The sequence below is a fragment of the Lissotriton vulgaris genome, chromosome 5 (genome assembly GCF_964263255.1).
Source record: "Lissotriton vulgaris chromosome 5, aLisVul1.2, whole genome shotgun sequence".
NCBI classification, from domain to species: Eukaryota; Metazoa; Chordata; class Amphibia; order Caudata; family Salamandridae; genus Lissotriton; species Lissotriton vulgaris.
The window spans coordinates 1,190,373,529-1,190,517,707 of record NC_141693.1 but is presented as its reverse complement, the minus strand read 5'-3'; the positions used below and the strand labels follow the sequence as shown (position 1 = coordinate 1,190,517,707).

Below are 144,179 nucleotides of genomic sequence, written 5' to 3'. Positions count from 1 at the left end.
AGGAAATTTCACAGGAGAAGACACTTAGCAAAAAATTGTACAGGTTCAGCTTGAAGATGCTTTCACATCGAGAAATTGGATCCTACGAAACAACCCTGAAACCTACATATTTTGACAGTGTATTCCATAAATGATTCATCTTTTGTTCCATACACCTACACTGCGGTAAGAAAAGCACACAATTTAAATTGAGACATGTCTTATTTATTACAGAGAGAATTGTACTCTATGTCCTCGAACTTTCTAAAGAGGAAGTTACTAAAAACATTCCTCGATGTCTGTGTTGACTACTACACCTGAGAGGAGGAGAACATTAAGATGCCAGATGTGCTGTGGCAGAGATCGTACTTGCACCTTTCTTTATATCTGCACAAAGTTACCAATAAGTTATCACTGAAATTACAAATACGTCTGTGGAGTGGTCACTACAACCCTTTATGATAAAATATTTAGTGTGTAATTTGACATCTGCTGTCCTACCTGAACGTACCACAAGTCATGAACCCTTTACAATAGAATAATTTCTATATTATTTCATATCTGGTGCCCGTACCTTAGTACAGCACGAATCATTGACCCTTTATGATGGAATCTCTGTGTCTGATCCATTGATTACTGATGAACTTCTTGCAAGCACCAGCCATTCCCGGAGGGAAAGGCTTACAATAACCGCACACGCATCCACCACAGATGTCACTGCACATATGATAATAAAAAGCAGTTGAATGCATGTGCCCGTACCCAGTTCCACTATCTATCTGTGTCTATGTGTTCATTATGTATGCAACATGCTGCCCCTAGGCCCTACCACATTACATAGTGCTCTGGACAGTGTATACAATCATCTTACCTTTGACAGTGCGGGAAAACTTTAGTTATGTAACTTTGTCTCGGGCATTTTTCAAGTATGTACGTAGAGACTGCATTATTAGAGTACCTCAAGGAGAGTGTATAGTGAATTTGTAAGTGCGTGAAGATTGCTGCAGTGATTGTATAAGTACATATGTTGATGCAGCCTAACTCCAACAATGACCTTGTCTCTAATTGGCTGCCCTCCATCTGCCAAGAACTGAAACTTCAACTTTCCTTGGCCCCGTATTGCTACAGCTGCAACACTCCACTGAATTTGCAACCAACATTCATATCTACACAGATATGTCATGTCCACCATCATTCTTGTGTGGAACTATGGATGAATGTAGGATCAGTGATTTCCCCTACTTTACATGTTGGCCATATTGTTGGACTTGGCTCACAGAGTGACACTGACTTTTGCAACGCGGGTGATGGTAGCACTTCAACACGGACACCCGTATCCAGGGTTGTTAGATTTTTTAAGCTTTCCATAGTTCAAAGCCAACCAAAAAGTAGACCAAAGTAGCCCAATATTGCTACTTTGAGGAAGGAGGGGCAGGTACAGCGTCAAGCAGGCGTTCAATGCATTAGCATTGATGTTGCAGCAGTATTCCAAGTAAATATTTGTCTAATAAAGCGCTTCAACATACTACTTTGCGGGACCGTTGTATATATATTTATAATCTAGCAACTATCAGAAACCAAAATTTTACCACACAACCAGAAAAATATAGCCCAATTGTGCGTGAGCTAGCCCAATCTGACAACACTGATGCCACAGCCACTCCCTCACGGCTGGTATACACCTACAACACACCTATCCAGCACAGGCTTCACAGGACACTTGACCCTGCTAATATAAAAAACCGGGCGCAAAGGCTCTGCGCCATTTTAGAGTTTGAGTACGTGGCCTCACTTCTTACTGAGTTAGTAGCACCGCAAGCACTGAGCAGGTGTACAACCTGCGATGATGAAAGGTGCACTAGTATGTCGTCTGCCATGGCCATATCAAGACTCAGTAGCAAATGTGAGACCTATCACCTTGCATAATGGAGCTGCATGATGTGGAGGGTGCAGTGACCGTGAAAAGGTGAGCACTGAGGCCTTGGCACACAGCATTGGGCAGATAACTCTGGGCGGCGGAAGTGGATGGGGTACAGCACCCTGAATGCAGAACGATGGCAGAGCAATTTAGGCATACGCACTCATATATACTACCCCACAGCGTCAAATTGGTAACGCGAGTATTGATGGAATGCCTGAGGAGCCGGTGCTCACTTCCAACTATGAGCTCTCACAGCTCGTGGCTGTCTTGCATGACTTTGGAAATGTTATGTTTTGAATGTGAAAGCGTTGGAAGGTCGAAGTTAACAGGGGTTCAGTCATTCTTGCTTTATACTTCCTGCTTACAAAACATGTTCTGAGGATTAAACCACATCAAGAGAATTACCGTCTCTGTCTTTTCATTCCTGCATACTGGTCTTTACTACACGTACTATTTCTGTACTATCTTTCAGATGTGGGAACTTGAGGGTGCACTATGTCCTGGCACGTGGTAAGAGACACACAGGTGGCACAAAGGTGAGCTGCGAAGATTTTCTCCAGTGTCACTCTCTCACTCTTTCTCTCTCTCTCTTCTTTGATGGATGCATGACGCACAATCTTATCTTGCTTTTTATCTAACAGGCTCTGATTCACAAATTGATATCCCCCTCAAACACCACCAGAGCTAAACATGTGTACAACTTGTGATGATGCGTGGCCATCCTGGCAATCAACACCTAGGCCCCCATTAGGATGGCGGGCGGACTTTGCCTGCCCGCCATCCCGTCGTGGAAAGGGACAGCCCGCCATAAGGGCGGGGGTCCCTTGGGGGAAATTAGCATGCGCCCGCCACGGTGGCGTGCGCATCCTGTATTTTTAACACTTTGGCGGGTGGTGCAGAAAGCACCGCCCGGCGCATTGGTAAAAATACATGCAGTGCATTTCAAAGGAAAACGTGACAGTTACCGTGCGCTGCCTGCGACGTTGTTCTTTAAAATGCTGGGGGGTACCATAGGTACCCCCCATGTGCACCCCCCACCTCCCCGGAGTCCCTGGGGGCCCGCAACGGGCCCCCAAAGCAGACTCTGCATGCCTTTCCGTGGCAGAAAGGCTTTGGAAAATGCCTATACTATTATGGCTGGTGGTGTCTGATAGACACCCCCACCATAGAGAACCCTTTTCCGCACGGTCACAAGCGGAAAAGCGGTGGACGGTCTCTCCGTCCGCTGCGGACCACCCAGCCATAATAATATGACCGGGGGTCATTCAGGCACGGATGGCGGGCGGATTGCACCCGCCCGCCATCCTAATGAGGGCCCTAGTCTGAATTGTGAGCTCTGTTCACCGCGTGTACAGAGGCTGAGGAGGTTCCTCCGGCACATAATCGACTCTCTTCGACACACGCCGGTGGCGGAAGGTGAGCAGAGAGGCTTGTTTGCCCAGTGTATGGGCTACATCAGACTGGGGACCATAATATCAAGAACGGCAATAACATTATCACCGCTTTAGTGGAAAGAAACTGCATCTAAAAGGGTGATAAGTGGCTTGATAATATGCCCTTGAGAATTCTCATAGAAGCCCAGGTTCTGGTGTGAAGGACATCAAACCTGGGCTTCTATGGGAATTCACAAGTGCATATTATCAAGCCCCTTATCGTCACTTTTGCTGCAGTTTCCTGCCGCTAAAGTGGCGATAGTGCTATCGCCTTTCTTCAGAATATGGCCCTGTGTGCGCAGAGGCTGTTAGACACCTCTGGGCAGTGGAAGTGTTTGGGATGCAGCAGCCTGAGTGCCCAAAGCAGAAACAGTGAATTACGCGTGTACAGTTGTATATAGTCTGTTATTACTAACTCTATACTATCTTTCAGATAACTACACTTGAGGGTGCAGACATACCAGTGACACAAAGGTGAGCTGCAAAGATTTTCTCCAATGTAAACATTTCCTCTCCATCTCTCTTCTCTCTCTCTCACTTTCTTTATTTCTTTGTCTCTTCCTCTCTCTCGTTCTTTCTTTCTCTCACCTCCTCTCTCTTCCTCTCTCTCACACTGTTTGTCTCTCTTCCTTGTTTCTCACTCTTCTTATCTTTCTCTCTTCCTCTCTCTTTCCTTGTCTCTCTCTCTTCCTCTCTCTCACTCTTTCTCCCTCTCTCTTCTTCTCTCCCTCTCTCTCATACTCTTTCTCTCTCTCTCTTCCTCTCTTTCTCTCTGCCTTCTCTCTCTCTCTCTTTTCCCTCTCTCCTCTCTCACACAATTTCTCTCTTTCGCTTTTCCTTGTAGCTCTCTCTTTCTCTATCTCACTCTCTGTCTGTCTTCCTGTCTGTTTTACTCTTTCTTTCTGTCTTCCTCTTTCTCTTTCTCTTTTCTCTCTCTCTTCCTCTCTCTGTCACTCTTTCTCTCTCTCTTTTCTTCCTCTCTCTCACACTGTTTCTCTCTTTCTATCTTCCTTGTATCTAACTCTTCCTCTCTTTCTCTCTCCTTTGCTGGACTTATAACGCACCATCTTTTTTTTATTTTTGTCTTGCAGGCTGTGATTCACAAATTGTCGAGGGATGACATGCCATGGCTATACATACTTTTACTTGTTTTTGTTTTGTTTTAATACAATGGTTTTTATGTAAATCCATACATGACTAAGATTCTTATTTATCAAACCTCACAAGCATATCTTTTATTAAAACTGCAACACCAGGAGGGCATGGTTATCAGATAATGAAAATGGCCGCAGCTTAGGGAGGCTCTCTGATCCCTGAGTCAAGCCTGTTGATCCGTACACTGATCCAGCAGCTTTTCCCACCCCTGTCCTGGAGCTGATGTAGTGGAGGACGCAGGGCGTTGAGCGATCTGATCCTGGATTGAAAAGAACTGTTTCTGGTGACGCTGGCGGCGTGAGAAGAACTGCGGCCTGGTGCGGCGAGGTGAGCCGGGGCCTCAAGTTTGGAGACTGCCCGGCGGAACCCAATCGGAGTGTGGACAGCACAAAGGTGAAGGCGAGGGGCGGCTGGCAGCAAGCGTCGTCATTACTACAGACTCGCTCTACCTGCCTGTGTGATCCAGCAGTGCCCCGTGGGAGATCAGGTGTAGCGGTGAGTGCCGCGGAAGTGATTCCTGCCCACCGCTACACAAACTGTAAGCACTGGGCGGGAACAGGCGGAAAGAAGCAGAGCGGCCAACTGTGGCTTTGGAGAGGCATGGTGATCGGCGCCATTTTGCAGGCCTCGCTGATTTGAATGGGACATTGAAGTGCACAATTATGCACTGCCTGCGACGGGACTGAGTGTGAGTTTGACTAGCTGCAGCCACTTACAGTGCATAAGGACAGAAGTTGGAGAACAGGCATCGACGGACCTGGCGGAGCCCCCTGGCGAGCAGCAGTGAGTAGTGACTATACCCCGGGGCTGGGCACATACGCTCACAGGTTGACATAATGAGCGGCAGGAATGCAAAAGGCTCCAACCAGTTAAAACTTGACAAATATGCTTACGCCAAGACGCAGACGACGGCACTGGACAAAGAGACCACATCACCAAATGGCGCAAGTTCAGGCGAGGCGCAGGGGGTGACCCTGCAAGACATCATGGCGACCTTGAACAAGGTGGACTCCCGCATTGGGACCCTCGCTGTGGATCTGGCCTTAATTCGAGCCGATTTCAGCAAAATGTCTACTAAAATGCCGGAGGTGGAGACTGTCACAGCGACACTAACATCTGACACCACCACCCTCAAGCAACAGGTGAACCACCTTATGGCCGAAAATAAAATACTGACTGCAAAGCTGGAGGATCAGGAGGGGTGGTCGAGACGGAACAGCATCCGCCTTATTGGTGTACCGGAATGGTCGGGTAGTCTGGCCCTTAAACTATTCGTGGAAGATCTAATCACGAACCATCTTTAGCCACGAGGTTTGTCCAATTATTTTTCTGTTGAGCATGCGCATCAGGTCCCTGAAGGTAGGCCGAGGGCTGGGGCTCCTCTGCAACCTATTCTGGCCCGTATTTTTAATTTTCCGGACAGAGACGCGATATTACAGGCTGCTCGCACTGCTCCCAAGTTGAAGATAGACAATGTGGCCATCACGATTTTTCCGGACTACACCGCAGCCGTCACGAAACAGCGGAGAGGTAGCCACCCAATGGAAGACAATACATTTTCCAATCAGGAGTACATAATAGCCTCACCCGCATTGACTATTTCCTAACCACGGCAGACAGCCTGGCGGGAGTGGTAAATGTTGATATTCGCCCTAGGGGTATTTCTGATCATTCCCGATACTATTGACATACTCGAATAATCAGAAAATATGACACCAAATTTACCCTATATACCCGGGTTACTTGCTCATAATTGAAGTGTTGAAAGAAATTACTCGGGCAACATGGCACTACTTCCAAGAAAACGCCTCATCGGTTGGATCACCCAGTATTTTATGGGAGGCCTATAAAACTGTTGTACGTGGGCACGCTATAGCATCAGTCACAGGGTATAAGCAGGAAAAACAGGCAGAACTAGACACCATAGAATCTGAACTCGCTACAGCCACAGTTCGACATGCAGAACATTCATTGCCTCAATCCTCTCAGACTGTGCGTCTCAAGCAACGCGAGTTTTTGATGTACCAGAAAGAGATGGTTAACGCACGACTTCAGGCCACTCACCATAAGGTATACGAACTGGGTGATAAGGCGGGTAAATTACTAGCCTTGCGAGATAAAAAATAACAAGCAGACAGAACAATTGAGCAACTGCGCACTCCCACTGATTCCCTGGTGAATGCCCCACAGGACATTGTAGCTACCTTGGCCGACCATTTTGAACAATTATACACCTCCCGATCAGCTCTTTCGACAGAGGAGGCTCAAGATTATATTAAAGATATAGCTATGCAGGAACTAATGCCGGAGGCAGCACTACTGCTAGAAGCCGACCTATTGGTTAATGCACCACAGACAGCTATTGGCTCACTAACCTCAGGTAAAGCGGTGGGGCCAAACGGAAACCCCATCGAACTTTACAAAAGGACCGCTGATTTAACGGCCCTATTTTTAATAAATATGTTTAATGAAAGTCTTGAGGCCGGGTAACTGCCGCAAGATCAGCAGGTGGCCACAATAATAACAATCTATAAACCAGGCAAACCTCCCGAGGACTGCACCTCGTACCGCCCAATATTATTGCTCAACGCTGAAGCCAAGATTCTTTCCAAGTTTTTAGCGACGCGCTTAACCCGTTTACTGCGGCCATTATTTCGGCGCAGTGCGGGCGTTCTACGGAGTGGGCGGGGCCACGTCGGCCGTTGAACGTTCGCAGCACCAGCCAGGTAGTGCTCCGAATGTTCAGCGGCCAACGGCAGCATCAATGGGGTTAACCCCCCACCTATCGACTCTAATTCACCCAGATCAATCCGGGTTCATGCCGCAGAGAAGCACAGCTCTTAACCTAAGGCGATTGCAAGTGGTGATGGCTCGAAGGTCATTCATTCAGGAGCCTGCAGTCATTCTTTCACTGGATGCGAGCATGACGTTTGATGTGGTGGAGTGGCCTTATCATTTGCAGTTCTGCGACACCTGGCCTTCGGTACAAAGTTCTGTGCATGGATACGCCTGCTCTACACTAACCCACTTGCGCATATCGTTGCAAACGGCCATATATCGAGGGACTTCCCGCTTTCACGTGGGACACGACAGGGGTGTCCACTATCCCCATTATTATTTGCACTGGTTCTGGAACCGCTGGAGGCATGGATTAGATGGGAACCTCAAATCCGCGGGCTTTGGTGGACCAAAACTTGGGAAGACCGCATCTCATTGTATGCGGACGATGTGCTCCTATACATTACATCCCCTAAAAAATCCATTTTAGTGCTCCTCAATGTTTGTGAAATATTTGGTTGAGTGTTTGGGTATACCATTAATTAGTCTAAATCGGTTCTCATTGTTCTGAGGAGTCCACCGCCAGAGCTGCCCCGGAATTTTCTGCTGCTGATCACTGATGAGGCCTTCAAGAATTTGGGCATTTACGCGATACCTGAGTTTGACGACTTCTACCAGAAAAAATCTAAAGCCCCCATTAGAGCGATTCAAACGAGACACTGTATCTTGGCGTAACCTCCCCCTCATGATGTTGGGTAAGGCTGCCCTCTTTAAAATGATGACACTTCCCCGTTTTTTATATGTCTTAGAAAACACCCCGTTTACTGTCCCACTGCATACTTTAAGGCCATAGCGGCTGAAGTCCCCAGTTTACTATGGGGAAATAAGCCGGCACGCATTGCTCAAGACAAGCTTGTGCGAAGGTGGTATGATGGGGGATAGCCCCCGAAACATACAACTATATTACTGGGCAGCACATCTTAAAATAATTAATCAATGGATACATGCCCCCCAGGAACGAGCCGGCATTTCAGGCGGATAGGCAAGGGCTGGGAGAGGATGGAATGTTGTCGGCACTATATAGCAAACGTAGACCCCCCTCCCTGATTGGCCCAACATCACATATGGTTCACATATGGTATAGGCCGCAAGTTAGATTAAAATGCTCAAGGGTTATTACACAGATGACACCACTCTGGGACTTACAGCGGCTTGGGCGACTTAGGAACAGTAAGGGATTTAAGAACTGGGATACTATAGGTATTTCCACAGAAGGTGATTTTTGGAAGAAGGGAGCAGCGGCCGGTTTTGCTCACCTGGAGGCCCAATACGAACTGGCACAGACGGAGCAGTTTAGATATCTGCAAATTTGACACACGCTTCAGGCGATTTTAGCACCTGGTAATATCATACCTGAGGCTACTCCTCTGGAGGACAGACTCCTGACGGAACATATGAATAAAAGGGGAACATCTTTCATGTATCCTAAATTAGTTAATAATCTGACAGATCCAACGACAACGCTAAGACAAAAATGGTCCCGCGAACTGGGAGACTTCGATGAGTCAGAATGGCAAGAGGCACTATCATTGCCGCGTGAAGCTGCCATACCCTCACAGTACAACTCAAGGTGTTACATTGCACATACCACACTAGAAGACACTCCATAAAATAGGGAAAACTCCACACCAGTTCTGTCTGTGGAATTGTGGGGAGGTGGGCCCATTTCTTCACACTGTTTGGGATTGTCCACACATCGCGGCTTACTGTGCTAAAGTGATGCACACCATATCACAAACTGCGGAAATATCGATACTGCCACAATCAAAACGATGTATATTAAACGTGTGGGAGCCTAACAACCTCACCCACCAGGCGCAGGACTGGGTGACACTGGGAATGACATTAGCCAAACTTAATATTGCTATGTTGTGGGGGTCGGGAGAAACGCCTACAGTCCGGAAGTGGTGCAAGGACATGGACGAGGCCATGGTGGCCGAAAGGGCAGTCTTTATCCACCGTATATGTCCCCGAAAATGGGAGAAAGTATGGGGAGCATGGAATAAGTTTAGAGGTTATATCTGTGACCCACCTGAATTAGAGGTAGATGATGTGTCCATGTAATGCGATAGAAAAGTGAAGCGGTCTGGGACGGGAGTCACATGTAATGCTTATGGTAAAGTGGATGATGTTGAAATGTGTAGAGTTGCCGTATTTAACAGCTATGATTGCAGCCTTCTATGTGTATCTTATAAATGTATTTTGCCCTGATTTTCAAACTAATAAAAAGTTTTTTTTAATTAAAAAAAAATGCAACACCAGCCGATTTGTTAGGCTCCACATTTAAAAATGTTCCTGTCACATTTTGTTTGTGGAGGGTGAGAGGGTTGGCGGACAAGGAGATGCTGCTGGGGGATGTCGGAGTAGTGTTGGGTGTCCGACCTGCATCACCATTGCCTCCATTGCATCTCTTCTCAGAGACCTGCAAGCCGGTGGGCTACTCGTAAAAATGTGGGCCCGAGAAGTAGAGATGCGAGCCCACCAAAAGGTTTGCAGAGGGAGACTTGTGGGCCAAAGAAGGTTGGTGACGGTATGCTGGTGATGTGGGAAAAGGGTGTGTTACCTGCTGATGTGGGGAGATGCAGCGTGAAAGGGGTATGTCTCACATACAGAGCTCCGGTATGTTTCAGAAATGCCTCGGACAAATGCCAGCTGATAGACTGAATCACAAAATGGCTTTTCAATACTCATATAGTGAGACTTATGAACAGTCTGTACCCAGGCTCGCAGAGGGACAACTGCGGCCCGTCCGCTCAACTCACAGAGGCAGAACTACGAGCCGTCCGCTCCCAAAGGAAAAGCAGCATTGTAGCTCGTAGAGATACAGGCACAGCACCGTACTAGCTTGCAAAGGTAGAGAGCTGCAAGCCAACTGACTGGCTTCTAAAAACATATCTCCAAAGTAGTGATGTTGGGCACAGGGAACGTGAAAGGGTTATCTTCCTAGTAGTGTCCTGGAGTGGAAGTCGTGCTGCCTGGTGCTCACCTGTTTCTCCTTTATTGATAATAAATCTTAAACCTTTACTGCGTCCAAATCATCATTACACAGAGCTCCGCTATATTAAATTGCCCCCCGGAACCTTTCTTTTATATTTTCACTCGATGCGAAGCATAAGATGGCTGCTAACACTTCCTGGTTTCAAGTGTTAGCAGCCAATCCGAGGACACTTCCTACTTTGAAGAGTTAGCAGCCAATCAGAGGCAAGCTTGTGCTCGGGAATAAGGCACAAAGCAGATATAGATACTTTTTCCTTTAATATCTCAAAAACTACTGAACGGATTTACACCATTTCTACAAAAGCTCGTTTTCTAGACCCAGACCTATCACCCTGCCAAATTTTGCGTAATTCCATTCAACAGTTTGACCTGTCACCTTGTCTAAAGTTGAGAAAACACGTTTTCACACTCCCTTTTTCTCAGCCCCCCTTGCCCAATCTCCCCTAAACTTTCAAGATAGGAGCAGAAACTTTTTGAAAATTACATAAACAATCGTCAAACGACGCTAAAGTTATAAGCAGATGTAATGCTCAAGTAGGGGGGCCACGCAACCCCCCTCCCAACATGAGTGAAGCCCCAAGACTGTGGGGACCCAAGCGGGCACCCACAGCCCCAGTGAACCCAGCTATTATTTTTTAATAAATGCCCCTGGGACCTACCCATCCCGAGGTCTCATTAAAATAAAACACAAGAACCCACAACCCCAGCGCGAATTACGGCAATTTGTTTTTGTTTCTGAAAAAAAATGGGGGTCCCTGGGGATCCTTCAGGGACCACCTGACCAGGCCTAGGAGGTCAGGGTGTTTCTACTCTGCTCCTTCTAATATTTTATACCTTTGTTTCTCTGTTTTCTAGTGACTCGCTTCTACCGAGTCACAAGATGGCTGCCAACACTTGCTGGTTTGGAGTGTTGGCAGCCAATCACAGTAAAGCTCACACACTTGACTTTGGCTCCGCCCAGATATTGAAACTTTCATTTTTTTAATTTCTCAGCAACTACTGAACGGATTTACACCATTCAAAAAAAAAGTCGCTTTCTGATCCAAGTACTACCTTACTGCTAAATTTGAGGTAATTTTATTCAGTAGTTTTGGCTGTAGCCTTGCACAAAGTTTCCTACGGGAAAATTATTTTTTTACTATTATTTTTTCAATTTCTCAAAAACTACTGAACGTATTTACACCATTTTAAAAAAAGGTCGCTTTCTGAACCAAGCTCTACCTTTCTGCCAAATTTGGGGTAATTCTGTTCAACAGTTTGGGCTATAGCTCGTCGCTAAATTTCCTATGGAAATTTTAATTGAGAAAATGAGTTTTGGGACCCCCCTTTTTTCTCAGCCCCACTTGACGAATCACACCCAAACTTTCAGGATAGGAGCTGACCTGGATAGACTTTTTTTTAAGAATTTCAGAAAGGTTCGTCAAAAGACGCCAAAGTTATTAGCTAATCAAAAAATGCCAGTAGGTAATATATATATATATATATATATATATATATATATATATATATATATATATATATATATATATATATATATATATATATATATATATATATATATATATATATATATACATACATACATACATACATACATACATACATACATACATACATACATACATATATATATATATATATATATATATATATATATATATATACCATAAACTTCCAAGTTAGACGCGCACTCAGAGGTAAAGTGTACACAGTGTCGCTTTATTTGCTGTTACGCGTTTCGGAAGCCAAAACTCCCCTGCTTAGTGAGCAAGGGAGTTTTGGCTTCCGAAACGCGTAACAGCAAATAAAGCGACACTGTGTACACTTTACCTCTGAGTGCGCGTCTAACTTGGAAGTTTATGGTAAATAATTGACTGGCGGGGCTCTGCCAGCCGTGAACGCGCCACCGGACCGTGGGAGGTTCCGCCGCGAAAGAGCCTTGAGAAGTAAGCATATATATATATATATATATATGAACCAAGTAATCTTCAATAACCACACTCCTGTCGTGGACAAACGAAGACACGGACCCAAAGGCTGCAGTCAAGGAGATCTTTAATCAAAACCTCACTGGTTACGCGTTTCGAGCACCAAGTGCCCTTGTATATATATATATATATGTATATATATATATATACCAGGACAACTCAGCTGTGCTGAGCTATAGTGGTACTTACTAAATAAGAATACCCTCCCTTTATTATGGGTGGGGTCAGCTGATATGCAAGGATTGATTGTTTAGTATGATTCCTTTTCTTTCGATCAAAATGTGCCCTGGACATAATGATGTTGATCAATTTCTTTTTCGAGAACGTCCTACACGCAGTTTGATCCTTAAATAAGTCTGCTAGCCCAATAGCAGTCAGAGCTGATTTCTCAGCCATTTAATCTTATTGTTATTTTCCAGTTTAAAACTGTTTTATAATGATTTGTGTTAGATTTACAGTATCCCTAAGCCAAATACAAAACAACAATAATATTGGAGCTAGTCTGATTGTGTCTGACATATAGGCCAGTCCCAGTTCTATGTGTAAATTATAGTTTGAATAGGAAGATGGAAGGCGGACTAAGCTCTTAAAAAATCTGTCTTCAAGGATTTGGAAAGAGTCTGAGGGCCCCATACCTCATGACTGCTGATTTGATCTGTAACAGTGTATAATTACCCACAAATATTGCGTATAACATCTTCCATCTATGCATGCTTACCTATCTGTAGGTATGATTAGTTGCAGTATAGTTATGCTGATTACAAATGTTTGCATAAGTTTGCCATTACAAAATGGCGCCCGTGGTAGCTGGGAGAACTGTGGTCCTCTGTCGATGTCGACTGAGAGGTGTAACCTGTGTACCTTTGTAATCTATATCATGCACCGGTGTTTTGAGTGTAAATTACACACTGACGAAGGCCAAGAGCCGAAACGCGTCTGTGGCGCGCTTGTAGTAAATAAACTACTGTGCGAGATAAGGTACCCCCGAGTGCTGTCTATTATTCCTTGGGATTTCAAGGTGTTTGAGCGCAGTGTTACGCGGCGTCCTTCGAGCCGCCGACAGCACCCGCCCGCGAGTGCACAGAATCAACGAAGGAAAGGAGCGGCAAACTCATCTGTTTTCTGTGCACCGCCCAGCCGCCAGCCAGCAGGAGGGTCTATCGCGGATTGGTCTACCCCCGCTTTGGGAAGTACGAGCGGAGTCCTGGAGAACGTCGGCTTGCCGTGGTTCCTCGTTGGAGTCGTTCCGAAATCACCGAGACGGGTAAGCGGACCGCCGTCCGACTCAATTTTCCCTGCTACCGAAGCGTATCTCGCATGAGGGAACGAACGGAGGGAGCGGACATTTGGGCAGAGCGTCAGGGGGTTACCACTTTCTCACACAGACACCACAAGCAAGCCTGTAAAAACATTGCGCATGCACCACAATCTGCAAAGAAGCGCAATTGAAAAACCGGCAGCATGTTTTCGGAAACGGAACGCCGCACAGCGGCTAAAGACATGTTTAAACAACGCGAAAGGCGTGAGAGGGCCAATGAAGAAGTGCCAGCCACAGACCCACAGAATGTTAAAATCAAAGAAATGATGGTTAAACTTGAGAGATTGCACGAACGTGAAACACGGAAATGGTGGGAAGCCACAAGCCTCACCAGCTATGTCGAAGTAAAGAGAGTGCCGCGTGGGCTCAGGGTCCATACTGTACCATCGTATGAGAACCCTGACCCCCAGCTGCCATCGGATTGGGAATCACACACAGCCTCATACACGGAGGGGACTCTGAAAATACTAATTAAGTACGCCTGGAGTGACCGTGAGAAGGCATTGGAAGAAATAAGAATCTTGGAGGAGACATTGGAAGGGGAATCTGATCAAGAGTTAGTGCTTCAATTGAGAACGGATATGAAGATGCGCCTCACTAAGTACGAGCAGAAAATACGTACTAGGAAACAGGAGAAGTACGAAAGAGATGAGGACGACTACCGGCAAGGGCGTATTCTGACATACGCAAAAAAGTATGATGCCTCACGCCAAGCACTACAATTGAAAAGTACCCCAGCAACTGAACTCCTCACGTCTGAATCCGATGTAACGGAGAACGAATCCGGAGATGAGCAACAACAAACAACAAAGATATCAGCAAAAACACGGCAAAAACCTAGATCAACGCAAAACGACAGTGAAAAAACCCCTTTTCATCAAGAATACGATGTAATCAAGGGGACCTGGTTAAGAGGAGGCAAAACAAAACCACCGGACATGGCAGAACAACCGGAGAAGACAACAAAAAAACAAGGCGGACAAGGAGAGGAGGTGGGGGCAAGCGGCAGAGGAAAAGGAAGAGGCCGAGCCAAGCCCAACAATTGGAGCAATCGGACCCGGAGCAACAAGAACTAAGTCCGGCGGCAGTAACCACCAAGCAAAACCTGACGGTGGTCAACCTGACTAAAAGAACCTTAACCAATACCGAAACAAACTTACTTAGCCTCGGTCTGACATTTTGCCCCAGCACCCCCCTCGAATATACCCAAACCAGAATAGACCTCTGTAGATTTACACGTAAATTGAAGTTACATAAATACTTCAAACTACGACCCCACCTGAAAGAAAATGGAGGGATGGGGATCAGAGCAACAGTCACGGATGCCCTTACGGGCAGAGAAATCGAAGCTCTGGAAACTTTCGAAGAATTACGTGGAGAAGATCTTAGACAGGATCCATCTGGACCCGCTAATCGAGGTCAAAGAGCACTTGCATTGGGTATAGAACAAGATCGCGAAGAGAGTGGGTACAAACCCCCATCTACATTTGTCCCACAAATGCCTTGGGATGCGATCGACGCCTTTTCTGAAGCCATGACCCAAGAACTCATGCAATACAGAAAAACGAACCATCCTGTAAAGCACAACATTACAGAACAACAAAAAATGGCCCTCCAAAATCTTATGAAGGATGAGAATATCATCATCAAGCCTTCGGACAAAGGGGGCAATGTTGTGCTTCTTACCAGAGAATACTACAGATCCGAAGCCCTACGCCAATTAAACGACACTAAGTTCTACGTCAAATGCACCAATGATGTATACCTGGAGAGTATCCGGTGTTATGACAAACTAATAGGGGAATGGCACAACTGTAATATGCTGAGCAAAGATGAATTTCTCTATCTCCGGACAACCCAACCACTCACACCAACCTTCTACCACCTTCCAAAATTACATAAGGACAGTCTATCTCCCCCGGGCCGTCCCATTGTTTCTTCAATTGGAAGTCTCACTGAGAACATGTCCCGATTCATAGACAAATTCCTATTTCCCCTGGTACTGACTCTACCTTCATATGTACGGGACACCAAGGATTTTTTGAATCAAATAAGGAATGTGAACTGGGATTCAGACTGTCTATTGATTGTACTCGATATCACCAGCCTGTACACTGTTATTGATCATCAACAGGGCCTACAGGCTATCCAGCATTTTTTGAACTTGAGGCAATTGAGATTTGCAACTCACAGTGTTATGATTCTCGAGTTCATTGAATTTTGTTTGAACAGTAATATATTCCTATTTGAGGATCAATTGTTTAGACAAGTGTCTGGCACGGCGATGGGTACTTGCTTCGCTCCCAGCTACGTGAATCTTTTCGTGGGCTGGTGGGAGGAGCAAGTACCCAGGAGCTGTATGGTGGAGGGAGTGGAAGGGAGGACAGAGGGCTGGTTTAGGTACATTGACGACCTGTTTATTGTTTGGCGGGGCCCGTTGGTCACAGCACATGCCTTCATTGATGAACTGAATAAGAACACCTACAACCTACATTTTTCTGGGACAATTAGCGCAACATCAGCTGAATACTTAGATCTGAAAGTGTTTCCACAAGATCAGCAGATCCAAACCGCTCTCCATAGGAAAACTACTGCTGGCAATTCCACCCTTTTTGCCAGTAGTAGCCACCCTCCCCAATTGATCAGGAGCATTCCCTATGGAGAGCTTCTCAGGCTTCGCAGAAATTGTTCTAGATCAGAAGACTTTGAGGAAGCAGCCAACGAGTGTGTGACTCGGTTCAAAGTCAGAGGTTATGGTGAATCTCTGTTGAAGAAAACCTTGAACAAAGTAAGGACTATCCCCAGAGACTCCTTATTTGTTGCCAAACCTCCCCCAGAGAAAGCCGACAACAGCGCAGGGAAATTTAGGATAATAACCCCCTTTTCTGCAGGAGCTAACGACCTGAGATCCATGTTGCGAAAGAATTGGCACATCCTTAAGACAGACAGTACTATCAAGGATGACCTACCTGATCACCCACTGATCACCTTTAACAAAACTAGATCTCTTAGAGATCATTTGGTGACCAGTCACCTGGAGAGGCCGCTACCTAAAAGTAATACCTTGAAATCCATGAGTGGCTTCTTCCCGTGTGGGAAATGTAAGGCGTGCGCCGGGAGCAAAAGAGTCCTTTCAGTGGACAATTATGAAACCGGCAAAAAACTGCACATAAAACAGTTCATCACCTGTAGCACTCCCCTGGCTGTTTATTGCTTGGTGTGTCCCTGCGGTCTCCGCTATATAGGGAGCACCATCAAAATGCTGAAATTGCGGATTCTAGAACACCTTAGAGCAATTGATAAAGCAGATCAGGCATACCCAGTTGCCCGGCATTTTGCCGAAAAACACAACAGGGACCGCAATCAGCTCCAGTACTTTGGTCTTGACATCATAAAAAGTAATGCTAGAGGAGGTGACCGTCTGCGACGATTACGCAGACTGGAGTCGCGCTATATCATTGATCTCTCCACTAAATGGCCCAAAGGGATGAACAGTGGGGAAGAAATGGTTGTACATTTAGGCAAATAGTAACGTAGCTGTTTCTATATTATAAAGTATTCTATTTCCGTCAGAATAATGGACTAGATGATGTATACTTTATCACTGTAGGGGTATGTGTGTGTGTACACACATATGACTAAACATTTATGTATGAATATGTGGGGGAGGTTAAGAAGATGAATTGACAAACTGCCTCCTGTGCTCACATGTAATTTTCAGAACGGTGAAGTTTTAATTTAAGATTTCATCTCATCCGCTGATTATTAGAGGTATTTGTATAGGACTCAAAGGTCTCTTTGTTTCCGAAGTCATTTGTTTAGTCAATAGTAATTTGATCACAATACACCACTGGCACTTCCTCATGGTTTTCCCTGGTACCCCTCACCCTTCGCACCATGTATGACATGTTTATGGTCTACTATTTAGTTATATATTTTGCATCACAGGTTACACATAGAGTAATCTCTCTTCGATTTTTTAGGGGACCATTGCCGATCCACGGCTATATGTAACAGTGTATAATTACCCACAAATATTGCGTATAACATCTTCCATCTATGCATGCTTACCTATCTGTAGGTATGATTAGTTGCAGTATAGTTATGCTGATTACAAATGTTTGCATAAGTTTGCCGTTACAAAATGGCGCCCGTGGTAGCTGGGAGAACTGTGGTCCTCTGTCGATGTCGACTGAGAGGTGTAACCTGTGTACCTTTGTAATCTATATCATGCACCGGTGTTTTGAGTGTAAATTACACACTGACGAAGGCCAAGAGCCGAAACGCGTCTGTGGCGCGCTTGTAGTAAATAAACTACTGTGCGAGATAAGGTACCCCCGAGTGCTGTCTATTATTCCTTGGGATTTCAAGGTGTTTGAGCGCAATATATATATATATATATATATATATATATATATATATATATATATATATATATATATATGGGTGGGGTCAGCTGATATGCAAGGATTGATTGTTTAGTATGATTCCTTTTCTTTCGATCAAAATGTGCCCTGGACATAATGATGTTGATCAATTTCTTTTTCAAGAACGTCCTACACGCAGTTTGATCCTTAAATAAGTCTGCTAGCCCAATAGCAGTCAGAGCTGATTTCTCAGCCATTTAATCTTATTGTTATTTTCCAGTTTAAAACTGTTTTATAATGATTTGTGTTAGATTTACAGTATCCCTAAGCCAAATACAAAACAACAATAATATTGGAGCTAGTCTGATTGTGTCTGACATATAGGCCAGTCCCAGTTCTATGTGTAAATTATAGTTTGAATAGGAAGATGGAAGGCGGACTAAGCTCTTAAAAAATCTGTCTTCAAGGATTTGGAAAGAGTCTGAGGGCCCCATACCTCATGACTGCTGATTTGATCTTATCCTATTGGGTCTCGAGGTCTTGCGCCCAACTTCTTAGCAACCAACATAATTGCTGTCAGACCCCTCTCCATACCTAGTCCCCTACCAAAGATGACAAGGTTTGATTTTTGTCGAACAGGACCCCCAGGTAGGGAAAGATATCTACCATTTATATTTTTCTGTATTCCATGTGAAAGCATAGGGGTCTGTGGTGGCTACCTGCCCATGCGATAATGACAAAGGATTTGGTTTAGTTAACCTTCAAATCCAGTAATGCCATAACAGACTCATATGTTATGTTATGTTATTTTATTTTGTAGTGCGCACAGCTACCCAACAAGGGTTTCCCAGTGCATGCCATAACAGAAGCTAGGAGAATATCTGAATTAACAATGTAGGTTAAAAAAGCAGGTTTTTAATTGTTTCCGGACAACGGGAAACCGCTTCTCCCTCCTCATCGCATCGGGTAAGGAATTCCATAAGGTTGGACCAAGTAGAGAAAAGGAGCGGCCTCCCATTCTCGACAGTTTAAATCTCGGGATTTCGAACAGTTCTCCTGATGATGAACGAAGCAGGCATCGGGGGTGGTACTCATGAACCAGATCTTGTAAATATTTGGGGGCAGAGCCGATCTTTATTCTGAACGTATAGCATAAGGCTTTAAATTTTATGCGATGTTCTACCTTGAGCCAATGCAGTTCTCTCAGGGCCTTTCCCTTGTTGGACATTCTGGGAAGGCCGCAGAGTAATCTAGCGGCACAATTTTGCACCACCTGAAGCTTACGTATTACCTCTCTGTTGGACCCCGGGAAGAGAATGTTACCGTAGTCCAGGTGAGATGTTATTATAGCCTTATAGCCTGCAATAGCGGGCTATACCGGCTATTAAAGGCCCGCTGAATCGGCGAGGGACTTCAACGAGACAGCGGGGCTTTAATTGCCGGTATAGCCCTGCTACGAAGGGCTATAAGGCTATTAGAACATTCTGCCACTAGAGGGCAGAATGTTCTAACAAATTAAACAAAGGGTTCTGGAAGCTCGAGGGGATATAAATCCCCTCGAGCTTCGAGAAGCCTTTGTAGAACATTGGAATGTTGCTTTGCGGGCCTTTACCGGCCCGTAGAAGCAGGGAGCACTCCATTGTCTGCAATGGAGCTCCCAACATTCCAATGTTCTAATAAAGCCTGGACAACTGTTCTTTGGGTGTCTACAGGGAGCATCCAGATAATTTTGTTTTAGCCATTTTAAGATGGTAAAACAGGTGTTTCATTGACAACTTATTGTCAAAGATAAAGCCTAGATTACGTGCCTGAGAGGAGGGTGTGGGTAAAGGTCCCATTTCAGCTGGTCAATGTTGTTATGAGTCGTTGGAGGGCTACTGCCGTTCTGGCAATCAGCACCACATCGTCAGCATAGGCCAATATTGGTAGGGAGCAGATGTTGAACACCAGAGCATCCGAGGATGAACCCAAAAGGGCTCCCTCTACCCCATTTTTGTATCTGGAGAAAAGAAATGGGGCAAAGAAGCAGCCCTGCATAACACCCTTGGCAATCTTGAAAGAGTGGGTGCACTCCCCGTTTTTGCCAAAATGAACACATGCGGTAAATAGGGAATATAATTGACAAATGAAAGTGATTATAGCAGGGTCGATTCCCATCGACTCCATTATATACCATAATTTAGAGTGGCTCACACAGTCAAATGCTGCTGATAGATCCATAAAGGCCTTATAGATCTTGCCACTCTGGTATATTTATCTATGCTTAAAGATAGATTCAAGCACTGATCTATTGTGCCCTGGCCTCTGTGGAACCCATACTGCACCTGCATTCAAATATTCTTCTCTTTTTCCCACCCTTCCAACCGATATAGGAGCAGTCTACCCATGAGCTTTGCAGTTGCGTCTAGCAGCAAAATGGGCCTATAGTTCTGCGGGTTTTTCCTGTCTCCTTTTTTATATATAGGGACAATTACACTGGTCTTCAATGAGGGCAGGGGATCAACTTTGGCTTTGCTGTTAAAGACATTAGTTATTAAAGGGGCCCACAGATCATGCTTTTCCTGAAAAAAATCTATTGTCACCTGGGGGTTTCTAGTTGGCAGAGGTAGGTACCTTTGACCACATAGGGACCCTTGCATCTAGTCAGGGTAAGGGGGTACACTCCTAAAATAACCCCGGCTCACCCAGTTGGTAGCTTAGCACAAGTAGACAGGTTAATTTCAGAGGCAGTGTCTAAAGCATTTGTGAACACATACAGTAACCCAGTGACAACACTACAGATGGACCCCACACAAATTGTGGTATAAAAATAAGTATATTTATATAGACCAAACACAAGCCCACAAATGACAAAAATCCACAATACTGTACTTTAAAAATGGTAGAAATAGGTTAGTTCTCTTTAGATGTAAAATGCAAACCTTTGAGTTTAATGTACCTTTGGATGTGTAATCTGTACAACAAAAGTGTTGCTGGGAAGGTGATGCGTCGGTTCCTTACATGCAAGAATGGTGATGCGTCGGGTCCCTACTGCTGCGTCAGGGGTGCTTTGGTTCTTCTCCGCGTGGGGAGGTCATGCGTCTGTTTCTTACTGCGCTTCCGTGGTGATGCGACCAGCAGCGCCGTGATGCTATGAAGATCCGGTGCAATGAAACAAAATGGCATCTTCTTCTTGATGCGACAACGATGCATGCACTCCCGACGCCAGTGCGGCTATTCACCCATTCTTCTGAGTCGTGACAGTCTATGCAACATGCTTCTCCAGTGATGCAACGGCGTCTGCAGCAACGACAACACTCTTCTTCAGTGATGCGATGTGCTTCGGTAATATGATGGTGACAGCGGCGGGACACTTCTCCGATGATGTGATGGCGTCTTCTGCAACGGCGACACACTTCTCCAGTGATGTGACGACAACGGCTGCGGTGGCAACATGCTTCTTCATCTTGAGTCACGCTTCCACCTCCCAGTGACACACAGTCTCTCAGAAGGCCCAGTTCAACAGGAGGCACTTGAATTCCCAGCAAGATAAGGCAGGGGATCTGGTTGGTGAAGTCTGTTGTCCCTGAGACTTCAGCAGGAGGCAAGCTCTATCTCAAGCCCTTGGAGATACTTTACAAGTTGATTTGAAAGTAGAACAAAGTCCTTTCTCCTTTCTTTGGGAGTCAGGCAACTACTGCAGGTCAATCCCCAAACAGCACTCAGCTTAGGGATAATCTACTCCTCAGTTTCTCTGGTTCCTCTCCTCAGCAAAGGTTCTTCTTGTTTCCCAAAAGTGATCTAAAGTTCTGGGGTCTGGGTCCCCATATTTATACTAGCAAATCCTTTGTCCTCTGAAGGCAAAGGGTCCTGTAACCATTCCAAACCAGTTCTGTGCAGTCCTGGAGCACTTGGTTGACAAGACTCCTTCTTTCCTTTGACAGTGTGGGCCAGGGACATCAAAGGCACCACAGGAGGTTGAGCCACCATTTTAGTAGGCAGGCACAGCCCTATTCAGGTCCCAGGTGCAACTCCTCCCACTAATCTACATGCAGATAGCTCTATTCAGCCCTGTGCTGACTCACACGGTCTCCTGGAATCCTCCAGCCCATGTCACTCAAACACCAGACAAGGAATACACAACCTAGCTGAGGCAGGCTCAGATAGTTTGGTAAGAAAATACCTACTTTCTAAAAGTGATATTTTCAAACAAAGAATTTAAAACCAACTTCCCTAAAATATTTATTTTATCTTTCTGAGTACAGGCATACTAAACTCAAATAGTATTATAAGATATTAAAATCAAGCTGCCCATTCTGGCCTATGCAGAACAGTTAGCCTTGCAATAGTGCAAAACGAAAATGGCTGTATTTAACTATCATGACATGCCACGCACATCAGGACATGTCCTACCTTTTACCTCAATGCACCCTGCCCTTGGGCCTACCATAGGGGTGACTAATATGCAGAAAATGGAAGGTTTAGGGACTGGCAATTGGGTGCATCTGCCCAGTCAACATGGCAGTACCAGACTGCACACAGGCTCTGCAATGGCAGACCTGACACACACTTTACAGGCTGCTTCTGTGGGTGGTACAATCAGTGCTGCAAGCCCACCAGCAGCATTTGATTTACAAGCCCTGGGCATATGCAGTGCATTGTACTAGGGTCTGACAAGTAAACCAAACCAGCCAATCATGGAGTCACTAATCCATACAACAATTTACAATAGGGAGAGCATATGCACTGATCAGCAGTGGTAAAGTGCCCAGAGTCATAAAACCAACAACAACAGGTCAGACAAAATACAGGAGGAAGGCAAAAAGTTCAGGGATGACTCCGCAAAAAGAGCCAAGTCCAACAGTACCCCATCAGAGCCCAGAGTCTTCCCAGCACTAGAGCAGCCAGCCCTCTTCTTACTTCTAATAGTGAAAAAGATATGTTTTAGAATATGTATTGGTTAGAGGTGTCACAGGGGGCCTACTGGAGGCAAAGATATGTCCAAAGTGTGCCACCCATGCTTCTTCACCTACATGAGTGTCCAATGTGGGATCCTTGGGAATTGTGTAAAAGAGGGCAGTAATTACCTTCCAGAAGTCTCTACTATTAACCGTAGCAGCTACATGATCAAGTTCAGCCCAAGCCTCCTCCCTCATATCCCTTTTTCTTTTCTTCCTTACTGTCTTATATTCCCTTTGTAATGACCTTATTTAGGCTACATTCCTAGGCTCATTTTTCAGGGCTTTGTTGAGAGCTGTTCGGGATTTTGTGCAGAGGGAGTCAAACCAGCTGGGTTTATAATGGGTGAGTGCCAGTTTTACTTTCCCTAACAGTTCTACAAACTGTGATATTAGTGATGCTGGGCTGGGCTCCAGTTCTAGGTAGTTGAAAATATTCTCCAATATATTCAGTATAATATCTGGGATAAATTTCAACTTATCAATTTGAGCCCACTTTAGTTGGTAACCATTAATTCTGGCCAGGGTTGGTTTTTCTATTTTCGGCAGCTGCACCTCTTTCCTGATAATCAAATTCAGCTGTGTAAATAAAATTGTGTGATCACTGAAACTCATAAATATATTATCTACATGGGTAACCTTATCACTAAAAAAGTTAGACACTAATATAATATCAATAGTGGATTCATGACCATTCCATCTGAAAGTTTTTCCTAAGTTTTCTGTTAATGAATTTGGCTTGTTGGCTATTGCCATATTCCTAGTGTATAACATCCTGTTTAGACTATTTCCTTATTCATTATGAGTAAAGTGATAGATGGGCTTTCACAGTATACCTTCTAAATGACAAATACAGTCTTGTTTATGCTTGCAGAGGTGTGCGTTAAAATCACCCACCCAAATAGTACTAAGTGCGCCATTATTGACATGCCTAGCAAGTTTTTCTATCTCCCTGTTCAGCTCGGCTACCATTAAGTTCATACTTGCCCTAAAACTATTATTATATTAGTTTATTAGCAGCCATGCACCCTCAATATCATACTCTGCCAGGAGCAGATCAGATTGGGCACTCTGGAATTCAAATGTCTTTATTTTTATTGGTAAGGTATTTGAGATTAGAGTTAGGTGGCCCCCTTTGGTCTACCGTACAAGGATGATGTTGCCTCTGTCTGGAATGAGCGGTAACCATGTATCAAAATACAATCTGTGGCCCATGTTTCTTGTTGACGAATGATATCCTGAGTTTGCCATTGTTTTTGCCAGTTCACATTGCCTACCTTTTGGCCAATACCAGCCACATTCCATGATGCTAATCTAATAGGTATGTAATGTGTAATGTTCTGTGTGTCACTAGGTTGTAATTTTGGAAAAGGTGATGGACGGAGTTTCTGAGTGAGGCAGAATACTCCTACCCAGTCAAGAGATCAGGGATTGATCCATCACCGTTTTTTTAGCTCACTGCACCATCCCAGCTCAGAACCTGGCTATATGCAAATTAGTCTGTTCCTGTCCCAGTGCATGATGGGAACAGGGCAAACCAAACTACCAAGCCAATTCTTATACTGGGAAGGAGACAAGCTTCCGGGGACTGGTTTCTGGCATTTCAGCCGTCGTCGGCCCGGCTTGCTTGATTCCTGATGGTGCAATGAGCTAGGGACTCACGTCTGAGTATACCCTCCCACACTTAGTGTGGATAAATTCAATTTTGGAAAAGGTGATGGACGGAGTTTCTGAATGATGCAGAATACTCCTACCCAGTCAAGAGATCAGGGCTTGATCCATCACCGTTTTTTTAGCTCACTGCACCATCCCAGCTCAGAACCTGGCTATATGCAAATTAGTCTGTTCCTGTCCCAGTGCATGATGGGAACAGGGCAAACCAAACTACCAAGCCAATTCTTATACTGGGAAGGAGACAAGCTTCCGGGGACCGGTTTTTGGCATTTCAGCCGTCGTCGGCCCAGCTTGCTTGAATCCTGATGGTGCAATGAGCTAGGGACTCACGTCTGAGTATACTCTCCCACACTTAGTGTGGATAAATTCAATTTTGGAAAAGGTGATGGACGGAGTTTCTGAATGATGCAGAATACTCCTACCCAGTCAAGAGATCAGGGCTTGATCCATCAGCGTTTTTTTTTAGCTCACTGCACCATCCCAGCTCAGAACCTGGCTATATGCAAATTAGTCTGTTCCTGTCCCAGTGCATGATGGGAACAGGGCAAACCAAACTACCAAGCCAATTCTTATACTGGGAAGGAGACAAGCTTCCGGGGACCGGTTTCTGGCATTTCAGCCGTCGTCGGCCCGGCTTGCTTGAATCCTGATGGTGCAATGAGCTAGGGACTCACGTCTGAGTATACCCTCACACACTTAGTGTGGATAAATTCACTAGTTTGTACACACCCCTGAATATCAACATACCAGCTTTTGATTTCTTCTGCAAATTCATTACCACCCAGGGGTAGTCAATTGCATGCTTCTAAGTCTGTCAAGGGGGCATATCTATTTTCCAATCTCAAACCCCAATGCACCCAAAATTCTATCCAAACGGTCTCCTATTGGACCATCCAGCTGAGGGCTTCTATGTTCATTTGTATGGAATGAGATGTGGCTATAGAAATACTCCAGAGGTAGGACAGAAATATATGTACTCTGGAGGGCTACTTTGTGTAGCTGATCTAGGATGGATCTAACTTCACATTTATTATTGAAATGAATTACTTCGCAGTCACCCAATATAGATGTTCTAGAAGTGCCCACCCACCCTACTTTCCTGGCCATGATAATCTGATTTGACAGATGGATTACCCCCCTCCAAAGTGGTTCAAATTCAAATATCTCGACAGCCAGTGTAAACATCTGTTCATTAGTTGAGTTGTTGATTCTCGCTGACCCTTCCGCAGGGTCAGTACGTTTTCCAAGACCATTGCAGGCGGGTAAGCCGCTGGTGGGAGATCCAGTATATGGTATGAATAAGAGTCCTTCCATGCCTTGTTTTCCTCTGGCCTCCGGAGCCTATCTCACCCTGAGTCCCCCAACATAGAGGATGTCAGTCTCTTTGGGGAAATGATAGAGTGTGAAGTCAACTTTAAGTCTTCAGTTGTCTTCACAGGGGATGCTATATATTGTGAGGGGGGACTATGTACTGGAGGCTGAGGGCCTGGGTCAGTAAGGTCAATGTAATGTAAGAACAGCACCACATTTGTGTGAATATGGTATGGATCACCTTCCCCTCTCTAGTTCCTTGCCTGCCATCATTGGGTGACAAGTTGTAAAGTATTTACACCCTGGTCCTTGAGGAAAGGCAGTGTCCCTTCAGTCTCAGTTAGTTTGAGGAGGAGAGGGTTCAATAAGAGTCTTAATGTATTTTTTACTTTTTTCCACCTGTCCTCATCGTTCACAGAAGGAAGTGGATCGCGGAGCGAAAGAGGGATGTTACTATCTTTCAAAACTGAGGTAGCCCTCGCTTTTGTCACTCGGGTAGTTCTACACTGCTTTTGTTTTTGTGCCCCACCACTCCTTCTTCTCTTAACTGGTGGTTTGTGGTTCTGCTAAGACTGAAGGGGGATGGGGGGCAGGCGTAGGTATTACGGGGATAGTGACTGTTAGTGCAGGAGTTTCGGGTCCCTACTAACCGGGTGGTCAAATGTGACTGATGATAAGGGACACTATCTGAGCTGACTCCCCCTAGAGAACCTGGCTTCTGAGGGGGGAGAGGGGGCAGAGGTTCCAGTGATAAATGTTGCTCTGTAAATTCAATCTCATGTAATAGGACACTCAATACCCTTGTTAAAAATGCAAAAAGAGCAATTGATGGGCAGAATGCTGAACAATGTCACACACTCACCCCAGAGAGCAGTACAGAGATCTGGCCCTAAATCCATAGTTTTTAGCTCACTATGCCATTCCAGTTTGGACCCAGCCTTATGAAAATCAGCCTTGACCCTGCGCCCAATGGGAACAGTCCAACCTGAACTGTCCGGTCAGTCCTCCCTGGACTGGAAACCAGCATCCTAGGACCGGTTTCGGGCTTTGAGCCCTCATCGGCCAGGATAGCTTGACTCCAGTGGCATGGAGAGCACTGGACCCATGTCTGGGCATACACATTCCACTCGGGGTGGCAAATGCAAATTGATGGACAGAATGCAGACTAATGTCATACATTCAGCCCAGTATAGAGATCTGGGCCTAAATCCATTGTTTTTAAAAATCCATCAAGAGTGTTTATTACCACTCTTCTTGTATGGTCATGTGTCCTCTTCCACGTAATCATTCCTCAAATTGATGCAGTCATGTATAATAAAAAAATTACCTCATGCCGATCGCAGTTGTTAGAGGGGGGCCCGGCCCAGCCTCCTCCAGGCTCTGACAGGTGTGGACGGGCCCGCCCTTTGCACGGCCCGTGGACGTCCTGCGCCACGGGACTGCTGGTGTTTTATGAGCGCGTGTGGTGTTGCAGAGGCTCACGGGACTCCGAGTCCCAAATGGTGCGCGGAAAGCAGGCTGCGGTATGGCTTGCTCCCCTGTGGACGTGGCGGATACACGGACCGTGGGAATGTTAGAGCTTTTTGAGCACGTGTAGTGTTGCAGGGGCTCAAGGGAGCTTAGTCACTAGCGGTGCATGGAATGAAGGCTGAGGCTCGGCTTGCTCCCCTGTGGTCATTGGCGTCTACACGAGCCGTGGGTCAGCTGGAGTTTTTTGTGCACGTGTGGTGCCGCAGGGCCTCACGGGGCTCTGAGTACCCAGTGGTGCATGGAATGCAGGCTGCGGCATGGCTTTCTCCCCTGTGGTCATTGGCAGCTACACAGACTGCGGGCAGCTGGTGATTTTTGGGTGCATGTGGAGTCCCAAAGGCTCACAGGAGTCTGAGTCCCCAGCTGTGCTCGGAATGCATGCTGCGGCACTGCTTGCCCCACTATGGTAGTTGCCAGCTACACGGGCTGCTGGGCTGCTGCCGCTTTTTTAGCGTGTGTGGTGTCGTAGGGGCTCACGGGACTCCGAGTCCCCAGCGGAGCATGGACTGCAGGCTGCGGCAAACCTTGCTCCTGTGTGGTCATTGGTGGCTATAGTCCTCTATAGCTCAAGTAACTTTAGAAGTGCAGTTTATGATTAGGAATCGGCTTCATCCTCCTTAATCCCCTCCCGCCTAGTAATAAATATGCCCATTTTTTCCAGCTACTCCCCCCAGTCCCACCCACATTTCTACGAAGTAGTACACTTACATATGTGAGGCTCTCCATACAAAAAAGAAAGAAGAGGTGTAGGTAGAAAAGTAAACTAGTGAGTTTGTGAACTATATTTTGCTGTAACTAGGTAGCAATAAGGTAGTACTACTTTCCGTACTACTAAATGCAGTTTGTGAATAAGGTCCTTTTATCTTGAACCAGTTCCCAATGGGTGAATGTTTTTCAAAAAAACTATGACCTGCAAAATGGTAAGACATATGAAAAGTGTAAAGCAAAATTCAGGAATTCAATTAAAGAGATTTCATGTATATAATAAAGGTTCTGCATGAGCCTGCTCATTTCGTCAAGTTGAAGGTTGTTTTCCTTGGAAGAATGGGATTGTCAGAATTCCATATTACATGGCAGAATGCATGCCCACGTTTCTGTGGCTGTATTGTGAACTTATTATTCTCTTTGTTCTAACTAAGTTAGATGACCCATCATGGGCATTTGTTTCACCATTAATGGAATGCATGTACAGGAAATCAGAAAGGTATGTGGCTGTGCTTGTCTGTCAATCAAAAGGTCAGAGACTTTACCCACCATGGTTTAGATGTCTCCCTCTTTCCAAAGAAAAACACTGATTTCAAGGCAAAACGGATGAGGACAAATATTACTAACAGTAAGACATTAAGCATTCTTAAATTCAAATTTTAACAGTAAGTATTCTTCAAATTCAAATTTTGCTGGACTGACAGAATTTAAATAATTAAAGGACAGTTAGCCACTAAACCCCTGGGGTCTCCAGACCTCCATGAACTCTTGCAGGCTTTGCCAGAGTGGCCAATATGAGCTTCTGTCCCCCTAGACTGCTGGCCCTCACTGCTAAAGTAAATCAGCTGTTTCGTCACAGCAATTCAATAATAATGAAGCCCAAAACATTCCAGATTGTCACGGGTAAGGTACAATCCTAAGATATCCGTCACATGGAGAACACTTTCCGTCAAACTGTTGGTCTACTCGCTTTGTTTTGAGCCAGGCCACCTGACATATTACCATAAGTGGAATCTCTACTTGTGGAAACTATTGACCAATGTCTCATTAGATACTGGGCTATTATTTTCTATATATCAGACTAGTCCCCTTATATTCAGGCCAGGCATGACAATGTAATCGTTTTCCTATTCGTGACTGCAGAATGACATATCTTCTACTAGGAATATTTTATAGACAGAGTTGTTTCCAATATTATTTTTTGAATTATGATATAGTCCTTTCAGAAGTTCCTATGTTCAAGCACTTGAGTAGGAATCCTTATTGTGAAGGTGCAGAGATTGCAGGCAAATATTTACCATCTCTTAAGTCACTAGACACTGCACATGCACACAGACATAATTTGACTGGTTCAATGTCAAATGTGAAAAATAAATTCTTGACTTTAGACAGGGTAGATCTAGAGTCCAAATCTGAAACTGATACAGATCTTAAGAGACACCACAGGAGGAGTGGTGAAGAAATTAAACATCAGATGAAGGGAAATTTCTTTGCCTTGTTCTTAGATTGCGATACAAAAGGGGATGATGGACGCAGCGTTTGAGCAAATAAAACACTCACCCCCAGTCAACTGATCTGGGTTTAATCCATCACAATTCTTTATCTCACTCCGCCACCCCAGTTCAGGCATGGCCATATGCTAATCAGTCTGACCCTATGCCTCATGGGAACAGTCCAGCTCGAACTGCCAAAGCCATGTCTTCCCTGGACCAGAAAGAAGCATCCTGGGACCGGTTTCTGGCATTTCAGCCATCATCAGCCAAGCTAGCTTGAATCCAGTGGCAAAGTGAGCAAGGGACTCATGTCTGAGCATACCCTGCCAATTTAGGGCGATCAAAGTGATACAAAAGGGGATGATGGACGGAGCATTTGAGCAAATCAAACACTCACCCCCAGTCAACTGATCTGGGTTTAATCCATCACCATTCTTTAGCTCACTCCACCACCCCAGTTCAGACATGGCCATATGCAAATCAGTCTGACCCTGTGCCTCATGGGAACAGTCCAGGCCATACTGCCAAAGCCATGTGATCCCTGGACCGGAAACAGGCATCCTGGGACGGGTTTCTGGCATTTCAGCCGTCATCAGCCAGGCTATCTTGAATCCAGTGCCAAAGTGAACAAGGGACTCATGTCTGAGCATACCCTGCCAACTTAGGGCGAATAAAGCAATACAAAAACGAAATTAAACATCAGGTGAAGGGAAACTTGCCTGCCTTGTTCTTAGATTGGTCTTAAATTGGCAACATAAGTAATAGGTGTATATACACATTGACCAGAATTATCTGGACCTGTTATTCATCGGTACAAGCACAAATATGAGCATATTTTCGAGGTGAGAGAGAAGAATGACCTTTTCTTGGAGGAACAGAATCCTGTGATTCCTGGAGTTTACTTTATTTGTGGACAGTATGCATATTTTAAATTGCCCCATGGATGGCATTGTACATGGTATCTTGGCATAGTTTTCACAAAGATTTACCATGAAGTACATTTTAGAGATCTTGTATGGGTTATGGAATCTAGAACTAGATGTAATGTTAGTGCAGTGGAAGCAGAAGGAGATATTTTTGGTGCCATAATCCCATCTGTAGAGGTAATCCTGAATGATTTTGAAATTAGTGAGCTGTCTACAGTAGTGGATACATTGGCGACTAATACCCCAAATTCTTTATTGCTTGTAAACACTGAGATGGTTGCGATTATATCTATGGTCTTGCAAAACAGACTTGCATTAAGCCTTTTAATCGCAAAAGAGTGTGAGTCTGCAAGATGTTACAAGTTTAGCAATGCTGTACCTACATCATAGATGAAAGTCAGGATCTGGAGAAATATCTCCGTAACATATCTGGGTTGACAAAGGATTTGAAAGAGTTAGAAGCAAGAGGAGCTTGGGAAGTTCTTGGAGTTTCAATAGGTACATGGTTTGGAAGCTTGGAAAGTGGAATTGTGGGCACCATTTTGAAACCTCTCTTGATGATTGCTCGTTGTACAATATTCCTACTTATGATCTTCTTTAAGGGATACAAGTATGCACAGGTTAGAGGGGGGGAGAAGAGGGCGAGAGCACATTTAGAGTTAGAGGAGAGTCAGAGTAAATATTATGATAACATGAAATGTCTAGGAGACTCTAGACAAAAGATGCTGAAGAACAAGTAGTTTAGGTGGGCTGTTTGATTATACCTGATTGTAATCTTTGATGGCTTGATTCGCCATCAGAGGGGGGACTAGAGCAGCATAATTTTGGCTCCATCTTTTGGTTTGGTTAGGCGAGGTCGCATGTTTACATATGGCCTCATGTATTGATGTGACTAATATTATTAATATGATATAGTGCACTTAAACAGACACAAAAAGCGACTTTATTGTGTAATCTTAACATATATATGTGTGTGTATTTTAACATTATCTTTACAGTAAAAAAGAATTGCAGTTCTCACAAATCTCAGCATGTGTGTGATTTGTATAATATTGTTAATTCAAATATATTTGCACACTCATTTGAATATTACTCTGCATATGTTTTATAACAGGAAATGTGTTGTAAATACGACACAGGGAACACAGCAAAGTGAAGAAGATGAATGTTTAATTTTCAAGTATAAAGGTAGGAAAACCCGACCGGCTGCACCGGGCAACAAACCGCCTCTAACGGCCCTACAGAGAATGCTCAGCTCATGACATCTGATCAATGTACACGAGCCCGAAACGAGCTCAGCGCGAGCCACAGGCTGGATTCACAGAAACATGCAAGATAAACATAACACATCTCCTTTCCTTTGACAACAAAATAAAAGCATTAAACATAGCAACATAAAGTGTAAATCAAAACATTCCATATGTGATTGTTGCGTTAGAATGATGCATGTACAATCTTAACTAATACATTGTATATTTTAACTATTACCACAAGAAACAAAACATATATTGTTATTCAAAGAATGGCGTATACAATTGGGCATGACAAATTTAACTGTTGTCACTATCCTACTCCTTTCTTTTCCTTTCAGACAAAATCTTTTAAATATGCTGGTGAATTTATTTTACGACTTGGTCTACTTTTCTTATTAACAACAACCCTCTTAAAATCTGGCTGCAACAAATCCAAAACTGTCCCCTTTTCTTTTTTTTGATATAGTGCAACCCTGCGGAGATTCCAAGTCTGACCATTTTGTAACCTAACATAGGGGGCCTATTAGGATGGCGGACGGACCTGCGTCCGTCCGCCACCCCAGAGTAGGAGGGACCGTCCACAGGGGCAGCGGCGGTCCCTCCGTGCAGATTAGGATGTGACTGCCACCCTGGCGGTCACATCCTGTATACTTAACATTGCGGCGGGTGCTGCTTGAAGCAGAACACGCCGCAATGTTAAAAAACCATGTTTTCCTTTGCGTGCACGAAGCTGCAGGCACCGCGTGGTGCCTGCCGCTTCATGCACGCAAAGCCCCCATATGCACCCCCCCACGCCTCCTCTTCACCCCTGGGGGCCCACAACTGGCCCCCAAAGAAAAGTCTGTATGCCTTTCCACGGCGGAAATGCCACAGTGGAAAGGCATAGGACTGCTGCCATCCTAACATGGCTGGCGGTGTCCGATAGACACCGCCAGCCATGTTAGAGTTTTTCCGCCGCCGTCGGAAGGCGACCGCGGCGGAAAAGCGGCGGACGGAAAAAAGATCCCCTATCCATCCTAATCTGGTGGGGGGTGTTTTTTCTGTCCGCAGCAGTTAATCCGCATCCTCCGGGCCAGCGGAAGCCACCGCTGGCCCGGAGGATGCGGATTAACCGCAATCCTAATGAGCCCCATATTTACTACTAACTGATTTAACTTAAAAAGGCCCCCTGAATTTATTAAACATACCATGATTTCCCCCAGGCTTCACCTTGACCAAGTCACCTTCAGAAATTTTTGAATTATTACATTTGCTAGTATTATGATTCACTCCTACTACTGCCTTCTGCAACCAAGTAGGAACTAAATTTGTACCAGCTGACCTCCCCCTCATAAGTTCAAAAGGTGTTTTAACCATGTTTTGATGTATCGTGGTTCGATATGCCCAAAGCATCTCTTTTATCTCTTTTTGAACTGAACAATTTGAAGCTAAAGAAAGTTGTATAGTGCCCTTAACTAATCTATTGATCCTTTCGCAAAGGCCATTTCCCTGTGGGTTGTACAATGAAGTGCGAAGATGTTTCAATCCCACATAATCAAAATAATCAAAATAAACTTCCATCTCCCTAGATGTAAGCTGAGTGCCGTTATCTGACAAAATCATGGAGGGAATCCCCTCTCGTCTAAAAATCTCATTAAGAACTTTAATAGTAGACTGTGTAGTAATGTTCTTCATGAATGCAACCTCTACCCATCTTGACATAGAATCTACTAACACCATAGCAAACTTTTCATTGTCAAGCAACTCATGAAAAGGACCTATAAATTCAATGCAAACTTTCTTCCATACACTATTCTCAGACAGAACTCATCCAAGTGAATGATTACTTGCACCTACTTGTAATCTTTTCTCTGATACCTTGCAAGGCTTGCATTGCTCCACCCAAGATTTTACCTGTGAGTCTATTCCCGGCCACCAGAAATTCTCTTTAATACGTTTTGCAGTGAGTGTTTGGCCCCAATGTCCTTCGTGAGCCAAGGCAATTATGCGAGGTCTAAGGGATTCCGGTGGTATATACGTTTCACCTCTCACCAAAATAGAATCTCCAAGCATTGAAATTTCACCTTGTAGTTGAACATAAGACCTGAGACTAGATGAAACCGTACTTTGTCTGGACACACCCTCCTTACACATCTTAACTAAACTGGCCATAATCTGGTCTTTTTTCATAGCCTCTATCCAGTCCTCTTTGATATTGAAATAGGAAAATCTCCTGTCAAATCCTCTAAGTAAGCAACCACATTCTCAGTTACTAATTCTCTTGATTCTGCCTTTGTGCATGGCAACCTTGACAAACAATCCACAACAGTGTTGTTCCAACCTGGTACATACTCCACATTGCACATAAAATCTTGCACACTGACCGCTAACCTGGCTAGTCTTCCCGAACAAATTTTGATACCTCCAGGGGCTAACACCCTCAACAAAAGTTTGTGATCAAGTATTCTACATCTATATTGTAACCATATAGGTATCAACAATTATGCATTTAAACATGTATTGAGATGCTTGTCAAACTATCTTGACCAACGGCCTTAAGCATTTGGATTTCTTAATGTTTAACCTTTGATGTGAACATTTCTTTTGGATGTATGTTTTTCTCTCCTGTGCAAATGCAGTCTTGTGATCTTATGAACAGAGAAGGTACATTGTATGAAAGAGATAGTGAGGTTCAGAAGGAGTATTTTTGCAAGGATGAGAAGCCTTAACGAACAAAGGGAGGACTATTGTCCCTGCGGAACGGGAAGATGGGAGTAATCCAAGGACGTTTCTGATGTGTCAACCAAAGTAAAGGAGCTTTAAGGGTAGCTGCCAAGTTTTACTGTTTAAAGGTGGAAAATAATGAAACATGATATGGGATTCTCAAACGTTCCTTTGCGAGTATAATTGATGATTACACTTCAGCTTTATTTAGATTTGTTTTAGACTTTGAGAGGTACAGATCTCTTGTGACATCTCTGTTGTGTGGCTTCATGCTATACAATATTATTCCTTTAGAGAATTTACACAGAGATTCTGCTATGCTGACACATTTCTTCTTTAATGGATTTAATTAGGGTTTCCCATCCATCACCAGTTGGAGTAGGTAAGCATAAGGAGATTTAGATTATCCTCATGCATAACATGCAAGAGGACCGCAAATTGAATATTGATCATGATCCTATTTTCAATATTTTGCATCACCATCATCAAATTTCTTGTATATTTCATGTTGCTGAGGCTAAACTTGATTCATTGTTTTGTCCTACCTATAGTAATCCTGCATTGTTATAATGTATTCCTGAGACTTGTGTATATCAGTCTGGCTTTGAATTTGTAATAAATCCATGCTTAATCCCATCTATCGACTCTGAGCTTTACTGAATGGTCAGGAGGATTACACTGTAATTGTAAAATTGTATTTGATCATAACTCCTTTTATTTCATCAGGCACCTGGAATGTTCCATTGAAGGGAGCAGGGACAGGGGGCCCAAATACTGTGCATTTGCTTGAGCTTAGTGTTGAGGATACCCAATTTGCCGGAAGGACCAGAGAGAAGCAAAGTTCCTGCCTTTATCCTGCAGGTTTCATTCTCTACTGCCCTGCCCCTCAGCCATAAACAGAGTGCTGAACATGGCTGTAGAGTCTCACAACAGCTCTCGGTGGAGAGCAGCTGCCCCACAATAGGAGGGGGCTGTGATGAGAGGATATGCCTGGGATTGAATTGAGGAACGTATAGCTGATATAGCCTACGCTGGTAAGCTAAATTCATATACAACTTGGAGAGCCTAAAAACAGCTATGATTGTTGAATTACTCACCGGATGACAGGGCCCAGTAGAGGAACTGAGGAAATAAGAGAAACTGGATTGTATCAAACGTGAGCCCTTCAACATGCTGTCTGTCACACATCAGAAAACCACCTATCCACTCTGTTGCAACTGTGCACAGTTTTTGTAAAGTGGTAAAGATTGTTTCACAATTTAATGCTTTGCTGATGTACTAAGATTAACATGCAACTCAAACATGTATTGCATTTGTTTTAACGTTTAAATTGATCATAGTTAGCGTAGGGTTATATTTTTAAATGGCTCATGATAGTAGCCACTTTGTTTCCTGAAATGTGAACCTTTACTTCAAGTCAAAAGATGAAGCAACATGAAAAATGTTTAATGCTTATTTTTCTCCTATTTCCCATATCCAAAAAATTATTTTGTTCTTTGAGATTGTGGTGGAATTTCTTAATTTAATGGCAGCCTGCAAGTCTTATCTGCTAGTCACACCCAAAGCTTGCTTGGGTGTGTTAAATGTTCATATATTTTAATGAGGCTGAAACTGTACCGTTTCTATCTTTGCTTGATTGGTTGGCTGTTTCAGAAATTATGTTGTCCTGATAATGTCAGAATGTCGTCATTTAAGAATGTGTGTGCAGCATTTATATTCAGATTCTATTCAGACTCTCTCTCGTACACTAGAGATTCAACACCTTCTGCCTGGCGTATCCACACATTTCCCTAAATTTCCCTTAGCTTTGCTGAATTGGACTTTTCCGTATGGGAGACTGAGTCTGCTTCACTTTATCTTGAGACAATCTGATAACATTTTCTCTTTGTGTTCATTATTTTGCTTTGCCTGAACTATATGGACTAGTGCATTCATGTATTAGCTTTTGATTTAGGAATAATTTGATGATTTCAACTTGTCTTCTTGCTAATCCTTTAATGAACTTTCATGGTTTGCAAATCGAATACTCACTGTCATCTTTGTGAGGCCTAATGTGCTTCACATTATTGAAATGTATTGATTGCAAAGTCAGCCTGGTCCGAACTAAGATCAATCACCTTGAGTGCAGCATGATTCTGAGTTTGCACTAGAAGGTTCCCCTGCGAAGTGCTGCACCACAGTCTTGCATTAACCTCTCTCCTGGATAGCAGATGTGATCCTCTTGGAGTCTGCAGGTCTTCAATTCACTACCTCAATCGCACAGCACTGGCATGGGCCGGAGCGAAAGGGACGCTCAGTGATTATGTCATTTGTTAAGACAGGGCACAGAGCCCTTCTCTGCCTGCCCTTTACTAACAGAGCAAGCTCACGACAGTGTTTACACACTGCAGAGGCATGCAAAGCCTCTTCAGTCATTGCACATATTAGAATTCCATGAAACGCCCTAATATTAGGTTTTTGGCAACCACCATTCAGCAGAGCATAGCTGTACAGTATTTGCAAACTGCAGAGATAGATTTAGACTGCACGGCAAATGAGCACTTTAGAATTCAGTGCAGTGCTCTGGGATTTGCTGATTTGCTGAGAAAGTGCCACTATTAGGCCACTTTCCTTATGAGAAAACCTCCAACTCCTGATGACCCACGTAGCTGTTCAGCCATGGGATTGGCTGTCATGAAGCAATGGCCATTTTAGGTCAAGGACAACCATTAGGGAGCCAATAAGAGAACGTAATATTTAGAGCAAGCGTACAGCTTCTGCCCCATCATAATGTGTACTCCTGGCTCCCAACATGGAGACGAAGCTAGTGCCCATCTTCTGGTGATTTTCACATAATTGTCTGATGACAGCTGCACTGCCAACTCCGACCATAAACGCAGGTACGTGTCAACACTTATAAATGTGCATGTTAAATCAAACTAACACACCTAAAGGAGACACCCACATAGCGCTTTTGAGAGAGACCCTACCGCCACTTCTTGCTCGTGAGGGGCATCCTGTGCTTCTGTGCTGCCAGTGGACCTCCCGCCTGCCTCCCGCCGCCCGTAGCATTCAACATCTCAGCGAGGGGTCGCAGTGCGGAGTGTGGGCGAGGGGCGGACTCCAAGTTCCAGGAGCCCTTGAGGCCGCAGCATCATCACCCGTCACAGCGCCAGGAGGCGCTTAAATTCAGCACCGGCCCCATTGAGCGGGGGAGACGTTCACCTCAAGGAGACACCCACATAGCGTTTTTGAGAGAGACCCTACTTGCTCGTGAGGGGTATCCTGTGCTTCTGTGCTGCCAGCGGACCTCCCGCCTGCCTCCCGCCGCCCGTCGCATTCAACATCTCAGCGAGGGGTCGCAGTGCGGAGTGTGGTGAGGGGCGGACTCCAAGTTCCAGGAGCCCTTAAGGCCGCAGCATCATCACCCGTCACAGCGCCAGGAGGCGCTTAAATTCAGCACCGGCCCCATTGAGCGGGGGAGACGTTCACCTAAAGGAGACACCCACATAGCGTTTTTGAGAGAGACCCTTCCGCCACTTCTTGCTCGTGAGGGGCATCCTGTGCTTCTGTGCTGCCAGCGGACCTCCCGCCTGCCTCCCGCCGCCCGTCGCATTCAACATCTCAGCGAGGGGTCACAGTGCGGAGTGTGGCGAGGGGCGGACTCCAAGGTCCAGGAGCCCTTGAGGCCGCAGCATCATCACCCGTCACAGCACCAGGAGGCGCTTAAATTCAGCACCGGCCCCGTCTCGCGGGACGCCGGGTGAAGCCCGGGCCAAGGGCGGGCCCGTTTTTGACCGAACTAGGCTGGGCTGGGCCCCCCCCCTTTTGTCCAACGCCTGGGGACCTAGTCATCATTCACTCCATCAGGACTCTGGACCTTGGACTGGTGAGACTGGGCAGGCTCAATCATTTGTAATAATTCTGTTTTTAATTGCATTGTCTTTCGTGTTTGCATCAGGCCTTACTCGTCTCTGTCCTCTAGTGGTCCCATATACCCTGCTAAACACTAGCCGTCAAAGAAATAGCTAGCCCCCATCAGGTGCTGTTAGAATCACCTGTCTGCTGATTTGTTGAATCCAATAATCACCTTCTTTACTTATAATCAGTAGTCATGACAAGAGGAAGCAGAAGCAAGACGGCCATGAACACTGCACAAATCACCGGCCCTTTAGACCACTTCATCTCTAGAACCAACGAGGTCATTGACCAAAGCATTATCCTGTTGGAGCGCAGGGTCTCCCAAGACCTGACAATAGCGAGAAGGTCATCATTGGGCCCGCTCGCTGCTGCTCAAACTCCAACTCAGCTGGGGTCAACTGTGCCTTTACTTCCGCCCTCCACCGCTACTGCAGAGATTCACACCGTCCCTAGCACAGTGGATCTCTCGGTTACTCAGCTTTCCCTCAATTCACAAACGACAGAAGATCTGGAAAAAACGCCAGATCTACTTCACTATCAAACACAAAACGATCATATTGAAGACCAATCTCTCGGGTGTAGAGAGGGAGCTATACCAAAACATGGAAAAAACACAAAAAACAAGAAGAAGAAAAATAATACCAATTCAGTTTCCATGAACATCATATCACCCACGCCTGACATCACCGAGCAAATCGCACATCAGTCAAAGAGAACCTCCAATCTTCCCATCCCTCCAACAGAAATGTTGGAAACAGCATCCAGCACGGGGGTGCAGGGGTCTTTTTGTAAAACTTGCACAGCCAACAACTCCCTCTTAGTAGGACTGGGGGAGCTTCTCAAACGTTATTTCCAACCTATGGGGAAAAGCCTCATGAATGTCGAAAAACAGCTAGCTAAGCTGACTGTTCAGCCATTCACGCAGAAAACCCTGGGTCCTAAGGAGGTGGGGGGGACAAGCAAAAATCCAATAAGATCCAAGGCAATCCACTTAATCTGGCCCCCCCTGCTAAAAAAACGCCCCAAACTGCAAAGACATCGAAAGAGCAGCCAAAGCCCCCGATACCCGAAGCTACGCCTCAGGCTCCCCCAAAAGCCAGACAAGTGCAGATGAATACACCTCAAAATGAGTCTCAGCCAACCCCTGTTGCATTAAAAGGTCGCTCACAAAAAGCCACCCCGATATTACCACCGAATGCAGCGGTGTCTCAGTCTACAGCGGGTGGTATGCAAGGAGCGAGACCCAGCGCCCCATACATCTGCCACCAGAGTCATCCCCCTATACTGTTGTACTCACAGGGGTGCCTGAATTGGCAGACAACATGGACGAACCATCTTGGTCACTCCAAAATAAAGTGCTACAATGGTTGGGTCTCAACAGACCACTCCATCCACACTCTGCGTGTAAAATTTCCACTGTACGCAGAGTCTCGTGGATTGGAGACACCAGGAAAAGCCTACAAGGTGATTGCATGATAGTCACCTGTGATGACCCATCCGCAGTTGATTACATCTGTTCATGGCCCTCTTTAGAGAAAAAGGGAGGGGTCGATGCTCTTCGCCTATCCTTTTTCTATCCATCTCCCAACATCCATGACCACGGAGCAACTTCGATCTGGGATCAAGGCTCGGACTGGTCTTGGAATCAGGTGGGCCGATAGAACAGACACAGGCCCAGGGTCTGGGAACCGACATACTGTCCCCCTAGAAGAGCTTATTTTAATACGGAGGGTTGGAGGGGGCTAACCACTAGAAACAGATATGAGTGTCTCGACATGGTCGATTGACCACGAGAGGCTCAAATCAGTTCCCCTAATAGCTCTCAGCCACGTTGCACAAGGATAGCGAGTAAACCTACAGGGAGCAACAGTACACACCCCATTGATCACACAAGCCAGCCCCCCTTATGCATTAACTCTGCTCTATTAGGTACATACGAACTCCCCACCCCTAGTCAGACTGCTTTTAACAATCACTTAGGTAACTTAGTTGATACGGATTCTAGTGGGGAAGATTCTCATAACTCTGAGATGCATAGGCTGAGAGTAAGTGCAAGTCCAATTGCCCAAACAAAAATCCCGATACAGGTAACAAGAACAGGCAATATTGCCTTAACATCCTGGAACATCGCAGGCCTTTCGAAAAATGCAAAGGATTCAACCTTCTTGTCCTTTATTAAGCACTTTGATTTAATCTGCATGCAGGAGTGTTGGGATCAAGAGGCAACCAATATCGAGGGGTACAGTACCCTCTTCTCAGCACCAAGCCTAGGGCAGCGGGGGAGGGGCTCAGGAGGTTTATGTACCTATCTGTCCAACTTGTCAAACCTGACAATAGAGAGAATAGATCACGGGGGGCCAGTGTATAGCAAGTCTAAACCTTGGCAAGGGTTTCTCTTCAGGGACAAGGGTGTGAGTTTCACGTTAATTAATTTATATAATAACTTCATACATAACGAGGGTGAGTTGCTCTTAGAGGATCTAAATAATTGTTTAAACAACGGGTCTAAGACGGCGGGTGGCATCCTCATAGTTGGGGACTTTAACTGCCATTTGTGTCCTCACAGTGGTGCTGACCGGTGTGGCATTTATAATCTAAAAGGTGAACCGAGCACCCACTTCGAGCACACCCCATTCGGTACCCACTTGAACCAACTTATGCACACCTGGGACTTAGGCTTTGTAAACGAACTATGTGAACCGATGGTTCCTTTTCAAACAACCTTCCATGGTAGGGGCCAGGGGACTATTATAGATTTCATGCTAATGTCCAACAGTAATCAGGCCATAGCACAGGACTTTGCGACAGAGGAAATGGCGATGAGTGACCACTTTCCAATCAGTGCTTACCTTACTACAGGCACCATGGCCACTAACGACAATAAATTATCTGAATCACTATACCGTCATTCCATCTCGTTGGCAAGCGGAAATGGGTATACGATCAAGTGGGCTAAGGTAGACCCTAAAAAATTCCTAAAGGAAGTGTTATCAGAGCACCTGGAGGAGATTATGATATGCTTAGAATCCTGTCCTGACCCGCATAAAATAAAAGTAGCCTACGACAGCATAGTAAACACTGTTAATACAAAACTAACAAAGAAGCAAAGCAATGGCGATAAAAGTAGCCAAATTACTGGGTGGTCTGACACTGCCTGTAGGAAGGCCCACACCGACCTTCTCCAAGCAATAAAAGCTAAACCTAAAATAACTGAGGTAGTGAGATCAGCCAGGGCAACATATAGACATGCCATCCAGAACCGGAAAAAAGAGATCAAAGCCCACGCCTGGGAGGCCCTGATTAAGGCTAGCTCCTTGCGTGATGGAGCCTCTTTTTGGAAAGAAGTCAATGCTCCTTTCTTCACAGATAGGAAAACTGACTTATTATAGGTAGTTATTGCAGAGGATACATGGGTCAGTTACTTTATAAGGCTCTATTCAAATGACGATTTGACCGCGGCTGGTCCCCCCGTGGCACATACTCACACTATCCTCCCCACACTTCCTATAGAGACATCCCCCAATGCTATATTCCCACTAGACATCACCTTCCTTCCACACGAGGTTGAGCAGGCCTTGAGAGAGAGCGCCAGTGGCAAAGCCCCAGGCCCAGATGGCATCCCCATAGACATTTTCAAGGAAAACATGGAGCTTTGGGCCCACCTCCTTTCAAACGTTTTAAACTCTTACAGCAAGTTAGGATTCCCGAGTACCTGGCAGGAAGCCATTGTAATTCCAATCTACAAGAAGGGAAATAGAGAGGACCCGAAATGTTATAGGCCCATATCGCTTCTCGACTCCCTGATGAAGGTAGCGGGTAGAGTCATTCTTACTAAATACAAACCTGGGCCACAATGAAAGGGGTATTGTCCAAATTCCAATACGGGTTCAAGAGCGGGCTAGGTACGGTAGAGCAGGGCCTCAACTTGGCATTGATTGCTAGCAAATACACTGTGGCAAAAAAAGGGAAACTCTATATGACGTTTGTCGACCTAAGCTCGGCGTTCGACTGCCTGAGTCACAACGTACTATGGAGCACCCTAAATGACCTGGGGATAGACCGAACTATACTAAATTCCTTTGTATTGTAGTGAATCCAAAAATGCTAATAAAAACTTATTAAACAAAAAAAACAACAAAAAAAAAGAATTATATAGAGATCCAGGGGCTTCGGTACGCTACGGTAAAAATGGTGAACGCTTCAAGAAATTTCACATTGGGAAGGGTGTGAGACAAGGATGTATACTAGCACCCTTCCTTTTTAACCTTTATATAAACAAAGTGGCTGACAATTTGTCTAGTCTGGAAGTGGATTTCCCCAAAATCAACGGTGCGTCGGTCCCGATCTTACTATATGCCGACGACGCCGTCATCATGTCTAGAACCCAGCTGGGCCTGCAGAAGGCTCTAAATGGCTTTTCCACCTTCATGGGCTCCAGAGGGCTAAAGATCAACGTGGGAAAAACGTACACGATGTGCTGCGCATCAAATCCGAATTCCAAACTAGCATGTAAAACTTTCGTAAACGGTACAAAGATAGACTTGACCAAAACTTTTTCTTATTTGGGCATTGTTTTTAACAACAGAGGCACTTGGACCACAGCCATCACTTCGCGCAACTTGGAGCACTCCCGCACCATTGGTGCGGTTAAACAGTTCGCCAAGAGATTGGGTGGCAAACCGGTTGATATCTTGTTGAAGGTCTACGCAGCCAAATGTGTCACTACTGCAATATAAGGGGCTGGTATCTGGGGGACAGGTGACTGCAACCAAATCCAACAAACTGAAAATGCATTTCTTAAGTACTTGCTAGCAGTCCCAAAATCGATATCCACTTCTGTCTGTCACAGTGAACTGGCCCGTGTACACATCATAGATCTAATTAAGATACGACCCATCATGTTGTGGTACAAAATTTGGACATCTGATGAAACATTCTTTAACAGAGAAGTGATACAGGACTGCATGAACTTAGCCACGGCCAGAAAGATCATATGGCTTCACTATGTAAAAAATTTTTTTAACTCCATTGGCCATCCAGAATTCTTTTTAACCCCTACCTCATGCTCTCTGACATCTAAAAACGTATTGAAGGAAATGTGTTTAGATCTGTTAGAAGACAGGCGATGGTATCTGGATGGTAATAAATCCTCCATCATTACTCATCGCCGTCTTCTCCATGGCCCAGAATTACATCCATACTTGGCACCTGAAACTTCCTGCTATACGCAGATGCTATTTAGCAGGATGAGGACTGATTGTTTTTATAGAATGATAACATTTCCTGTACCAAATGACTGGTCTGGCACATTAATAAACTGTCCATGTGACGATGTGTCCGCGCAGTCAAACATCCACAGCATTCTTTTCTGTAAGTACTACGAATGGGGAAGGAATACTTGTTACCCCTCCTAAAGTCCTGGGGCATCAGACAATGTAGAATTGCCCTTTTTAGACTGTACTTGCTACAAGATGAACCTACTAGAGTTGCCACTGCTAAATTTTTGAAGTTCATAATGAGATGCAGATCTACGATGGCCTAAATACTTAAAAGAAGGATAAAATCCACTCCAATGTGCGCTTTTTCTAGATATCTTTTGTATGAAATGTTTCTTCCGCAACGCCTTTTTAGTATTGTATTTTAATTTTCAAAAACATTTTTTTATAACTTTTTAATATGATTAAAAAAAAGTTGTACTTTTTATGTGCTTTTATTGTCTTTTAACAAAAAACCGAATAAAGCTATCTTTGACTTGACTTGACTTGAACTAACACACAATAAACTCACGAACATTAATTGATCAGGCTGCCATAATGCCTATGAAGTGGAGAAGTTGAGATTAAACATTCTCTCCATTACTAGCTGCAAACTGGGTGAACAGCAAGCTGACACTGGCATTCCTACTGTACACTCGTCTCCGAAAAAACTCCTCCCCCTGAGAGCTGTCAGTGTCCATTTTATGACTTCTTTCCTCCCTTTCATGATACACGGATATTCAAAAGTGAATTCTTTCAAGTAATAACCCACACAAAGAACTTGGTTACTTAGAGAGGAATGCATGCAGAACTGACTAGAGGACAGGAGATGAGGATGAGGGCAAGTGGGGCTTATTGGCCAGCATCATGCTGCACGACAGACAAGCAGCAATGTACACACATTTGCATCAAAAAGTGATACTACGCTTGGAGAGCATTTATTAACAGTGCTTGTTTCCTAGATACTTCTCCATTCCTGCCTCAGACTTTGACCTGGATCAGTACTTAACTTGTGCTGGCAGTTGCAGGTGGGACCAACCACAACATTAAGCAGCGGCTCCAGCAGGCTTATTAAAAATAATTGGGCACCAGCACTCATTCGTTTAAAAATTAAGGACAGAACTAGTTCCACATACACGGTGGTGCTTGCAAGCAAAGTTGTCCTGGTTGAGTGGGCCAAGAACAATGCACCTGCCGACAGCAGTCATGAAAGCGATGTGGCCCCACCTGCTGCCCCTCTTACTGCCCCTATTGTCGGGTAATGGCAACAGAAGAACCCAGGATGGCGAGTTTGACCTTATATCATATTTTGGTCCCTCTTGGCACAGTGATCCCCCTCTATACCACCACTCAGATCAGTACTGTAGGTGCTCGCCATTATATTTCCCATCAACTCTCTGGTGTTCCATGATTGAAGGAGTAGATGGTATGCTAAAAGAGTATTCTGTAGAGTGTAATCAATACAAGACCCCGAACAGTGCAAAGGAGAACCATATAAATATTGTGACCAGAGATAGGGCACGGCACGTCCTTTGCTCATCTAAATCTATATGTTAACCTCATTCTGTTGCAATCTGACTGCTGCAAATGGACACTGCGAAAAAGGCCGGGATCAAATGGCCCAACGAGTGTTACAGATGGCTGGGAAGTCCTGAGGGCTCTAATCGCCACCTGAGAGTTAGTGACATACTTAGGGCATGCACTAATGGCCAGCAGGAGATCCTGGTCAGGTGGGTTTCTGGACAAAGGCACTGCAGCACTATGTACCACGAGTTTCTGCTACACATGTCTCTTGCATTACGCACACTGAACAAGAGTGGCCCTTAAAGCCATGAGAACCTGGGCAATAAATGATTCTAAAAGACAACAGTGGCCACCACTGTTATCAGTAAGTAGTATCTTTGGATGGACAGGGAAGTCACTGTACTCATTCAATGTATATACAAGCAATGTACCGTACAATTAGCACATTTGCTCCGAAGAAATCTTTGATATGTAACAAAATTCACCAAGTAACTATTCTTCTCCAAAAACATCAAACTGCATCTATGCATTGTGTCTCCAGTGCTAGATAACCAATGAAGGACCAGTTTTGAGAACCAGAAATGCAAAGATTTTGAATTTGTGTATGTTTCTTAAACTTTATACCCTATATAAAGTTCCAATGGACTAATTATAGATTTTTGTGTCTTAGTCAATGGCGTTTTGACCCTCAAATGGGTACAGGGGTGTGATCACAATGCACTAATGTTAAATGCTTCCACATGATAAAGACTTTTTTAAAAGGAGAGGCTGTATCATATTTTAAAATTTCGACCCAGATTTACAGAGGTGACATAAAATGCAGCACAGCAACCCAAGTACCAAATCCCGCTCTCACCCAGAACTCTGCGGAATCTGGTGGAGTTTTTATGTAACTCTGTGGAATTCTGCAGAGCGGAAGTCCGCAAGTTCCGCCCATCCCTACTTAGTTTTTACACCTGCTTCAAAGTGGTGTTATTTTATTTTTTTTGCAAAACCATGGTTACTGGTCTTGGTAGACCAGGATTTTCATAAAAAACATGACAGTTATATGAGAATGCCCCATGTACCACCTATGGGATGCCCTCTTATTGCAGAGTAATGCTTTGAGCTGCTGTGCATTACTTTTAAAGCAAAAGACACACAGATGATGGACCGAATGCAGAGCAAATCAAACATTCACCCCAGTCAATAGATCTGGGTTAAATCCATCCCTCTTTTTGCTCACCATGCCACCCCAGTATAGACCCGGCTGTAAGCAAATCAGTCCTGACCCTGTGCCTCATGAGAACAGTCCAGCCCGAACTGCCCAGGCAGGTCCTCACTGGACCAGAAGCAAGCATCCTGGGACCCGTTTCGGGGCATCCCCCCGGATCAGCCAGGCTAGCTTGAATCCAGTGGCAGAAATGTAATGGGAGCAACAAAACGATGGATTTAGGCCCAGAGCTTTGTAATGGGGTTAATGTTTGACATGGTTCAACATTCTGTCCATCAATTGTTCTTTTTGCTATTGTCACCCCAAGTGGAACGGGCAAGCCAAGAATGTTGTGTCCTGTACTCTCCGTGCCACTGGAGTCAAGCTATCCTTGCTGAAGAGGGATGATACCATTGGGCGCAGGGTCAAGACTGATTTGCATATGGTTGGAATGGCATGGGAAGCAAAAAAACAATAGATTTAGGCCCGGATCTCTGACCTGGGGTGAATGTATGTCATTGTTCTGCATTCTGTCCATCAATTTTTCTTTATGCATTTGTCCCCCCGAGTGGGACGGGCATGCCCAGAAGTGGGTCCCATGTTCTCCATGCCACTGGAGTCAAGCTATCCTAGCTGATGGGGGTGAAACCCTGAAACCGGTCCAAGGAGGCTTGTGACAAGTCCAGGGAGGACCTGGCCTAGCAGTTTGGGCTGTACTGCTCCCATTGGGCGCAGGGTCAAGACTGATTTGCATTTGGTAGGGTTCAAACTGGGATGGCATGGAGAGCAAAAAAACAATCGATTAAGGCCCAGATCTCTGTACAGGGGTGAATGTATGACATTGTTCTGTATTCTGTCCATCAATTGTTCTTTGTGCATTACTTTGAGGCAGCTTTGCGCTGGAAAGTAATTGCAGAAAAAACATTTTGCGAAGGTCTGCATAACTTTTGTGATGCAAACCTGAAGTAAATCTGGGCTTTAGTTTGTTGCACCATATTCATGCCAAGCGTTTTCATGCCTTGACTCATTCATGGATTCTTAGAGCCCAGCCAGGCCCTTGGCTCTGCTCAGGCTTGTTTTTTCCTATTAACTAGCTAGTGTGCCCACCTCTATTTGCAACTCAGACTTAGAACATGGACAGTCAGCCACTTCCTAAAATAATTTGTAAAAATGGAGAACTGAAAACATGGAGGCTTGCCTATATGCAGCAATTTGACAACTATATCATCAAGACTTCTCATAGCAGAGAGGAAGAAGATTGCGAGTAGTTACATTGAAAGTAAGAGATACTAGTGCAAGGGCTCCAGGCCACAGTGATGTATGCAGTGTGGCTGGTGAAATTTTGAACTGGTGAGGCGTAACATTATTGTCGTACTGCACTGCGGGATGTTCAGGGTGGGTCTTTCCCTGAGAAAATTTTGAAAAAAGAGTGGACAAACGTTGCATTTTCAAGCAAATGTGAGGAAGCAGGAAGGTTAATAAAGCAATACGATTGAATTATTTATCATTTAAGAAATTGCTAATTTTTAGGAGCTGTAGAGGTGATGGAGATACATTGCTCCGGAATTATCTAGTCTTACCATTTTACAAAGTGTGCATGAACATTACAATAAAAAAATCTGAAACCTGTGGCCAAAAAAAAGATTATTGGTGTATGCTTTAAGGTATCAAGACTAAGGTATCAGAGCACTTTACATGAGCACTAGTTGCATTTCAGCGGGACACTTCATTTGTTAGGCACGGTGAGATAGAGTGATTTGCCCAGAATCACAGGATGTTTGAGACTCCGCCAGACTCTAACCCGGGCCCCGCTCTCCAGTGTCAAAGCCGGCCGCTCAGGCTTAGGGACAAATGGTGGCCTTTGGCCTAATTAGGAATCAAACTCCTAGTTATCTGTTTCTAAATATACGCTTGTAGCTTCCTTGAACTGGGTCTACAGAAAGCGTGCATGTCTTTATTGATGCCCTTTGCCACGAAACTTTTTTCACGTGTAGATCTAGAAATATAGATGACTGGTGGTATGGCATATTTATCCGTGAACCCAGGCAGTTCTCAATCTCTGTGTTTTCTGAACTTTATGATACCATATATAATGGCATGCTGTCTGCTTAAAAGTACATTCTATACTAAAAATGCATGTGGCTGAAAGAGTCGTATAGGAGAGAGGCTGCCTTATAAGTTCATTGATAAACCTTTAAAAGTACGACAAAATATCATGGTGTACGAACAGCTATGAAAAACTCACAAAATCCAACTGTTGTGATTTTTGTTTTGTTGAAATACAAGTATGCAAGATAAAGTTATTTTACATACATACCATTTTATTTTCTGCTTCTTGCTTTGCAAGAAAGCAGTGGAGCGGCGCTCTGCTGCCCTAATGGAGGAGCCGCCCCTGGATGTATGTTACTGAAACCATGAGTTGTCGGGAATTTACAAGAGCCACGTGGTATGTCACTGTCCAAATGCACTCATGTCTTGGTAGTTGTATCTGGGAGCCCTGAGTTAGGTCTGCTATGTCTGTGCTAGTTTTTTCTTCTTGTTCACATTTCACTAAGAGCTTTAAATTGTTCATATTTTTGAGGGCAAACTTAAATATATATATAGGAACTGGTTTACCAAAAATGTAGTAAATCTGCACCCATAGAAATACTCCTTGAATGGATGCAGATTTACAAGCCCCTTGCATCACTTTTGCGCTGTTGTCGCGTCACTTTTGTGAGTCAGCAGCGGCGTAAAAGTTGTGGCCCAATTACAATGTGACGCATGTAGGGAGATGCGTTGCATTGTAAAGCCCTGTGTGACATTAAACCTGCGTCAGGTACAATGTACGCAGGATGGGCGTTCCGACGCAGGAAAGTCTCGTAAAAGTGACGCTGTGAAATCTACAAGATTTCACTGCGTAACTTTTAGGATGCTACTGCCTCAAACCCTTACGACTGCTTGAAGCAGGCATAAGGAATGAAGCAGTGTATTGTCAATAGGCAGCAACACGCATTGCTGCAGTTGCATCGTGCTTGCAACACAACTCCAGCAATGCCTGACTTTTCCGTCAACAGATGCGTCAGAATTTCAGACGCATCTGTCAATCCTTGCGCCATGGTGCTCCGTATTGTAAATACGACAGTTAGAGGGGTGGGGACACCCAATAAACCCTTGTGAGCTTGGGCGATTGTAGACAATGTAAGGTTAAAGATACTCGCAAGGGACTTCGTTTCGAGCTAGCAACTTTCAGTATGAGAATCTATATTATAATAATTAGACTCATATTGATCTAATCAGAAAATTAGATCAATATGAGTCTGTAATTATTATATTATAGATTCTCATAATGAAAGTTGTTAGCTCGAAACAAAGTCCCTTGCCAGTATCTTTGACCTTACATTTTATTGTAAATACGGCGCATCCATGGTTACGCAAGGGTTTTGCATGATGACGCAGGGAAAGTGACGCATCTTTTTTTCTTTTCAACTCCGGGAACGCCCTTTGGAACAGTTCAACAATAAACTTGCATGGATCTTGTCATTCTTTACCCTCAGGGATTTGCATTAATCTTAGATTATTACGTCAAGAGCGATTTTCAAAATCAGCCATTTTCCAGAGTAAGTCCTCTTTATTGGCATTTAAAGTTTCAGTAACAGCCTTCTGTTTTACCAATTCATCCTCGATATTGGACACTCTAGTTTCAACCTCAGTAAATCTTTCCCCGAAGTCAGACTGTGACTTTGCAAGTCTCCGAATAGAACTTTGCAACTACCGACAAGAATTTTGAATTTTTTTGGCTATCTCGCTCCGTTTTGGCCGTATGGCTCAAGATTGTCTGATAGATCGTGGCTAAAGTAATGTTATCCGTCAGGTCTTCTTGACATCCTCCTCCTGCCCCCCTCTGTCATAGACGCGTCCCCTTCACCCCTCACTGTAATGGGGCTGTCTTCTATGTAAAAAAAAATGGGATTGGGAACGAGAGATTGAGCGTGCCCATAGATATCCATTCAATATTCAGCTTCGACCCGGGGAAAACGTCAGTAAACCTAGACCGTTTTTGGTGTCCTTTAACAGCTTTCGTGCTAGAGAAGACATATATTTGCATACTCGACCAAACAGTAAAGGCATGGGTAAAGGGTTTACTTTTTTTGCAACACCGGATTACAGTAGATATACAATGGACACTCGTTGACAGTTAAGACAATTTCAAAGAAAGGGGCCACAAGCCTATATCGGTAAACAGACATAATATCGATTCCAAAATATCGATTGGACAAAATATCGAGTACAAAATATGGACTGGACAAAATATAGACTAGACAAAATAAAGACAACAAAAATATCGAGTAATATCGACTAGAATAGCCAAAATAGCGAATCAAAAATATAGACTAGACATAATATAGACTAGATAAAAGATAGACCACAAAAATATCGAAAATAAGGTAAGTTATTAATATTTAATAATATTTGTGTAATATAAATCTGTAGCGGGTTGTGGGTTTATAGGGGAATAGGGTGGGAAGTAATTTAATTATGAATAATTAATCATGTAATTTATTTCTAATTGTTAAATAATTATTAATTGGTAATTAATTAAAATAGATTAATTGATAAATAAATATTTGTAAGTAAATAATTATCTGTAGCGGGTTGTGGGTTTATAGGGGAATAGGGTGGGGAGTAATTTAATTATAAATAATTAATTATGTACATTTAATCTAATTGTTAATTAAATAATAATTGGTAATTAATTAAAATATAATTGGTAATTAATTAAAAATGAATAATTGATAAATAATTAATTTTTAGTAATTTATTTTCTGTAGCGGGTTGTGTGTTTATAGGGGAATAGGGTGGGAAGTAATTTAATTTTAATTAAATAATTATGTTAATTATTTATATTTTTAAATTAATTATTAATTGGTAAATAATTAAAATATAATTGGAAATTAATTTAAAATAATTAATTGGGAATAGTAATTTTCACCCCTACGCTATCCAACGCTTTCCCTACTGTTGCACCCACTGGAGTTGGAATAGTAATTTTTACCCCTACGCTATCCGACGCTTTCCCTACTGTTGCACCCACTGGAGTGGGAATAGTAATTTTTACCCCTACGCTATCCAACGCTTTCCCTATTGTAGCATCCACTGGAGTGGGAATAGTAATTTTTACCCCTACGCTATCCAGCACTTTCCCTACTGTAGCACCCACTGGAGTGGGAATAGTAATTTTTACCCCTACGCTATCCAACGCTTTTCCTACTGTTGCACCCACTGGAGTGGGAATAGTAATTTTTACCCCTACGCTATCCAATGCTTTCCCTACTGTAGCACCCACTGGAGTGGGAATAGTAATTTTTACCCCTACGCTATCCAACCCTTTCCCCACTGTTGCACCCACTGGAGTGGGAATAGTAGTTTTGACCCCTACGCTATCCAACGCTTTCCCTACTGTTGCACCCACTGGAGTTGGAATAGTAATTTTTACCCCTATGCTATCCAACGCTTTCCCTACTGTTGCACCCACTGGAGTGGGAATAGTAATTTTTACCCCTTCGCTATCCAACGCTTTCCCTATTGTAGCATCCACTGGAGTGGGAATAGTAATTTTTACCCCTACGCTATCCAGCACTTTCCCTACTGTAGCACCCACTGGAGTGGGAATAGTAATTTTTACCCCTACGCTATCCAACGCTTTCCCTACTGTTGCACCCACTGGAGTGGGAATAGTAATTTTTACCCCTACGCTATCCAATGCTTTCCCTACTGTAGCACCCACTGGAGTGGCAATAGTAATGTTTACCCCTACGCTATCCAACGCTTTCCCCACTGTTGCACCCACTGGAGTGGGAATAGTAATTTTGACCCCTACGCTATCCAATGCTTTCCATACTGTAGCACCCACTGGAGTGGAAATAGTAATTTTTACCCCTACGCTATCCAACGCTTTCCCTACTGTAGCACCCACTGGAGTGAGAATTGTAATTTTTACCCCTACGCTATCCAGCGCTTTCCCTACTCTTACACTCTATGGAGTGGGAATAGTAATTTTTACCCCTACGCTATCCAATGATTTCCCTACTGTTGCACCCACTGGAGTGGTAATAGTAATTTTTACCCCTACACTATCCAACGCTTTCCCTACTGTTGCACCCACTGGAGTGGGAATAGTAAATGTTACCCCTACGCTATCCAACGCTTTCCCTACTCTTGTACCCACTGAAGTGGGAATAGTAATTTTTACCCCTACGCTATCCAACGCTTTCCCTACTGTTGCACCCACTGGAGTGGGAATAGTAATTTTTACCCCTACGCTATCCAATGCTTTCCCTACTGTAGCACCCACTGGAGTGGCAATAGTAATTTTTACCCCTACGCTATCCAACGCTTTCCCCACTGTTGCACCCACTGGAGTGGGAATAGTAATTTTGACCCCTACGCTATCCAATGCTTTCCATACTGTAGCACCCACTGGAGTGGAAATAGTAATTTTTACCCCTACGCTATCCAACGCTTTCCCTACTGTAGCACCCACTGGAGTGAGAATTGTAATTTTTACCCCTACGCTATCCAGCGCTTTCCCTACTCTTACACTCTATGGAGTGGGAATAGTAATTTTTACCCCTACGCTATCCAATGATTTCCCTACTGTTGCACCCACTGGAGTGGTAATAGTAATTTTTACCCCTACACTATCCAACGCTTTCCCTACTGTTGCACCCACTGGAGTGGGAATAGTAAATGTTACCCCTACGCTATCCAACGCTTTCCCTACTCTTGTACCCACTGAAGTGGGAATAGTAATTTTTACCCCTACGCTATCCAACGATCTCTTTAATGTAGCACCCACTGGAGTGGTTACATTAAATTTAAACCTTTTGCTATGCTACGGTAAATATATTCTATATGTTTTATTAATAACGTGTATTTATATATATATATATATATGTATTATTATTATTAATTTTTAAAGTTACATTAATTATGTAATAATGTTACATTTATTTAATAATTTTAACAATGTTTATATTAAATATATTTAATATTATAATAGTTTTAACTTATTTTAAAGACATAAAAAAACGATATTTTGACAGTCTATATTTTTAAGACTCGATATTTTAAACTCAATATTTTTGTACTTACCTTAGTGAAGATAGAAAGTCGATTTTATGTCCCTCGATATTTTTTCCTCGATATTATGGGAACTCGATATTTTGGTAGTAGATATTATTTCAGTGATCCGCCTATATTGTGAACCCGGCCAAACTGAAAGTCATCTATAAAGAGAACACACGATTTTTCACTAACGTTGCAGCCGCAAAGGGATATCTGCATGATATAAATGATTCTTAGACTATGGATTTTCATCAGTTGATATAGTTAACGGTTATATTCTCTTTGTGTGCTAAGTATAATAATGCAGAAAAACTGCTAAATAGGAATGTTGTTTATCTAATGGTACCCATTGGTATATGCTCGTAAGAATCTGAAAGTTTGGATAAGTTGCATATATAAAAGATGTATGAAATGTATGAGATGTAACCACAGGGAAGTGGCGGAGCTCAGCACCATCACCAGGACCAAGAGTCCGAAAGCCTCGGTAATGGAGGGGGGGAGGGGGGTGGGTGACTGGGCTAGGGGGTTGTTGGTGGAGGGGGGCACTGGGGTTAAAGGGGGAAAAAGCCACGTTGAGGTCAAATGGTAGCATAGAATCGATAAAAAAACACAGATCTAGTATTAAAGGATTTGTAAGGAGTAAGATGGGGTATACTAATGTAACAAATAATGTAAGTGGAGAAGGTAAACATGATGGGGAACTACTGTAATGGCTAAGAATATTAAAATATGCTCTTTTATTGTTTCGGGCCTCAACAATATCAATAAAAGGACGAGGATTGCATCTGAAATTCGATTTTTGAAGCCGGACATTCTATGTCTGCAGGAAACGCATCTCTCCTGGGAGAAAAGAGGCTTAGCATCTGATTTAGGGTATACTGTGTTGGCAGCATCTCAACAAACAAGTATGATTAGAGGGGTAATGATTTTGATAAGACCATGGTTAGGCACACTTGTAAAAAGCTTGACGGATAAATGGGGTAGATGGGTGATAGTTACACTAAATATAGGAGGCACTTATATAACGATATGCTCAATTTATGGATCTAATCTGGATGAGGGGGAAATATATGAATATTTAAATGTTGACCTTGCTGACTGGAGATGCCCCCTAGTTCTTTGTGGGGACTTAAACATTAACTTGGTGGCAGGGGAGGTAGATGTTGGGGTAGAGAATTATAAGGGGAGAAAGCCTCGTGTCTTTAAAGCACTATACAACTTAGTGAAGGACCATGCATTGGTTGATATTTGGTGTAAAAATCATCCTACTGCACCAGGATATACCTATTATTCTTCACCGCATAAGAAACTTGTCCGTTTGGACTACTTCTTCACTTCAGCCAATATTCAATCTAATATAAAGATTCAGATATGCCCCAGGGTAACATCGGATCATTCCCCACTGATAATAGAGGTAGCCCATGTAGGAGAAATGAAACAGAATAGGAACTTTACGTTTGACAGGAAACTATGCTTGGATGTACAATATAGAGAGGTCATGGTTAAATGGATCACAGAATTTATACAGAATAATATGGGCTCGGCTAATATTGAGATAATATGGGATACATGGAAAGCTCGTTTTAGAGGTGAATTAACGAGTTATGGATTTTATCATCAGAGTCTACAACGGGGAAAATGCAGGGCTTGTATGAACAGCTTTTTAAGGCTGAAGAACATTTAATCACAGAAATAGAGAAGGGGGATAATAATCTGACTAAAATTCATAAGTATGAGGGTTTAATTGCTAGACACCGTGCTAATATCACAGGAGTTTGGTGTGAGGAGATAGCTCGGAAATATTTAATATATAGAAGGTATATCCATGAGTACAGGGAAGCTATGGGTAGGGCTCTGGCCTTAAAATTAAAAATGAAGGAATCTACTCTCCAAATTGTAAAATTACAAGATAAAAACTGGACCATATTTGAAGATCCAGAGAAAATATTGGAAATACTGTATCAGTTCTACACAGAATTATACAGTAAACAGTCTAATTTATTTCCCGATATTTCTTTGCATGAAGTTACCTTTAACAAATTAACTGATCTTGAAAAAGTTGCGTTAGATCAACCCTTCTCAATGGAAGAATTGGAGAGAGCAGTTAAAAATACTCCTAATGGGAAGGCAGCTGACCCCGATTTTATTCTAGGCGAGTTGTATAAATGTTTTTTTAACCTCTAAAAACTCTTATGTTGGAGACTTTTAGAAGGGCACAATTGGGGAAAGCTCCACAGTCATGGGATGACGCTTCAATTGTTGTTTTTGCCAAAAATGGGAAACCCCCAGAACAGCCTGCTTCATATCGACCGATATCCGTACTAAACTGCAATAGTAAGATCTATTCGAAGATGCTAGCAAACCGTATGTCTAAGGTCATAACACCTTTAGTATCACTGATCCAGCAGGGGTTTATCCCAAACAGAGGAACCGTAGCCCATATTAACAAGGTGATTACTTTAATAGATATAGCAGAAACTGAGAAAAGAGATCTTGCGCTGTTATTACTTGACACTGAGAAAGCGTTCGATCGCGTAGAATGGGCATATTTGTGGGAAGTCATGAACAGAATGGGATTTGGTAAAAAAATGTTAAGAGCTATCAAGGTACTTTATCGATCACCTAATGCGAGAGTCGTAGCTATGGGCCGAAAATCGGAAAGGATAGTCATCACAAGAGGTACACGTCAGGGGTGTCCTTGTTCTCCACTTCTTTTTGTGCTATTTATAAATCCTTTTTAATTAAATTACTAGAGTCACCACATATTAAACCATTTTTTGTTTCTAATATACCTCATTCAATATTTGCGTATGGGGACGATATAGCTATCATTACTACTGATCCTGGGCAGGCAATGATAGAGATTGAACGCTTAGCCACTGATTTTGGAAATAGCTCCGGCTATAAACTGAATGCTGCAAAAACGCAGGTGCTGTGCACAGATAGCGTTCAATTTATTGATAATGGGGTACTTTCAGAAGTGACATTTTTAGGAATTATAATCAAATCACATACACGAGAGATAGTGGAAGTTAATTGGGTCAAGACAATACAACAAATTAAGCAATCCTTAGATAGGTGGGGGAGACTTCAATTCTCTATAATTGGGAGAGACCACATCATTAAGATGAATGTATTAGCCAAAATATTATATTTATACCGTAATATTCCCTTAGAAATACCCATATACTTAAACTTCAATCTCTATGTACTAAATTTTTATGGGCACCCGGGAAAACCAGGCGAGCTATGAAATGGTTAACACTCCCAATAGAGAGAGGTGGGCAGGGGATCCCGGATTTTTTGTTTTACTATTATGTATGTTTTCTACAAAGAATGAGAATTATACTGACTGGAGAACAAATTGAGGATCCTGCAGCGTCTCCCTCAATATTCTATTTATTATTGGGGGAACACTCAAAGGGATGTTTGCTAAAAGAGTTGGAAGGGAACTATTACAAGCATACCCGATTTAAGGTGATTGATTCAGCATATAAAGTGTGGAGAAAAGTTAAGAATATTATGAAGCTAGAGAAAATGATATACCATACCCCGCTTTTAGCAGAGAAGATAATTCCATCGATATTTTGGGACAATGTGGCGAAGGAATGGAGCAAGAAAGGGGTGGTAAGAATTGGAGACCTATATGAGACGGATGGAACATTTAGATCTTTTTCTGACATGAGCAGTAAATATCAAATACCCCAATCTTCTTTTTTTAAATATCTCCAACTTAGAGATTTTTGCTTAAAGAAATTAAAAAGACCTGCCTCTAATAAAGTAATAGAGGCAATTCAATCAAAGAAAAAGATCGGCCTGATATATCGGCTACTGTATAAGCCTGATGACTTGAATAAACATAGTATATACTGGCAGAATCAGCTGGAGGAAACTGATCTGAACATCGTAGATACCATCTCGATGGCTAAAGATATCTGTCTGTCAGCCAACATGAAAGCTCAGGTATATAAAACTATATTCAGATTATATTATACTCCCAAACGAATGGCCACATGGGGCCCAAAGTATGATTGAAAGTGTTTTTGGTGTGGAGGGGAAGAGGCAGATATTGTTCATATCTTTTACAACTGTCCTAAATTGATGTCTTTCATCTCAAGTATAGAAAGATGCATAACTGAAGTTATTCACTATCCTTTAAAAATATCCCCAGCACTTACGTTAACCGGGGGGAGACAATCTGTTAATGAAAATGCGGACTTGTGTAAATTCAAGAATTTTTTGTTTGTGGCAATGATTATAGCCCGGCTATGTATAGCCACCGAATGGCTACAACCCGAAGCACCTATGTTTGAATTTTGGAGAAGAAAATTATTCAATGTATATGAATTAGAATGGAATCTATACACTTTAAAAGGGGCAAGGAAAAAAAAGATTGGCTTATTGACATGGGGGCACTTAAAGAGTATATAGAGGAATAGCTTTATGAGTCATGTACTATGTAATGAACTAATTTAATTTTTCAAGCTGGATTTAATCAATTATATAAGAAGCTTCTGGATTTGTATATAAGGATATTGTGAATGTATAATGCTACCATTGACCCAACGTTGGCAATGAAAAAAATTCAAAAAAAAAAGGGAAAGTGACGCATCTCTACAGATGCATCACTTTCTTGTAAATCTGCCCCAATGTTTTTAGAATTCACAAACATTAACAGAAGGAGGCTTAGAAAGCTGCTCCAGTCTCAGGTTTCCAGGCAAACTACTGGAAAACAAACACCCAAAAGGTTAATGGAATAAACACTTACACATAGTCTAACCATTGGGAGGCACCCACTGTGCCACTCTAGGCAAAAACCATCTAATGTAAAGCAGTACTGACTATGTGTTATATCCTGCTCTTCCTCTATCTTTGTCCCTCCTTAGTGTTAGTGTCTGCTTGTCTATGTCATGTCTCTGTGATGTCATCCAGGATTCTACCTGTTGCTGTTCAAAGGATTTATCAGTTACCTGGAGGCTGAGCTGGAAGTTATCTGCTCCCCGTGGGGTTTCTTACCAGACTACATTTCTACTTTAATGCTGTACCTGACTATCTAATATACTACATGAACATTACAACAAGGACCCATCATCTTTATTTTACTGAATTCAACACTATGTTCCTCATGGAAAAAGTCCATCCCCAACCTTTCAGCCGACCCTGCAATCCGCTGCCTTTTTAGGTCAGTAATGTGAGACTTACATTCCCTAAATCTCACTGACTAAGCAACGCCTCTGCTGGCAACCAAGGGTACAAATTAACCACCGAATCCGGCAAGATTAGCTGTAAGTATCTATTCTAAGTCATTTTGTTAATTAACTCACAGATCCAATTATTATTCAAGTCTTCTGTATTAATAAACCTTAATTGATGGATCCATTTGGGAAAGACCCTGTGGTGGAATTACTTTCAAAGCTGTTTATTCATGTACAATTACAAGCACAATAAAAGAACACAGCTATGTAGCAACAGAGTTACTACATGCGGCAGGACATTTATTTTCACAGGGTTGCTACCATCCAAAGTATGGCGTAAAGGTGGGATAGCATTATCTTCTGGCTGTGGAGCTTTGTTACTAATGCAGTACATCTGCATATATCTGACACTGCAGTTTTGCAACACAACTCTAAACATGTACTAAGAAGAAAAATATTAGTTATGTTTAACAAAGCTGTTTTTTAATTTACATCAGTGATGAAAAATAAGTACCAAAAATGTACATTGATTAACAAAACATACTAACTGGATCAAAATCAATTTCCATGAATGTGCTAGCATTCATTAGCAATTGTAAGTCATTAGCAATGTTATTAAAAACTTATATATTTTATCATAAACGAACAAACCTTTCTCGTTTTATTTGAAATCACATCACAATGTTTTGACAAATGATCGCACTACAAGTTTGGTAACCATGCTAAATGTGGGGTCGTTTTAATTCTAACATTTTGTAATTTGATTAAATTCCTCGACAATGACTTCTTGCGAAGTTTCTGATTCGGGTACTTTAATTCTGAAATTGGATTGGTCCCAAGACAAGAGCCACCTCTTGCAGTGGAGGGGCCAGCGATCTTTTGCGTCTTGAGAGACAGCCCTGGCGGCAGCGAGAGTTGATGTCCGCGACTCTGCAGATCGCCATTTTACATTTTATGTAGACACTGAAGTGCAATTTCCGAAATGCGAAAGCGCGGAAGGAAAATCGAGACTGCTTCCTTGAGTCTGAAGGTAAGCTGTGGTATGATGGGTCTTGAATACACCTGTAAAAAATATAAGATGAGGTTCAGGAAACACATAATACAGTTTGCACTTTGAAAAGCATGTGGTGAGCGAAAACGATGGCCCCACTGGAGCAAAAAAATTAGAATCGCAATGTACGAAAGTGATACTGTGATTCCATAATGGGTTCGTTAATTATATTGCTCACTTCTTGACTCTTTGACATTCGTAAGGGAGAGATGACACATTGGCGTTTTTAGTGTGTTTGTTCTGCTCCCACGCCCCTCACTTTCGGTCCCAACACTACAGATTTAAAATGTGTCGGGGGTAGCACCCATTAATTTGTGTGAATACATTTATCTTCCAAGAAGTGTGTTTGAATTCATTTATCTTTCAAGCATTTTGTTTCCTTGAAATATATATTTAAATTCTATTTTGTAAATCTTTCTATACAGATAAAGATATGGACGTTTGCACGCATTGCTTGGTTGGCATGGGCTGTCTAGTGGAAGCAAAGTAACTGGGCCCTGTCACTAGGATGACATCTCTTGTCTGTCAGCTGCCCACAACATTCCTCAACGTCCTAGTCTACCTCTGACATATCAAAATTCACGACTTTTCTGAGACACACTCTGTTATATTGCTTCGCTCTGCATTGTGATTCTGCAAGTCCTAACACCAATAAGCATTACAAAAGTCAATAGGTTTGGTCCTTGTAAAGTGTATGCAAAGAAAGACATAATATGCAGAGACCCTCACTCACCCTGCTGCCCTAACATAAGCATGCCTCTGACAGTACACTCTCAAAACATGGTGGCTATTCTGCACTCACACAATCACACTACTCACACAAAGTTACACCGTTCACTAAGGATGAGAAGACTTGAGACAGAGGGTGGCAATGGAGGCACAGGTTGAGTTTCCGCTGCATCAGTCTACTAGTGCCAGTGGCATAGCAAGGTGGGTGTAGGGGGGGCGGCACAAGTTTTGGAGGCAGAAGCCACCAGCCTGCTCTTACCTGCGGCCATCGCAGGGCTGCATCAGAGGAAATCACCATCACCCCAATGCCCCCCACCTCCACCGTTCTTACACCTGGCCACGGGATGGCTAATACAGTCAATTAACTTTTTTTTACTATACCTGTTATTTTTTTCCTTATTGCATAAGAGAAAACCTTGAAATATGTGAGAATGTGTGATATACAAACATTTGTGTTGAGTTTGACTTAGTGACTGTTGGACTTGGCCATTTTGGCAGGTTCACCCCGAAACTTTTTGCGTTCTCCTAGCCTTTTTCTTTGACCTAGTGTTGGTGATTTTAGGCCTCTGCGCATTTTAGCACTGTGGTCCAGTCTAAGGTGTGTGCACTCTCCGTGTATGTGTGGTGAGACTTGCCTGCCCTCCCATGGGATTGCATGGGGGATATGTGTGTCCCTGGTAGTCCCAGGTATGAGAGGAGTGCAGGGGTGAATTTATTATATGCGAACATGTGAGAATAAATGCTGCACAATGGTGTGCGCAGATTTATGGTGACTGGTGGAGAAATGCCACTTTTAGAAGTTGGCATTTCTGTGTACCGTGTGTCTGCCTGCCTGATGTGAATTGTATGTCTGGCTTGTGATTGACAGGTGCTGGATGACGTGGGTGGCTCCAGGAGCTAGGATGGGTCTTCCCGGCGGTGAATAGTGAGATCTACATGTAGATGGGAGGGAGGAGTTGCACCTGGGACCTGAATACGACTGTGCCATCCATCCACAATGCTGGCTCCACTTCCTGTGGTGCGTCTGAGCACCTAGCCCCCACCTGATAATGGAGAGAGGAGCTGAGCACAACAAAGTGCTCTAAAGCTCCCCCAAACCAGTTGCATCTGTTTTTTCCCCCAGCCCTGTACAGTGTCACAGAGGGTTTTCCTAATGTAAATATAGGGGCTGTGTCCCAATAAAATTGTTCTGTACTTGGGTGCTGATTCCTGAGGGCGTGCTGCTGCTGGTTCCCAGGAGGACTTGCCTGGAGGGCTGCCTCCCTGGCCCAGCTATGCCCTGAAACCTTTTGCTCATTTCTCCCTATGGACCTTTAACCCCTTCGCTGCGGGGGTAATTCCCCCGCTGTGCTGGGGTGCGGAGGGCGCACAGAGCCCGCATGCTCATGACGAGCTGAGCTCGTCATGAGCTACAGTGCTCCTGTGCTCATGACGAGCTCAGCTCGTCACAGGTGCATTGGCTCCCGTGGAACACTCAGCACAGCAGGGGAATTCTCCCCGCACCTGAGCTTGGTTGCATACGGAGGAGGACGGGAGCCTACCCGTCTCCCTGAGTGCTGGTGTAGAGTCCCGGGTCCCAGGAGGGGGCCCGGGTGAAGGGCTGGGCTGCCGCAGCCCAAGGCAGGACTCCCGTAGTGAAGAGGGCGTCCATCGGGCAGCGAAGCACAGATGGAGAGAGAGAGTCCCGGAGAAGAGGTGGGGGCTCTCCTGGTGATCCCTCTGTGTCCACCGCATTGGAAGAAAGCAGAGACCAGAGCCACAGAGGATACCGGAGTCCTGCTACAGAGTCCCGGTGAGTGGTGGCTCCATGTTTTGTGCCCTTCGAGGCACAGTGCCATTGCTACATTCCTGAGCGGCCCGTCTTGCAGCGGGCTGCTCCACTGTTTGGACATATTTATTTCCAGAGCCTAGATGGCTATAACGTGGCCACCATTTGTGTTTAAAGTCCCCGTGGGGACTTGGGTGGGTAATTTTTCTAGAAACCCGTGTGGCTCCAGCATGCCCTGATTCTTTGGACATAGGGCATTTGAGCCCCTTTCTGAGATGGCCAGATGGCCAGGGGGGACTGTTAGATTTATAGGGCGCCAGGCCCTAATGTGATGTGGTGCTAGGAAATGTAATGTATGTAGTACAATTATGCTCCCTGTGTTATACCTCTAAATGTGTTTTGTAAATATGAGGTTGGTTTGCATATTATGCTTTATGCTAGTGAGACTACGTTCTCTGTGATTTATCCCCTTAACTAGCAGCCCGTCCCGACCTTGTCCGGGAGCAACAGGCTTCCCCGACCCCCGACCGCCCGGACATTGCCCAGCAGCCCGGGCCCCCGCCCGGCCCGTCCCCCGCCTGCCCCGACCCCCACCAGCCCCGACCCCCGCCGCCCCGACATGGGTCCCCGTACCTCAGCCGCTGCTCCTCCCGCCTGTCCGCTGCTCACACTGCTGCTGGCCTGTCGGCTGCTCCTCACGTCACCGTTATTCCCCCACGCAATGTCTGCCGCTCCTCCCCGCGCTCCTGACGTGAGCACGCACGTCGCTGCCGGCGCTACTTCAGAGGGACTACTTTTTTTGATACTGTAAATTTTTTAAATAACGTTTTTAAAAAAAAATGTATATAGCCTATAACCATCTACACATCCTGACGATTCCAACGGTGTATCGGGTGTGTGGATTGGCGCTGTGGTTCCCAAGTTTATCCGCCTCAAAGGCTGAAAGTTCTTCCTTTATTATAGTAGTATAGATGTGAGTTACGCTTAGGAGGCTAGGGTCTAATGTGTTTTGACTTGTGAGAGGAGTGCATATTGTGCTTATGCTGGTTAGGTTGGCGCAGAATGTAATTCGCGCCTGATGGGATACTGTGCATAATGCAGTTTATGTTACAGGCTGATGCTAGGTACGGTGATTACCAGTGGTTACTAGTTTTACATTTATGATCTGTTTTACTTTTACTAAGTTCACTTTGTAATGGTTCTGACAGTGGTCCATGCAGCCCTGTCATGTGTAGATAATCCCTTGTAAATATTGCCCAGTGTCACTTGGCACATTTTATATTGTGTGATTACTATTGTAATGTGTTATGAGAATACAAAGGCTAGTTTTGATATAACCTTGTGTGGAGTTCCTTTTGTAGTGTGCCATCTTGTTGCTGTGTGCATGCTCAAATGCTTTACACATGGTCACCGGTATAAGCCTGACTGCTCGTGCCAAGCTACCAAGGGGGTGAAGCAGGAGTTATCGTTGGCTTGTAACTCCCTTACCCTGACTAGAGTGGTGGTTTCTGCCTGGCTTTGACGCAAGCCTTAGCCAACCAGAAATCCCATTTCTAACATTGATTGTCAGCAGTGAGTATAGGACTTGCGTTTGCGCAGTACCACAGTGACAACTGGCTGCACTACAAAACTCTGCATTTTAGATAGTCACATGTTGGGGGTTATTGTTTATGATTTTGTTTTCTCCTCAAGAGTGACATTTTTAAATGATGATTTCTGTGCTTTTATGTTTAGTTGTAGAAGAGAGAAAATGACATGGCGGGATGCCAGTAGGGTAGGAGGTTCCCATAGATAGGGAGTCCCTTGCTGGATCCAGCGCCCAATCCCTGTTCCTGTCCCCAGATGTGTGGGTAGATAAGAGGGAAGAGAGGGAGTGTGGATGAGAAATAGCTAGCTCGGGAGGGTGGTTATCCCCTGAGTGTAGTGTGAGTGTCTGGATTCCCCAGTAGGGTGGGATCCAGTGGTGGCAGCAAAAGTGTGTCCAGTGCGTGAAGTCCCATTCCCGTTCCCAGAGTATGGTTCCTGGTGCTCAGTAAGAGGGGTGCAGTTTGAGATTCAGGGGCAGTGAGGAACTGTCTCACCAGTCGGGGGGCCATGTGTTGATGAGTGATGTGTTGCATTGGATGAGTGGGTGTGAGTTCTTTTGGTGATAAGGCGCTTACACGGGAGGTGGACCTCTGGCGGTGTGCTGGAGGTCCTTCAGAGGTATTGGGGAGTGATTCCAAAAGTAGTGGCTTATGTATCTTCTTGTCCTGTGTGGAGGAAGAGGTTCAGTGTAGCCCAGCTAGGTCCCAGTAGAATGGGGCTTACATCCTGTCTCAGTGGGGAATGAGTGAGTGTGGGAAGAGGAGTCCCACGGTGGCCCGAAACTCCGTCTCAGGGCCCGGAGGGATCCTTAAGGGAGCGCCAGGTCGGGGGCCTAGGCTGTACTTGTAAGTCATTTGAGGCGGACTTTTCCATGTCTAGGGCACTTGGAGTGTCTGTAACAAGAGCTCTAGTGGTCCTGGTGTAGAAGAGTACCAATCATAAGTGGAGGGTGCAGAAGTCCTGTTTGATGGGTGAGAGGGGGAAAGAGTCCCCAGTGGGATAACCAGTGGGTCAGGGGCCAGCCTGAAGGGCAGAGCCACCAGTGAGTGACCATGGTGATGCCACTTCTGTCCTGGGGGATCTCTGCGCCCTGTCTGGTGGATGGGAGGTCGCGAGATTACAGCCAGGAAGACTGTCACACGACAAATTAGTTATGTGTCACCCTCAAGGGGGGCATGTGTGTTCCCCGTGAAGTCCTGGTTTACCAGGCATTTGACCGCCCAGAGTGCTTGATCCATTTGTGTGTCCTCTGGAGGTCGTCCCCCGAGGAAGGGAAGGCTAGGTATAGGTTCAGCCTGACTTGGAAGGCAGGGCATCTGTAATCAGTGTCCTGGCTGGGTTGCCTTCTAGGGTACACCTGTGAACACAAGTGGGGCCCATCTGAAAGGAGAGCGAACCGGTGTTTCCCAGAAGGGGTGGTGCAGGCCTCGCCGGCATCGTTAGGGTCCCTTGCTGAGTATGGTAGTACTACCCTGAGAGCAGGTGGGGCCTATCTTAAAGGAGAGGGACCCTGCTCTACAGTGGGAGGGTGCAGAACTCTGGAAGGGGGTGCAGAGGGCGGGAATCCTCGCCTCTGACCCCGGTGCATCCGGTGAATGAAGATCCCAGGTGGTAGACCAGTTGATGGAGAGAGGTCCTAAACTGGTGGGAGAGTTGTGTTTTGAAGGGTGTGGAACCCCAAAAGTAGAGGTAGGATGAGGCACTCTTGCCGTGACCTCTGGTCAGCCTGAGGGTGCAGACCCTAGGTTGAAGGATCAGTGGCAGTTTGGAACTACACTGAAAGGGAGAGTGGAGCATGGCTATTGTGGACCAGGCGTTACTGCCCCCCACTCTGTGGATTGGCAAGGACCTGTGACATCTGGATGGCCTAGGGCCCGGACCTGGCCATGGATGACTAGGGAGTACCAGTGGGGTATCCTAGTTGGGCCGGAGAATTCTCTTCTATAGGGAACCACGTGATTTCAGAGTGGCGTAGAACCGGAGTGTGTCCCTGAAGTTGCAGGCCTGCGTCCATGTTCTATCGCCCAAAGCAGGGAAGCCCATCAAGTGAGTGATTAGTCTGCCCTGCGTTTTGGCTGGAAGGGGGTTGAGTTGGACTTGACCCTTTTGGCAGGTTCACCCCGAAACTTTTTGCGTTCTCCTAGCCTTTTTCTGTAACCTAGTGTTGGTGATTTTAGGCCTCTGCACACTTTAGTACTGTGATCCAGTGTAAAGTGTGTGCGCTCTCCGTGTATGTGTGGTGAGACTGGCCTGCCCTCCCATAGGAATGCATGGGGGATATGTGTGTCCCTGGTAGTTCCTGGTATGAGAGGAGTGCATGGGCGAGTTTAGTATGTGCAAACACGTGAGAATAAATGCTGCACATTGGTGTGTGCAGATTTATGGTGACTGGTTCAGAAATGTCACTTTTAGAAGTTGGCATTTTTGTGTACTGTGTGTCTGCCTGCCTGATGTGAATTGCATGTCTGGCTTGTGATTTACAGGTGCTGGATGATGTGGGTGGCTCCAGGAGAAATAGGGAGATCTGCATGTAGATGGGAGGAAGGAGTTGCACCTGGGACCAGAATAGGACTGTGCCTTCCCTCCACAAAGCTGGCTCCACCTCCTGTGGTGTGTCTGAGCACCTAGCATCCCACCTGACAATGGAGAGAGGAGCTGAGCACAACAAAGTGCTCCAAAGCTCCCCCAAACTAGTTGCATTTGGTTTTTCCCCCAGCCCTGTGCTGTGTCACAAAGGGTTTTCCTAATATAAATATAGGGGCTGTGCCCCCATAAAATTGTTCTGTACATAGGCGCTGATTCCGGTGCGGCATGCTGCTGCTGTGGCCCTGTAGGACTTGCCAGGAGGGCTGCCTCCATGGGCCCAGCTGTGCCCTGGAACCTTTTGCGCATTTCTCCATAAGAGCCTTTAAGGACTTGTGCTCCCAGCGCCCTGTGAGCGCTATATTTACTGTCCACTTTGTTTTTAGGAAGGACCCTCTGCATATTGCTATTGCAGTGCTGAGCTGGAGCGCATCCTGAAGGAATACCGACATAAGGATTTCCCCATTCTGTCCAGGTATAGCGGGTGCCCACACTGCTTTGATGCTGCTTATTTGTACAATTATAGTGGCGGGTGCCCACCCCGATTATTTTTCTTTATTCACGGCAGGGTGCCCACCCCGTGTTCGTATGCCCCTTGAAATTGCTGCCACGCGCAACCTGGTTGTGGACACAGCCGGCGGACGGTAGGCAGACAAGTCTGTGTCCATGGGGGTGGGACTTACGGGGAAGGAAGAGAAGCCAACTGGACGTAGAGGAAAGCTTGGTTGCATACGGGGGAGGACAGGAGCCTTCCCCGCCACCCCGAGTGTTGGTGAAGAGTCCTGGGTCCCAGGAGGGGGCCCGGTTGAAGAGCTGTGCTCTCACAGCCCAAGGCGGGACTCCCGTAGTGAAGAGGGAGTCCGGTGGGCAGCGAAGCACAGATGGAGAGAGAGAGTCCTCAAGAAGAGGTGGGGGCTCTCCTCGTGATCCCGCTGTGTACGCCGCATTGGAAGACAGTAGAGACCAGAGCAACACAGGAGACCAGAGTACTGCTACAGAGTCCCGGTGAGTGGGGGCTCCCTGTTTTGTGCCCTACGAGGCACAGTGCCATTGCCACATTCCTGAGCGGCCCGTCTTGCAGTGGGCCGCTCCACCATTTGGGCATATTTATTTCCAGAGCCAAGATGGCTCCAACGTGGCCACCATTTATGTTCGTGGGGGCTTGGGGGCATAATTGTTCTAGAGCCCTGTGTGACTCCAGCCACCCTGACTCTTCAGACATAGGGCATTTCAGCCCCTTCCTGAGATGGCCAAATGGCCAAGAGGGACTGTTAGATTTATAGGGCGACAGGCCCTAATGTGATTTGGTGCTAGGAAATGTAATGTAGTACAATTATGCACCCTGTGTTATACCTCTAAATGTGTTTTATGATTATACGGTTGGTTTGCATATTATAGGTTATGCCAGTGAGACTATGTTCTCTGTGATTATGGCCTTAATGTGAGGTACGCTTAGGATGCTAGAGTCTAATGTGTTTAGACATGTGAGAGGTTTGCATAATGTGTTTATGTTGGTGAGGTTGGCGCAGAATGTAATTTGAACCTGATGTGATACTGTCCTTTTGTAGCGTGCCTGGGATGTTGTTGCTGTGTGCATGTGCACATGTTTTACTCATGGCCATCGGGAAAAGCCTGACTGCTCATGCCATGCTACCAAGGGGGTGAGCAGGGGTTATCTTTGGCGTATAACTCCCTTGCCCTGACTACAGTGGTGATTTCTGTCTGGCTTTGGCGCAAGCCTTAGCCAACCAGAAATCCCATTTCTAACAGTGACTATAATGTTACTCCACATATAATATTAGCTCACATATAAGGTGAACATGGCAACAGACTTGTCTCTTAGTTCACTAATAGTATTGTGCTTGAGGTGGGGGATTGGGCACTTTTAATAGATGTCTTTCCTGGCAATGATAACATCTGATGCACTAAGGTGAAACACTTGGTAGAGAAGTATACTTTTTTTGAATTATGAAGACACTTTATCATATTTTTACAAAATGTTTGTTGCACAAATTCCATGCATAATGCTCTCATGGCTGAGCTTGGGCTTGAGCTCTTAGATCCAAGACAGGCTCTTAGAGCCGAGACAGACCCTTGGCTCCCCTCACCCCGTTAATTTGTTGGTTCGCCCACCTCCACTACAGTACTGTGTATAACAGTTACTCAAAGTCCCCCTCTTTCAATATCTTGCTCTGGGAAGCAGCATCTTTTTTTTCCAAGATTTGACTGGTTTTCAGGATAATGTTTGGTTTTAATAAGGAAGAAGTGTGCATTAGTGACCCCAAGACGTGGTTTTAAAGATACTTGCTCATTATATGTCAGTATAAAATTAAGCAAACAGAACTCCCAAACATATTTTTATCAGTTCCAGTACTATGCCGTGAGATGTCATCATTGATGTAGTTTGAGATGTCATCAGTGATGTCATGAGTGATGTCACTGACCATGTCATGAGTGATAAAATATGTGACGTCATCAACAGTGCATTGTGGGCGCGCGAGTGATAGTTAGCTTAATTAACTATAACGGGGGAATTTCTATGGTTGTGTACAAGTGAAATGCCCAGCTAACTATTACGCCCCTGAAACCTATGGTTTTTTCAGTGAATTTCCAAAGTTTTTTAAATGCTAATTCCTAAATATAACGTGCCTGAAACCTATGGTTTTTCAGTGAATTTAAAAGGTTTTTTTAAATGCTAATTTGTTACCACACCTGTTGTTTGATTAATTTAGTTTTTGAATTTCCAAAGTTTTTTAAATGCTAATTCCTAACTATAACGTGCCTGAAACCTATGGTTTTTCAGTGAATGTAAAAGTTTTTTTTAAATGCTAATTTGTTACCACACCTGTTGTTTGATTAGTTTAGTTTTTGCGAGTTATTTACGCATGTCCATTCTGTGATGCAGGTTCCCTTTTCTTGCGTCTGATTCTTGTTTTGTGGCAACAAAATATATTCCAGAGTTGTAAGTTGTTTGATTATGGCATAGTAGATATATATAATAACTAGCTGTTTGTCAGTATTTAAACATTTGTATTTAGAAAAAAAGTGTTATTGGTTGGTTTTGCCTTTTTTCTGTAAGTCAGCAGCTTGTTTTCAGAAACAGACAGAATACAGCAAGCATTGCTCCTTTTCTTGCTCCTTTGAGCTCATGTACTGTGACTTTGTATACTGTAATATTGACACTGTACTTGACCTCAGAGGTGTTGGTGACCCGTCGGCTCGAAGACTAAGGATTTATACTTAACGTCACCAGCTTCTGGTTGTTACTCTGTTTCCCCCTTGGGATCATATACTGTGAATATGTATATTATAATATTAACAGTCATTGTGATATCCGAGGAGTTCATGACCCGTCGGCGTAAAGACGAAAGATTTATATGCAACGTCTGCAGCTTCTGGTTAAGTATGGGTGGAAAATTTGTTCCGCTCAAGGAATTTGTGGATTTTCCGCGATTTCACGATCCGCGAATGGCGCGAAATCGGGGCAAAATCCGCAAATTCGCAAGCGGGACAAATTTTGCTCAGGAAGCACTTACAGAGTTACAGCAGGTGCCCAAGTTGAAGCTAATTTCTTTGTAACCATTTACAAAATGGTTACACAGAAATTAACTTCAACTTGGGCACCTGCTGTAACCCTGTAAGTGCTTCCTGAGCGGCGCCTCGTTGCCTACTTGCAACTATTCTCTGACCCTGCTCTGACACTCGAAACAGGGTCAGAGAATAGTTACAAGTAGACAATGAGTAAGTATGAGCGGAAAATCCGTTCCGCTCGCGGATTTTGCGAATTTTCTGTAAATTTGCGATCCGCGAACTCCCGCGAATTTACCGAAAATTTGCAAATCCGCGAGCGGCGGATTATTCCGGGGGCAAAAGTTGAACCTGTTGTAACTATTTTAGGATGGCGCCGGCAAGCTGCCAGCGCCATCCTAAAATAGTTACTAAGTTAGCTTCAACAGGAAGCTCTAATAGATAAAATCGAGCAGGTGCTTGATTTTATCTATTAGAGCTTCCTGTTGAAGCTAATTTAGTAAGTATTTTAGGATGGCGCTGGCAGCTTGCCGGCGCCATCCTAAAATAGCTACAACATGCCCTTCCTGTAGTGTCGTCGAGGCAGGTGTGCCTTCTTCACAAATCAACTGTGGAAAATCAGCTGTGATGCTGGATAGAGGCTTTTGCATCCTTGACTTTCACGAGCACAATACCCGTGCTGTTCTTGTGACCAGGGGTTTCTTTCTCTGTATCTGCTGAACTGATCTTTCTCTGACCTTTTATACACACAAGAAGCATGTTGACCGCGCATGGTAGCCCTGCCCGTTTGGCCCCGCCCACACACTCGCGGTTGGCACCGTCTGCCCGCCATTCACCCACTATGATGGACAGCTCACTCAAGGGACCCCTGCGCCCGTAGGGGCGATTGCATAGTAACACACACATGGTCGCTCGAACTAGTTGATGCTCAAATTCAGTGACTCATTCATTAGCCCAAAAACAATCGTGAGCGTCGTCGAGGTTGGACAGGTGTGCCTTCTTCCTGACTCTACCGTGGAAAATAAGCTGTGATGCTGGATAGAGGCCTCACAAAAGGCATGTGCACTCGCATGGAAGCCCCGCCGCCGCCCCAAATCCGCGGATCCGCAAATCCGCAAAATCAGCGGATCGTGGATCCGCAAAATCCGCCCATGCTTAACAATGAGTCTCCGTTAACAGGAAGCACTTACAGATATAGATATGCCCGAGTTGAAGGTCAAATTCAGTAACTCCTTCCCGCCCTTTACACACTATGGTGGACAGTTCACTTGAGGGACCCCGGTGCCCTTCAGCGCGATGGCAAAGTTATTCAGCCCCAAAAAATTGTGCGCTTTGTCGAGGCTGTGCGGGTGTGCTTTCTCCCCATATCTACAGTCGAAAATTAGCTATGATGCTTGATGGAGGTCTTTGCATCCTTGACTTTCACGAGTGCAATCCCCGTGCAGTTCCTGTGACCGTGAGCTTCTTTCAACCCATCTGCTGCTCTGATCGGTGCCTAACCTTTTATACACACAAGAGGCATGTGAACTCGCAAAGAAGCCCCCCCGTTTGCCCCCCCACTCACTAGCGGTGTGCACCGTCTTCCTGCCTTTTACCCACTATGAGGGACAGCTCACTCGAGGGACCCCGGCGCCCTTCGGCGCGATGCCAAAGTTAATCAGCCCCAAAAAATTGTGGGCTTTGTCTAGGCTGGGCAGGTGGGCTTTCTCCCCATAACTACAGTCTAAAATTAGCTATGATGCTTGATGGAAGCCTTTGCATCCCTGACTTTCACAAGTGCAATCCCCGTGCAGTTCCTGTAACCAGTAGCTTCTTTCTCCTCATCTGCTGCTATGATCTGTGCCTGACCTTTTATACACACAAGAGGCATGTGATCTCGCAAAGAAGCCCCCCCGTTTGCCCCCCACACACTAGCTTTGTGCACCGTCTTCCCGCCCTTTACACACTATGATGGACAGCTCACTCGAGGGACCCTGACGCCTTTCGGTGCGATGGCAAAGTTACACACACATGGTCACTGGAGGCAACTCTTCTGGCCCTACGCAGCAGAATTGCAGTAAAAGCACTATACATTTGCCCAACGAGGTAGCACTTACTGATTAGCCAGTAGAAAGTACTCCAGTTAAGTATGGTGCAAAATCGCAAAAGAATCTGCGATTTTGCGGGGAAATTAGTGGATTGTTTTGCGATTTCGAACGAATTTGCGTACCGCTGATTCGCAAAATTCACCCATACTTACTTCTGGTATCTAACTCTGTTTCCCCCTTGGGATTATATAGTGAGAATATGTATAATATAATATTCAGAATATTATAATCTCAGAGGAGTTTATGACCAATCGCCGCGAAGATGAAAGATGACGAAGTCCCAGAAAAAAGAAGCTCTGAACATATTCACCACTGGAAAGTATTTTGTTATTGATCTTGTTTTGTATTCATAACTTTATTTTCCTTTTACTTTTTGTGTGGCATCAGTGACACTCTCTATATTGTAATAGTGAGTCATTTTGTCACAGAACAGGAATTGGAGATTTGTCAGCGCGAGGAGTAAACCATCTGAAATACAGCTCACTGACCTTTATAACTTACTTGATAAAATATTTTTACAGTGAGAATATTTTTCCAAATTGCAGTCTAAAAACGATAGGTTACATAGATACTTTCTTAGTGAATACCTTTGATAAACCCTACATTTCTGAATGATATTTTGTAATTTCTATTTTTCTCAGTTGCGGTTCATATTCACCTTCTTCCTCTATAGAATATATAGGACCAGTAGTGTATATTATTATACTATGATCCAATATATTCTTAAAAGAGTAAGTGATTTGTTAGCTGAGCAGTGAGCGACCTCTAAGCACTACAACAGAACGTTCCCGAATTCTGCAGAATAGAAATTGTAAAAAATTATAAAGAGTACATTTCTATGTAATATAAAGTAATTTGTGTTTAACTGTTTTTTACTTGTTATTGTTCTTGTGAACTGAGATGATGTAGTGCGGGAGTGTTTCTTGTAGCACTTATTTTCTACTTTATCTAAAAGTAACTCATGCCCTCTTATATTATCAATAATATGGGGCAACGCTTTTACAAACTATAGCAGAAAAAAGGGGGGGGTGGCCACGCTTAAGGGATATTTTATGAATTGCGTTTTTATTTGTCACACCTTTGATATTTACAGCATTAGTTTCCGAAGAAAGTTTATTTGTAATAAAAACGGTTTCAAACCTAGACTGAAATTTTTGTTGTGCAACCAAACCCCCCCCCGTCAGAAAAGTAAACATCACATTAAAATAAATAGTGCTCATGGGAAGTAACCCACCTGCAAACTTAATAAATAGAAGACCACAACACACTCTGTTATTTTTCCGCCGTGATTTGTACACCCCACGTCAATTATATAAATGGCCCTTAAAATATATAAAAACAATTATTACTTTCACAATCCCTGTTCACCACCTTGTGACCAATGTACGGAGTTAATTGTGTTCCTACCTTCCCCGCTACTACTTTGTTTTCCCGTAATCCATTGAAGTGCATCACAAAATGGTACTGAACATTGAACTGTTCCCAGCCAATAGTGAGCAAACTTGTACTCTGTACACTTTAGCCAAAAACATGTCCATGGTATTCCACAGAGGGGGGGAATCACTGTCAACACTTCTACTTTTAATTCTTCACAGCCAATGAACATTATGCTTGGGAAGGTCCTGCTTGGAACACATCAGTCAATCAAATGTCCTGCTACTCCGCACAGGGAGAGGAAATGGCTGGCAACACTTCTACTTTCAAGGGTTTACAGCCAATGAACATTAAGCTTGGGAAAGTCCTGCATGGAACACATCAGCCAATCAGATGTCCTTGCTACTCCACGCAGGGGGAGTGAATGGCTGGCAACACTTCTACTTTTAATTGTTCGCAGTCAATGAACATTAAGCTTGGGGAGGTACTGCTTGGAACACGTTACCTAATCAGATATCCCTGATGCTCCTCAGAGGGGGTGGAATGGCTGGCAACACTTCTACTTTTAATGGTTTACAACCAATGAACATTAAGCTTTGAAAGGTCCTGCTTGGAGCATGTCAGACAATCAGATGTCTTTGCTACTCCGCACAGGGGGAGGGAATGGCTGGCAACACTTCTAATTTTAATTGTTTGCAGCCAATGAACATTGAGCTCGTTGTTGGAACACCTCAGCCAATTAAACATTATTTTGTTCTGTGCACAGGAACTGAACATTCCCTCCCACATAATATTTCATTTCATCTAACAAAGTGACACTGTCTGTGATAAAAGTAAACACAGCATTATAATTAACTTTACTGAGCATTACATTAAAGGAAAGCTGCAATATGGTGCACTGTCATTTTCCCGATATGATTTCCGCAGCCTACTGAACATTGCCTTAATACCTCTCATTGTTGTTTTGTAGACGTGATTTCCACAGCCTACTCAATATTCACACTACCTGTGTGTGCACCCTACACACTGCTTGCCGCAATATGGCGCATTGTTTTCCCGACGGGATTTCCAAAGCCTATGCAACCTTACTTGTTGCCGCAATATGGTGCATTGTTTTCCTGACGGGATTTCCAGAGCCTTCCACAACCTTACTGCTTGCCGCAATACTGCACATTGTTTTCCCAATGGGCTTTCCAGAACGTACGCAACATTCAAACTCCCTGCCTCTGCACCGTACAAACTGCTTAAACTAAGACCACAGTGTTCCTACTATACCCTCTTATACACTTATTCTCTTTTTTCCCCCTACGCCTTTTAACTCAGTCACAAAATGGCTGCCAACAATTCCTAATTTCAACAGTTTGCAGCCAATGAGCCGCACGCTGGAGCTTGTAATGCCTCAGCCAATCAGATGTCAGAATTCTCAAATATCGATATCTGTTCATTTTGATATTTCTCTAAACTACTGAACAGACTTACCTCATTTAAACAGAAGCATGCTTTCTGGACCTAGACCTTTCTCCCTGCCCAAATTTGGCATAATTCCGTTAGGCACTGTGACCTGTAGCGTTGTCTAAAGTTTCCTATGGAAATTGCATGGAGAAACACGTTTTGGGACCCCCATTTTTTCTCAGCCCCCCTTTCTCAGCCTCCCCTTGACGAATCACCCCAAAACTTTCAACATAAGAGCTGATCTGAAAAGAGAAGTTTTTGGGGACATTTCGTAAACATTCGTCAAACGACGCCAAAGTTATAAGCAAATAAGAAACTGTTTTCCTGCGACCGCCAGTAGATAATATTAAAAAATAAATGTTATATATATATATATATATATATATATATATATATATATATATATATATTTATTCACTGAAAAAGCAAACGTTAAGGTAATGGAATAGTTAAGTGAATATGTCAGTGACAATTTTGTGTTGTGAACTAAAAAAAATAGATATTCACCAGTTACAGATAGCAGAGCTAACTATAGCTTGTGCCCTATCATGCACTGCATATGACCTCACATATTTCCTCACTTATGACAAGTTTCTATGACATCATTTATGAAACCACTGATGACATCTTGAATTACATTACTGATGACACCATCTAAGATTCTTTGGTACAAATTACTCTATAAACTACTATGGCATTAGAGGCATGGAAGTAAGTACAAAATAGCTCAAAACAATATAAAGCATCATTAATGCCATCACAGATTCAACTAGCTTAGCTGTAGCATGCATGTGTTTTGTGCAACATTTGCTCTTTACCATACACTTCATGAGTCCACTAGTTTACTGTCTGCAGCTTTCACATGGTGTAAACTTTAGAGATAGCCTATCTTCTGAATCTAAAGAAGCACATGTGCAAGGTTAGTACCTAGTGCATAGAGTTTTCTGTGTTATGTAGACATGTTCATGCTGATTAGACTCTGTCTAATACATAGGGCCTGATTAGGATGTCAGGCGGAAACCTTCCAACCAGAGGTCGGAAGCTTTCTGCTCGAAATGCTAGGATTAAAGTCTGGCTGCTGTTTTAGTATGACGGCAGTCGGAGTTAAACATGCGAAGGGGAGTTCGACATGTTTCTGATGACTCAGGCAGTCCTTCTGTAACACTGCTTAATCCTTAATGATGAAATTGACGCTGTCGGGATTATGATGTTGGTGTCCAACAGTCATTCCATTGCAGCCTTACTGCAATGGAAAGGCTGTTAGAAAGCAACATTGGGGGCCCTTTCCCTAGCCCTCCACATTTGGGCTTGAGCCCCACTAAACATCCCTGCATTGTGTGGCAGGCAGCTCATGGTGCTCGAAACACAGTGCAGGGATGTTTCAAAACATCAAATTTTTCAATGGATGCATGTGGTGGGGGCCTTTTCTGCCCGCAGCGCAATTTTACTTTGAAATCAGGATGCTTCCACCCACCCTATGGGTGGTTGAATCCAAATAATGCTATTGGAACCGCCAAACTGAGGTCAGGTGGGTCCCCATCAGCAATGGTCCATGTCCGACATTATAATTAGCCCCTTAGAATCTACTATGCAGAATCTTTTCTGTGTTGGAAACTCTTTCTGCAGAACCTAAACACTTGTGTGGAATATACTGGACACATACAAGATAGAGAAAGAACCTAGATGGTTTGATCATAGTTGTTCAGAGGCAAATAGGGCCCTATGTAAGGTTCTGTCCACCAAACCTAGGTGCCCAGTTGATATAAGAGCGGCAAGGAAGACATATAAAACCAAGACGGGTGAACGAAAGGCTACCCTACAGATGGAGCACTGGGAGGCTCTAGTTGATTCCGCAGGTGGGAAGAACAGAAAATGCTTTTGGTCCGCAGTTAGGAATATGCGCAATACGGGCCAACATTTGACAACAATTAGCTGCACCATTTCAATTGACATATGGGAGAACCATTTTTCTAAAATATATGCAGCACCTTTAGAAAAGGAATCCTGTCATACACCAGGAGAACTACGTTGTTTACAAATCACGCTACATGAGGTAGAAGTAGCTATCAAACAGAGCCTTGGCAACAAGGCACCTGGTCCTGATGGCCTCACTAGATATATTATCAATTGGAAGCCGTATCTTTGGGCCCCAATTTTATTAAATGTTTTTACCGTGTGCCCTTAGCTCCCATGCTCGACACCTGGTCAACCAGCATTATCGACCCGATCAATTACAGGCTGATTTCGCTGTTGGACAACACGCTGAAGATCCTGGGGAGGGTACTTTATAATAGGGTCTTGGAATGGAGAGAGGAAAGCGGGACATTGGATCTCTGCAAGATGGGATTTAGAAGTAAGGTCGGCACGGTCGAGCAGTGTTTGAATCTCAAATTAGTAATTGGTAAATACAACTTTGCTCGATCCTCACCGAGCTATCTAGCTTTCATGGACTTATCGTCCGCGTTTCATTTAGTTAACCGGGCAAAACTCTGGTCCATTCTCTCGGACTATGGATTAGACAAACCCCTGGTACACTTCCTAGCATTTTTACACACTGACCTTAATGCACAAGTAAGGATTGGACTGGGGGGGAAACCTCGGGCGCGATTAAGGTGGGACGAGGTGTTAGACAGGGGTGCGTTTTACGACCCCTGCTTTTTATTATTTACATTAATGGGCTGAGTAACTCCCTAAGACAGGCAACCCCAGATGTACCAAGATTCAAAAGAAAATTACTCCCAGCATAATGTTACGCAGACGATGCAGTCCTTATGGGCCGCACCCCTAACTCCCTGTGTATTCTGGTGAAAACCTTCATTGAATATATGGATAACCTTGACCTACGCGTGAATTTAAAAAAATCTTTTATTATGTTGTGTGGGCAAGGGAAGCGACAGCTCAACTCCATTTCAGTGGGGGCAACAGATTACATTCTACCTTCTCATTCCCATATTTAGGGATGGTCTTTGCTCTGAATGGCTTGCGGACTGGGCATTTGGCCCACTCCATGAGCAAGTTCTCATAGGCCATCAATGCAATCCTCAGTTTACCACGCCCGAGGAAAATAGGTGCCACTAAGGCCATTTAATTTTTTTTTAAATTGCAATGAGCCCCAGTAGTTACGTATGGGGCAGAGATATGGGGCCTAGCAAAAAACCATTGCATTCAATTAGAAGAAAATCGATTTTGCAGGAAAATCCTGGGTGCACCGTTTTCTACCTCTGAGTATATCTGCCACAGGGAACTTAATCTGCATATTATTTGTGATTTTATTGGGACAAGACCGCCGTCATTATGGCTATCCATTTGGAGGAATAACTCAGCCACCCTAACGCAAAATATTATAAGCGACTGGCTCAGTTGTGATAAAGGTATGGAGATTCCCTGGTTGTCAGGAGTCTATAAAAGCTTATGTAGTGTGGGCAAAGGCCATCTCTTCTTGGACTCCACTGGAATTGTGCCTAGTGATAAGAGGGAGCTACAACTTGCACTATATGCACTTTATAATTTAGAGAGGACAAAGAAGGCACTTAGTAAAACAACTGTGGTAGCATATATGAATAAGGAAATGTTTAGATATCCCTTACCTCTCTACCTTACTTTACCAATGACTAACTGGGAAAGATAGTTTTCGCCTAGCTGGAAATGTTAGAGTTTTGTTATGTTTTCCCTTGGGTTATTGTCCAAAGATGCACTGTAAACCCTCTCCCTGTGATGGAGTGAGCACACAAAATGACTTGCACTTTTTCTTCTTTTACAAATTTTACTTAAAATATGTTAAATGGTTATTAACTCCATACTTTAAAAAACACTGACCCCTCTCCTTGGGAGAATCATATCTGTTGTTGCTCTCTTTGGATACTGAAGAACTAGTTTTCCGCACTAGCACTTTCTTGAAACTTATCATCAGCACCCGTAAAATGATGGAAAACCCATGAATTGTTAGTTTGTCTTAATTGCCACAATAATTTGTTGTAAATTCAGAAAATTTGTGTAAAGTTTTTTAAATGGGATTTTATTTTATGATACTCTGTCACAGTGTGACTTTTATGAATTTTTTAAATTCGAATAAAGAATCTTGACTTGACTTGACTTGACTACTGGACACATACTAGACACAGGTTGTCAACTGTCTTCTGCACACAGTGTTCCTCTTCTATAAAAGGTTTATAATGTCTTCAGTAATTCTACACACCTATGATGCATTAAAAGCAAATGCATTCTGTAAACAATTACATCCATTAGTTGGCCAAAGGCTGTACAAAATTAGGTAGACACGTAATATGGTAGTTACCCACCACTATTGAAACTATAAAGCAAACTAGAACCTTTATTGGATAATGTACTCAGTGATGTCCTCAATGATGTTATTTGAGATGTCATCAGTGATGTCATAAAGGATGTCACAGAACATGTCATGAGTGTTGTAATATTTGAGGTCATAAGCAGAAGCCTGCAATTCCCACACGTCATGCGGGAAAATGCACGATGAAAGCAAAATAAAAAACACACCAAAACGAAAACAAACTGCGTAGCACCATGGATGCACCTGGACGGAGTGCAGAGGACAACCTGAACCCCACAAGCCCTACGGAGGACCATCCAGGAACCTAGTGTTTGGGGAAGGGCAAGGAGAAGGGGAAGAGGAAGACGGCGTTCAGCTAGCAGGAAGACTGGATCATCGTCACAGAGGTGACAGAACACTACCAACAACTGTTCATCACCTCCACTGCATCATTGGTAACACAAACAGAAATATGGCAGTCCATCGCTAATGACGTGAATGCAGTCAGAGCGTTGAGGAGGTCAAGAGGTGCTGGCCTGATGTGCAAAGACAAACCAAACAGAAACTCGCTGCCAACAGGATGGCAGCAAAGGCAACTGGAGGCAGAAGTCCTGCGCCACAAGAGGAGCTGGATGGGCTTGAGGAAATGGTGTGCTCAGTCATCAGGGTGGAGATGGTGCAAGGAGTCAAGAGCCCCGACACAGCTCGTCATGACCTGACCCAAAAGTAACAGGGTGAGTAACGACTAAGGACTGGGGGGACGGAGGGAGATGGGCTCAAAGGCAAACATGCACAATCAAGTGTAGTACACTGCACACCCACAATGAAAGTGGAACATGTCCCTGATACCCTTTGCACACTGCAGCACACATAGAAACACCAAGTAGTCCCCCATTCACAATGTGCACAAAGGAGCCCCCACCCAATCTCCAATCCCACAATTTACCCATGCACAAGTGCTGAATCCAGCAAAGCTGTGGCTCTGTGAGCCACACTGACAATGCAAGAGACACTGCATGACCGATAGCATGGCCTGCAGCTAAAATACATGGCAAGGTGCACAACAAAACACTAAGGTGGCACAGTGTGGATCACATCCTCAAAGTAGCAGGTCGCACTCTGACACATGCACATGCTCATACTACTACTAACGTCAACAAAAAAACGGCAGACAAACAATGCGCAAGAGTACAAAAAACGTACAAGAGCACAACTGAGCCAAGTTGCCCACACCTCAGCACCCGAAAAGCATGCAAGTCAAAGGCACACTGCCTCAAAGTGATGAGGGGCCACTAAATCAGAACTGCAGGGGCGACTCTCCCACAATGCATCACACACACATAACAATCACAGCACATCAACATTGATGACAATGTGTACAAAGTACAACACTTACTCCACAGGACAGTGGACACAACTGGTGCTGCTTGTGTGTAGAAACTGGCCAATCACATCTAGCATTGCATGTAACTGTGAGATGATAATGTACTAGTACAACCGCATATCCAACATTTAGTCGAAATCTCCACTGTCTCCCATCAAATAGCCAGCTTCTCCAAAACAGTCACAATGTACATTGTCATGCTGTCTGTCTGGAAACATGTACAATGCGTCAACGTACATGGAACACACTGTCAACCTGCATCTTCCCTTTATATTCCAGAGGGACAATCAACACCTCCTTCAGAGCAGATCCAACATCTCTTCAGTGATGATGAAGAGGACCCCCTGGTCATCTGCTCCGACACCTTCCATTGGATCCTATTCAGCCTCCACACCCCAACTCCAGGAGCAGATCAGCCCAGCTGCATTGAGTAGAGCCCACCCTCTGCACAGACCACACAGCAGGAAGCACACACCTCTACGGATGACTTACAGGACCCCCACGACCAACATATGCCATTCCAATGACGTGTGTTAGGGTGCCAGGAGAAGATGGATTAGCTGCTGCAGATGGAGTTTGACCATATGGGCAGCCGAACTAGATGCCATTCTTGGGTGTCTAAGTCCCATCAGGGACTACTTACAGTCCCTAACGGCCACCCACTGTCCACTCCATGCTCTCCAACAATCCTTGGGTGGCATCGCTGGGGCCATTACTCGTATACAAGAACTGTCTAGTCAGACACGGAGGACAATGGAGACCATGGAGACAATGCAGGCTGGAAGAATGGCTGCCACGGCTGAACACCAGTGAGGTGTAGCTGGGATCTTCCATGCCCTGCAGATCCTCATCTTACAGGTGACTGCTGCAGGAACTTTGACACACACATCTACGCCCCCTGATGAGTCATTGGCACACAGTGATGCAGCCCTACCTTAGCTCTCAGCTGAGCCCAAGAGCCTGCTCCTTGAGGAGTGTTTTGGTATTGGATACTATAATATTCACTGCACTCTAGAGTATCATCCCATAATGCTTTGAAGGGCCTTCCGTTGGGATTGTATTTTTGCCCATACCTGTGCTTGGGATGGTCCTAGGAGGATGGGACCACTCCCGAATCATTTCAGCAAGATGTGCTGTTTGTGTTCAAGGCATCTGCTTGGTCACCTCCCTACGTTAGGAAGGACCCCAAAATCATCACTTTGTTTTTTATTTTCACTTTTGTGAGATGACTATATGCTTGTTGTGAGATAACTACATGTATTTTAGCAAAGATAAAAACATGTTTTTACTAAAGTTATGTCAGATTTCTGTTTAAAACTTTTATTAATACACACAACGTAATTCATATAAAAACTCTGGAATAGGCTAATGCAACTACATTCCGTTGGTAAAACAATTTTACCTTCACTTGGTACAACGCATGTAACCAATTCACAAACGTGAGCTTTTAAAAATATCAGTCTATGAGAGAGGTGATGATTTTGAGGTCCCCCCTAACCTAGGGGGAGGACCAAGCAGGTGCCTTGTACACAAAGAGCATATCATGCTCAATGATTGTGGTGGTCCCATCCTCCTAGTACCACCCCAAGCAAAGTTATGGGCAAAACCAAAGGCCAGCAAAGCCTGCCCCTTGAGAAATATTTTGATATAGGATACTATAATATTCACTTCACCCTAAAATATTGTCCTATATTGCTTTGCGGAGCCTTTGGTTGGAATTGTATTTTTTGCCCATAACTGTGCTTAAGGTGGTCCTAGGAGGATAGGACCACCACCAATCGTTCAGCAGGATGTGCTCTTTGTGTTTAAGGCATCTGCTTGGTTCTCTCCCTTGGTTAGTGAGGACATCAAAATCCACACCTCTCACACTGCTTGCTATAGTTTCATTTTCACTTTTGTGAGATGATTATAAGCATGTTAGCATGTAATAATAGAGTTACTTGTTGGTTTACCAAGGTTATGTGAAGTTTCTGTTTTATTAATTGAGGTGACACGGACATGAATTGCAGAGCGGAATTCGGGGAGTTTTTTTAATCAATTTTCCAGATTTCCGTGTAGTGGTACTCCGCCAACTATGCCCACCCCTAGTTTGGATTCTACATTATTAAATAATGCAGTCACAAAAACTTTTAAATATTTGTTTCGACTTCCATCCAATGCATCGCCTGCTCAGATCAGGCTGGAATTTGGCCTCTGCAACCAAGAAATTGCAAGGATGAGTCAATATGTAAAGTATTCTGTGGCAAGAGATGCAACAGAATCAAAAGTCATCCTTTTATAAATATCTACAGATGGCTTTAAAAGAACTGTCAATTCGTGAGATCTGGGAAATGCCTCTAACCCCACAAGTTTTTAAGAAAATAATTAACGTATCAGTAAAACATCTATCTCTTCTGAAAGACAAAGAACTGTTTATTAAGCAATCGCATGCATGGATGACAGTGAATGAATATAAGAGTCTTAAAGTTCAACCATATCTAGAAATACCCTGGACAGTACAAACCAAAAATATATTCATGAAAGCAAGATTCAGCAACTTGCCAGGCTTAAAACATGCGATGCCTTGGCTGAGACCATCTACGCCGACTGTCTGCAGATTATGCAATTCATGGGAAGAAAATGTTATTCATTTGGTTTGCATATGTGTAGTAATGATGGCTGAAAGAAAGCGATATCTGAAAAACTGCTTCATTGATACAGGTGTTCGCAAATGTAGACATGCTATGGTAGTTTATTTTAGACCAATGGACATTATAATGAACGCAAATTTTACCAAATTTTTGATATTTGTAAAGAAAAAACTGGACGCCAGTGAGTCGAGCCCAGTACATTTTGAAGTTTTGAATAGCTAGGGATACATTTTGAACTATATCAATGAATTTGCACATAAGTAATGACATTTTAATGGACATTAACCATACTAAGTTTTATCTATATCTCTTGTAAAAATAACGTACTGAATTAATGTTTATAACATATTTTTTTGGTACTATTTGAGGAAATTGTCTGAATAAGATTATTAAGAATTTTAGACATATTTCATATGTTTTAAAGGGTGTGTATTAAAGTTTGTTGTAATTGTAAGATTTGTATTAATCATACAATACCATTTTACTTACTTACTTACTCCTTGCACGATCTCCCTCTCGCCTCTCTTTCTCTCTCTTGCGCTCTCTTTCTCTCTCTTTTTGTCTTCCCCCTCTCTTTTTCTCTCTTTCTCTCTTTTTTCCTCTCTCCGTCTCTTTCTCTCTCTTTCACTCTCTCACTCTCTCTCTTCCTCCCTCTCTTCCTCTCCCTCTCTCTCTCTTTCTCTGTCCATTAATGAGTGCATGACACAACTTCTTATCTTGGATTTTGTCTTGCAGGCTGTGATTTACAGATTGTCCTGGGATGATCCGCCATGACTCTTCCTAAGAGTTGTTGTTTGGAGTCACATATGAATGTGAGATTTTGTTTGGAATTTCAATGGTGAATGAATGATTCGCCTTTTTCTGAGCCCACATGAATGTTAATTGTTGTAATTGTACGACATCCGGCGAATTATTTTGTTCATGATTTTGTTAAGTTGATGTGCAATATTGTGGTCCGGGGGCTTGGGGGTGCCGGGGGGAGCTTGGGAGGGCCATGGGGGGGGTGGCGGTGGGTGTTGTGGCCCTCTTGGGTGTACAGGATGCATGTTTGTTGGCTCCATGGCATCTGTTGTTCTTCAGGTGTAGCTCTGGGCTGGACTCCCTTTTATGTTGCAGGTTGTAATCCAACTTTACACCAGGTAAGAGCAGGTGTTAAATCCATGCTGCTAACGTGTCTTATCACCTGTTATGTGGTCTTATCACCGATATGGCTGGTCGTTGAGAATGTTGTGGCGTGGTATTGTCCAGGCTTTCTTCAGGGAACGCCTACTCTACATCACATTAGCATTAGTTGCCGGGGTCATTTTTGGCGATGTATTTTGCGGCTGCTATCACTGGTAAACTGGTGATATGGGCTGTTGGCACCAGCTTGTGAATGGGGAGATATATTTATTGTGACTTTGGCTGCCATAAAGTGCCGATAACTTGGCGATAAGTCCTTGAGAATATGCCCCTTTTTATTTTAAAATTTGTGAAGGCTTGTTAATAGGGGACACTTTCGAAAAGATGGTTGATGGTTAGTAGGCTTTTAAAAAAACCTGGGTTATTTTATTCCTGATTGTGAAAAATTATAAAAGTCTGCTGGTGCTAGTCACAACTCATATTGGGAGATGTAAATGGTTTGTGTGGTTTGAGGTGCGTCCTTAGAAGTGTTAACTGCAGGTGTTACTGTTCAGTATATTTTGATCAGGTGTGTGTTGACGGACACATCTGCTTTTGGAAAACCCATCTGCAGGTGCTATCCTAAGTCAAGAGGATCCTTTATTCTCACTCTGTCAGCAGACAACTCAAAATATTGCCACATCAATTTTGGTGGAGTTGTATCAGGCTATGATGGACTGGGAGACTGATGACAGAGAAGTGAGCTTCCACTGATGGATAATTCTTCTGCATGGCGCACAGTGGTGCTTCATTCCAAGAGCTAAATCCAGCAGACTAACATTCATAAACCTGAGTGACAAACGACAAACCGGTCCCTCTGGGGCGGAGGAACAATGATCTATCTCCCAAACTTTGAATCAGGCCTTATATTACTTTGAGAAGCAGCTGTATAGAATTGACTTTGAAAGCTACAATTATGATTTTGTTGGGTCTGTCCTTTAAGAGTTTATTTTCAACACTTTTTTCCAACCAAAAGTTGGTGAACGTTTTTTTAACGTGTCCCAAATTTGAATGTATTTAATGTCTTACAAGGAATACAGTGTCTTTTGCCACCATTCGTTTACCAGCACCAGTAAAGCCATCCTTCTTATCATAGCCACTAAACTACGCCTTTAGCTGTGTAATGTGAATCATTTTTTCTATTTACTCCATTTCATACTGAAATGGTCCTGCTACTATTCTTTAAAGTAAATAAATAAATGAATACAGATACAATACAGAACTGTTAGGTCTTACCTACCAGTATTGACCAGTGGTTATATCTTCTATATATGCCTTCAACTACATACCCTCTAAATATCCTGTCAAATCTGTACTTGTAGAGTTCCAGAGTACTTAGAACCCCTCCTGTCAAATCATATCTCCATCATGCCCATTTGCCACTAATGTAAATGACCAAATGTGCTTTAAAACTCAACATTTCCCATAAATGCACATTAAACGACCTTAAACCATAGCACATATAAACCCAGAACTACTACCAATTATGAAACCAAAAAACTATCCACTGAAAGAGTTTCTGATGGATTTGGAGCATCAACCGGAAGGGGAGGATAAGAGTAATTTTTCCACTTCATGTACCCTTATGTCATCTGAGATAAGTGAACTTATACACAGATTTGCCTGGTGTTGCAGACAAGGAAGTGGTCATGATTCCAATCCATCTTCCCCTTTACACATTAGGATGTTTGTTCCTCAGCAAGGGACGAACATGAAATATACATAGACGGGGAACAAAATTCTTGGCAGAAGTGAAAAAACGTTTGAGTCAAGTTGAATAGGGGGAAGGTCAAGAAGCGGGACATCCTGGCCACCTTGAATCTAAAGACTGAAAAAGTTTGCACAAACATGCAAAAACACTTTTATAATCCAAGATAGCGGGAGTATCTCCGGAAGAAACTTTTAAAACATTGTTCTACAATATTTTTTAACTAAGGAGGAGATATAATTTTAGTGAAATATATTACATTTTGTATTATTATTTATCACGTGAAAATTGTAATAATTTTAACTCATTATGCAACAAACCTTTTTGACTATACATAGACTTTTCAGATAATGCACAGAGTAGAACGAGAAAGTAGTACATACCCTTTTTTAATTAACGTGTAGGCATTCGAATTAAAATCTTGTGGATCTGGAGACGCCACACATGTATCCAAAAATAACTCCAGGTCTGAGTCTGAACTGATGAGTGTAACCTGAAGGTACAATTCCTGGTTGAGGTCGACATAGTAAGGCGATTTGATGATGGGATTCAAGAACGACTTGGAGTCATAGAAAGAGAATCTCATGTTGAAGTCCGCATTTTGCCTCCTATTAACCTTAATTGTGTCGTTGGCATCATACATAACTTCCACAAACATATAGACAGGAATGTGGCAAGAGACCACTATGTTCAATTTCCTTTGGTGGATGATAACATTGCCCGGTGGGAATGCATTGATCATGTTGCTGTAGATAATTGTGTTATTGCCCACCTGAAAAAACACATAAAGGGGATTGAATGCTCCACACAGTTTCAATGATACAGCACACGCTGAACATTATCTGGGCAATGGTTCCCAGAATGAGAGGCATGTACAGGACTCAAAGTACTACCACAATGAATATTCTCAAAGAGATTACCCTTCACAAAAAAATCAGTTGTAACAACATAAATAATTAACTAAAAGTAAAGATTAAGGATGCATACTTTACAGTATTTCACTTTTTGTGGTTGCATTTGACTTTCTGTTCGTAATTGATAATGGTTGACACATATGTATAAGAACAATCAGATTGCATGGGGCACTTCTAATAGAGACACTTGAGGGTGACCCTGCAGAGCCAGCCAAGTCCAACAGGATGCTACTATGTCATCAAAGGCAACTTCAATGGTTTAATATGACTTTGCTAGTAAAAGAACAGGGATGAGTCCATTAGTTTGGTCATTTTGATAGGGAAAGAACACTGTGAATTTCACTGATGCATTTTTCAACCTTACTACACTGATATCTGCACCAAACTAGTTCGAAGCTAGAATAAATGTAATGAGATGTGCTGTAATGTGTATGTATTATGTCAGCAATTATCCTGTACTGATTAGTGTTTAGGTCTTGGCTGCAAATAGCTTTTAGCCATCAGATGAAGCCCTATTGTTTCTTATACATGACATTGAATTAGAGAGGGCTTTGGGTCATGTTGTGATGGGTTTGTTTTCTCTCTCACTGTATTGCTCCCGATTCAATGGCATTCCTCCTCACTGCTGTGTTTGACCCACCCATGAGCATTTTTGCCTCACAGTATTTTGACTGAATGATGAATCCTTCCCCAGCTGATAAGAGAAGGGCATACAAGAAAATATTTTCCCTCACGACCTCTCTCCATGTTCAGCCTATTCCCAATCCCTCTCTTTTGCAGTCAACCTTTCTAACCAATCACCAGTGTCTTCTTGTGGTGTAAGACAGCTATTCCCACCAAATCTCCAGGCTCATGGCATAAGAGGTGCTCCATGAGTTGGCATTGAGCTTCCAAGCCTCCTGACTGAATGGCCGGAGCTGATCTTTGTCTCTAAGTGCCTACAAACCGGTCGCATAATGAAATGTACTAATGTATCTAAGACACATTTAGCGGTTCTCAATAGGGTCACGAATGACCTGCCTGAGCAATATTCATGCGGCCAGTTGAAATGCGTTACCCATTGGTAATTGGCTTTTAATAATTCAACTTATTTTTTTATGAAGCCCATTTTCTTTAAAGGAAAGTGGGATGCATTACAAAAAGAGTAATCAGTGGTCCATGGGACCAGTGCCTGCTCTAAACGTTTTCACTGCCAGTTATAGAGGGGAAGAGGTCCCCTCTGCACCCCTACCCTTTGTGAGTGGCTTACCACCTACTTGAAGTAGGCGGTAAACTAATTCTGGTCGCAAAACAATTGTACATGCCCTTGTGACTCGCTATTAGGAAAGGAGACCCTTGGCATTCCCCTTCCTAATAGCAACTCACAAACCCTATTTTGGAATCAGTAATAGGTTACTGACTCGCAAAATAGGATTAGTAAATGTCAGAAGCCATTTTAGCAGTCGTAAATGGACCGATTCTGCATTTGCGACCACTAAAAACATTCATACATCGGCCCTTGGTTCACAAATTGGATATTCTAGTTTGCAAATGAAAATAGTACATCAGACTCTTAATGTGTTCAGTATATTAATATAATAAGGTCCACATATGAGCGCCCTAGTATCATATCGTCATTCAATGCAACTGACAATGCTACTCTGAGATTCTTATTGCTCAGCTGAGATAAATTAATTACATTTCGAGTTTCACTGCAAAAATGTCACATGCATATAGATTATGTTTCTTACTACACCAAATTCTTAATTTGTCTATATTTTTAGGCATTTCCCACTGCAATTATTGTCAGGTTTAACCTGCTGATATTTAGCTGTGTGCAACTGCTGGGGTATTGATTTTGCCAATAATCTCCTAATTGTAATGCGGATGGTAATAGCAGTTGACACACATATATTGCAATTAAACAGGGCAATTATAATCTTGGCTCATGATGAGAGAGCATAACAGGTAGCAATCATTTGGATAAACAAAACTTAGGTAAAGTGTATCTAGGACAACTCCTTGAATGAGGTATCCTTTTACAGATCCTTAGAGAGAGAGAAGTAAAATAAAAAAAATGACATAATAGAGATGTTTTGGTGGATTTCTAATGGGCGGCTCTTTTCTAGCCAGATAAGTCACAGAGAATCAAAGGATTTCCTTTATTACTTAAGTGATGCTTTGTGTACTGTCATTAAAGTGAGCTCAGGTGGATCACAAGGAAAATCACCACTCATGCAGTCACAACCAACCATGTAGCAGTAAAAATACAATCAGCTGTGATAATGAGTGATGGTGTTGGGTTGGCTGAATTGTCAAGGATTCACCCAGGAGTTGTCTTTGTTTTTAATAGCTGTTTGTTCTAGGGGACTGTATAATGGCTGTTGCCGTGTAGTATGTGGTTCAGATCAAAATTTACTGCCTGACCTGTAACTCTCCATGAACCAATTACCCATTTTACACGTCACTAGTTTTTTCTTTTTTTCACAGCTGTCACTGATTTCATTTTCTGGTCTTGAAAGTCAACAATGATAATAAAACGTGAGCAGACGGGTGAGAACCTACCAGCAGCTCCCTTGGTGGTGCTTAGTGAGGTACTTTCAGACCTCTCACGCATTTTTTTCATGTGCACTTACATATGGGGATATTAACGGGGGTGATTGACAAACATTTTAATTTGGACACTGAGGCTCGGTTATGAGTAGCATTTTTTAGAAGCTATTCTTTGGGAGGAGAGTTTACTACCTTGCCCGTGGGTCCTTGGAAAGATTATTGGTCCATGTCGAGAGGAGGTCTTTATTGATATATTGTCAACCAGCAGAAAAGCAGGTTCAATAAATCGTCATGTCCTGTCCATACACAAAAAATATCACCAATGAACTGTGATGTTGAAAAGGATTCTTTTGATGGATAAAGCGTTCCTCCATCCTAGCCGTGTACAACACGGCCAGCTCTGGAGCAAAGGGATACCCAATGGCAGTCCCTTTTACTTGCACAAAGAAATCTTCACCAAATTTGGCGTCAGTTTTTTTCAATGCAAATTGGACTAGCTCAATGATTAAACTAAATTGGAACTTGATAGGGGCTCGGTCTTGCATCCAAAAGCGCTTCTAAGGCTTTGAGTACATCCTCTTGAGGTATTTGAGTACAAAGAGGTGCAACATTTATGGTAACCAATCGCTAGGCTCTAGAACAGTACTCCAACCCTTCAATGTTAGTTATGACTTCCGTGGTAACCCTCAAATACAATGGAACTTGTTGCACATATGGCTTTAGAAACACATCAACGTATTTCGCAATAGATTCCAAAATTGAATCACATCCGGAAACTGTAGGGCGTCTTGGAGGAACTGCTTGATGTTTACGCAACTTAAGAAGTAGGTAGCGAACTGGTATTTGTGGATTTGCTTTCTTTAATAAATCATATTCTTTAGGTCCTATAAGACCCTCATCAAATTCCTATTTCAGTATTTGGCCAATCTCTTCTTGAATCTCTTTTGTGAGATCACCTTTGATTTGTCGATAAAATTCCTCATCTCTTACCTTCTCTTCTATAGTCCTCAGCCGACCAAATCACAGTAGTTCTCCCTTTATCTGCCTGCTTAATTACAATTGAAGTGTCATGTTCAGTCCTCCCAAGATGTACAACATAGGGGTTTGCAACCAGCGAGGACGCAAGGACAACAAGGAGGAGACTACGGCGAGGAGGAGGGCAGCCCGGATATGCCAGAGCAGGTAAGTGATTATCTCCTGTTCTGTTGGGTGTGGGCGCAGGGGCTAGCTATGCTATGCCATGGATTTGGAGTTTTGTCTGAACTCCGCGTTCCCAATGTACGCGTGGATGGCAAAACTCTGCAAACACCACTGGCGGAGCAGAGTTTACCACCCAGGCTTAGTCCTAACTATAACTACCTACTGGCGACATCTAGTAGGTAATATATATATATATATATATATATATATATATATATATATATATATATATATATATATATACACACACACACAGACACACAGACAAATACATACACGCCTACTACCTTAAATACACTTACCTTGCATTGTAAAGGCATGCTTTGTGAAGGCATTTCATTGTAAAGGCTATGCATGGTGAATGATGCTTTGTAAAGTCATGGGGGCATATTGCCAAGGTGGGCGAAATGTGATCATTGCGGTTTTAGCGGCCGTTTTCGGCAGCGACAGCTTGTAGGTGATAGCGGGCATTTAGGTGCCCACTTTGCATGTCAGCGATATTTATCGCTAATGACATGCAAAGTGGGCGTACCCAACCTGTTAGGGACTGAAAGCAGTTGCTAATGTCGCTATCGCCTATTAGCAAGGCAGGCATAGTGATGGAAATACTTGCGCTAAGCGCGAATATCTCCAAATACTAATGCCTGCTCCGACCAGTTCATAGCCATTATATCCAATGGGAGATGGATATGTCGTAGACCCTGTTAGTGATAATGCATGAATATCGCTGTATTCTCAGCGATATTCACGGATTTCGCCGCTATTGCCGGAAATATTATCGCTTTCAAGATAAACGTTGCTAATAGCACGTTATCTTAGCGATAATAGCCGGCGATGTGCGGTGATAAAAAAAATTGCCGCTAAGCCTATTTAGCGAAAAATATTGCTAGTTGTTGGTAATATGGCCCATAGTGTGGTAATACCTGCTTTGTAAAGGCTGTTTCCCTTCTTAGTTCTTTCTTGGGATAGGAACTGTGAATGATGTGGAGCCTACTTTACCCACACCATTAGGAGCTTCATGGCTCCCTCTCAGGTTGCCTTCTGGTGCACTGACCGACAATTAGTACAGCCCTGGAGTCGTGGTCCAACCCCAAACACCGTAGACACTGGTGATCAGAAGCAGATAACTGTCTGCCCCATTTCCCACAAAGCTTAAAATTGGTGAATTTGCTGTGGGACATGTTCCCTTTCTCTTTGGGATCATATTGCCCAAAAGAATAGACAATAAGTTAAAAAAGATGGTAAAAAAGTGATCAAAATAGCTATCTGAATCAGTGCTATTGATGCGGAAAGAAAGTAACTGATGCCATCATGCCAGGGTGATGCCTTTATAGGCACCACACACATCACTTCCAATGCGGACCCATTTGATGTGGGGCTAATTGACTCCAGCTAAAGGCATACAGAAGTTCTGCTCAAGATTTCCTGATCCAGTCTGATGTCTGGGCAATATTCGAAGGTGAGGAATCTGCAGTTAGTAATCTTTATCAGAAACCTTTTGTGCCAAGAAACGCACCTGCTTATTCCCTTCAGAGTATGTGAGTGTTCAGATTGGGAATGCTCTCTTAGCCCTTAACTACCACCAAGTTAATTTCTGGGCCCAATAGGGAGTCAGCCGGATTTACAGTGGTGAGATATTGAGACTGGAATAAACCATTTTGTTCATTATCTCCCCCAGAGATGGGTTCATGATTAATCAAGGTCCCGGGAATGGGAACTAACCAGTTAGAATGAGAATTACCAGGTCAAGAATTGCAGATATCCCCAGATTATAAGGACTTTTTAAAATACATTTACCTCCTGCTTTAAGCAGACAGTAAAGGGGGGAACAGGGGCCACAGCAAGTTCATGCTGACATCAGGGCAAGTTCCAAAACGTCTCAAATACGTCCTATACCATGCTGGGGTTCTGGTGGGGATTGGGCTCAGATAAGCCTTCTGTATACCCTGGAACTCCAGTGGTTTTACCAGAGCTTGTTTCACACCCTGTAAAATAGCCCTCATGTTCGCACACCCAATAAATCTGAGCGCAGGATCATCAGCCTTCTTGAAGCCACTAAGAGTGGTATCCTGACCAGAGGTACTGCTCCATTGAACTCAGAATTGACCACTTTGTGGTGGTAAAGGATGGTTTTATAGTATGTATATCATTGCAGAATCAAATCTTGGTGGAACTTGGGGATTAAATAATTGGTCCTTAGTAAGCCTTTCAAAGGTAGATAATACACGTTTGGTGGTAACACCAGTTATTTAAACACTACGAAACAACAAATATGTGGTAGTAGACATTATATCGAACATGGTGAGAAACACCGATGCAGAATCTGACTTGTTGCCATTAGATGTTTCCATCTGACGTTGGTATTTGATTTCTCCACTGTATAAACTACAAATCACTTTACTGTATTGCTTGATTGATTCAGGCACCCTTTTACAAAAGTAGATGATAAGCATATTTCAGATGAAATAAAATGTTTTTCAATTAATGCATCCACCACTAGTTAATCTTTTTTATTTCTTAATTACTTTACACTCTGAGCAGTCCACATATATGCCTTATCATTAAAAGCATCTAAGGCAAGTCACTTCATCTTCCGTTATTTCAGTTCTATTATTTTCTTCAGATGTGGACCCTAGGAAACAAATAGGCATTTTCGTGGTTATTTAGAGTATAGTGGAAGAGTGCATCTGCTACACAACGGAATTATTCTTGGGAAAACTTGTGCTCCCCTCCAAGCCAAATTAGAGATAGAAAACCCACTGAGGAATTCTTCAGTAAGCAATAGCATCAGTCCCTATGTCTATGCTCACTAGCCCTCAACATCATTATGTGGCCTCAGAAGCTCAAACATTAATACTGAACGCAGGCTCTGCATCCTTTTCAACATTTGTCCATATGCACAAATTGGGTACTTTTTGTGAGAAGGTTCATGCCCTTTGGCACTGGAGCTCAGTCGTGCAGATAGGCGACCACAAGCCAAATTCTTAGCTGTGATGGCTGCTGCTCTTGCACCTGTAGTTTTAACAAATTATTTTATGTGCAGTAGACCCAAATAATCATTGAAAAAGGTGCACAACTCCTTACAGGGCTTATACGCAGTGTGCTATACAGATATATGACTCAGTTCCCACTTCCTCACTTTGTAGCAAAATGCCTCAAGGCATCATAGCACTACAAAACAAATAACTGTGCAGCATTGCGGTGATAAGATTGTAGTTTACAGTGGACTGAAGCCAATCGCAGGTCTTGTAAGAGAGCTTGGCTTATTGTGCACCCATCCACTTTTCTTCTGTTTTCTAACTGCCAACCAGAGATGTAAACCAGAACTTTCCAAGTTGTTCATAATCCATTACCTTCTGCAGCCAGAAAGCGAGTGCTTCCCATCTGAAGCAACCGCAGTGTGCTTCTCTCCACCCACTCCGCTTCCACAGCAGACTTCTTCCGCAGCACCATGGAGTAAATGTTGCTCCTTCATACTTGCACCCCCTCGGTGCACTTCAAAACGATCCCACTCTGGGTTCATGGGGTGGTTGTGGGGCACAGACGTCTTGGTGCTGCCTAGCAGATCAGCAGCATTTACTGTCAGTGCCAAATTAAATGGCGAGTGACGCAACAACAAATCCCAGAGCAGGCATGAGAACCCTTCCTTACTGCACACTACAGACTGCACAAGGGAGGGCTGTGTCACGGCCGCTGGAATGCTAGGATCAGGCAAGCATTGCAGTAAAACGTCACTACGTGATGCGGGCAGAGGTTTTGGCCGACCTTCACATCTTAAGCATAGCATCTAGTGACAAAAACTCAGTCAACTACGTCCGCTGAGCGGAGTTCACCGCCCACCCCTAATACCCTGAAGGTAGAATGGATGTCCAGGAATGAGGTGAAGTTTGATTCCAGTGTGGTGTGCAGGAACGGAGGACTACTGAGAGCGATCTATATTCCTCGGTGTTAGACGGTTGCAGAATCTCCTGATATTCACAGTTGGAATCGAGAAGGTGTGAATGGTAAGTTGTGCGCTGTGGTATAACTGGAGCTGTGCAAAGTGACTGAGCCATTGTGCCAAAGAGCTGAGTGAAACAGGACCCAAGCTGCTGTGTCTAGGGATCAAGTGCCACATAACTGCTGCACCAAGAAGTAACCAACCATATTGTTACTTGAGCTGTAGATACTATACCCAGCCAGTGAGGCCACCCATGCCACACTTGCTGCCAAGAATCTAAGTGACTCATTCTGCAACCTTAGAACTACGCAGCCGGATGTACCTATATTGTGCACTGCAGCGACCCAGTGTTCTATTGAAATACCTTCAACTAAGTGACCAGCCTCAGAAGCAATGCAAGGAAGGCCTAACCCTGGTGACTGGCTCATGCTCAGCCCCAGAAGCAGGGGAGTGCTGAAGCCAGAAGGGAACAGGGCATCCACCAGAACTCTGCTTGATCAGCAGTCTCGCATCTATTCTTGGGTGAGTAACTGTTTACATATTAGGAAACTGTGCACTATCAGAAGTACTTATGAGCTAATTATATCTACATCATGCCTCAAAGGGAAGATCTAGCTGGGTTAGAGGATGAGACAAGGGACATAGAGGAGGGGGGCATCAATGGACTCTAGCTCCTGCATTCTAATGTGAACTCTGAATATAGCTGTGTGGGATTTAGTCCTAGTTTGTAATAAACATACTTTTCTTTTTGAGAGTTAAGTCCTGTGTTGGACAATCCATTTACATATCTCTGTATGTTGAGAGCTGAGCTTTATCACCCCACACTACTTTTCTGAGAAGCCTGAGACTTCTCTCCATCATTAACACTGAGATACAAGTACTGAAGGGGTTGTACAGCTCCTGCCTTCAGGAACACAGCTTCGGTTTGCAGAGCCATATTAGGACGAACCCTGAGACATCAGAGGGAAACCACTTCAATCCCTATGTTTGAGTCCCAGTAGACCCTTGTTGCCCAGTGGGCCCTAGAGTGAAGTGAGGGGATAGATTACTGTAACTTGGAGACTGAAACCTTTTATCAACGTACTTTATTGTCAAGCTCTGTGATAGAATTTAAAATACTAGTATTTGCTGCATCCTCAAGGCACTAGTCTCTCTGGCATTTCTAGCACTAAAAGGAGAGCCCATTTGCATTTAGTCATAATGACATTCAGAGATCCTTACTCTCGCTTCAGTTAGATCTCAATTCTTCTAAATGGAGTTTGAATGAATGAATGAATGAATGAATGAATGAATGAATGAATGGGATTCTATATCGCGCGACTTAGCCCGAAGACATCAAGGCGCCTAACAGAAAAGTTCAGAAAGTCAAATAAAAATAACTACAAGTATAACTACAAGTTTGTGTTTCTAATTTGTCATTGAAGTTCCCAGTTTATGTGACCCTCCTCACACTTGGTCATCTACTTGTGCCCAAATAAGATCTAACATCCCACACGAAAGCAAAATTCCAATTCATCCAACCATTCTGTGTTCGCTAATTGCAGCACAATTTGACTCCACCAGAGTTCCTTCGGCATTACCATGTGATAGGTGGACTCATGTGCATCAGTGAATGCTATGGGCATATTGTTTACAGAAAGACCACATTAAGCATGCGTTTCTCACCTCTTTAATGGTTCCACAATCATTGAATGAAATGTTAAATATGACAACTGTAGCTGTAATCTGTGGAAGACAGCTCTGGTCATTCAGGAACACATCTTCAGTATAGCCCAAAGATTCCAGATAGTGCCTTTTAATTGTGATAGACATCCGGTCTTTAGAACATTCCAGACCAACTAGAGATAAAGAAAGGGCATGAAGAAATATACAAACATAAATCTTTAATTTAATTGTTTGAAATAATTTCTGGTATTTTAATGTAACTCTGATTCCTATAAATCCAACTACTATTCTAACACTTGCTGAATAGTCTTTAGCAAAACAGCTCAGGCTACTTTGAAAACTGTAGTATTTGGTTAAAATAATGTGCACATCACTAGAGTGCGCACCCTTTAAATACATTTGGAAAATGGACTATGGACACGTGTGCTAAATAAGTACCAATACATTCTTACATAAATACATCACAAGAGTTTAATAGTTGTCTAGGAAAACCCAAAAAGTAGAATATTAGATTCATAGATTCCTTTGCAAATTAAGCATGCATGTGTTGGAAACCGGAAATCAAACAAACTTCAAACCGTGAGGTTGCATTGGTGCAGCAAATTCTCATTCAACACGTTTAAAATAAAAAATTGGGCACGCTAGTAGGTTTGGGCATTTTAGCTGAATATTTTATTTGTTGTTATGGCAGTAATGGTTGGATTAGAGAATAGTTGCTCTTAATTGCGCGCTGCAGGTAACAGAACCCCCCAGACCCTTTTTAGTAAATGTGGCACGCAACAAAGAAAACACATTGGAAGCCATTAAATCACAGTATGAGAAGGGAAAGGGACATGGCAAGGCTAAATCTAAGGTTCTCTGGGTGTGCAATAGATAGGGGAAAAAGCTAACTATACCAGCGTTTCAGTCAACAGGCTTTACATCTAGTAACAGTACAGATCTGAATGAGCATGGAAAAGTAGGATCAAAGCAGAGAACAACCGGTGATACTTCATAGTCCAATTGAACCAATCCCTTGGCATTCTCATTTGTATCCATCACAAATAAAGTGGCCTCGAGATATGCACCAAAACTGCCACATGTCAGGAGCAACAGTTCATTTTCCAATGGTCTCCGATTATAATTTGACAGTAAATTGTAGCTGAAGAGGGGGTTATCTTTTTCCCAGCAGAGGTTCATCTTCAGGGTGGAAGGGTCATGCCCCCCACCTTTTCCCCAACATAAATAGTGTCTGTCAGGCTGAAGAAAGATCAGCCTAATATATACTCTTTATATTTTGGTCAGGCAGTGCGGCAGGCGCCTGGCTGCCTGAGCTGACCATTGCCAGGCTGAAGATGTCACAGATACTGTGGGCATAACCTCTTCAGAGTAACAAAGCACCTCAAGGCCCTCTCCCTTATGATGAGGAGGAGCATCATTGATAATCTCGGGTCTGGTTGCTTCAGTTTTAAGCCTTGAAGTGCCCAGTGCTGAGTGTCTCTAGCTGACACCTCGTCACAGAGTTGAGTGGTTTCAGTAAATCTCACTGATTCCATCCCATTCTGTGCTGAGGTAAGGGCTGCCACTTCCTCTTATGGCTAACTTAAGGAGACGGCAGTCACAACCTTGCTGAAACCTCAGAGACTTCCCTCCAGAGATTCTGCAGAAGGTAAGTGTTAGATTTTTATTAAATGTTTGTTGTGGGGAAACAGCCTTTACAATGCGAGCATTACCACGCAATGCCTTTACCACACATCATTTACTGCGCATTGACATTACAACACAATGCCTTAACATGCCTTTACCACGCATATACCTTTACCACGCATGCCTTTACAATACAAGTTATGTGTATTTAAGGTTAGTAGGTAAGTATTTGTACATATATAAATACATATATGTATAATTGTTACCATCTTATGTACAGGACACCCGACATTTCCTCAGATTAATCAATAACGTAATCTGGGAAGAAAATATGCTACTTATGACATTAGATGTCAGTAGCCTGTATACATGTATACCACATGACCTTGGTTTAGAAGCCTTTGCCCATTACTTTAGGGACAGACCTGTTGGTTTTTTGAAACACACAGAGATGTTATTAACAATGATATCTCAGTGTCTAAAAAACAACTTTTTCATTTTTGATCATAGGATGTACTGTCAGTCCCTGGGGACCGCAATGGGAACCTGCTTCGCCCCCAGTTACGCTGGTCTTTACCTGGGCTGGTGGGAGGAGCAGGTGGCCAATAACATCAGTGCCTTTTCCCAAAACGTGGTCCTCTGGGCACGGTACATCGATAATATTTTTTGCATTTGGAAGGGGGATACTGTCACAGCTGAAAATTTTGTCAAAGAACTAAATGAGAATAACTTAAATCTTGCATTTACAAGCAGATAAACAAAGACAGAATAGAATTTCTGGATATAATAGTGAGAGCAAGAAACCAGAAATTAGAAAGTGAGCCATTCCGAAAGCACACAGCAGGAAATAGTATTTTGAGTGCTGCTATTTGCCATCCCAGGAATCTCATCAACAGTATCCCATACGGGGAGCTGTTGAGAGCTAGAAGAAATTGTAGCTCCAATGACACCTTCCAAAGAGAAGCTGAAATCATGCAAGAAAGATTTAAAGAGCAAGGATTCTCGCAAAAAACAGTAAAGGCAGGATATGAAAGAGTGAGCATAATCAACAGAGAGGACTTACTGGGTGTAAAAGAAGAGAGTGATAAGAATGAACCAGTGAGATTTATCACCACCTTCAACAATCAGACCAAAGAAGTGAGAAAATGTATAAGTAAATTTTGGCATGTACTAGGAACAGATACAACCATAAAAAACTGTATTGATGTTTGTCCCAGTATTACTTACAGGCGATGTCCAGCGTTACAGGACATACTTTGCAATAGTAACTTGCCATACGAAAAGAAAAAAAACATCTATCCAAGGCTTTTTCAAATGCTTCTCCTGGAAAGCGTGTAAATTTAGTAACAACTGTAAACAAATCACACTTTCAGGAAACCAGAAACCATTTATCATCTCGAAGCATTTAAATTGTGAGACAGAATTCTGTGTCTATGCCCTAATATGCCCCTGTAAATTGGTGTATATTGGCAGCACCATAAAGCCAGTAAAACTACGCATACTGGAGCACATGCGAGCTATCACCAATGACGATAAACAGTATCCCATCGCTTGCTACTTCCAAAAACATCATAAAGGAAATGTAAATTTGTTGCAATATTGTGCTCTAGATTCAATCCCAATATCTGAAAGGGGTGGAAACAGAGAACAAGAATTACGTAGGCTAGAGTCACGATTAATCATCAAATACGAAACTATGCAGCCAGGAGGGATCAATAAGGATGAGGAATTGGCAGTCCACCTAGGCTGAGAACTGCATTGTGTTTATCATATTATATGAAGGAAATTTTGCCTCTGTGTTGCTATTCAGAGTTTGTTAAGACATGTTTTTAAAGTGGTACTTGACCAATTTTAATTGATATGCACATTATTCACTTGTAGGAGACGGAGTGTTTTGCCCAGTATGAAGAAATTCTGAGCTTTGAAGGAACATTGAGAGAAACAAATCGTTTCAGCCCACATGGGCAGAAGTGTACAACCTATATATATTTTTTCCAATATGACAGTCAAACTAAGCCGTGATCTATACGCCCACTTGGGCAGAATTGTATAAAAGTTTGTAAATAGTACACCTTTCTGACAAAATACATGAATTGTGTGTCATCTAGAATTTACGCCCACTTGGGCTATGAGAACTACAATAATTTTCAATATCATGTGAAGTTTAGAGATTTTCTATCTCAAAATGTGATACGTTAATTTAAAACTGGTTATAAATGCATTTTTCATATGTAAAACAAATCATGGCGAAAATATGTAAATAATATAAGTATTGACTATGGATGTTTAGTTTAAAATACTGTTCTAACATGGCGACTCAGTATCCAAGAGAAAACAATGGGCTGAGTAAAATCCGTAGTCCTCTTTTTATGGTTTTACACTATATCACCTAAACACTGTGTGTTAGCAACCGACCCGTGACCAAGGAACCGGCTGGTTCCGAAACGCGTCGGGCAATGTTTGCAACTGCTGCATAAAGAATAAACTGCTTCACCTAAAAACTGGGGCTCGGCGTCTTTTCTTACTCGTACCGTAAGAGCTCTTTTGCTGGAATGTATGTATATATATATATATATATGTGTGTGTGTGTGTATGAGAGAGAGTTCCTGCAGCAGCCCATTCACATCCACTATGCAGGATCAGTGCGAGTTTTGAATATTCAAAAGGTTGGAATCATAGTATGTGATAAAGTATGTGACACCGAAAAGACTTGCACACATCTGTTTTGGATTTAAATGAAGTTTAATGATGCAATGAATTTCACCCACTCAGGGGCTTCGTCAAGCCCAGTATGAAAAAGGACCATCACCTTAAGATCGAGGGATGTCATGTGACTTTCATAGACATGGCAAATTTGGAAACAAACAGTAAAAGTGCATGTCATGTTACAGAAATACAACATAAATTATAATTATCTAGTTTTGTTTGTGCAAGCATCTGAAAATGAAGTCGTGTATAATACATAATAAAATATATTCCTTGTTACTGCATCAAAAAGTGAAGTCGTTGTCATTGCCTCAAAGTAAACATTACATTTCCCTTATACGAAACATACATTCAACGATGTTGCCAGGCAGGTTATGTTCTAATGCATGAAGCAAAACAAATGTTGTAAATACATGTACATCGTAATTTGTTAAAATGCTCAGTTCCTCTTTCTTTAATTAAATTGCAAGAGCAACCAGAGCTGGTCCTAAGCAGGATCGGAAATAGGGGGGAACCTTCTACATGAAAACCAAGTGGCTGGCAGAGCCTACACTCTCTATCATTGTGATGCACATAGGACCTGTCCCGGCTAGCATGCCATACCTCACAATAGTAATTGCGGACTCTAATGGTCAAATGCCAACGTAAATAATAGACTGCGGATGAAAGTGGTGTATCACAAAACCCAAACAATCAGGGGAAGGGACATAGGTCCTATTCATCCCATATAGGATAGTGACAGCAATATGGCTCACTGGGATCCTATTATGGAAGAAAAAAACAAAATGCACTTGAAGAAATAGAGGTAAAATTTAAAAAAGATATGTAATATTTCCAATATTTAGAAACATGTGCTGGTGCCACAGCCATATGGCACTTGCTAAGGCTATGGCACTAAATACTGTAGACCAAAATGTCTACCACAAATGTATCCCTCTAAATAAACTTACACCACACACAGAGAAATCTATGAAAATTATTTTGTCTCCACTACCAGGACAGCCCAAAATAAAGTTGGAAATGAAAATAGAGCATGTAAATTAATCAGATGAAAGGATAGGATATTAGGTGTTAGATCAATGGGGGAAACTCAGAAAGACCACAGGACTCAAGCCAGAAATCTATATCAGCCGATATGGACAGGTAATTCTTCGTCCTCATTGAGTCCTCCCAGGGATTTATCCCAAGTAGAAAAGTGTACTCTGACTCCAACAGCCTGAGTCTCTTCTCCCTGTCCCCTTCTCGTGCACTCTTCATGACCCTGTCAATGCCAAAATAAGACAAAAGATCAGCATTTTGATTATGTACTCTTGCCCAGTGCCTTACCACTGGGTAATTTACATCAACAGTCATAATGCCTCTATAGTGTTCCAAAACTCTTTTCTTCATTGGACAGAGGGCACTGCCCACATATTTGTAACGACATGGGCATAGCAAAACATACACAACAAAATCACTTCCATATGTGATGAATTTGTTAATGCAGCATTTTTGCCTGTAGGAAGTAGATAATCCCTTTAGTTGCTGCTCCCTTTATAGGCCTTGCACCATCTGCATTTGTACAAACTATTCTGTTCATGTAGCCAACCACCTTGTGTCTCCTGTGTATTTGTCGAATTGTGTACCAGGAAATCCCACAATGACTTAGATTTGCAGTATGTGACTAATGGGTTGCAGAGCATGGAGCTCCCAATTACCTGGTCAGATTTGACCAAATGTCATTGTCTATTCAGTACTTTTCTCATGTATCTGATTCACTGTTAAAAGTAGTAATCAGTCTAACAGTATGGGGATCTTGATATTTTTTCTATCTCTCAGTTAGAAGGCCCTCTCGTGTGACATGCACAGGTTTTTTACTAGCTGCTTTTAAGACCTTGTAGCGCTAGCCTCTTGCTCTGACTCAATATGTTGTGCGTCCCTCCTTTTCTTTATAAGCCTGCCCAGTGTTGCAATTGTGCCTGGCCCTAGGCAGTTCTCCGTAAGGGATGCTTCTTATAAGCATTTTTAGATGATGACTACCAGTGTGAAGAATGATGTTACCTGCCTTGCTCTTACTGAGAAGGCTGATCTCTATTTTGTTATCAATTACCTTGACAGATACCTCAAGGAAATCCAATTCCGTATCATGAATTCTATGTGTGAACTTCAGATTGAGTTCATTGCGATAAATGTGCAGCAGAAATTCTTGCAAAGTGTCTTTTGTGCCTTCCCATTTGATGAACAAGTCATCTATGAATCTAGTCCAGAAAGCAAAATGTTTGGTCCATCTCTTATTAGTGTTTACCCATACATGTTGCTCCTCTCACAATCCCATAAAGATGCATGCATAACTTAGAGCAAAGCAACTTCCCAACATAACCAATTGACAATACCAAACTTAATTGAAAATGAAGGAGTTGCTCTCCAAACAAAATGGTAACATTTCTAGTAGCATCATGGAATGATCAAATCTGTGTAAAGATTTATCATAGAAAAAATGTCTGCAAGCTTGTATTCCCAGATTATGATCAATACATATATTGAGGGATACAACATGCAAAGTGACCAAGGTGTAATCTCTTTGCTGGGTATGTCTGAAATTCTACAGATGAAGTTAGTGCTGTCCCTGCAATATGAGGGTAAAGCTAAAAAGTAAGGCAGGGTAAGTAGTAGTCAAAGTAAATGGAGGTTTGTTCCAATAAATTACTGTAAGCAGAAATGATAGGTCCTCCCTGTTTTTGTGCACTTAGGGCACATGTAAAATCAGGGTACCACAATCAATCAATCAATCAATCCGGAGTTTGTTAAAGTGCGACTACTCACCCGTAAGGGTCTCAAGGCGCTAGGGGTGGGTGGGGTGGGGGGGTGCAGGTTCCATTCCATCAAGGAGGGGGTCTGTCGAAGAGCCAGGTTTTGAGGTTTCTTTCGAAGATGGGGAGCGATGTTGTCTGTCTGAGGTGGAGCGGAAGGGCGTTCCATGCTTTGGCCGCGAGGAAGGAGAAGGAGCGGCCTCCTGATCTGGTATTTCTGGTGCGGGGGACCACGGCGCAGGAAAACTGGGCTGATTGTAGGGTCTTTTGGGTGCGTGGAATTTGAGCCGGCTGTTCTGGTATGCTGGTCCGGTGCCGTGGAGGGCCTTGTGTGCGTGGGTGAGCATCTTAAAGGTGATTCTCGCCTTGACGGGGAGCCAGTGGAGTGTGCGCAGGTGCTGGGAGATGTGGCAGTGTTTTGGCAGGTTGAGGACCAGTCTTGCGGTGGCGTTCTGGATGTTCTGTAGCTTGCGGATGAGGTTTTTGTTTATTCCGGCGTAGAGTGCGTTGCCGTAGTCGAGTCTGCTGGTGACCAGGGCGTGAGTGACTGTCTTTCGGTGTTCGAGGGGGATCCATTTGAAGGTCTTACAAAGGAGGCGGAGGGTGTGGAAGCAGGAAGATGAGACAGAGTTGATCAGGCGGTCCATTTTGAGCTCGGAGTCCAGGATGATTCCCAGGTTGCGTGCGTGGTCTGTGGCGGTTGACGGGTTTCCGAGGGCGGTGGGCCACCAGGTGTCGTCCAGGCATCGTGGTTTGGGCCCATGATGAGTACTTCTGTTTTGTTGGTGTTTAGTTGTAGGCAGCTGTTTTTCATCCATTTGGCGACGGCTTCCATGCCTTCTCGAAAGTTGCGTCTGGCGGTGTTGGGCTCGTTGGATAGGGAGAGGATGAGCTGGGTGTCGTCTGCGTATGACACGATGTTGAGTCCGTAGGTTCTGACGATGGGGGCAAGTGGAGCCATGTAGACGGTGAAGAGCGTCGGGCTGAGGGAGGAGCCCTGGGGGACTCCGCAGGTGGTAGGTGTGGGGTCCGAGAGGAAAGGGGGGAGTCTGACCCGCTGCGTCCTGCCGGAGAGGAAGGAGCAGATCCAGTTGAGGGCCTTGTCCTGGATTCCTGCATCGTAGAGTCTGCGTATTAGGGTGCGGTGGGAGACTGTCTTGAATGCCGCTGATAGGTCGAGGAGGATGAGGGCTACTGTTTCTCCTTTGTCCAGTAAGGTGCGGATGTCGTCTGTTGCGGCGAGGAGGGCGGGTTCCATACTGTGGTTTTTTCTGAAGCCGGATTGGGAGGAGTCGAGGATGTTGTGTTCTTCAATGAATGTGGCGAGTTGGCTGTTGATGGCTTTCTCGATGACTTTCACTGGGAAAGGGAGCAGGGAGATGGGTCTGTATTTTTTGAGGTCGGTGGGGTCCGCTGAGGGTTTCTTTAGGAGGGGGTTGACCTCGGCGTATTTCCAGTCGTCGGGGAACGAGGTGGTCGCCAGGAAGCGGTTGATGGTTTGGCGGGCCATGGGTACGATGGTGTTGGCGGCTCTGTTGAAGATGTGGTGGGGGCAGGGGTCCGTGGAGGCCCCTGAGTGGATTGCCTTCATTGTCTTCAGTGTGTCTTCGGTGGTGAGGGCTGTCCAGTCATCAATCACTGGTTTCCGGGTGTCGGGGTGGTTGGTGAGGGTTCAGTGTGTTGGTTGTCTTCGTCAAAGTTGTCCTAGATGCTCTTGATTTTGTGGTGGAAAAAGATGCTGAGTTTGTCGCAGAGGTCTTGTGAGGGAGGGATGTCGGTAGACTCGCTGGTGGGTTGGGCGAACTCCTTGATGATGCTGAAGAGATCCTTGCTGTTGTGTGCGTGGGTGGAGATTCTGTCTTCAATCAGGGTTTTTTACATGTAGAAATTGATGTTACTCTGTGCTAAGAAGGCCCGTCTCCTTCCACCGCCTGGGAAGTGTGTAATATGTGTCAAAGAAAGTGTTCTTTTTGCAGTCACTGGTATTGAGGAGCTGCCACTGTGCCTCCTTCAGATATTTGTTCACATCCCATGGTACCACATTTCACCCTTTGTCAGAAAGTTTGACAATGATATTGTGGTCTTTGGACAAAGTGTCCAGGGCTTGTTTCTGTCCCTTTGTGAAATTGGATGCAAAACTATTACCGGACTTCTTTCGTATTGTCATTAGATCCCTGGTGACCTCCTCATGAAATATACAGATGGAGTCATGGGGTCTGTTTGGATTACATGTTGATCAAGGTTTAAACTAATTTAGGCTTGTTCTGTCCTATTCCAGATTGAGTGATATAAAAAAGTCCCTTCTGAGATTCATTCAGTGTTTCCCACCTCTAAATCTAGCAGTGCCGCTAAACTAGGAATATCTCCTTTGCACAGTGTGTCAAAAGTAGTATCTCGAACCGGGGCAATTGCAGACACCGTTAAGTTAATATTTTTTGGAATTGTTTCATAAATATCTTCTTAAGTTTTAGTTTGCGTACAAAAAGAAAAATATCAATGTGTGTTCTGCAATACTCCTGGTTTGTTGGGGTACAGAAAGAAACGCCAAGTACTAGGAATGATTGCTCTTCTTCAGTGAGCACATGTGAAGTTAAATTGACAATAGTTAAATGGTTCTCACCCATTATTGTTTCCTTGTCTGCGCTGCGTTCTTCCCATGAGGCATGTTGTCCTTTGTTGTAGTGATTTCTGCCACCTCTTCTGACTTTTTTGCTCTTGCATTGTTTCCTCCTCTTCCTCTTGGTGATCTCTACCTCTATGTTGGGTATGATTGTAAAAAACAATATTCGTCCATGGTTGAAAAGGGGTGAATTCCCCTGGAGGAATTCTGTTATAATGTAACAAATTCGAAAACTGGTCCTCCATGTCTGAGGAGAAATTATCAAATTCTGATTCAGAGGTAATTAGTTCCTGCTGTTTTAGGGCTCCTCCTTACATGAACTTCCTTATTGCACCATCAACTGTTCTGGCAAAGGATAGGATACAGCCATTTGTATTATCCTGATTGTTTCTGAGAAACTAAATCTTTTACTTAAGATTAATTTCCTCCTCCTATTTTTCTTGTCTTGCCTCCATTTGAGGAAGAAAACTGTGAACCTCCTCTTGTTCAGGATGCTTATCCAGTAGTTTCTTCAATTTGGCAAGTTCTTGCATCAGCTGTGCTATTTCCAAGCTGTTGAATTTGGAGAGGAGCACGTTACAGCTATCAACTGTGACCATCCCTCCAAAGGTTGTGGATTTGGGTTGTAATAAGTTGAGGTAATTAGTATTCTCAGGCCATGAGGTACCCTGCCTACTTCGATATAATTGTCCAGAGACATCTCTTCCCAGCACCTATTGATTTCTTTCTTAAGCAGTCTCTCGTATTCCAACAAAATCTGTTTAATTATTTTTGTGGTCACTGGTTCTCCATGCCTTCCAGTAGCTGTGCATGGCTCCTGTCAGTCATCAAGGTCATTAAAAAGCGTGTGTGCTGCCTCTGTTATTTTCTTTTGCATTTCACTCATGTTGTTATCAAATAGGAGCAGTCTTTCCAACTTTCTCAAATTGTTATTTATTCAGTCTGATTTTAGTACAGTCATTTCACGGCAACAGTTTCCCAGCAGTGTAGACACAAAGATACAAATATCCAGGTTATGAAACAGTGCTCCGTGTAGGACAATACCCCTGGAGTATCCCTGCCTCTTCTGAAATCATGGTTGTTGCTGGCGTGTAATGTGAAGGTGCACACAGCAAAGACAGGCGGGCCAGCCGGCATACACCCCACGCCCTCCGGCGTAATTCTGTCCCAAACCCTTGCAGATCCACATGTTTGCCAGCAGATTCCTCTGAGTAAGGCTATCCACTGCAGGCCTTTCTGACAGTCAGAAGACGTCGACATCAGAAGCTGCTGCAGAGACAGGCACAATTTCACCTGTGAGCGAGTTCTGGCAGCAGCCCAGTTGCATCCACAGTGCGAGTTTACAGGTGCAGGACCTGTTTTGAAAATCCAAAAGATCAGAATCAAGATTGTAGCGTTTGTGCTTGGGCTAGTGCTAGAACAGCGGCCGCGTTACGCTAATAATTACAGGAGCTGAGGTTACTGTCTACACGTGGCTCCGACCGCTTGTCGTAGCCACGCCTCTTTATATATAGGCCCTGGCGCGTGACGTCACACTTCAGCGCAGGGACGCTCAGGGACGCGGGTCATCTAGACCGCAGCTTACGCGCCCCCGAACATTCCTTCTAACCTTTATCAAAATAAAACAATATAGGCATTACAATGAACCATAAAATGATGGATCTGTTACCAGTCTGTGAGTGTCCATTTCAGGCTTCAATCTACCAGGTAATCAGCCAGCTGGGAGGAGGGAGCCGGGTTTATCATCAGTCCATAACGGAGCTGTCCGCCGAGACACCACTGCCCCCAGTGTTCCCGAAGGGGGGGTGTCGGTCTCTCCGGCCAGAGAGGAGGGGCTCAGTGTCCTGTTCCCAGGAGTGGCTGTAGATGGAGAGGTGTCACAGTCCATCGGGCCTTCTTCCTCGGAGACGTACTGGTCCATCTCTGGCTCCTCTCTCTCTCCAGGTCGGGGGCTCTGGCTGGGCTGCACGGTCCTCAGGGACCCGCCCTGGTGGGCCCTCTTGAAGAATAATATGTCTCTGGTAACTGTTTCTGCTCCTCTTCTGGCTGTCACCATGGTGCCCGTTCGACGGGTAACTGTCCAGGGTTGGTGTTCGAATGGGAGTCTGAACTTGTTGCCTGGCTACCGTTCCTTGACATAGACTTGGTCCTTCAGCGTTATCATGGACTCACGGGCCCCTCTCCGTCTGCTGGCTTGCTCATTGGAGTGAGTTCGATTCGCCAGAGTCTTTTCTTTGCTGGCTTGCTCAGGAACCCATGTGAGATGGTTCGGGAGTGTGTCTTTCACTATTCAGCCAATGGGCAAAGCACTAGGCGTTGCCTCTGTTGTAACATGTGGGGTCATGCAATATTCTCTGAGGAAACTGTAAATTGCCTTTTCCAGAGGTGATCCATCTGCGAGGGCTATGCGGATGGTCTTGTTGAGCGTAAGCATGAACCTCTCTACTTCCCCGTTGGCCTGGGGCCATCGCGGGGTTATCTTGCGGTGATGGATCCCGCAGTTTTTGAGGTAGTCGGCGAATTCTTGACCTTGGAACGGAGGTCTGTTGTCAGTTTTGACTACATCGAAGATGCCGTGGGTGGCAATAGTTTTCTCGAACTTTGTGATGACTTCCGTGGCCGTTTGGCTTCCTACGATTTCTATCTCTGGATACTTGGTAAAGTCATCAATTATTACGAGCGTGTACCGCCCATCAGGGAGGTGTCCGAAGTCCGCACTTACGCACTCCCATGGCCTCTGGGGGTTGTCTTCAGTCAGGACTGGATGAGGGCGATCCGGCGGCCCTGCTGCCTGACACCAATTGCATGTCTCTTCCACCAGGGGGTCCATGCCTGGGAACCACACCTTGGCTCTCAGTCGGCTTTTGGTCTTCACCATACCTTGATGTCCTCTGTGAGCTAGCTCCACCGCTTGGTGGGTTAGGCTGCTGGGCCGGACTAGACGGGGACCTCATAGGATGCATCCTTGGCTGTCGAGAGACAGTTCCTCTTTGACTCTTAAGATGGACTCCAGGGTGGCCTTTGCCTGCGGAGTTCTTTTGCCCAGGGATTCCTGGATGGAGCATCAATTTCCTGACTGTATTGCATCGGCGATCAGTTGGAGGCATTCGTCACTCTATGATGCTTCAATGATAGACTCTAGGCTCATAGGTAGTGGTCGGGATCTTTCCTTCACCAGCCGGACATACTCCTTGTTTGTCCTCCGCTTCCTGTTTCTCTATCAGAGTGGCTTCCCGGGGTTGTCTTGACAGGTAGTCTGCGGGGTTTGTTGACCCTGCCTTGTACTCCACTCGGTAGTCATACCCCTGTAGCTGGAGTATCCACTTCTCGATTCTGGGAGGCGGTTTCGATACTGTGCCTTGGAACAGCGGCAGAAGAGGTTTGTGGTCCGTGGTTACCGTGAAGGGGTGGCTGTACATGTAGACGTGAAAATGTCAGCCGGCCCAATGTATGGCTATGGCCTCTCTTTCAATCTGCGAGTACCTCTGCTCCGTGTCTGTCAGCGAGCGACTGGCGTAGGTGATGGGTGCCCACTCCCCGTTGTTCTGACGTTGCGTTAGCACCGTTCCTAGCCCGAAGGAGCTGGCATCCACGGCTATGTTGGTGGACTTGTATGGGTCGAAGTACGAGAGGGTGGTGTCCACCGACAAGGCTGCCTTGGTGTCCCGGAATGATTTCTCTTGTTCTGGGCCCCATTGCCACGTGGTGGCTGATTTGGTCAGTTCCCAAAGTGGCTAGGTGAGGTTGGAGAGATCCTGAATGAAGCCACCACAGAAGTTCACCATCCCCAGGAAACTTCTAGCTTCTGACACATTCGTGGGGACCTTGGCTTCCTGGACGTCCTTCACTTTATCGGGATCAGGTGCCACTCCGTGATCTGAGAACGTGTACCCAAAGAAGCTGATTTTCCGCTGCAGGAATTGGCACTTCTCCTTGTGTAAGGTGAGACCGGATTCTTTGATCCGCTGTAGAACCCCCCGTAGTCTTTGGTGGTGCTCTTTAATTGACGTTGCATAGATGAGTAGATCATCACTCACATTCAGGACTCCCGGGAGCCCGCTAAGGACTTCGCGAATGATGTTCTGGAACACTTCCGCTGCACTCGAGATTTCAAAATTGAGGCGCCGATATCGTCTCAGTCCTACGTGGGTGGAGAAAGTAGTGATGTATCTTGAATCTGGGTGGAGCGGTAATTGATGATAGCCCGACCGGAGGTCTACTTTGGAGAACCACTTCTCCCCGTTGAGTTCGCCCAGGATATCGTCTATAGTGGGGGTCTGGTGCCGCTCTCTCTTCACCGCTGCGTTTGGGAGATGCATGTCAACACAGATGTGGACTTGTCCAGGCTGCTTGGGTTTTCGGGCCACTACTATGGGGGATACCCATGGAGTAGGTCCACTGACCTTTTCTATGATTCCTTGCTTCTCCAGTGTTTCAAGTTCATCTTCCATTTTCTTCCTTAAATGGAACGCAATGCGCCGATGCCTCAGTGCGACTGGTTGAACTGATGGGTCTATGTGGAGAGATGCTTCCTTCCCTTTTAGGCATCCGATGTCCTTGAACACGTCTTCAAACTCCTCCATGATGGTGACTAGTTCTTCCTCTAGTACTGCCAGAGCGTAGGATATGAGCTTTAGATCTTCTGCCCATTGACCACCTAGCAGCATGCCACTGCCTTCTTTCATGATGTAGATCGTGGTGGGCACTGTGGCCTCTTGGTTTCTTAATTCTGTCTTGAGGCATCCGATCAGAGGGATGGGTGTCTTCTGGCCGTATGCAAACATCCGGATCTTCGCCTCACGTAGCGGCGGTTTTGCCTGCAGTTGGTTGTATACGTTTGCCGCCATTAGCTCAATGGATGCCCCGTGTCGATTGTGGCTCTCACCTCCTGCTGGTTAATCATGATGCCGCATCTCGGGAGTCGCCGTTTCTTTCTTTTTGGTTGGTCATTGGCGTACACGCAGTGGACCGGATAGTCCTCCGTGTCATCGTCCATGTCTTCACTGTCTCTTTCTTCTCTCACCACATGTGCGGCTTCTTTATTGGCTTTCGTGGACCTGCATACTGCCGCAAAGTAGTTCATCCATCCGCATGCGTTACATTTCTTCTCTCTTGCTGGGCAGTCTTGCATGCGGTGTGGCTGGCCACCGCAATAACCACACTTCTTACTTTTGTCTGGTGGCTTCCTCCTGCCTGTTTGTTTCCCTTTCGGCCTCACCACGTTCACTTTTTCAGCTGTGTGGGCTTGTTCAAGTTTGATAGGTCTGTGTAGGGCCGACTCCAGGTGGGACGCTCTTGCCTGAGATAGTTCCTTATTTCGACCCAGTTTGAGGATATCCGCGAGGGGCTTGTCATCCTATTGGAGTATGGCTAAACGGAGTTTCGACGAGAAACAGCCTTGGAGGATCTGCCCCTGATCTCTTCCTGTTCGTCCCGGAACCTGCAGGAGTTGGCCAGTTCTTTTAGTCTGCCATGGAACGCGTCTAGGGATTCATTGGCCTCTTGTTTTGCTTGGTGGAATATGAACCGCTCATAATCCTTGCTCGCCATGGGTTCAAAGTAGGCGGTCAGAGCTGTGAGGAGCGTTTGGTATGTTTTCGGGTTGGCCTCCATTAGTGTTTTGTATATGCAATGTAGGTCCTTGCCACCAAGGTGAAGGAGCAGGGCTCTGCGCCTTTCCCTCGAAATTCCCGCTCCTTCGAAATATATCTGGAGGCGGTCTGTCCAATCCCTCCACCGTGGGGCGAGGGATGATGGGCCACTGTCAACTACGAACGGTTCAAGAGCGGGAATGGACGCCATTTTGGCACGTACGCGGTGCACTGTCGAGCTCTGCGGCACCTATGGGATGAGGCTGCAGTCCTGGGAATATTGGTTGTCCCTTGCAATGCCCGGCGCACTCTCCCTGCCTGGCTCTGAGGTCCTAGTGGCGATGTACGTAATTGCTGGCGCGGGACGGCTCTAGGCTGGGGTGGCGGCGTGGCGCGCTGTTCTCACCCCCTTTTTCGGCGTCGGATGCACCGTGACTGCCTCGCTTCGTTTCTCCGTTCGCTGGTGTGGGTTGAGCAGGGCTACTGTGCCTGTGGATTGGGCCTAGCAGCAATGAGCTCCCCTTGGCGTTCGCAGTGTGTAGAGACTGTGGTGCGACAATGGCTTTGTGCCGGTGAGAGGGTGGGTTTGTTAATACCCTCATCGCCAGTGTAGCGTTTGGGCTTGGGCTAGCGCTAGAACAGCCACCGCGTTACGCTAATAATTACAGGAGCAGAGGTTACTCTCTACACATGGCTCCGACTGCTTGTCGTAGCCAGGCCTCTTTATTTATAGCCCCCGGCGCGTGACGTCACGCGTCAGCGCAGGGACGCTCAGGGACGCGGGTCATCTAGACCGCAGCTTACGCGCCCCGAACACTGCACAGATATGTGACAAAGTTTGTGATACCAAAAAGACTCGCACACCTCTGTTTCAGATTCCAATCAAGTTTTATGAGGCAACGCGTTTAAACCACTCAGGGGCATCGTCACAGCCTTATGAAAAAACACTGCAACATCACCGTAAAAACGAAGGATGTCATGTGACCTTCATAGACATGGTAAGGTTGAAAACAAACAGTAAAAGTTCCAATGATGTTACATAAATTATAAATTATAATTGTTGCATTTTGTTTTTGCAAGCAACTGAAAATAAAATTGAATACAATATGCATAATTAATTATATTCTTGTTACTGTATCACAAAGAGAAATAATCACATTGCCACCAAGTAAACATTACATTTCCCTGGTACAAATAATGAAAGAAGCACTGTTGCCAGACAAATTATATTCTAATGCATAAAGCAAAATACATGCTGCGATCAGAGGAAAAAAGTAAATACATTGTACCTTGTTGAGCTGCATGATTCCCCATTCTTGAATTAAAAAGCAAGTGTTCTACTTCATGTATTAGAATATAACCTGCCTGGGAACACTGTTCATTGTTTAATTGATTTTTTGTATATATATATATATATATATATATATATATATATATATATATATATTACCTACTGGCGGTCGCCAGTAGGTATATATAGTTAGGATTTTTTTCCTATGGGATTTCTGAAAATTCTATGTCGAATAACTTTGGCGTTTGTGGACGGAATTGGCTGAAATTTTCAGGAAAATGGCACATTTTGTTTCTGAGCAGCCCCTGAAAATTTGGTGGGGGGTTCGTCAAGGGGGTGCCGAGAAAAAAGGGGGGTCCCAAAACGCGTTTTTCCCATTCATTTTTCCATAGGGCGGTTGGAATCACTTTTAGCTCGAACGGCTGAATGGATTTACATGACACTTGGCAAAATTGTAGATATAGTTTGCCCGACGTGCCTTCGCTATGTCTCAATATATGTGGTCCAATGGATTTTGAGAAATTAACGTTTTAAAAAACAGATATATCTGTGACAGCGCTCCGGTTAGCGCCCCGGTTCACGTACCTGACGCGTAACGGAACTTCGCGAAGTGAAGCTAATTGGCTCTCCGGTGTCTGTCAACATTCTAAACAGTCCGGATCGGCCGCCATCTTGTCTTTCGGTAGGATCGAGAGACAAGAGGTGGAGAAAAATGAAGGGGGAAATTAATGAAAGGGGGCAAGGTAGACCCCTCCTGACCCCCTAGGAATGATGTGGGGGCTATTAAAGTGTCCCGTGGGGCAAAAAATAAAAAAAATAACAATTTGATTTTTCGCGGTAGAAGCGCTACCCGGTACGCGAACCGGGTAGCTCACCGGTAGCGTAACGGGAGTTCGCCATTTTGTGTTTCGGTTGAATTTAATCACAAGATGGAGGAAAAACAATGTGGGAAATGGGTATAAGGGGGCACGGGAGACGTATCCTGACCCCCTAGGTTTTCTGAGGGTGGCTGAGGAGGCTCATATATGTCGAAACAAATTTTATTTACATTTTTCGCGCGGTTAGCTGCCGGTACGCAAACCGGGTAGCGAACCGGGAAGCGAACAAAAGTGAAAATTAGTGAAAAAAGGTACATTCGAAATTTTTAAAGAGTAATTATAGTTAAGGTAGCTCTGAAAAGAGCTTTTGGGTTCTGTGTAAGTTCTAGGTACTTATAAGTAGGTACCAATACACAGTCTTAAATTTTGTATGAAAACTCTGTTTCCCTCATCTGAGAAGTGCACACCATCTCCTCTGTAGATATCTTGCATGTAGTAACGCAAGTTATTGTAGATGGAGCCCATTCCATGGTCTCTCATATAAGCAGAAACAGACTTATTTACATGCTTCCTCGCTTTCTCAATTTGTGGACAAAATTGATTGGACCACCTCCATTTCTGTCTTTGGCATATATTGGAATATACCAAGGCAGTTTGAGGAAAATGTGCCTTCAATTGCTCAAAGGTGTCCTTTAAAAGCATTTCCAGACCTACCCCAGTCAAAGTGCCCAAATCATTTCCTCCACAGTGCACTATTATGAGGTCAGGGTTTGGAAAATGTAAAAAGGTTTTCACCAATGGTATCAATTGGTGACATCTCAATCCTCTTTGGACAATCCATTTGATTTCCACATTTTGTAAATTGAGGTTGTGTAAATTTCTGTTATCAGCATACCTGTGAGCCCAGTTGATGTAGCTATGTCCACGAATCCAGACAGAAAACATGGTGAGAGGAGGTTCTGCTGCAGTCAGATGAAGTGTGGGAATGAAATGGCAGTTGAAACAGTAGGAGTTTGTAAAGAGAAAAAACTGTGGAGTTTCAGTGCTAATGATTCACTAGCAGTGATTGGTGGATTTCCATTTCTGAAAACAGAAAGTTAGGGTGCATGGATGTGTTCTTTGAAATATGTAATTTGAATGGTTAAGAAAAAATGATTTAAAGAAACATTGCAGTGGATTAGCAGGTGATGAAATACAGCATGTCTGTGCCTTTGTTGGTTGCAGCCTCTGGAGTGCATACCCTTTGCTCTGCTAAAGAAAAATTGGTGTGTGTCTGAGACTGTTTTGAAATTCAAAAAGCATTTGCTAAGGTGAGAAAAAATTCATTTAATTTAGATAGAGACTAGTATAGTTTATGGAGAAAATAAGGAAGCCAGCTGTGCATTTAAAATGTTGTTTTGTGTCAACTGTTTTCATTATTTTTTCCAAAAAGATTTTGCTTATTTGACAAATTATTATTATAGATAATGTGAAGTATAGTACTGACAGGGTGTGCTTGTACATAGGAGCTGTGCTGTGTTTTCAAATTATCACCAGATAATAGTTTTAAAAAAAAAAGAAATGCTTTTCACATTTATGAGAAGGACAACATGGGGTGTGCTTTTTTAAATAAATATTTCACTTCCTAACATGAATATGGGAGAATATTTTGTTTGTTTGTTGGCTTAAAAACTAGTTTCTTGAAGTCTTTTAGGTTTCACAATATGTTCTGCAAGAGTTACATAGTCAACATGGGGACATATTTACAAGGCTTATGAGCCACATTCACGTAATTTTCCCCATTTTAAAAGTGACTTTAAAGGTGGTGCAAGGTCCTTGTAAATACACCCTCATGAGTGCTTTGCAAATTTAAGTCATTTTCCCCTGGTGCATGTGCCTTGTAAATACGCCCCTATGTGTGCTAGACAATTTTAAGGTACTTCTCCCATGAATCTGGGAGACTAATTTGCTTACATGATGTTTTCAAAAATCGTGCTAAGGTGAGAAAAGATTCATTTAATTTAGAAAGAGATTAGTATGCTTTTTGGAGAAAATAAGGAAGCCAGCTAGGGTGTGCTTGTACATAGGAGCTGTGCTGTGTTTTCAAATTATGACCAGAAAATCGTTTTTTAAAAAAAAGAAATACTTTTCACATTTATGAGAAGGACACCATGGGGTCTGCTTTTTTAAATAAATATTTCACTTCCCAACATGAATATGGGAGAATAATTTGCTTGTTTGTCGGTTTAAAAACTCCTTTCTTGAAGTCATTTATGTTTCACAATATGTACTGCTAGAGTTTCATAGTCACTATGATAATAATGATATACATTTAGGACTGTTTAGGGGGCATGGATATGCTGAGGCTTCTGTAATTGTCAAAGGCGGAGAATTATGTACATTGCACTGCTGCATACAGTCCTCACCTTCTGCGTACTCTTGGATATGCTAGACTATATCTGCTCAATGAGATACCTAAGCTGAAGAAACACAGGTGATGTGATTGTGAAATGAGCAAAAATATTTGCACGTTTTTCAATTACATCACCTGTGTTTCCTAACATTACTAATCACATTGTGCAGATGAGGTTTAGGCCTGTCCAGGGAGACAGAGGAGGTCTGGCCTTTGTTCAAGAGTGCAGTGGACATGACTCACTTCATCTGTAGGCCTGCACATGTTTTATCTCCTCTGTACTCTTCAACAAGTATAAATTTCATCTGCAACCCTGAGTAGGCCTCACCTCAAACAAACTTTTGTGACTGCAAGACCTGCCTTTTTGCTCCTGGATATTTCTTGGTTTTACCATGGCTGCCAGACAATCCAGCATACCTCTGGATAGGCCACACCTTATGCTGGTGCAAGGGCCTTGTAAATACGCCCTCATGTGTGCTTGGTAATTTTAAGACACTTCCCCCTGGTGCAAGGGCCGTGTAAATACGCCCTCATGTGTGCTTGGCCATTTCAAGTCACTTCCTCCTGGTGCAAGGGCCTGGTAAATACGCCCTCATGTGTGCTTGGCAATTTTAACTCACTTCCCCCTGGTGCAAGGGCATTGTAAATGCGCCCTCATGTCTGCTTGGCAATTTTAAGTCACTTTCCCCTGGTGCAAAGGCCTTGTAAATATGCCCCCTTGTGTGCTTGGCAATTTTAAGTTACTTCCCCCTGGTGCAAGGACCTTGTAAATACGCCCTCATGTCTGCTTGGCAATTTTAAGTCACTTTCCCCTGGTGCAAGGGCCTTGTAAATACGTCCCCATGTTTGCTTGGCAATTTTAAGTCACTTCCCCCTGGTGCAAGGGCCTTGTAAATACGTCCCCATGTGTGCGTGGCAATTTTAAGTCACTTCCCCCTGGTTCAAGGGCCTTGTAAATATGCGTTCATGTGTGCTTGGCAATTTTAAGTCAATAACAATAACATCAACAATGTCTGATGTGGAGCAATCTCTAGATGTGGAACAATTTCTAGATGAGGAACAATGTCTAGATGAGAAACAATCTCTAGATGTGGAACAATCTCTAGATGAGGAACAATCTGTAGATGTTTTTTTTTTTTTTTTTTAAATCTTTTTTATTGAATAGAGCAAAAGGTGAGCCAAAGGTACAAAACATGGCAAATTTTAGAATTCAAAAATCACACATTTCAACTAAATTTCGAATACATTTCTCAAATAGCAAGCAAGAGATAAAAAAAGTTAAAAAGTTAGAAGCAATATGCGGAGATAGAAGGAGGGTTCATCGTGATAGAAAAAGTCAGCCTATTGCAGAGTTAAACATTCCCCCCCAACCCCCTCCAGGGCATTAAGTACATCAGCAAAAACGTACAAAGCTGCAATAAAGTGCAAATGCAAAAGTACCAAAAGTACAAAAGAGTACTATCTTTAAAAGTGCAAAGTGCAATCCGATATGGAAAAAGGTGCTAGTACATGTAAATGTCCTGGAAATCAGATAATAGACTGTAAATGAGGAAACATCCCCTCACAATTCTCTTCACGAATCAACCTCCCTTTATTGCTTCTAGAGCCTCAAAATATTTCCAGTTCCTTTCAAATCTCCCAACAGCTCCCACTCTACCCGCATAAGCCCTTTCAAAATAACATATTCTCCTCATTTTAATGAACCATTTTAAGTGTAACGGAATCTCGCAGGACTTCCAGTTTTGAAGAATTAAGGAGCGAGCAACTGCGCAGGAAATAAATATAAATATCTCTTCTGCTTTATTAAACCTACTCCTATCTTTGGATATACCGAACAAGGCTACCTCTGCTGATGGTAAGATAGGTTTCCCAATAGCCTGTTCGATATCAGCAAATATTCCCTTCCAGAAAGTTTCTAACTGGTGGCAAGAAAAAAAAATATGATGCCATCCTCCCTGGCTACTAGCCATACATCTGAAGCATTTATTCTCAGTTCCGGGAAACATCCTTTCCAAAGCCTCCGGTGTATAATATGCTAACCAGCGAGACAGAAAGCACATCCTTTTATAGTTGGCAGCTCGCAATGATCTATTCCCCAACTCACAAATGACCTCCCAATCCTTTATGGAAAAGTTACATTGTGTAGCTAGATTTATTTTCTCAAGATTACTATCTACTAAAACATTTTGATTTGAACAATGAAGCATCTTATACCAGTAACCGATACCTACACTCATTCTATCATACAAGGCTGTTAATATGCTATTAGGGGGATTAAACAGGCCACTTATCTCTTTTCTGATAAAATCAGCAATCTGCATATATTCAAAAAAAGTCGGATGTAATGAACCATTTATTCTAGCGGTTACCTCCTGCCAACTAATTACCCTGTTTTGGATTACAAAATGTCTTAGCTCTCTGAAGCCACAAAGTTCCCAAGATCCAATATGATTCAGGCTTAGAGGGAGGCCTATTTGCATACATTCTTTCAAGCTTAGATAATGAGAGCTATTAGTGCCATATTTTCTGAAAAGGAGCGACATTCTTGAGGCATATTCTCTTAAAGTTTTGTATCTAGACCTCTTTGGGAGCCTTGCAATTTTTTAAAAAACTGGAATTTGAGAGTCTACCTCTTGTAGCATTCTTGTAAGAAAAAAATTATCTCTTGTTTGATTATTCCTCAATAATCCTGCCAATATATCAAGAAATGCAGCTTCATAGTAGGTCCTTAAATGGGGTAGAGCTAAGCCTCCTTGTTCAGCTGGAAGTTGTAATACTGGAAGTTTAACTCTTGAAGTTTTCTTTCCCCATATAAAGCCTCTCAGCATTGTTTCGAGTTCTTTAAAAAATGTTAAATTAATTTTAATGGGCACGTTACTGAACAAAAAAATAAGTAAAGGCAACACCGACATCTTGATTAAAGAGACCCTACCTATAATTATTAGTGGGAGAAGAAGCCAGTGATCTAAAAGGCTCTGAATTTTGTTCTTCGTCCTGATATAATTCATAGAATAGAGCATATCATATTCGGTGGTGACATATATGCCCAGATATCTAATTGGATCATCTCTTACAGCTTGGGCCTGTAGATCATCAGGGAGAAAAAGAGGATCAGTATTTAGTGCAAGAACCTCTGTTTTTTTTGGGATTTACTTTATACCCCCCTATCTTTTCATAATTATTGAACTCTCTCATCAAATTTTCAATATTTTCTTTTATGGGTGATAGATATAAAATAATATCGTCAGCAAACAACTTTAATTTGGACATGCCAACTGAAGGGGGCTGAATAGCCACGTTGTCCCTAATCCTAATCACTAAAGGTTCGATAAAAAAAGTAAAAAGCAACGGGGACAACGGGCAGCCCTGCCTTGTGCCCCTGTTTACCTTGATCTTACCAGCCTGTTTCATATTGATTATTACTTGGGCCGATGCTCCCTTATAGATGTTATAAAGCATCTTAATAATTGAGGCTGGAAAACCAAATTGACCGAGAGAGTAGAATAATGCAGCCCAATTCACTAAGTCAAACGCTTTTTCCACGTCCATCATCAATATACAGGCTGGGGTCGAATTAATATTAAAGTAGTCTAATGCTTGTATTAGGAACTCGGTGTTTGCTGACATATAGCGACCTGCAATAAACCCAGACTGGTCCTGATGAATGACCTCCTGAGCAGCAAAGACAAATCTCTCAGCCCATATCTTCATAAGGATTTTGTAATCCGAATTTAGAAGACTAATCGGTCTGTATGAATTAACATCATACTCATTTTTATCTTTTTTAAGAAAGCATATAATTGTAGATTCCTTAAACTCGGCAGGGACGTACCCGCCTAGCCTAATATAATTATATAACTTTTTTAAGGGAGTTGCTAATTCTCCAAAAAAAACCTTATAAAATTCTATTGGAAATCCGTCCTGACCGGAAGCTTTTCCCCCTGAGGTTGCCTTTATGCAGTTTTGAATTTCACTGGTATTTATTTCCAGACTAATTTGATTAATCCGACTTTCGGAGATTTTGGGGATTTGTATATCTGCAAAATAGTCCTGAATCATTGTATCCTCTACCTGGTATTCCGTAGAGTAGATTTTCTCAAAATGATCCAGGAAGATGTTTGAGATCTTGTCTCTATCCTCCTCCTCCAGCCCACTCTGGGGATCGCGAATTTTCCCTATCAGTGAGGACTCCTGCTTTTTTCTGGTAGAGTTAGCTAATAGTTTCCCTACCAACTGGCTGTCTTCATAGACCTTTTGTTGAAAGGCTTTCGAGCTGTTAATCTCTTCCACGACAAAATAATCCCGAAGAAGAGTTTTAGCCTGCTCTAGCTTGCTTGAATGATGTTGAAGCTGCAATGCATATTCCCTCTCTACATCTGCTTGAAGCATACCTATTTTTAACTTTCTTTCATTTGCCTTAGCGCTAGTATATGCAATAATCTGGGCGCGTGCTGAAGCTTTGAATCCGCCCCAAACAGAAAAGGGTTCAGCTGTATTGTCATTTATTACAAAGTATTGTATAATCCAATCTCTGAATTGTGAAACCCAGTCCTGGTTCTGTAAGAGGGTGCGGTCCAGCTGCCACCTGGGGCACGTCTCATCCACTCCTCCCAATTCTAATTCTAATTCAATTCTAGCGTGGTCTGAAAATGGATTGCATCCAATTACAGCTCTTAAAATCAAAAAAGATCTAGATATTAAAAAAAAATCTATTCTGGATGCAGTGCGGAACCGGTTGGAATAGCATGTGAAAGATTCAATTTCAGGATTTCTATATCGCCACGGATCTCTTAATTGATATTCACGTAAGAGTGCTTCAAAAAAACATTTTGTTTTGGGTTTTAGCTGTTTCTTTTTCTTGTTAGAAGTATCTCTTGACAGGTCTTGGATAAAATTAAAATCTCCTCCTAGAATTATCTGTCCTGGAACGCCCCTCAAAGATTCATAAATTTCTGACAGACCGGTAATATCGTCGTGGATGGGGCCATAATAGTTGACAAAATTTATAATTTTATTTTGCAGTTTGGCAGTCACCCAGATCCACCTGCCCTTAACGTCTCTATGGACCTGGAGAATTTCCCAGGCAAGATCCCTTGAGAAGTAAATAGCAACCCCTCTCTGGGCCACCCCTGCTGATGAGAAAAATACTTTAGAAAAGTAACTAGGAATAAACAACTTCGGACTATTAGACTTCAAATGAGTCTCCTGAAAGAAGACCACCTGAGGTCTAATAAACATTATCCATTTCAGCAATGCCCCATACTTCTGTTTGTTTAACATTCCATTAGCATTGATTGACAGGATATTACAAGTGTTACTTTTCATCTGAAAGAATATTTTATCACAGCTGCGTACCTATTAGCAAAACTAAAATCTGTAGATGTTGATTTAAAATTGTATAAAAGTTTTTTAAAACACCCTGTGTGAAGTTTTTTAAATATAACTGTGAAATAGAGTCTCAAAATTAGTTGAGATTAACATATAACAGAGCACAGGTCATATGTAGAAGCATTCCATTCCATTGCTACTATTTGAGATTTTTAAATTTGTCTATGTTGTTAAATTACTGTAGATCGAATTGACAACTAGTGTGTTAATTGTTTGCCTACTGTTATTGGTTTACTGTTTGGTAATAGTGGTTAATAACAATTTTTTAAAAATTTTCCACAGATTTAACTGAAGATCTTTTGAAAAATTTAAAAATGCCCTCAAGGCAGAGGAAACAAAAAGAAGCAAAGGGACTTACACTCCACCTTGGTAAAGATTTGCAGCAGTCCTCTACTATAAAATTGTTTCACGTCACTAAAAAAGCTCCGGGTAAGAAAATGAAATCATTTTTAAAAAGAATTTGCAGACAAAAAAATACCACTTTAGAACATGTTTTAGCGCAGAAGAAGAGAGACAATTTAAAGGAAAAGGAAAGGCCCGTCAAAAAAGTTTCTGCTAGAGCAGAAGATAACTCTGTGCATGGCAGTAGAAGGGAAAATCAGTTCAGGGACATTCGTAGGCGAATGTTCCGCAACAGGATAATTGTCAATTTGATGAAAAATATTAAGAAAGGCCAACAGAAAGTGGCATTTTATAAGAAAAAGAAAAATGTAGAGAAAATTATTGATCAGGCTTTTGAAATTAAGCTAAAGTTATTTATTTTGGTAATCAATAGAATTAGGAAACTAAACAAGGTAATTTATGATTTCAAATCAAATAGAAGATGGAAGAGAGTAGTTAATCGTAGTAATTTTTGTGAAGTTTTCTCAGGAGAATGGATGCATAGTTCAAGTTGTGAGGCATTTTTCAATGAGGAGAGTTACTTCCAGGACACTGATTTGGTGCATGCAGTTGACACCAGTGGTCGAGCTTATGAGGTGAAAGATGGTTGTCCGGTTGAAAAAGAAAAACTTGTGTCTGCAGATGCAGAAGAGGTGTTAGGTGATGAGATTTTAGGAAGACGTCCTAAGGGTCCAGTGTACACCTGGAAGTGTAGTAGTATTTGTAGTGTGCGACAGGATTCCATCAATTTGCTTTGTGATTTTGTTCGTACATTTAATAAGAAAAGTTTAAAACAGAAAATGAAGTTGTTGCAAGAGTTAGATCCTTGCAGAGTGAGAGAAGTAACAGGTTTGCATGGGCATTCACTGGCTTGTCTTTCCAGAAGAGTATGCCAGAGTGTTTTTCATCATTTCAGGATGCTAGCAGTGCATCATAATAAAATGAGGAAATTAGTGAGAATGTTGTATTATGCTAAGAGTCCAGCAATTATGCTTAAACAATTGAGCAGTGCTCTTTTGCATGGTTCAGAACTACATGTGAAGAATATTTGTGAAGAAATTGAGTTCTGTTACTTTGCTAGTAAAGAGAACAATGTTGAAATTGACCCAGTAGAAGAAGGTAATGTGGAAGAGAGTGTACAGATTTCTAATATAGATAAGTTTCACAAGGAAATTTCCATCTTTCAGGTGAAATCAAGTGAGAGGCCTAGTTTCACTTGTGTGTGTTGTCGACGGACTTATTATAAGAATCAGACTAAGTTAGTGGATTTATATGCAAAAAGTGAAATGGAAAACAATAGTGAATGGAAGGATTTTGCCACATACTTGATGGTAGAAAATTGTTTTGATTTGGGATCGGACCAACGTATGTGTACTTATTGTTTTAACAAAATAAACCAAAACCGGATGCCTGCTAGAGCGGTTTATAATAATCTGGAATTGGTTGACATTCCTTCTGAATTGAAGGATTTAAATACTGTGCATCCCTTTCAGGCTATTGTACGAATGGAGCCAAAGACAGGGAAATTGCCTCCATCAAATTTACAGAGAAGATTAAAGGGAAGAGTTCTTTATTTGCCTTTAGATTTGAAGAAAAATATTAATACAATTGGAGTAGAGAAAGTGGAAGAGGAACCTCTGGTTATCCTAGTTAATGGGGTTCCGACAAAGAGTAAGAAAATCTGGCAAGATTTAGTGGATGTTAGGAAAGTAAAAAAGGCAACATTGTATTTGATAAAAAAACAATGAGTACTACAAAAATGTATGTGTTGCAGAAGAGGAAGTAAGTGAAGAAGAAGACAGCAAATTGTGTTCTGGACAAATTGAGAAAGTAGAATCCTCTAAAAATGAAGAAATATATGAACATTATACTGTTCATCCTTTGCATTCCGAGGAAGTCATGGGGAATGCTATTGAGTTGTTTCAAATGAAACAAGCCAAAGGGAGTCCCATTAGTGTTTGGGAGAAAAGTTTGGAAGCTCGGTGTTTTCCACAGTTATTTCCCACAGGTCGAGGAGGACGGTATGATGAGCGACCTGATCAAAATCCTGCTTCTGAATACCGGACTTTAAGATTGTATGCAGAAGATCCTAGGTTTCGTCAATGCATTCCCTATTTGTTTCATCTACTGTTTGAAAGTGATCTGTCTGGACTGTCTTATGCAGTGAACCACATCCTGAAAAGTGGTGTACAACTACGAAATATCTCAGCAAGGGACTTTATGGATAAAGTCAATGTGCAAGACAGTATTTTGGATTCTCACCTAATTAATCTGATGGCATGTCAGCGTGGTACTAATGAGTATTGGTACCGTCGTCATGGTGACTTAAAATGTATGCTGAGGAACTTAGGAACTCCCACATGGTTCCTCACTCTCAGCTGTGCTGAGTATGGCTGGGAAGACTTACTTGAATTTCTACGAGAGGCAAATGGAAACATCGAAAATATTGAATTCAAGACACCCGGAGAACTGTGCTCTTTGGATCCAGTGAATGTATGCAGGTACTTCAATCATAGATTTGAAGCTATGATGTCTTTCATCACGAACAAGAAAAATCCACCTCTTGGAGAGGTGTTGGATTTCTTCTGGAGAAAGGAGTATCAAGCAAGATGTGCTCCTCATATACATATGCTGCTATGGATCAAAGATGCACCCAAATTTGGAACAGATCCGGATGACTTAGTGATGAATTTCATAGAACAGTATTCTACATGTGCTGTTCCAAAGACAAAGGAAGACAAAAGTCTAAGAGAACAAGTTTTATGGTTTCAAAGCCATCGTTGTGGAAAGTACCGTCGTCGTAAATTCAGAAACAAGAACAAGTACTATACAAAATGTCGTTTTGGATTTCCACGATCAATGATATCTAAAGGAAGAGTGAACAATTTGATGTCTTCGCTGCGACATAATGTGATGAGGAAATCACCCAAAAATACATACAATTTGAAAAGAAACGAAGAGTCCAAGAACATCAACGACTACAACCCAGTGATTTTGTCCATGTGGAATGCTAACATGGATATACAGTTTGTGGCTGACAACTGTATGGCTGTGTCTCGGTATGTGACGTCTTACATCACAAAAAAAGAAAAGACAGAACTCAAGGATATGTGGGAGGACATTTCCCATGAAAAGAGCCTCAGTAAGAAGTTGTACAGTTTCAGTCTGAAGATGTTGTTGCATCGAGAAATCGGAGCTTACGAATGTTCTGACCGGTTATCTTCAGCAAGTCTCTATGCCAAATCTAGGAGTATCATTTGGGCAAGTCTTGGTCTTGCTGCAACGCGTAATCGAGTTCTGAAACCTGTACGGGAAATTGAGTATTTGGCGGAGAAGGAGCCAAGCAGTACAGATATTTTGAAGACCAACATGTTGGATACATATTATCCAAATAGAAGCAGTCACCTGAACAATGTTTGTCTGTATGAGGTTCTACAAAATTACATTTTCAAGAGGAACATCAAAGAAGATATTGATAAAGGAGTGTATGCTGTAATTGGAAGTGAGGGATGTCTGGTCAAGCAAAGAAAATGTCTGTTGGTAAATCATCGAAAATTGGATTGCGAATCTCCAGAAAGAAAAGAGTTTTTCTATTTAGCTCTTTTGCAACTTTTCAAGCCTTGGCGTGCAGAAGAGGAACTGCTTGGAGATTTCCTCTGTTACGAAGACTCTTTCAATGCAGCCAAGGAGTCCATAGAATGTCCTGTTTTTCCAAAATATCTAGAAATTTTGAATGCAGAAATCGAGCAGGAAGCAACAATTGCAGCTGAGATTGCTAGAGACAGTTCTCAGGACAGTCAGAGTTCTGTTTCATTGAGTCAGGATCCACTAGGAGGACCAGTTATCGAAAATGAAGCTGCCAGTGCCATGATTGAAGTGGAAAGAGCCATGGCACATGCTCAGGAGGATGCGGTTAACTTAGAAGATTTGGAAAGACAACTCAACGTTGAGCAGAGGAAAATATATGACGAAGTTACCAGCCAAATTGATCATGGATTAAGTCATGAGAAGAAAGAGTGCTCATGTACGTCGTTGAAGCCTGTCCGACTGTACATGAGTGGAGAAGCAGTAACTGGAAAAAGTTTCCTCATTAAAGCAATTTCATGTTATCTGCAGAAAAGGACTGAGTCATCGCTGTCTTGTGTTGTCTCCGCTCCAACTGGACTGGCAGCACATAACATTAAAGGTATTACTTTGCATCGGCTACTGATGCTGCCAGTGGAGCATGATAACAAATTACAATACCACAAATTATCAGGAGATGCTTGTTGTGAAGTATCTAGAGTCCTGAAGAAGATGAAACTTCTTATCATTATCGAAGTAAGCATGGTTTCCAATGTCATGCTTGCCTTTGTGCATTTGAGAATGCAGGAAGTTCTTAAAACAGAGTATGATGTGTTATTTGGTGGCAAACACATCATTGTTTTTGGTGATCTTCTGCAGCTGACACCAGTGAAAGGACAACCAGTGTTTAAACTGCTTACACATGAAGATACCAGGAAGTGCCTAGGGAGCATTGGCAACGTTAATATATGGTTAAACTTCAATTATGCTGAGCTGCGTGAAAATATGCGTCAGGCGAAGGATGAAGATTACAAGAATATTCTACAAGATGTTAGAATCGGGAAAGTGACTGAGCGTGGGAAAGAAGCTTTACATGCACGATTACTGTCAAATTTGTATCCAGAAGAAGACGTTCTGCCAGAGAATATTTTTCAGAAAATTACTGGGAAGAAATCTGGAATATGTTTGATGCCAACTCTGCAAGAATGTTCCATCTTCAACAACAAAATGTTGAATTGAGAAAACTAAGAGATTGTGAAACTGGAAGCTATTGACAGAATAGAGCATATGGGAGCAACAATTATTTTGTCTGAGAATTTGAAATCTAAATTGGATTCATTAGAGAAGACTATATCTAAAACTGCTGGTTTTGAAAAGACTCTGAATGTGTGCTTAAATTGCCGTATCATTTTGAGAAGAAATTTACATGTTGAAAGAGGTCTGGTAAATGGATCAATGGGTAATGTTGTTGATTTTGAGAAATACAGAAAAAGAGATGGAATTGAATTTTTAAAAATTAAATTTGATGGCATTGAGGAAGTACAGCTAATTGGTCGCTGCACAGCTAGGTTTTTGCTTGTAAAAGAATTATATATTCGCCGTAAGCAATTTCCTGTTTGCTTGGCATATGCGGTGACAATCCATAAATCACAAGGCTTAAGTGTAGACAGTGCTTTGGTGAATATTGGCAGTTCTGTGTTCAATGAGAGTATGGCTTATGTAGCATTGTCACGAGTCAGAACTTTATCAGGTTTGTACTTGATTGAGTGTGATGTCACAAACATTTGTGCAGATCTAGATTGTGTTAAGGAATACAATAGGTTAAGAAGAGAGTATGCGCCACATTTGCCTCAATATTCTTTTTTGGAGAAATGTGTGGTAGGCCGGAAACGAAGAAATATCACTAATAGTAGGGAGGTTGTAGCAAAAAGACCAAAAGTCGATGAACCCAAAATTGTAAGCAGAAAGAAAATGAATTCTGTTGAAGATGTTGTTGGTTTTCAATTTGAAAATAGTTCTGGTGTCAACTGCTATGCTAATGTAGTGGTTAATGTTGTCTTTTCTCTAGAAACTTTAAAAGAACAGATTGTGATCAATTCGGATCAAAGTTTTTGCTGTTTGTTGAATTCTGTGTTAGAGAAATGTAGCACTGATAGAACAAGAGTAGAAAGTGTGTCTGAAATTCGAAATCTGTTAGACAAATGTTCAGGTCAAACACAATTCTCTCAAAATATTCAGCAAAATTGTCAGGAGTTTTTAATGTATATGCTTAATGTATTGCAAGATGAAGGTGTAGATGTAGATCATCTGTTTGGCCGTTCTTATCAATGGCAGCATGACTGCGAGAATTATACGTTATCAAGTCCTACTAGTGTAGACTCAGAAAGATTTATATCTTTAACTTTGCCTGACAGTAAATCAGTATCCTTCAATAAGCTAGTAAAAGCAGCCGATCAAAACATGGAGTGTAGGCAATGTAAGTCTGCAATGCTGTTCACATTATTTATACGAAGATATGGCCAGTATGTCATTTTAATGTTCCAACGATGTAGGCCTGATGGAACAAAATTGACAACTTTAATTAAAAATGTTGTGGCTTCTCAGTTGTCAATATCAGGAAGGACTTTTCTAACTGCAGCAATTATATATCATGAGGGTCCTTCAACAACATCAGGACAATACACAACTTATTTGAAGTCTGGAAATGGCTGGTCATTCTGCAATGATTCTGTTTTAACTTTCAAAAAAAGATTGCCTTTTTACCTTAAAAATTCTTACCTGGTGTTCTTAGAACCAAAATTTTAGGGAAGGAATCTCGGGATTTGTTCTGAGGAATTTCAAGAGGTTCTAATGGCTCCTACACTATATAGCCTTGTGGATAAGTGTAGTACAGAGCGAAAAATGTTTGTTTTAATAAGCTAATTCAAGCAGCAGATCAAAACAAGGAGTAGAGGTAATGTAAGTCTGCAATGCTGTCCACATTATTTATAGAAACTTATGGGTGAAATGTCATTTTACAATTCCAACTATATAAACCGGATGTAAATAAGTTGTCAAGTCTAATAAAAATGTTTTGGCTACACAGTCGTCGATTTCAGGAAGAACATTTGTAACTGCAGCTATTATATGATATGATGGTCCTTTGACAACATCAGGATATTACACAGCTTATTTGAAATGCAAAAAAGGCTGATCTTTCGGCAATGATTACCATTTGACTATGAAGCAATGTTGCCTTTTGACTTGTTTTCAGAAGTGAGAATTTAGGGTAGGTAACTGGACTATAATGATTCTAGGTGTTGATATAATTTAGTGTGCTGTTTTAAATTGCTTTGTATGTCACATTTTTGTTAAAACGATGGAGCTTATCTTTCAGAAAGTGGCGGGCAGAAAATATTAAGAGCACAACAGAGTATAAGCTGTTCATAGGACATCCTTTGACGTCATGGAAAGTAAGTTACTTTTGAGGAGATCTGATTTCTGATTGGTTATATTATATGGTTTTTTTAAACACAATCATTTTGATTGTGTTTATTTTTCCCCGCTGTTATATGATGAATACCTTCAAATCACTGTTTTTAGTGAAATTTGATATATTCTGAGAACAGCAAAAATAAACCATTTAATATGTATAATTAATTCTGTACTTTGAATTGTGATTTGTAATATGTACTCATCTTGTCTCATGCTCACTCATCTTTTACTACCCTCTATCAATTTTTAAATTTTTGTTCTTTCTTTCACAGATTGAAAGTATAAAAATAACAAGTGACTAAGTTAACGACAATTATAAGGTAAGTGTTTAGTACTCATTCCGTTACATCTCTATCACATTTAACTTTTATTAGTTCCACTGCTTCATTTCTTTAACCCTCAGTTTCCTGCCTTTGCTACTTCTCTCATTCCTTTTCTATTACTTACTTATTCTACTCCTTCCACTCCTTTTCTCAGTCCCTCTGTTCTCACAGTTCCTCACTCCTTTTCACTCAGTCCGTTTCTCTAACACAAACTGTCACTGTCTCTTCACTCTTTTACAAGTTGTTCTTTATGCTTTCTCTCTGTAGTTCATGCACAGTATCTTATTTTCATTTCTTTGCTGTTTCAATTATTCTTTTTCTATCACTTCTTCTTTTCTTCTTTCTGTTTTTTCTCTCTGTCATTCCACATGTTTTTATCTTATTCACTATGATACACCCTGTTTTAATCCTATTTACTAACACTCTCTTTTTTTTAACACCTTCCCTCAGGGTTGTTGTTTTAGTCCGGTTCTATCCCTACTTCTTATTCCACATCCTTTACTCTGTTTCTTTTTAATTTGAAGATTCACTCACATTCTCCAAGTAACTCTTGTTTATTATTCTTCTACACTCTTTTTTTCTTTCACTTGTTTTTCTATTTTCTTTTTCTCAATTTTTCCTGCTTACAACTTTTCTTTGTATAATTATCTATTATACAGTATCTTTGTGTTACTCCCTCTAGCTGTCTTTCTTTTAACATTATTCTCTCTGTCTTCTTCCCTTATACTCACTCTTCCTTTTTAAAATTTTTTTTTTGTTTCGCTTTCGGTTCGCGTACCGGGGCGCGAACCAGGAAGCGAACTTTTTAAAAAAAGAAGTTGCCAGAGTGCTAAACATTCTAGCATTTTTTTTACAAATGGGAGGTAGTTCTGAAAAGAACGTTTTTTAATTGTTTTTGTTGTTTTACATTTTTTTTATTATTTTTATGAACATTTTTTTTCTTTTTTTGTATTTTAAGAACGGTTTTATATTTTTTTGGATTTTTTGGGGGGGTAAACGAAAAACAGTCATTATAAAGGGCTCAACAGGAGCAACAAAAAAAAGATAATTTACTTTCGGGCCGTTTGGAACATTTATGATTTTCATAAGCTGTGTTAATGAGAGTTATACTTTTTTCCCCATAGGATATTAACTTGCCGCAAAAAATACAGGTATGCTTCATGTTACCAAAGTTCATTTGTATGTTTGGGACCGTCTCCCTCGCCTCTGGTCCAGTCACTGCCTGTTCAGCTGATGTACTGGCCACAGGAGGGGGGTTGTCCTGTAGGTCACGCACGTGTGTAGCACTGTAATTATTAGGGTGCCACCTCTCCATTTTGCGATGCATGGTGTAATTGCCATAGCTGTACTTTTTATCTGTTCCTCGGGATAGTTCTTTGTCACAGATCAAACATGTGACATAACGGGCATTAACTTTTTTTTGGCCCCGGGGATATGTGAAGAATTGCCAGATGTAATTTACTTTCACATGGGACCTCCTTGGTTCTTCTTGCAAAAACAGTCTGCTCACTTGCAAAAGCTGTATGTTCTGTAGGGGCAACTCAGGAATCTGGCCCTTCAGAGATGCGGCCTCTCTTTCTTTCTCTCGTTCTCTCTCTCCCTCTCTCTTTCCCTCTCTTTCTATCTATCTATCTATCTATCTATCTATCTATCTATCTATCTATCTATCTATCTATCTATCTCTCTCTCCCTCTCCCATGAACGACTGCATGGGTAACTTCGCTATGCAAGCGGCTCGGGAAGACGCAAAAATCCCCGCGAACACGCAAAACACCCCGCGAACACGCAAAAAACCCCGCGAACACGCAAAAAAACCAAAATCCGCAAATTCGCACAAATTTGCGAATTTCGCCCATGCTTACCCAGTAGGCATATGACAGACATGAACAGACTTGACATTGAGTTGAAATGCATGTGACATAATTTTTACACATGTTGGCTGGACAGACAGTATGTGGAACATCACACACACTTTATGAGAACAGGACGTAATGTATTTAACATGAATATTATGTTTCCTACACATTTGTTTAATTTACATGAATTCGAGTGTCTGTTTGGCCAGTAGGCATATGACAGACATGAACAGACTTGACATTAAGTTGAAATGCATGTAACATAAGTTTATTTGAACTTTCATTTAACTGTGCACAAGATACTATATCAATACTTGACGTATTTCATGTACTTTATGTATTACAACATTGACTATGTGTAAATTGTCCCATTCAATCATGGCGGCTCATTTTCAGTGCAAGGCCTATGCAGTCCTTCATCAATGTTTATACTTTACACGTGAACTGTTGACTGCCGAATGCTTTATTAATATGATTGTGGGCACTTTTCCATTTAACGTGATCAAGGCTTCTGGGAAGCCGAAACATGTTGTTTTGTGGATTAAAAACCCTTGGAATTTGAGCTGGTCTGTGGATTTTTCACTGAGACTGTACTGGATTGTTGCAAATTAACAGATTAATTACCGGCGTGCTCCGCCGGTGTTGTACGCCAATTCCCTCGGGGCAGCAGGAGGTCAGTAGGAGGGGTTTTTTTTGGATACGATATACGATATACGATATAGAGGACCATGTTTCCATAGAAAAAGCATTTTTTGGACTTGCCTATATCTTTGACGTAGGTTAACAAATCTTTGCAAAGATGACATATTGAGTCTTGTTGCACATCGAAAGTTACAGGGTGATCCGTCAAGCAGGCGCAGAGAAAAGGGTGTGTAAAAAAAGTTTGTTTTCCAATGTTAATTCCCTTAGGGCCTTTGAACACGACTATAGCTCGAAGCACTGAACGGAATGACACCAACTTTGACAGAAAGCTAGCCTTTGACTCACAGCTTGCACTTTTTGTTATTTGGTGTAACTCTGTTCTCTAGTTGTTAAGAAATTTAAGAAAATAAAGCTAGTGATATCTGCTGGCATGGTTATTTCGCAACAATTGTGTGATTAATCACAAAAGCGCATGCCAACATGAATACTGTGATTGGCTGGTCGCAATTTGTAGAGAAAGTTGTAGCTTCCACTTAATGAATTGGGGAACGGTTCCTGGGGCAGAAAATTAAAGACAAAGCTGATATAAGGAGTCAGAGTAGAAGTACTCTGACCCCAGGTGTAACATATGGGGACATTAATGACACAAGTTATGTGTCCAAAATAGTTTTTTTAAAACACGCACAATATTTGCAAATAGGGCATGACAACCAGTGCAGCTCCCCATGTAACATTGGGACAACATCGTGAATATTGCAGTGTCATACTGAATATGTGTGAGGAAATATATACACACACACCCAGTCTCAGTTTTACTTAGACACTCACACATCCACTTACAAACACTCATGCAGCCAGTGACAGACCCATTTAGAGACACATACACCCTGTCCTACTCCGAAAATAGGACACCCACTGACAGATCCACTCTGAGATGTCTGCACCCACTCACAGATCTACTTATTGTCTCATGCAACCACTGACAGATCCACTTACATACTCTCTCACAAACCCACTCAGACACTGATGTACTATCCACTGACAGACCCACTCAGAGACTTATGCATCCACGCACATACCCACTCAGAGACTCATGCACCAACTCAGTGACCCACTCAGACACTGACGCAGGCACTGAGAGACCCACTTAGACACTGATGCACCCACTCAAAGACTTAGACACTCACTAACAGACCCACTGAGGGAGTCAGACACCCACTCATTGACCCACTCAGACACTGATGCCCACACTCACAGACCCAGTCAGAGATTCAGACACCCACTGAGAGACCCACTCAGACACTCACGTACCCAGTCACAAGCCCACTCAAAGACTCACACACACACTTTAAGAATTATTAAAAGAGTCATGCCCTTGGTCAAACACCTACTCAAACATGACTGCACCCAGTCACAGACATAGTCCTATTCCTATCTAGTCACTCAGACACATACAGATATTTATGCACTCAGTCATAGACTAAGTGATATTGTCACGTAGTGACTGACACACCCCACTCAGAGACCCATGAATGCACTCAGAGAGCCACTCACTGACTAAAACACCCACTCAGCGACCTATCTTACAGTTATTTAGATATTAATGTATATAGAATGTGTTTTTGGTAATTAAATCTGCTATTGTTTTGCGTTTTCACAACGTACTTGCGGTCACATTTAAAGAATTGTAAAAAAAGATTATTCATAAAGAAACGTAATATTTAGGCCACCAGTGTGGCTCTGACAAGAGCCTTTGTGTTGATTGTGTATGTATGACATGTGTTTATATGAGAGCTACACATAAGACCAGATGCAGAGTTTCAGGTTGCTTAGAAACACTCTGTTGCCTTCATCGGTATAATGTACTCCATCACTTCTATAGATTCCATGCATATCAAAACACAGGTTGTTGTTGTAAATAGAGCCCATATTATGGTCTCCGAGAAATGCAGAAACTGCTATATTAACATGTTTCCAGGCTTTGTCAATTTATTGACAGAATTTATTAGACAACTTTCATATCTGTCTCTGCATGTTAGAGCACACCAACACAGTGTGAGGGAAAAGAGTCAATAATTCTGTAAAGGTATCCTTCATTAATATTTCCAGTCATACCCCACTGAGTGTACCTTGGTCATTGTAACCACAATGCAACATCATAAGGTTAGGAGGTTGGCAATCCATTATGTGTCAACCAAAGGCAGCAATTGATGACACTATAAGCCTCTCTAGCCAATCCATTTAATGTCCATATTAGGCAAATCCAAGACTCTGTCAATACCACTCTTCCTATCAACTTTTCTAGCCCAAAAGACATAACTATGGCTCACAATCCACACTTAAATTGTTTTCAAGTGATGCCACAGTAGCAAACAGGAGAAGCCTAGAGCTGAATGAGGCAGTTTTCCAAATGAAGGGCAGTTAAAATTGAGTTATTCTTCTGGTTTGAAAAGCACAGATTTTACCTGTTATATCAGGATCAACAAAATCCAAAAACACAAGGGAGAGGTCGTGGCAGAGGAAGACAGAGGGGACGAGGGAGAGGCCAATTCACAAACCCAAATCCAAGCGCAAAACCAGAAGAGCAAAGCACTCCAAGATATCCGTTGCGCAATCGCACTCTGACAAGAAAATGATGAACATAAAATCCACCGATCCAGGTCCTGATCTGATAATAAATCTATCAAACTATACTTTAACAACAACTGAAAAGAATCTACTCAACAAAGGGCTGACATTCAGCCCGGAAAAACATCATGACAGTGTGGAAACCAAAATAGATATGTACAAGTATATCCAGAAGTTAAAATTGAAAAAATTCTTTGCCAAATCATCGAAAAAAACAGGAGAAGATCCTAGTACCGACATCAGTCAGGAACAGAAAGGATATACTGTTTCAGACATCCCAGCACTAAAGGTAGCTTATGACTTGGCACATGATGAAAATGACATAACAATAACGGAGACACAAGTACTTAGAGAAATGGAAATTCCACACAATGTGCATCCTAAAACAACCTTTAAAAATCTATCAAAATTCTGTCCGGCATTACATCCTGGCAACAGAATTGATGCGTTTCAAGATCTGATCAATACTGAATTTGATAATATGACAAATACCAACAACCAGAAAAAAAGAAAATCTATCCTGGGGAGAACGCCAAGCGCTGAAGTCCTTGAAAGAAAACCTGAAAATCGAAAAAAAAGCCGGCCTATAAAGGTGGAAACATTGTGATTCTCAACAAAACAGACTACATAGAAGAAGCCTACCGACAACTGAACGATGTGAACAACTACACGAAATTGAAAGATAATCCTATGGCGAAGATGACAGTGACAATACATCAGCAAATAAAACACTGGCAGGAAAAGGGCTTACTTAATCAGGAAGAAACAAACTTCTTAACAGTCCACAATCCAATGACACCAACGATTTACTTTCTACCGAAAGTTCACAAGACTTTGTACAAACAACCGGCCCGGCCAATAATATAAAGCTGTGGATCACTATACGAAAATATTGCTTCATATGTGGACTATTTCCTAGCCCCGATTGTACCAACACTCAATTCCTTTATCAAGGATACTGGAGATTTTCTGCGTATCATCGTGGAAACTGAATGGCAACCCACATATCTATTAGCCACAATAGATGTGGTATCATTGTATACGTCTATTGAACACCAACTGGGCCTAGAAGCAGTCGCATATTTTCTCAAACAAAGACCAATCGGGGAACTCAATCATACAGCTATGCTTTTAGACATGATACAGACGTGTCTAACAAACAATGTGTTCCTCTTCAACAACGGAATATACTCTCAGAATCGTGGAACTGCTATGGGAGTTTCCTTCTCTCCAAGCTATGCTAATCTCACCATGGGATGGTGGGAGAAACACATAGCTTGGAGAGAAGAAAACGATCCATATACCACCAAAGTGGTCTTATGGCTGAGATTTATCGACGATAGCTTCCTTTTATGGAAAGGTACAAAGGAAGAGTTGCTCCAGTACATAATGATTCTGAAAACCAACAATGTGGGATTACAATTTACATTCAACATCCAAGAAAAGGAAATTGGAAAGGGGCGACCGAATCGGTCCCCCCGAACTTATGGCCGAGTGCCTCGATCCCCCCGGGAAGCCATTTTGGGCGGGAGGCGCGTCTCAGCTGGTATGCCCGAAGCGGCGTAGCTGGGGCGCGCTCGTTCCCGCCCTAGAGTGGGCTGGCCTAGACACCGACGCAGCCAGCCACGCCCTCAGGGGCAGGCAGGGGCGGGTATACGCCCGCCCTGAAGACGGATAAAAAGGGACGCAAGACCAGAAGACATCCTCTTGTTCTTGTGCTCTGAAGCTGCACCTCCTCGCTGCACGTGAGCTCGGGACAGAACGAAGAGCCAATTTTGAGCGTTTTAAATCTCTCTCTTTGTCTTTTAGATACTTCGTCGAAAGGATGCCCAAGAAAGGAGCAAAGAGAATGTCGACTGACCAGTTGGTTCGGGCACTCATGAAGGACATGTCCGAAATTAAGAAGCGGTTGGCGGAGCGAGACGGCGAGGAGGGATCGGGGCGTCCACCGGCCGGAGGGAAGCCAAAGAGGCCAAGAAGGGGGCCGGTCGGGGGAGACGTCCCGGTTCCCTGTTCCCCGCTCGAGGCGCCAGCCCCGGTACCGGCCCCGGTACCGGATGAGGGGAATCCGATTCCCGTGATAGTCACCCCGACGTCTGCCGGAGATATGCCTCCCGAGTTGGCGGCACAGTTAGCAGCATGGTTGGGGGACAGTAATGGGGGCGCCATGGCTACCGAAGCGCAAGCTCTCATAAAGCAGTTGCGCGAGAAACGAGATACAGCCAAGGTGCCCGCGCCGGATGCGGCGATAGACAAGCCACGAGGGACGGAAGCAGCGTCCGGTGCAGGTAAGCGGCCATTGCCGATTGCAAGGGATGAGTCAACACCCTCTCGTAGAGAAGGATTGGGGCAACATGTTCCTTTGCCAATAAAGGAAAAGATTTGGGCGGGGGAATACGTTAACATTTTCTCCCTGCTCGTTGATCACTATGAGGTCGAAACTGTTAAAGGTCAAAAGGATCTGATGCATCCGAGTGTTTGGCGCGCAAAAATGGCCGCCTTTAAAGTGAATGAAAATATTGGTAACTGGGGTAATGCTTGGGGAATTTTCACGGCAATTTTGGGGGAACGTAGGCCTGATTTGCTCCCTGAATTTCCAGTATATCAGTCACGAATTATGGGGTACTCGACATCACACCAAGGTAACCAATGGTTCTGTTATGACAACCTTTTCAGGAAAGCGATGGAGCATAACAAAAGTTTAACCTGGGACTGTTACGATTCTTTAACATGGAATAAGATGAAAGAGTCGGGAATGTTGAAAGTGCCATTGGTGGGGAGTGCTGTTAGTGAGTCCTCCCGCCAAAATGGGGGGACGCCCTTTCGGTCGGGTACGGGTACAGACGATTACCCGAGACCCGCCGGCAATACAGGGAAGAGGGGGTTCTGTTTCAATTTCAACAGAAGCAAATGTACTAGGCCCCCGGGATCTTGTAAGTTCAAACACGAATGTAGTGGTTGTGGGGCACCCCATCCTGAGTCCTCGTGCAGAGCCAAATCGGGTGAAAATGGGGGTAGAGGAAGCGCTAAACAGGTCTAATATAGTCCGAGGGGCGCCTTTACCAACCCCGATTGATACCCTGGCGATGATTCCCTGGCTCAGCGAATACCCAGATCGTACTTCTGCTGGGGTGCTACGAAACGGTTTTTCATATGGTTTCCGCATCCCGGTGGGTAGCTTTCAGGGTGTCGGGACGTGCAAAAATCAACTTTCCGTCTTGCAGCATACTACTGTAGTACGAGATAAGATCCGGAAAGAGGTTACCCGAGGTCGGGTTGCCGGCCCGTTTCCTGTCCCCCCGGTACCGAACTTTGTTTGTTCTCCTTTAGGGGTGGTCCCCAAGAAGGACCCGGGTGAGTTTCGATTGATTCACAATTTATCAGCCCCTCATGGCCTTTCTGTAAACGATGCAATTAATCCAGAAACTTGTTCGGTGCGGTACGCATCATTCGATGAGGCCGTAGCCATTTTGAATCGCCTGGGGCCCGGGACGCTGATGGCGAAATCAGATATCGAGTCAGCGTTCCGTTTGCTCCCGGTATACCCGGATGACCAACGTTTGTTGGGATTCATGTTTCAAGGTTTGTATTACATGGACAGGTGTATGCCAATGGGGTGCTCGATATCTTGTGCTTATTTCGAGAAATTCAGTAGTTTTCTGCAATGGGTTTACACGAAGAAAACAGGTTTTCGGAATGTGATGCATTACCTCGATGACTTTCTGTTCCTTGGGGCCGCTGGGGATGATGAATGTGCCCGGGCCTTGACTGAATTTTGTGTTTTAATGAATCAATTTGGCGTGCCGTTGGCACCAGGTAAAACTGTGGGTCCCACGACCTGCCTCGAGTTCCTCGGGATCGAGTTGGACTCTAGTGAGGGTTGTTTTCGTTTACCAGCTTCCAAAGTATCGAAATTCAAGACAGCCCTGCAAATGTGTATCACTGCATCTAAAGTTACGCTGCATCAATTGCAGCAATTGGTGGGGAAGTTGAATTTTGCCTTAAGGGTGATCCCGATGGCCCGCCCCTTCTCCCGTTCGATTGCACAGGCGATGGTCGGCCTAAAGGAGGGTCACCATCGCACGAGGTTATCGGCCGAGGTCCGCCAAGACATGCGTATTTGGTTAGCATTTTTGGCGGATTTCAATGGTCGAGTCGTCTGGAACAAACCGGCCTTGTCCTCTGAAGAGCTGGGTCTATGGACGGATTCAGCGGGAAGCATGGGTTTCGGCGCCATCTTCGGCACAAAATGGTCGGCACAAAAGTGGCCAACATGGTGGCACGATGAGGGGCTGACGAGTAATATTGCTTTCCTTGAGCTGTTTCCTATTTTGGTGGCCCTCAGATCCTGGCCCGATGGTTTCAAAAATCATTCTGTCATATTTTGGTCTGACAATATGACCGTTGTAGAATGCATTAATAGTCAGGCAGCACGTTGTAAAATGATTTTGAGGCTGCTTAAAGAAATTGTCTTACTGTGTATGCAACTGAACGTGGTATTCAGAGCAAAACATGTCCCGGGGGTGATGAATCAGGCTGCTGATGCACTGTCTCGTTTTCAAATGCAGGCTTTCTCGGGTTTCCTTCCCTCAGCGGACCCCGAGCCAGCACCCTTTCCCGAAGCTCTCTGGTCTCTCGGTGCCCCGAACTTCGTTACCTCGTGGGAGAGAGTCTAGCACCAAGGACGAGGAAGGCATACGAAGGGGCGTTTCGGGCTTATTTGGCCTTTTTGGGGACTGAGAGAGGGGGACTTTGGGGGCATGAGGATTGGGTAGTACATTTTCTGATGTCCTTGCGTAAGGCTGGGAAGTCGGTGGCTACAGCCCAGAGGCATCGTGCTGCCATCTCCTTTGTTGCCAGGGCTCATAATATCCAGGACCCGACAGCGTCTTTTGCTGTACAGAAAGCGCTGCGTGGGTGGCAACGCCTTGAGGGTCGCAGAGTAGATGAGAGGCGCCCGATAGGTCTGGATAGGTTGTCCCAGTTGCTGGCCACACTCCCCGACATATGCTCGTCTCAGTTCGAGGCCTGTTTGTTCCGAGCCGCTTTTACGCTTGCATTTCACGGGGCTATGAGGATAAGTGAGCTGGTGGCAAGGAGCAAGCGGGATGTGGCGGGGGGTTTGTGCCGGGAACACGTTCAGATCAGGGGTGAGACTATGACGGTATCCTTTGTCAAGTCAAAAACCGATCAAAGTGGGGTGGGAGACTGCATAGTTATTCGCAGGATTCCAGGGTCCTCCATGTGTCCGGTGAGGTGTTTAGAGGATTACCTAGCACAAAGGGTGGCATCATGGGGGGGGACAATGTTGAGACACGCGGACGCCACCCCACTGACAAAGTTTCAGTTTCAGCGGGTGCTCGCGATGTCAATTACCGCAGCAGGCTTGGACCCGGGTGAGTTTGGGACCCATTCCTTTCGGATAGGGGCTGCCACTGAAGCTGCAGCCAGGGGTCTTAATGTGGAACAAGTAAAACGAGTGGGGCGTTGGTCCTCCAATTGTTATAAGAGGTATGTGCGGTTGCACATGTTGTGAAGCTGTAACAATGTACTCACGCTTCTTGTCTTTTGTTTGGTTTTCAGTTACGCAAGCCTTCGAGGCGGGGCGGACTATGCAGCCGACCCAACACCGGGCCAGCGGTCAGACATCACCGGCTGTGAGAAAGGAGGTGTGGGTCGTGGGCCACTCATACGTGAGGCGTGCCGCAGACGTATTCAAAGCAGGTGACATGATTCACGTAGCTGGGGAATACGGGTACAGGATGTCCTTCTACGGAAGGGGCGGTCTCTGTATTGACCAGTTTCAAGCTTACTTTGAGGGTTTGTTAGGGCGGATGAGGTCACCGCCGTCTATAGTCATAGTACATTTAGGGGGCAATGATTTGGTCACCACCGGTAGACGACTTCTCCTGGAGGCAATGCTTTCCACCGTAAGTTGGTTGGCGAGGAAAGTTCCGGGGTGTATAATTGCGTGGTCTCATATGATCCCACGAAAAGTGTGGCGGGGGGCTATTTCGATCCCTGCTTTGAACCATTCTGTTAGGAAACTTAATAACAAAATGAGTAGGTTGTTCCGTTCCAGGACATTGCATTCTATCTCGCACGGTTGTATTAATGATGACAGTATGTATATGGGGGATGGTGTGCATTTGTCTCGGGTGGGAAATGAGTTACTCATAGGAGACTTCTTAGCATGGTTAAAAACGTTGGAACATGACCTTTAGCTAGGAGTTTTGGTGGGGGGCCCGGATAGCCGGTCAACTATCCGGGCCTGTGGCGGTAAGGTCATGATCGGTGAGCACTAATTAGTAGATCCCTATGAGTGGGCGTCACCCAACACGGATGGGAGCGCTCGGGAGAGGTGGCCATTGGCCCCTCAATGGGGAGGCGGTCCCTTCTAAGGATGGGTCGCCGGAAGTAAAGGAAAGGCGGTCAAGGCCCCTTCCTTTGTAGGAGGGGTTACAGCCCCCTCCTGGGGAATTTCCCGGGGCCAGTGACATCTGCGACGGCAGATGCGGTAAGTTGTGTGGGGTTGGGATAAGGGCCACGATACCTTCTAGATACCTCACACGAGTATTCGAACGACCTTTAACTGGCGTCGAGTTTTAGGTGCCCCCGTCAAGTCAAGGGAAATTGGTAGTAGTTGCACTTGAGGTACGCCTCCGTGCTGTCGCCCATCCCAAGTGGGAGGGGTAAGTCCGGTTAGGGATCTTGACACCGGTTATGACCTTGCCGTTGGCCCTTAAACGTTAGGTTGTACAATTTCAATATGTCAAGAAATGTTTTGTAGGTTGCTAGTTCGGCTAGGAGTACCTCTGTATTAGAGAATCTGTTAAGGTTAGCCAAACATCGCAATATGGTAATGAAATTGTACATAACATGAAACGTTTAATGTTTTAATTTTGTTTTAATAAATACGGCCGGGATGGTCACTCCATCCCACTTCCAAAAAACTTCAAGAACTGTTTCCGGTTTCACTCCTTTTGGGGATTGTGTTGAGAGGGGGTGGCGGGTATCTCGGCTATATGGAAAGGGGCGACCGAATCGGTCCCCCCGAACTTATGGCCGAGTGCCTCGATCCCCCCGGGAAGCCATTTTGGGCGGGAGGCGCGTCTCAGCTGGTATGCCCGAAGCGGCGTAGCTGGGGCGCGCTCGTTCCCGCCCTAGAGTGGGCTGGCCTAGACACCGACGCAGCCAGCCACGCCCTCAGGGGCAGGCAGGGGCGGGTATACGCCCGCCCTGAAGACGGATAAAAAGGGACGCAAGACCAGAAGACATCCTCTTGTTCTTGTGCTCTGAAGCTGCACCTCCTCGCTGCACGTGAGCTCGGGACAGAACGAAGAGCCAATTTTGACCCACCCACCAGCCCCTGAAGACAGCCAGTTGTGTATAATAAAGTTGATTAATTTTGTTTTTGTTTTCGTTTCCAGGTTGTAGTGCCATGTTGATTTTGAGTTAATAAAGAATGTTCGTTTTGAGTATGTTTGCCATTAAAGATATTCAGTTAGTGTCGAATTTTGATCTATGCTCTTTCGGTCATAGTGGCCAATGTATTCTTAGGTTAATTTGCACTGTCGTATTTATTTTGGTAGGCGGTAAGGTCATGATCGGTGAGCACTAATTAGTAGATCCCTATGAGTGGGCGTCACCCAACACGGATGGGAGCGCTCGGGAGAGGTGGCCATTGGCCCCTCAATGGGGAGGCGGTCCCTTCTAAGGATGGGTCGCCGGAAGTAAAGGAAAGGCGGTCAAGGCCCCTTCCTTTGTAGGAGGGGTTACAGCCCCCTCCTGGGGAATTTCCCGGGGCCAGTGACATCTGCAACGGCAGATGCGGTAAGTTGTGTGGGGTTGGGATAAGGGCCACGATACCTTCTAGATACCTCACACGAGTATTCGAACGACCTTTAACTGGCGTCGAGTTTTAGGTGCCCCCGTCAAGTCAAGGGAAATTGGTAGTAGTTGCACTTGAGGTACGCCTCCGTGCTGTCGCCCATCCCAAGTGGGAGGGGTAAGTCCGGTTAGGGATCTTGACACCGGTTATGACCTTGCCGTTGGCCCTTAAACGTTAGGTTGTACAATTTCAATATGTCAAGAAATGTTTTGTAGGTTGCTAGTTCGGCTAGGAGAACCTCTGTATTAGAGAATCTGTTAAGGTTAGCCAAACATCGCAATATGGTAATGAAATTGTACATAACATGAAACGTTTAATGTTTTAATTTTGTTTTAATAAATACGGCCGGGATGGTCACTCCATCCCACTTCCAAAAAACTTCAAGAACTGTTTCCGGTTTCACTCCTTTTGGGGATTGTGTTGAGAGGGGGTGGCGGGTATCTCGGCTATATGACTTTCTTGACACCAAGGTATATATAAAAGAGAACAAAATACATACGACCCTTTTCCGAAAAAAGACCTCCACCAACAGTATCCTCCATGGGACAAGTTTCCACCCTGTGTCTCTAAAGCAAAATGTACCCTATGGGGAATTTGTACGTATGAAACGTAATTGCTCGAAACCTATTGAAATGGAAGAAAAATTTGCAGAAACTGCACAACGGTTCTCACAGAGAGGATATAGTATGAAAACCATCAAACTGGGAGAGAAAAGAGCAAGAAAAAAGACAAGAACGGAAACTTTGATTGAAAAGAAGAAAGATCCAATAAAAGACATGGAGGATAAACCACGCCTCATCCTGACATACTCCAAGGAAAGTATACAAATCAGAAAAATGGTCACCAAATACTGGAGTGTGTTAAAAAAGGATCCAGACATTGGTAAAATGATTGGAGATGCACCATTAATTTCATTTAGAAAGGCACCATCTCGTGGAGACACCTTAGTCAACAGCCACTTTATAGACAAAAAAGAAGAATCATGGTTACAGAAAAGGCAAAAAGGATTTACAAAGTGCATATCATGCAAAGCGTGTAAGATCGGAAAAAATTAAAAATCCCTGAATGATCCTAAAGGCCAACCATTTGAAATCAAGAACAAGATAACATGTGAATCTCATTTTGTTGTGTATCTACTAGAATGTGACTGTGGCAAACGGTATATTGGTTCCACTATATGTGCTCTCAAAAAACAGATGTTGGAGCACATCAGAGCAATACAAAACAAAGATCAAACATATGCAAAGGCCAAACATCTGATGACTCATAAAAACAAAACTTGGCAAAATGTTAGATACTCAGGAATCGCAATGGTGCCAGAAAATGAAAGAGGAGGGAATCGTCTACAAAAACTAAGACGGTTGGAATCGAAACTGATAATAAGATTCAAGACCAAGGTCCCGATTGGTCTAAACGGGGACGAAGAACTGTATGTACATTTATAAACAAATTGAAGTACCTAAGGGAAAGACAATGTAATGACAAATATGAACTATGCCTTCACAATATATCTTCTATTCATAAAAAACGGTAGTGTAAAATATCCACAATAGGCGATTAAGGGAGTATGCATAAAATTGTTAGAATGACACATGAAATATTGGATAATAGGAATTTTCTGATTTGACCTTGCACAATCTGTTGTTCTTCGGAATACATTTTGGACTGAATTTACAATGAATGATGGGTCAAAATTGAGCTAAGGCATGCGATATTAATGTTTGACTTTTGGACTGCCTGTAAATTGAAATGTGTTTTTCATTATCAATTTCCTATACTAATACACAAGCCACAGAACAGACAAGAGTGATAAGCACTTAGCTATCACATGTATATATATATACATACATAGTAGAAGAATTTAAACCAATTCTTCTATTAAATGGGGCACTTAGCCCACTATCATTATAAAAGCCCAAA

At 43.4% G+C, this 144,179-nt stretch overlaps 1 protein-coding gene across 1 annotated transcript; it reads right to left on the bottom strand.

Annotated features, from left to right (window-relative positions):
* Positions 1-59,170: 59,170 nt before the first annotated feature.
* On the bottom strand, positions 59,171-96,426 carry LOC147712249 (scavenger receptor cysteine-rich domain-containing protein DMBT1-like). Its single transcript, XM_086920302.1, has 3 exons — positions 96,280-96,426; positions 86,412-86,800; positions 59,171-59,763 (listed from the first exon to the last, which is right to left on the bottom strand). The coding sequence occupies exons 1-3, from the start codon at positions 96,424-96,426 to the stop codon at positions 59,514-59,516; spliced, it is 786 nt and encodes a 261-aa protein (XP_086776428.1). The 3' UTR covers positions 59,171-59,513.
* Positions 96,427-144,179: the final 47,753 nt, after the last annotated feature.

What these genes read in the sequence shown, in the direction of transcription:
- LOC147712249 (XM_086920302.1), bottom strand. Translation starts at nt 96,426, where the DNA reads ATGTCTATCACAATTAAAAGGCACTATCTGGAATCTTTGGGCTATACT. An exon ending in ATTGTGGAACCATTAAAGAG is followed by an intron (nt 86,801 to 96,279) that starts GTGAGAAACGCA and finishes GTGTTTTTTCAG; the next exon opens with GTGGGCAATAACACAATTAT. An exon ending in TACACGTTAATTAAAAAAGG is followed by an intron (nt 59,764 to 86,411) that starts GTATGTACTACT and finishes TATTTTTTACAG; the next exon opens with GTGTATTCAAGACCCATCAT.